General features: G+C 43.7%; 1 protein-coding gene across 1 annotated transcript; it reads left to right on the top strand.

The window, feature by feature from the left end:
- The first annotated feature begins 58,408 nt into the window (after positions 1-58,408).
- Positions 58,409-142,431, top strand: CARA (carbamoyl phosphate synthetase A). Its single transcript, XM_086490230.1, has 12 exons — positions 58,409-58,820; positions 59,465-59,526; positions 60,069-60,141; positions 101,768-101,894; positions 102,021-102,109; positions 102,192-102,252; positions 140,649-140,716; positions 140,788-140,916; positions 141,000-141,115; positions 141,308-141,655; positions 141,815-141,980; positions 142,059-142,431. The coding sequence occupies exons 1-12, from the start codon at positions 58,796-58,798 to the stop codon at positions 142,103-142,105; spliced, it is 1,311 nt and encodes a 436-aa protein (XP_086346356.1). The 5' UTR covers positions 58,409-58,795; the 3' UTR covers positions 142,106-142,431.
- The last annotated feature ends 1,748 nt before the right edge of the window (positions 142,432-144,179 follow it).

The following is a 144,179-nucleotide window of genomic DNA, read 5'->3' as shown; positions in this document are numbered from 1 at the left end:
TCAAATTGGACCTATCAACACGTTTTATTGTTATTTTGCATGTGCATTTCTTTTTACCACTCCACTCTAATCTCTTATATCCTCTTTGTTTCCTTTTGTTCGTGTCTGTCACACGTGTCAATACAAGGGACTTGCCGATACATTGTGTGCGAGCCACAAATGGCTGCAAGCACACAACCGGGCTAATTTAGCAAGCTCAAGAGAGCAAGGGTGTGTCACTCACTGCCCTACGCTCACCTTCGTGGAGGATTCCTCGCCACGAAGAAGAAGGAGCTACCGCCGTGCCGCATCAACTGCTTCGCCGCCGTCGTGCCGTTGTCGCAATGCTCGATCACACACACACACACACACACACTGTCTCTCTCTCACGCATACACACACACACACAAGGAGGTGAAGAAGAAGAAGATGGAGATGGAGCAAGAGCACTCTTCAATTGCACAAATGAAAGAATGAGCGAATTTTAGGTTTAGTTGACTTTTATATGAGCTCGCCCCATTCACACTTGGACGCCCATGCTTATCCAACTAACCCTTGAATGTTCCAGTTATAGTGCGCCTCTCATCGGTGATCACTCTTACCCTTTTCCTATTGAACCGACAATCCAGGTACCTGACTCTACCAAATAAATAATACGGCATCTGTCGTAGGTGATAGGAATGTGCGTGAGGGTTAACATGCCCCCCTTCTGATGTAGATTCCGTCATCGGAAGCTATTGAGTTGAAGCTCGTTCATCGAGGTGGAAGAGCATTGGAGATGAATGTCCTTAGCCTTCTTCAGTCACTGCAAAATCAAACAACATTGGCACAGTATTTGCATTCTCATATACAGTTAAAAAGCATATGCACTTGTAGACAGACAAATTGATTGGTAACAAAATTTTAAATCATTTGTTAGCAATAAACATTAAATTGCAATATAATCAAATGCATAAACAGTTGTGAAGGTAAAAAACTAAACAAGTCTGGGGTCGCTAATTTAACGGTCGAAAGACATTAGAGGTCAACTATTAATACCATGGGCAAGCTTCTCAATTTTCTCTGGTCAATTAGGTTGTTTAATCTCGAGAGCTAAGTATTTCATGTCTGAGGGCTGACTAGAGGCTATACCTAGAAGACCTTGTAGTTAAGCTACGATAAAAGGAATTTCTCATGAAATCATCGCCTAACTTATTTCCTTTTCGTTGACCCCCCAAAGTCTTTTCACAGTGATTCAATTTCGATGTGTGTGCTTATTTTGTATGCCTTGGGTTTTTTGCTTTTCAAGGAAAAGTGCCCACACTGGGAACCTCTAGGGCGCTAGTACCATAGGCGATACATGTGAGTGAAGTACCAGATCAAGCTTAGATTTCTCTTCCAGCTTAAGATTTTACATTGTGGCACTTTGATTTTTATTTTATTTTGTTCGGTTTTTAGCATTTTAATTTTGTAGCTTTGGGGGGTCATATAACGCTGTTACCCTCCCCAGGCTCATCACACTAGTAAACTCCCTTTATCATACTTAAGCTAAAGGTCAATAGGGATTAAGGCCACTAGAAAGCCCTAGTACATTGCACACAATGCTGCCTAAATCGGATTAAGAACGTAAGTAACCATTGATTATTAAGAAGGCATTCCCCATGGTATTAAGAGAAGATCTCTAACGCCTAGCTTGGTCAAACTAGCTTAGTTGGACTACTTGATGTTTATACCTAGACAAGTGATTATGAAAAAAAATTACATTGAAGTTAATGTTTGATACTAAGCAAATGCAGTGAATATTATGCTACCAATCACAATTAAAGCAGACAAACATGGATGCAAAAAAGATAAGGGGCAATGCTAATGGACAAGGAACACCTGTTTGTGTTGATGATCGCGCTTGATTTGAAGAATGAACGAGAGAAATATTCCATGAAGGTCCAAATCCTAACAATAGCAACACGTTCCTGTACACACTAGGAAACACAAAGAATACCTCTAGGAGGCACATCAGTGGGAATAGGCACCAACCCTTATTGAACACAATTAAACAACATAAGAAACCCTAACCTAATTATTTGCACTCCCCCTAGAGAGTCAAGGGAATAGGATATTGTAGAGATTGGGGGGAAACCCTAAAGCTAAACCCCTATCCTCGTCATCGAGAAAAACAAAGTCATCATCCGTGAGACCATATGTGCCATCCGTGTAATCATGTAAATCTTCTTCATCATCAGAGGCACCAATGTTTACTAAGAAGGTCACTAGATGCGTATAGTCATCTTGGTCAAAAGGGTAGGCTTGTGCAATGGGAGAGATACTCTCTACTAAGTATGGATCAGTCGTGGTCAAGAGACGTATCATGTAAGACCTAGGGGACTAAGACGTAGGATCCTCCTCCCTACCTCCCTTTATATAGGCCTAGCTCCTAGCTCTTGCCCTAAGCGGATCCCCAGTCCACATTGGTCCAGTCCAGGCCCTTGGCCTAGGTCCCTGACCCCCTAGGTTGGGCCTTGCCTCGTAGGACCCTTGTCCTGACGTTACTCCCCCCTTAAGAAGAGTTTTCGTCCTCGAAAACAAAAGTGGGAAGGTTCTTCGTAAGAACACTAATGTTTTCTCAAGTGGCATCCTTCATGGATGTAGCTATTTGGTTGACTGGAACACGGTTCCGTAGGAGTTTCGATGAAACCAAGAATAACATCTTGGTTTTCCACATTGTTGTCCATTTGCAACCATCTAGTGTGTAGACTCCATTTAGAACGCACATGAGCATGCTAAACGAGTTATCACGACAAAGATATACCGAAAAGAGTACCGGTTTTCACTTTCTGTGAAAGCAACTTGCTGACCTAAATCATCAGTCAAGTGTAAGTCCTTGACTTGTTCTCAAATTTCATCAGTAAACAACCCCACCCTAACGAGTGTCAAGGTTGAGAACCTGACTTATACATGAAGAGACTATCGAGTCGCAACATGCATTAACTGATAATACGTAAACTCCAAGAAGAGAAATAAATGCTTACTAATTGGATCGCTTGGTGCTAACGTACGCACTTTGCTTATCCTTCAGCACAAGATTACTCTTTGTAATCTGCCTATCCCCTTGGATAACTGATAGTATTGAGCTGTGTTTTCCTCACGGTTTACAGACAGTCGTCCCAGATGACTGGGAAATGGGGAATCATAGTAGTGTATAACATTGGTGAGGAATCAACAATGTCTGAAATAACCATCGTGGTTAACTGAAAAAATTCCACAAACACCCAAACCGAGCCATGACCTCTATTGGTGATTAGTAGACCCAAAAGTAATCTCCTAGAGATATTGCACTTAGAGTGCAAAATGCTTCATAAGCAACAACTTAAGGAATACGCATATCAGCCTTTGCTAAACACTAGGGCCCATAACACTTAGTGTGCATGCATTTAGCAAAAAACAAATCCGAACTTGTATATCCATGGTGATCCTTGCCAATACTTATGGCAAATGTGATGCACCTAGCACATATTAAAAAGGAATGTAAATAGTTTTGAAAAGAACCTAAATACTTTCAGTTGCAATCTTGTGCAAGCCTTGCTGAAATGTCTGAACCACAGTAGAAGGTGAAACAGTGATCACTTCTAGGTACAAACAATGAAACTTTTTCATTTGCTATATGTATAAACAACCATCTGTAATGTTGTTTAGCAGTACTTGTATCTTAACAAGTCATTCTAAGTATCCGACAATTGTTGGCCACGAAATTGCTCATGATATGTCGTGCTAAAAATGGTCTAGAAAACAGATGTGATCAGCACCTAGGGGCTTTGTCATGACACATAATTGAAATAATGGCTCCCGTGTCCACCCAGAGACTCATATTCTCCACATGTGGAATATGTCTCATGTAAGGATGTGTAAAAAATAACATCCTTCAAGCACAAGATGTACTTGTGTGTGGAGGTAACTCTAAACACTCGTGACAAGAGTGAGAGGGACCCTCATTCTTTGCTCCACACTAACTCCTTGAGTCCCTAGACCATGTTGTATCCCCTGTGACAACATGTGTCAAATCAAATCCTACAAGTGGATGCATAACAACATAAGGCAAAAAGATCGATTGGACACTTGGCCCAAAATATTTTGTGCCGACATGCCCTTGGCATGGCTATGTAACGTTTAAGCGTACTTATACGTCTTGAACAAACCAAGCAAAGCATACTAAAAATATAATAACACCAAATCAATAAATGCGTACCTGGAGATTTGAACGTAATGTTCACTTACCCGTATTCAAAAGGAGAGGAGCACGTACCCTACCTGAAAAAACAAACACCATAGCACTGGGAACCCTGGGTGTTACCTTTGCAATCCAAACCCATTGGGTAGAATCTACGTAGTCAACCCCTTGGTAAGACCCTATGTAGAAACTGCTCAACTAGGAGGTAACGATGACCAACATAGATAACCGTGTACAGAATGATGAGAATCAACTTGAAAAGTTGAATTTTTCCGCTGCCACCCGGTAGATTGCGGAATTCTTTCCTTGAAAGTGTAACGGGAATAGATCAAACTGTGATCCTCAATGTCTATGGGGTGATTTAGTAAGCACCCACGGGGTCTTACCCCAAAACAATGCGTCCATAGACACTCGTAGTGCTAAAGAGAGAGCAGGAGATCCACACAAGTGGAAAGTCTAGCACTTATGGACAACCATGCTGTCGGAACGGTATGTTGCATCTAAAATCCGTGGTAGAAATCAGCTGAGTTGAGTTTATGGTTATCAGAAACTTGACTCGAGTGTCGCATTGAAACTATATCGTGCAAAAATGACACCATAGCATCCGTAATGACAAGACTCTTGCTTGTCCATTAACGTTGTTGTGTAGTCCAGTGGGTAGATCTGTTTGATCTGAAGAACAATCCCCCAAGAAATGCCAACAATCCGGTCATACCCGAGATCTGACAATGACTCTTAGCCAGCGTGTGTGGCGCATAGCCCTTATGGCAATTAGTGTTCAATCGACAAAACGATGAAGCCGAATGTAGAGGGCGTCTTGCCCAATTTCTAACTGAGAGTTAGAGCACCTTGGCTCATGCTGAATGTTACCATATACATGTGGTAGTGATGTGTGTGAACACACTAGGACCACCGAGGCATTTTTTCCCTCTTTAGGAGGTTTTTTCCCTCGTGCATTGTATATATGCCCATCACTCTAGGGCTATCTATCTTTCCATTACACACTAAGTAACACACTCTCTAATGTGTGCCTTGAGCTTCCTTCGTCTTCTCCAAGCTGTGTGTGTTTCTCTGCAACCCTAATTCCAACAATTGGTATCAGAGCAGGTCACGTCCTCCCGGGCCTAGTCGCCAGCTGCTCCAGCACACACACGCCTGCTCACTTTCTCCGATTTCAGTGAGCTTTGGCAAGCGTTCGCGGTCGACAAATATTTTGAGAGCTCAAAGAGCTTTGTCTGCTCAGAATTTTGATTTGGGCTCATTTTGGCCTCCGTTTCCACTACAGGCAGTACTGCACATGCTATTTTGTCATTTTGCGCAGAATTTTTGTCAGTGTCGTTTTTTGCATAACAGGTGCCTTATAGTATTCTACAGTTTGTGCTATATAGCACACGTTGTTCCCGCTCCGTTTCTCCTATTTTCGGGCAGTTTTCACATCAGGTGCAGCATTTACCATGGCTGACAACAACAACACAGGTGTGTTCAAGATGTTTGCTGCTGAGGAAGGTTGGATGGCGACAACTACCCTATGTGGGCTTATATGATGCAACATGTTCTTGTGTCAAAGGGTGTCTGGAACATTGTGCAGGGCATTGATGTACGTCCTGGTTCTGAGGATGTAGGCGATGTTGAGGATGTTGCAGGTCTTGCTGCAAGGATTGCAGCTGTTAGAGTTGTTTTGCCTACGGCAGAACAAGCTCGTCGGGATGTTAAGGATGCGCAAGCTCATGCATTGATTGCGTTGTCTGTGAAGAGCACCATTGTTCCTCACATCCGTTCAGCGAAATCTGCAAAACAGGCTTGGGATATTCTAGCAGGTCTTTATGCAAGCCGCAATGAGGCTAAAATTGCTTTGCTACGTAAAGAGATGGAGTCGAAGATTGTGCATGAGGAAGATGATATGGACACTTTCCTTGCTAGTGTCAAGGATATCAATGAGCAACTTATTTCTGCAGACTGTTCTTGATGCCTTACCAGATTCCTACCAGACTTTTTCTAGTACTTGGAGACTGATGACCCAAGGAAATCCTGAAGTTGTCAAGTTTGATGCATTATGCACATTGCTGTTGCAAGAGTCACTTTCTAGAAAAAACAGGATTAGATAGCGTGCAGTTGAACAGGCTTTTCTTGCTTCTCAAAGAAAGGGTGGTAACAGTAATGCAGCCACTTCTTATGGTTCTGCTGCGAGTGGCAAAAATTATGTTCCTAATGCTTCTGCTGGCAGAAATTTGTCTGGAAATTCTGGTGATAAGGGCAAAAAGAAGATGCGTTGCCATTATTGTAAAGCCAATGATCACTTGATCAAGTCGTGTCCTAATTTGAAGGCCAAAGAGGCTAAGAAGAAAGAGGGTGGTTCCACTGCAAATGCTGGTTCCACTACAAATGCAGCCATTGTTGAGTCTTCTGTGAAAGGAGACTGTGTTGTTGATGTTGATGCAGAATCGGCTTTTAGCGCGGAGTGCACTTACAATCCTGTTGTCCATGATGCATGCTTGTCAGTTGCTGCAGATTCACATGTGTGGTATTTCGATAGTGGTGCTACAAAGCACATTACCTCACATCGTGAATTGTTTACCTCTCTCGAGTCTGTCCCTCATGGGAATTATGTCACTTGTGCCAACAACGCCTCTTATCCAGTTCAGGGAGTTGGAAAGACTGTGCTCACTGCTGCTAATGGCAGTTCCTTCACACTTGTTGATGCACTTTATGTACCTGGGATCAAGAAGAATCTCTTGTCTGTATCCGCACTTGCTAGACTTGGACTTGTAGTCAAATTTGTGGATGACAGATGTACAGTTCATGATCTCAGTTTTGGTGATGAAATTGTTGCATCTGGGCTTTTGTGCTGTGAGCTGTATAAGCTCACTTTGTATGACAAGTGTGAACAAAATTTTGCAAATGTTGTTGCAGATTCAAGGGCTATTTCAGATGCAAAACTTTGGCATGCACGTTTTGGTCATCTGAATTTTGCCAGTTTGCTGCATTTGCAGAAATCTGATATGGTTGCTTCTTTGCCGCCTCTTGAAGCACCTATCAAACATGTTTGTGAAGGCTGTATTTTGGGTAAGATACAGCGTTCTAAGTTGATGATTACTAGAGGCATGCATGGGTATTTCCGCTTAAAACGAAGTCCAAAGTTTTTATGTGCTTCAAACAATTTCTGGCTATGGCTGAAAATGTCTCGAAATGTACTATGGGCACCCTCCGTTCCGATCGAGGGGGGGAGTATATGTCTCATGAATTTAATGCATTTAGGGCCAGTCGTGGGATAAAACACCAATGTACAATGCCTTATACACCTCAGCAAAATGGTGTTGCTGAGAGGAAAAACAAGTCACTAACGGAAATGGCAGGATGTATGGTCAAAAGTCAAGCTTTGCCGCATTCTTTTTGGCTTGAGACCATCATGTGTGCCACTTATGTACTTAACAAGTGTCCTACAAAAGCTTTGCAGTCCATTACTCCATATGAAGCATGGCATGATAGAAAGCCTTCTATTGAGCACATTCGTGTTTTTGGCTGTTTGGCATATGCTTTGGTGCCACAAGTGCAGCGCAGAAAATTGGATGATAAGGCTGTCAAATGTATTTTTGTTGGTTATAGTGCTGAAAGCAAAGGTTACAGGTTGTATCATCCGCAAACAAAACGTATTCTGGTTTCACGGGATGTAGTGTTTGTGGAAGATTCTGTTCAGCCCTTGCTGTCATGTACTAGAGACAGTAATGTAAGCTCACACGACATTTATGACACTTTGTTGCCTCTTTTCAGTGGTGGAAATACGAATGTAAGTTCCAATGAGGCAAATGTACACCCTATGGGGGTTTCTGAAAATGTTTTAGATCAGCCTATTACTAATGCAGATGTACATGATGTACTTGATGAGGAAAGGGCTGAAAATGAGCAGGCTAGAGGTATGTCAAAATGGCCGGTGCACACTTTGCGTGACAGTAAATCGGATGCACCTTTGTCTAGTCGTACTCGTTCAGGCTCTCGCCATGCATCCTATGCATCAGATTGTTATGCTTTGGCTGTGTCTAGCTTACATGATGTTGAGGAGCCTCTGTCTTTTGATGAAGCACAGAATTCAAAAAATTGGATGGCTGCCATGCAATCAGAATATGATGCACTTATAGAAAATGACACGTGGACTTTATGTGATTTGCCTCCTGGCAAAAAGGCCATTGGTACGAAGTGGGTTTACAAGTTGAAACGCAAGCCGGATGGTGAGATCAATCGCCATAAGGCTCGACTTGTTTCAAAATGTTATGCACAGAATAAAGGCATAGACTATGAAGAGACTTTTGCTCCCACTTGTCGTATGACTACTATACGTTTTCTTTGTGCATTGGGAGCTCATTTTGGTTGGGATGTACATCAATCAGACATTGTTACTGCTTTCTTGAATGGTGACATATTTGAGGAAGTTTATGTAATGCAGCCTCGCGGTTTTGTCATAAAGGGACAACAGGACAAAGTGTGTAGATGTAAGAAGGCTTTGTATGGGTTGAAGCAATCTCCTCGTGCTTGGTATGAGAAAGCTGACACTCATTTGGTTAAACGAGGCTTTCGTAACAGTCCAACAAAAAGCACATTGTATGTAAAGCGTGAGGGTGATGTACTTCTCATTGTGGTTCTTTATATTGATGATTTGCTAATCACTCGACCAAATGAGACACATATTGCTGAATTTAAGGCTGATTTGAATGCTACTTTCAAGATGAAAGATTTGGGGCTGTTGCATCATTACTTGGGTATACAATTTAAGCAGTGTGATGGTGGTATTTCCTTGTGTCAAAAAAGTTACATAGAGACATTGCTATGTAAGTTTGGACTTGAGGATTGCAAACCTATTGCCACTCCCATGGAAACAGGTTTGAAGTTGAGTCTACATGATGCTGGCGATCCTGCTGATGTCACTCTTTACCAAACTGATGTTGGTTGCCTCATTTATGTATGCAACACGAGGCCGGATATTCAGTTTGCAGTCTCACAGGTCAGCAGATTTATGCATAGCCCAGGGTCTAAGCATCGGTAGGCTGTCAAGAGGATTTTCCGCTACCTTAGTGGCACTTTACATCTTGGCTTGTTTTATCCCAAGGGAGGATCATTGTTCCCAGACTTACATGCTTTTTCGGACTCAGATTGGGCTGGTTGTTTTGACACGCGAGTGTCCACAAGTGGTTTTTGTCTCATGCTTGGCAGTTCATGTATATCATGGTTGAGCAAGAAGCAATCTACTGTGGCCACTTTGAGTTGTGAGGCTGAGTACAGGGCAGTCTTCATAGCTACGGTTGAGTGTGTATGGCTCAGATGCCTTATGGCTGATTTGGGTGTTGCACAGGACACTGCCAACACTATCTACACTGACAGTCAGAGCGCATTGGCAGTTGCGAGGAACCCAGTTTTGCATGCTCGCACAAAGTACATTGAGGTGCATTACCACTATGTCAGGGAGAGGCTCTCAGCAGGAGAGATCAACTTGGCTTATGTGCCAACACAGGACAACCTTGCAGATCTTTTCACAAAGGCATTGTCTCGTGAGAAGCTTGAAGCTTTCCGCAAAGCTTTGGGCTTACTCCCCTTTGTGGACTGGTCCTGTCCTCAGGGCATGGCACTTCCCTTTACTCATGTGCCAGCTCTCGTTCACCGCATCACTTTAGGGGGGATTTGTTACCATATACATGTGGTAGTGATGTGTGTGAACACACTAGGACCGCCGGGGCATTTTTTCCCTCTTTAGGAGGTTTTTTCCCTCGTGCATTGTATATACACCCATCACTCTAGGGCTATCTATCTTTCCATTGCACACTAAGTAACACACCCTCTATTGTGTGCGTTGAGCTTCCTTCGTCTTCTCCAAGCTGTGTGTGTTTCTGTGCAACCCTAATTCCAACACTGACTCCCAAACAAAACATGTATCAAAAACTGCGTAGAAAGTTTTCATTATTCATGGAGAGAAATAAGAAAGAGAGAGAGAGAGAATGTTGGGCTGAGGAACTTTCCTTAAGTGACGAGTTTGTATATGTTGTGCCCAATTTGTGTGCTCTAACGCATCTTATGCCTGACTTGCAGCTTATCCTATAAGCATGCTCTGCTTGTATAACACTCTCATCGAGAGAGGGAACAGAAAACACAAGCCATAGCTTGACCCACTTACCGAGTATGGGGTCGTGACTTTACAAAAATGACTTAATATGGCACTTTGCCTGTGAAATAAGTCCTAGATTTAGGTTCCATTTAGTGGTATTATGTGTTCATAGCAACCAAAAATTTAAACATTCCAGATATTAGTTTGTCCATGACAGAGTGTCTAGTGTGATAGCAGAAGCGTAATCTCTGAAGCGGTGGAATTCATGGCCTCAAACGTGAGGGCCAAAACCATTAGTGCCTTGCACATTCTAAACTCGTAGGGATTCTATGAGTTGATATTCCCTATTTTGCCAGTTCCCTGAAGCCGTGCTTCCTAGAAAATTGCCAAAGCACTTTGCTTTGCACAATGACAGTAATTGCCAAGGAAAGTGTAAACAGGAAAAACCTAAACTTGGCTAACCTGGTCGTTGTTGCTGTAGCGAGTTGGCTTGATAGTCAGTGGAAGAAAACTCGCTTAAAAAATGGCGCATAGCCATACCTGCTGCACGAGTGGGGTCTGTCATATGTACGATACGTCCCTTGTATCATATACGCCCGTCTGTTTCTCATGAAATAACCTGTTGGCATATTGTCAAGGCCGTCCCAAGTTTGCATACTCATAGCATAGGCCAAACATGGAAGTCTTGTCTTTGCATGATACTTTTCAGTAGACCCACTTTGGATGCTACCATGCCTCAGAGCTACAGATACTCTTGCTCATAGACAAATGTCCTAGTAAAAGAAAGTCGACCTTGTCGAGCAGTCACAAATAATCGACCTTGTCGAATTGTACAATGTATTGAAAAGCAAAAAATAAAAATTCCTCGCAAACTATGTACCTCGTACCGGATTGGCTTGATGATGGAGACAAAGCCGTGCTCCAGTGATTTTCAGAAAAGAAGCCCTAACAATTTGCTGGACAGCCTCTGGAACTAGTTGTTAATGGTTGGTCCTATCGAGCACCTGCCGCCTCCTTCATCAAGATTAGCAACAGACCGTGCCGATCTCCATGAGATTCTCCAACACCACCATGCCCTAACCTTTGGTAGGCATGGACATAAGCCTTACTGTGACACGAGAGCATTTCTTACTCAAGCCTTGCTTGATTTTGGTCGTCAAACCAGTCATTGGTCTTCGGACAAACAAAGTGTGCTAAACACAACCCTCGACATGATCCAACCATGCGGGGTTTTTATACCTGCTAAATTCCTGTGATAATTTGTCATATCAGCCACAGTGCCTGCGTTTTTTAGCATCCTTGAACCTCGAACCATGTCCAATCTTGAGTCAAAGCCTTGCTCGAATACCGAATATCATATGATTGCCGTGCCAATACCTGAATATTGAACACCAATATGATGATACTGTCGATCTTCTGTGAATAGCAATTGAAACCTTGAAAGCTTCTCTTGCAGAGGACCATGTCCTCATCAAGATTTCTTTGAAGCGGTGATTGAAATGTCCCTTGTGCAGATGAAGCCATATTATCAATGTTTAGCCCTCTTTGGGACTCTGAAAGCAATCTCCTTGTGTAATCTTCTTAGTTTGCTTCAAGGTGCGCCCTCCATGAGAGCTTAAACATGTATAGTGGCGCTTTCTGGGTTCTCTCCTCAAATAAAGCCGAGACCAAAGCCGTGCCTTCAAAGGATTTCAAAATTTTGTACAACAAGTCGGAGCTTTGCCGTGATTGCCTTGGAAAGTTGTCCTTGAATTCTCAATGCGGAATCCCGGCTACATGCAAATCTGATAGTGATGAATTCATCTGAGTACCTGCTGCACTCGGTGCAATCCGCCATGCAACTATGGTCCCTTTGCGGAGGCCCTTGCATGTTTATGCATGCCATGACAACCGCCGAATAGAATCAAGTGGACTCAAAATTTCTGTAATTTTGGACATATCACAGAAATATGATGCCATAGCTGTTGATCGATGTTACCCTGTATGCCTGGCTTCGATGGCCCAAGGCAAGCAGAAGAAGAATATTGAAGGGATTATCTCCCATGGGCACGTGCCCTTAGTACTTTTATTTGCTCTAAGGCCCTTGGCCTTGGGCGTTCCCATGAGAAACGGAGTCGGTGACAACGCAGATGGCGATGGCGGCCGCTTGGAAGACTGCACAGGCCGCTACAGGCCGCAAGGGAGAGAGATATAGAAACGTGAAATATACCCCTGCCCAGAGCGAGCTCATCGAGCTCAAGAACTCCTGATTTTTTGCTGGTCGATCTGCACCCTCCCCGGCTAAGCGGGCCTGCACGCGGTTCGGTTCATCGGCTTGCAAGTAGCCCGTCCCACACCCGACACAGTCAACTTTTGTTTTTTCATGCAAGGTCGACTTTTTTCGGGTCTCGACTTTGTCCTCTTCAGCTCCATAGAACGCCTGCCCTTGCATGAGAGAGCGAGAGAGAGAGAGAGAGAGAGAGAGAGAGAGAGAGAGAGAGAGAGAGAGAGAGAGAGAGAGAGAGAGAGAGAGAGAGAGAGAGGGAGACCATGCAACACCACATGCAAGCACTAGGCTTCAGTCTTCTCCTTCCTCCATGGCTACTCCTCCATGCCCTTCGCCCCTAAGCTCTGATACCAATGTAAGACCTAGGGGACTAAGACGTAGGATCCTCCTCCCTACTGCTCTTTATATAGGCCTAGCTCCTAGCTCTTGCCCTAAGCGTATCCCCAGTCCACACTGGTCCAGTCCAGGCCCTTAGCCTAGGTCCCTGACCCCCTAGGTTGTGCCTTGCCCCGTAGGACCCTTGTCCTGACATATTAGCCATTCTAACTCCTCAAAATTCCTCTCACATGCTAGCGTACCTACCAAATCCCATTCACAGGCAAGCACCGGAAAGACCATGTGAAACACTTGTGAAAAGTAACGAGGGTACCTCTCACCCAAGGCAGGAGTGGATGATTCTATCGTACTAGCCATATCTGTACACATAGATAGATGATGGTTAGAGTACAAATATACAAGGGTTGTGTCAAAAGATCGTGTTCTTGTGCATAATTTTTTATTTTTATTTTTTTGTGTTATGTATAGAACTTGTAAGTTTCCAGATTATTGTTTGGTGGCTCTTGCTCTTTTACTTTTTTATCTTGTTTTTGTGAGTATAAAGCTTTATATATACTTTCCCTAGGATTGGAGATTGAGAGGTTAGAGAGGAAGGTTGAGAGGGAAGCAAGTGAATGATGAATGTTAGCAAACACTCCGCCCTTCCTTGGGTAGATCATACCTTTTAGAATGATTTCGTCACCTTTTGAAACCAATTGTTTCAAGTTGTTATGGGTGAAGGCTTTAACCAATAGTTTTCGATCGCCCTATGTGTTTCATCTGGTTGCAAGGGTGGTTAAGGTACTCTCCCATGATTTTATTTGCAACGTTGTTGTAGGTGGTGAACTTACAAAGGGAGGTGCAAACTCTTCCTTGTTTGTATGGTAGGTGGAGGTTGTGTCGAAGCTTCTGTTTTCTTATAGGAACTACATGAAGAGCAAGAAGCTTCATTTGACTTCCCTGTTCCTGAGCTAGGTGGAACAAATCGTTCTTTGATACCCAAACTAGCTCTGGATCAGGTGTGTAGCATTCCGTGATTTTTTCCTTACCGCAATCTTCAATTTGTTTTGGAGCCACATGATTGGGCTCACATGGGTCAGGTGACAAGTAAGAGCACAATTTACGTTTTGGCGCCCATATTTAATCATTTCCTTCATAGTAGCCTTGGGCTTCCAATAGGTTTTTAGGAATCCAACGCAACGTTTCTTTACATTTCTTGGGACGAGTGGGACGTCTCTTACTAGGCTTCTGTCTTTTAGCACTAGCTATGGTCGCTAAAGAAGCTTAAGGGGCCCACTTGTATGTTTTCTTTGTTATATTAGGATGGGTCTTGTGTGTCTCAAGCTTTTTTTCAACTACATCAGTTGAAGCTTTAGAGAGTTGGGCTATGGGGACATATGGTTCAACCTCTTGGACATGCAATGTTTTGGGTTTTATTTCCTTAAGAGGCAATATCAAGGACTATGGCTTGAGTGGTAGGGCTAAGAGTTGGTTTCTGCGTTGTGACACCCCCAGTCCCCCAATCAATGGTGCATTTGGTGGCTATCATCCACATGCGTCCTAGGTTTATATTACCCTCCATAGTTCCAGTAGGCATGACCAAAAAGTCTTGAGCTACAACCCCATTGTCATAACTGACAGAAGCCAGATTCCAAAAACCGTAGTTTTTTTCTTGTTGACACTCTTGACTTGGATAATTCTCAGATAGAGGTGGCTTTCCCAACTGACACCACACCCCATATGATAACAAATTATATTTAGCACCCGTGTCCATAAGGCATTATATAGCACTTTTCCATAGGCACTATTTAGCTCAATAGGGTATCGTAGAGGTGTGTCAGAGTCCAACCAATCATCCTCTGTTTCAACATGGAATGCATGTGTAACTCCAAGGTTGGCCTCTCGTTGGCATCTTATGCGTTGTTGTCGCTCTTTCGCCTCAGCTTGAGATTGTATCTTCTTCAATTCTGTTTGTGCCTTGGCTGCCTTTTTTTTATGGATGGCACATGGCTCCTCTTGGCTTAAAGGATCATAATATCTTTTAAATTTTCTCCCATTGAGGAATCCAATGGTTTCAACTCCATCAAGAGTCTCAACACGAATGGTTCCTTGTGGGGTGATTTCACATACTCTATATGGTCCTTTTCCCACATATTTCAACTTTTTCTTTTCGTTACGCACTCCATACATAAGAACTTTATCACCAACATTGATATCCTTGTTCTTTAGATGACGGTCAATCCATTTCTTCCTTCTATCTTTCTCCACAAGTGCATTTTGCACAGCTAATTGTCTCTCTTCATCTAGCCTTTCAAGGATATATAATCGCTCAACTAAGGGGTTACCATCCCAACCTTCTTTAGAAGCTACTCGAAGACTAGGAATGACAAACTCCCTTGGCATAATCGCTTCTTGGCCATACACCATCTTAAACGGTGTGCAATTAATGGAAACTTTGTACGTAGTACGATAAGCCCATAAAGCTGAAGTCAGCTTTAAATCCCAATCTGTGCGATGAGCTTCAACTATCTAAAATGGAGATGAGAGTTTTGTTGGTACTCTCAGCTTGGCCATTTGCTTGTGGATAGTAAGGTGTGGACTTATGGTGAGCTATCATGAAGTTGGTAGTGAGTTCTTTTATCACTCCATTTATAAAATGAGTGCCATTGTCACTCACATCTCAAAGGGACAACCAAATATTGTAATAATGTTCTCAAAGAGAAACTTGGCAGCTGACCTCGCATCACCCTTACGTGTCACCTTGACTTCCACCCACTTTGTTACATAGTTAGTGGCAACGATAATATATTGAGATTGAGTGCTACGAGCTGCCGGACTAATTGGGTCTACAAAGTCCAAAACCCATTTTTAAATGGTTGAGTCACTTTAACAAGATGTAAGGGCATCCTATCCTTTTGTTGTGTGATCTTGTAACGTTGGCATTCATCACATCCTTTTGCAAAAAATGATGCATCCTTGAATAAGGTAGGCCACCAATAGCCTGATTGCAACACCTTTCTAGCTGCTAGTTCCCCTGAGAAATGTCCTCCGGCTATACCCATGTGGGCTTCTTGCAGTATGTATAAATACTCATCCTCACGAGCACAACGTTTAAGAATATCATCCTTCCCTAGCCTGTAGAGAGTTCTTGCAATGAGAGAATAAGGTTCACATTCTTTTAACAGTTTTCGAGCTATGTCCTTAGGAAGCTCTTTGGGTGGAAAACCATTCACTAGAAAGTTCACAATCTTCTCACTCCATTCAGGTATGGTCTCCACTAGGAATAGAGAAGTATCGGGCAATTCATCATCAACTCCACTAGGGGCTTCACCATTGGGTATGCGAGATAAATGATCCGCCATGACATGTCTTTTACCAAGTCTCACCACAATGGTAAAATCAAACTCAAGGAGAATTAACAACCATCACGTAATTATTCTCGTGTAACAAGGTTTATTTACTAGATACAACAAGGCTTGATGATCAACATAGAAAAAAAAATTGTTGGCCAGAAGGTAGTAGCAAAATTTCTTCACTGCATAAATCATACCTAAACCTTCTCACTCTGTAGTGGTGTAGTTTCTCTTGGCATCATTCAATTGACGACTTGCAAAGCTAATGGGGTAGTCCAATTTATGTTCTCCTGGTTGAGCTAGAACACACCCAATAGCAAAGTTTGATGCATCAATATGCACATGGAAAATTACATTCCAATCGGGCACTCGTAGAATAGGAGCGCTAGTCAAGGTCTTTTTCAATGACTCATAAGCATATTCACACTCCGCGGTCCAGTGGAACTCACTAAGAAGCTTGTACAAAGGACGAGCTATCTCAGCAAAGTTTAAAATAAACCGTCGTTAATAACCAACATGGCCCATAAACCTTTGAACTCCTTTATAGTTTGTAGGTGGTGGAAATTCAGCAATGGCTTTAATTTTGCTCTCATCTATGGAAATCCCATTTTTGGACACTAAATGCCCTACAATGACTCCATGTTTAACCCAAAATTGGCATTTGAAAGGGTTTAAGGAGATGCGATACAATTTGTACTTCTCAAACACTTTTCGTAAGCATGCTAGATGTTCTTCCCAAGAGGAATAAACACAAAGGTCATCTAAGAAAGCTTCGCAAAACTCCCTCAAATATTCTCTAAAAGCAGTGTTTATTAATCTTTGAAAGGTAGCAGGGACACTGGTTAAGCCAAAAGCCATAACACAAAATGTGAACACTCCAAATTCGGTTCTAAAGGCTGTTTTAGCTTGGTCCTCTAGCGCAATTGTGATTTGATTGTAGCCAGAGTACCCATCTAAAAAGCTATAAGCTTCCTTCCCTGCAACTCTTTCTTCAAGCACATGTTCTAAATATAGCAAGGGGTAATGGTCCCTTCTAGTGGCAACATTGACCTTCTTGAGATCGACGCACACCCTGAGTTTCCCATTCTTTTTTGACACAATCACTATTGGAGACACTCATTCTGAGTGCTCAATAGGGTATATGAATCCGCATTTCACAAGCTTTTCAATCTCTTCTTAAAATACCTTTGTATATTTAGGATTCATTGAGTAGAGTCGTTGCTGAACTGGTTTAGCCATGCTATTCATGGGGATTGTGTGTGTGTGTGTGTTGCACCACGGAAGGTGGAAAACCTTTCATATCATGATATGTCCAAGCAAATATATCCCTGAATTCCTTGAGAAGTTCTTTAAGTACACACTCCTCAGTCTCTGTCAGATCTTGGGCAATGAAAATAGATTTGGACTCTTCTCTTGGGTCTGCTAACTCTATTTCCTTAACTATCGTTGGACCATCATAGACTCCATTGCTTCCATCGATAGGTTTTCTTTGAGCCTTTGTATACACAACCTTACGTTCCTCTGTGGTGTAGGATTTGAAATGTTCAGGTGTGCAGGGTATAAGTCTGTGGGGTCCTGTTGTTAAGTGGACTGTGATTTATTTTTTGATTCCTTTTGTTGTTGAGCTAACTCTCAATTTTGTCGTCTCCTTACAATACGGCTAAAATTTGGCTTCTCTATAACCTGCACTTGTGCGATGTCAATGGGTTGTGGACTACACCACATAACACTTTAAAGGTATTCACCCCAGTTATCTACCAACTTTCGATGAGCATCACATGCCCCTATATAATTAAGCCATTCTGTGGTAGATTTCTTTTCATTCATTCTCGCACGCACATTTTCTTGATATCGTCGCCTCTTATATCTCTTACTCTTCTTGTCTAATTTTCAATTACGGTCGATCTCTAATGAAGAGTCACTAGATGAATTGCCACTTGTGTCTTCTGCTCCGTTGGATAGATTGTCATCTAGGGTACCACTGGGCCCTGAATGGTTTGTCCCCACATTTGCACTAAGATTTAACTCAGATTCTTTGTCCTCATAGTCAATTTCAATTGATGATTCTAACCCCAAATCATGTGGGCTATAGTCTTGTGAGACGCTACCGGTCCCAATACCAGTCAAACCTTCATCTTGTAGGTCATCAGAAGCTATATGCATTTCTTCTAGCATATTTAAGGGTACGAGTGGTGGAATTTCATCCCCCTCAGGTGTTACCTAGGTCGTCCCCCTATTTCCCCAAGTTTCTATGGTTGCTGCTAGGTGGACCCAATACACATTGTCCGACTCAGTCATCCTAGGTAGTACATCCATATAAGGAGAATCTTTCCCAACATCAGTGTCCTCTTTACACGTGTAGAAATATTGCAATGGGGCCGAGTGAACTGTGGTGTCAGATCTATGATCAATTATAAACCTGTTTCCTAGAGGATGTGCTCGACCAGTTACAAGATCTACTCGAATAACAGAATCTTGGAACTGCAAGTAGACATGGTTTTTAGACCACTCATGCACCATTTTTGCTTCCCTCATGAAAGGACGTCCTAAGATCATCTCAGATGCCATAGTGTGCTTGGACAAATCCATAACAATGAAGGTAATTCGTATTTTATGTCCGAATACCTTGATCTTGAGATCTTCTAGCATCCCAATAGGTTTAACAATAGACCCATTGGCCATCTTTACTACTATGGTTGTGGTTGCAAGGTGAGGTCTTCCCATAGTTTCCCAACAATTTTTAGTCACAATGCTAACCCCAAAGCCACCATCAAGCATTCCCTTCACATTTAATCCCTTGGTAGTGATTGGTATGGTTGCATTGGATTCATCACCCTCAAAGTATTGTCCCAACTTGTTAACAGGTAATTCTACAACAAGGTTCTCATCTAGGTTGGATTGTGGATCTAAGTGTTCCTCCTCTATTGGCATCTCCCTAACTCCATCCATTTGTGCAAATTGTGGTAACCCATGACCTTCAAATCTCCATTGAGGAAAGCTCGAAGAGCTAAGAGTAGCTCAGGGTCTCCATATAGTTTGGACATGATGGTGGTTCTAACTTCAGAAGCCATGAAATCCATCAATTTGTCAATATGTAACGACATCTTTTGGGCTTCAGTCCCTTGACGTGGGGAAGATGGGATCTCCATTTCTTCGATAGGGTCAGGTAGTCCCTTTGTAAACATTCTTTCCACCAAGAAGTGAGTACGTCCACTTTCCCATGACTTTAAGTCACCTTCTTCTTGGATGACACTAGGTATGGCTAGGGTCTATGGACTTTCTGAGGTTGTTGTTGCATAGGGAACACTGTCTGTAATCTGGATCTACCTAGGTGCTGGCTCTAGATCCCTTTGGGTATCTTCTACCAAACTCCTTAATTGCTTGACTCGCTTGATCTCCTCTGTAGGGTTTGGATAAGTTCCTATCTTTTTCTTGAATCCTGGCCATTGTGGCTCATGACGATCTTGCTTGTTGGTTTCTTTCCTAGTGGTCATTTTGGTCTCCATTGTTTCACCAGAATCAGAATCCTCTTAAGTGTCGTTCATATATATGGGGTCGTCACCAGCTCCTATGTTGGTCTTTGAACTGGGGTCTGACTTTGCTGCTTTTTGCAATCTCTTCCTTCATGTTTTCTTCTTCTCCTGAGATTGGGAAATTGATGTTGTGTCTCTTTCTTCAAGAATATAATTTTGTTTTTGGAGCAACGATCGTGTGAGTACGTTTACTGGTACCAGTGGTGTACTTGGTGATGGCTCCTCGGTAACCTCAATCAAGTTTAATGGCGTGATCTTCAGTGCATTTGGATTATTCGGACATTGGGCAATCAAATGATCTATGCCACATTGATTACACATGAGTATCGACATTGTAGACGTGCTCGCTTGATTGATTTGCATAAGTGTGGCGTTCTTTTGTAGCCTAATAGGACACTTGGCCACACGATGTGGACCTCCACATTCGTAGCATTGAAGAGGTGGTCTCTTGGCAGTGTAATTGATATTTTGGTCTCTTGCAGCAAGAGCAACTACTTAATAGACAGGTTTGACTTGTCCCCAATAGTCCTCCATGTAGTATTCTGGACTTTCTTCAAGCGCATCAATCCCATAGGCAATATTAGGGTCTATATCTTCCTCACAGCTTTCCAAACAAGCAATAGATGACTCACAACCCACTTGATTCACAGAAGTTATTATCGAATGTGGTGGTTGCGGTCCTAGCACTAGAGGTGGTAAGGGTGTTGTTTGAACAACATTTTGGGCCCTAAGGACCATGTGTTGTGACGTTTGTTCAAGAGGTGGTCCGGCATCAATGCAGGCACTCGAGGTGTGTCTGTCCATGCTAAGGTTGCGCTTAAATACTATGCAATCCTTAGCTTGATGACCATACCTCCCACAGGCATTGCAATTCCCATTAAATTTTACTCTAAAAATAGGGCATTCACTGGTACTATGGGGACCATAGCATACTGAGCACCATTGTTGCTCCCTTCTTGGATACATATGATTGTTTTGCAAAGCACGATTGTCTGTAAGACTCTCTTGAATAGCCTTGGTGAGATCTGCTAAAGTCATCTCAGATATCTTTGGCTCCTGAGCAATAGGCTTTAGGGTCATTGGCTGATGCCCCGATGCTTGCGAGCTAATACATTTAGGCTCAACAGACACTCTTTCTCCTTGAATCATGAAATTATTCTCCAATTGGATCGCATTGGTGGTGACTGCTTCCCAAGTGGTGATACCTCTAATGACTAGGCCATTGTAGATATCCTCATGTTGTAATCCCCTAATGAATCTATCAAGCAATTGATTATTATTGAAGCGCTCATTTGGATTACAACGAGAATTCAAATGCTTTAAGCGACTAATAAAGTCTCTCACCTACTCTCCTTCCTCTCGTTGGGCTTTCTGGAGCTGAGAGGCTACATCCCAAAGCACTCCCTCTCGTATGTATTCCTTAAAGAACAGTCTCCTAAGAGTAGGGTAAATTGTTTTTTCTTCCACCCTTAGGGTTCTATACCAATCCCCTACCTTCCCACTTAAGGTTAGGCTTAAAGCATTACTCTTATGCAGGTCATTGTGTTCTCCTAGAGAATCACATAATTGTTCAAACACTTCGATATGCTTTCACACATCCCCGTCTCCACTAAATTTTTGTGTGAGCTTGGCTATTTGTATTGCCTTACTTCTAGGCTCTCTATCAAGCGTGTTATGCATATTCTCAGCAATAGATCGATCGATAGCTTGAGCAAACGTTGCCAAGTCACCTAAGTGAGAGGAACCGTGGGTGGAGGTGCTCCAGAGACTACATGTGGAGTAGGTATTGGAATTGGACTTGGTGCATAGGAAGCCCTTGGGCTCCACGTTTGGTACGGTGTTGTGCCATGTGGAGGTCCAAAGTTCATATGTGTTGCCCTAGGCATAGCAGACGTCGGATGTGACATGCTAATGCTAGCCGGTATGGTCCCATGGAAATAAGATCTTGGGTGTTGTGGTTGTGGAGCATAGGTTGTTGAAACAATGGGAGGGGTAGGGACTACATGAGTACGAGGACCCGTAGGTGTATACGATTGGTACACACTTGTAGGTACTGTTGCAGGCATTGAGATACCATGTAACGGTGCTTTACTAACAAATGAGGTCCATGGCGTATTTTTTGGCATGCCCATCATTGGGGTAGGCATGGTAGCCATGGTGTCATCAAGGGAAAGATGAGCTAAACTTGGAAAAGTAAAGCTATCACTTGTGGGCTCGGATTGCACTGAGACCCCTGGCGAAACAACATATGGGGGATCCATCGGACTTACCGAGGGAGTCTCCATTTGTGATAAGGTTGGTTGTTTAGCCTTCCCTGTATCCAAGAATCTCATGAGACCCGTTGAAGGCATGTGGATCCCCTTGTTTTGTCTCTCTAGCTCAATAACCCTATGGATGACCTCATAAACTCTTTGTTGTTGATCCTCCACACTAGTAGCACCTGTTGTGGATTGTATGACATTTAACCAACCCACGTGATAGGTGTGACTTGTGTATAGGTCGGTTAGAGTTTTTTTTTTGTAGTTTGTACTCCCAGTTCTCATTTAAGAATGCTCCATCTAGGATTGAGGTGCTATGGGTGTCCTTTGAACTAGATGCAATGTGGCTCTCTATGGGTTGATCCTTAGTGGTCACTAATTTAGGAGCACTCGATTGCTCTCCTAGCAAGGATATTGACATAGGAGCTTTCGCTTTTAACTCTCTTAGTTGCTCCGCCTTGCGTAAGCTCTCAATTTCCTTTTCCCTCGCTGCAAGGATATTACACTCAACTTCTTGTACTTCGGCAAGGCTTCTACCACCAGGTCGTATAACCTCGGAGGGAAATAGTCCTGAAGAGTCAGGGAGTGCAGTGAATGGAGTATTCACGTGCACAATCTCTAAGGGCATAGGGTCTATGTTGGTCATGAATGGAGAATTTACTTCCCCAACCCCCTCATTTACATCGTTAGCTCCATGTTTGGAGCGAGTAGCTCTACTAAAGGTTTCCTTCAAGCGGCTAAGCGTGCTCGATCCGGACCATGGGCCCATGGCATGCATGTCTTGGCTTGAGCTATCAGGATTAGGCATTGGGTAACCCTCCATGACGTCGTAGTTAGAGGAAGAGTCACTAGCCGCTATGTTTGGGTCTTGGTTTGTACTGCCTTGGGTCCCTATCGAGGGTCCGGAACCTAAGGTAGGTGGATATTGAGAACTCGCGTAAGTCAAAATGCTCTCTAGTTGCTCGGCCTCTAGTACACAACCAGAGCATAGATGCACGTGCCTTTGGCACCCTACAAGCGTCGACGAATAACCTCGAAGGTTAACCGCTTACTTTTTTAGGCGTTTTGCACCCGGTTTTCACTCGTTTTTTTATGTTTTTTTATGTTTTTTAATGATCAATTTTTAGATTAGAGCGTGTGATAGCTCGAAACAAGCATATCGCTCAAGGGGTCATGGTGTGCTTTACAGCACCGTGTTCGGTCACCCGAAGCTCCGTTGGTCCTCAAAAAGGTTGATTTTTACCTACGCGTGAGGCTAAATTAGGTAATTTTAAAGGGGGACTGAGGCCTGAGCCTGAGCGTGAGCTTGGGCTTGGGTATGGGGGATATTCCCAATCCCGGTCCTACCTTAAAATTTTATTTTATTTTTTTAATATTATTTTTTCTTTTTTTTGGGATAAGTCACCGCGGCCGCGCTGTGCGCGCGAGCACACACACACCTAACCTACCTACTTACAGCTAATATAGCTATTGTTACACACTAACACACTACTACAACAACTCATTAGCTAATAGAACTACTGACTGTACTTTACACAGAACTAATATTATGGATCTACAACCTTAATTCTAACACCTTATCACAAAGAAAACACCTTATGAGAACAGAAAAAACACAGTACCTTTCAATATCTTATTAACAAAACAATACATCGCAGCAAAACAAACTCCTTCTCAACACACACACCTTCCTTCTCTACCTTTCCTACATTTCAAAATGCACCACAAAGCAGCATAGAGTGCTACTCGAGCTTAATGCACGGCATTTCCCCGGCAGCGGCGCCAAAAATGTGTGCATCTATCGCACGTGTCAATGCAAGGGACTTTCTGATACACTGTGTGCAAGCCACAATTGGTTGCAAGCACACAACCAGACTAATCTAGCAAGCTCAAGAGAGCAAGGGTGTGTCACTCACCGCCCTACGCTCGCCTTCGTGGAGGATTCCTCACCGCGAAGAAGACGGAGCTACCACCGTGCCGCGCTCAACCGCTTCGCCCGTCGTCGTGCCATCGTCGCAATGCTCGATCACACACACACACTCTCTCTCACACACACATGCATACACACACACACACACACACACAAGGAGGTGAAGAAGAAGAAGATGGAGATGGAGATGGAGCAAGAGCACTCTTCAATTGCACAAATGAAAGAATGAGTGAATTTTAGGTTTAGTTGACTTTTATATGAGCTCGCCCCATTCACACTTGGGTGCCCATGCTTATCCAACTAACGCTTGAATGTTCCAATTAAAGTGTGCCTCTCATTGGTGATCACTCTTACCCTTTTTCTATTGGACCGACAAGCTCGGTACCTGACTCTACCAAATAAATAATACGGCATCTATCGTAGGTGATAGGAATGTGTGTGAGGGTTAACACCTTTAAAAATTGATAACGTATTCAGTATGGAGCTTGATTTACCCTTGTGATTTTCATTTTAGAAATGCACATATGTAAGGCCCCCATTATGAAGAGAATCCATTTTGCATGAGAAAAATCACTCATCTAAAAGCCAAAAAAATTCATACCGGGCCAAAATATTACTTTTCACCAAAATTTTGTGGCTAGACGGTAGTTGAAAGGGCATTGAAAAATGGCCAGTAGAGGTAGACACATGAATAGTGGTTGATATGTCTACAACCGGTGGTCGGTTATTAAAAAATGGCCAGTAGAGGTAGACACATGGATAGTGGTCGATGTGTCTACAATTGATGGTGGTCATTGATCAAAAAACGGCCAGTAGAGGTAGACACATGGCTGGTGGCCAATGGCAAATGGTCTACGATCGATGGCCACTAGTCAATGGCCGGTGGCTTGTGCCCAACGGTCAGTGGTTGAGTTTTAGATTGACTAGCCGACACATGGGCAAGTCTACACATGGATGGTTACCTCTCATGAGAGAGGGAAGCCCATAGAGGCTCCTTTGCATCTATAAAAAGAGGCCTCTTACACATGAAAAATAGAGTGAAGCAACAAAAAGTGAGAATAAGCAAGATGTGTAAGGTTGAGAGAGAATCATGCGGGAGGACCATTAAGGGTTTCTAAGCCCATTGTACATTACTTCAAGTTGAAGTATTAAGCCATCGAGTGGTTTCTTTCCCATGGACATTGTTAGGAACTGGTGCCTAAGCCCACACCATGGAGCTCTCCCCTTACTCTACCTTGTCTAGATTCAGTGTATTTGCCTACTAGACTTGCCTACTTGATTTAGTTGATGCTTGCATTAACATCACATGCTACACACACACCCATGGAGAGGTATGCACAACCAAGAGATTATTTGGGCTGAAATTGATGCCTACCATCATTTGTGATGTCATCCAAAGCTTTCCCCATAAGCCTATATAATGGCTCACTATGTACTAGCATTCTAGTTCAATAATCAATCTAGTTTGTGCCTATTCTCTTTGTGCATTGAGTCTCCTAATTGTGCTTGGTGTGGCTGCACATGATGCTCTCACTATCATCATGAATGCTAGCCTAATATATCCACCCTAATCTATGTACCTATCATGTGGTATTATAGCTTAAATGCTACAGTAAGCTTTCAATCTGGAACTAGATTGAAAGCTTGCATTTGCATTAATCTCCCTAAGCTAGACCATTGAAGTTCTCTCTCTTGCTTGCAATGGTTGCCATTCATATTTCCTTTGCATCGCATTTAGGTGTTGCATAGTCTAATCGGATTGATTTTTTGTGTATGTACATGAGCATTGTGCCCAACTTATGCTTTGTTATTTTGAGCTTTTCACAACCTCAAACCTCTGCTAAACATGTGTGTGAGCATAGAGTTTCTCCATACCTCTCATTTGAACCCATGCATGGCAAACTTGAAGCCTGCTTGAATTTATTTGCCTGAGGCTCACTGCTGCAGTATCTTTAAGACTTGCAGATCTTGGTTAATCTAACAAGGAGCCTACATAGGTGGGCTGGTGTAATCCGGTGACTCAAAATGTGGAGAGCAGGGTCAAAAGTTCAATGCGCGTGCATGCCTTATTTTTGGGTTGAGCGTGGTGGCAGACATGAGTAACCTCCTCAATTCTCTTTGATACTCGGTCACGTCTGAAAGCTTGAGATCACACATTGCTTGCCACGCCACATCAAAACCTATTCATTTCTATTGTCGGGTCCACAAGAGGTCACTCACCCCTTTGAGCCTCGCACGGGCCTCCCACTTCCTTTTTTCACAAGCTACCATAACAATACTTCCATAGCAGCCTTTCCCACCAATTGGAGTCTCATTCGGCTAATAGAGAGGGCATTCCTATGCATAGAAGCAAAAGCCTAAAGGGTTCTTAACAAGTAATCTGTCGAGAGTTCTGCAAAATTTTGGACTTTGGAAAAGGTATTTCTACAAGTGTTACTATTAACTAGCACAAGATACGGTGTTCACACGAGAAGCTCTATCACTCCTTTTCTCGAGCTCACACCTTTCATGAGCTTGTATATCCCCATCAATTTTCCTTTGTGTGTGCTTCCCAAATTTCAAAGTACCCTCCAAAGTTTGTAAGCCCTAAAATCAAGAAACCCATCCATCCTTGAACCTCAAAGTCTTTGTAATTTGTGAAGAGGTGCTCCATAAAGTGGAGAGTGACTTCACAAAAGCTTTTGTAAAATCACATCGGAATTAGACACTGGCCTACACGAAGGGTAAGACGTTTCCCTCACAACACTTGGGGTGCACTATGGGCAGGATAATCTCACGGTTTTTGACAGCCAAGGGTTCCATACTTGACAGATAAAGACCAAAGGCTACTCAATGAAAAAAATTCACAACACAGGATGAGCAAGCATTGGGGATCCTTCTCACTACTATAGGGGATAATTATATCCACTACCTAGACGAATGCACTACTTCATATGATGCATCGGTCATGCTTGAGACACTTTGGAGCTATCACCAAACACTCCAAAATCTCTCTCAAAATGCAGCTCTATGATTTTACCATGGTACCAGGAGAAGATCTTGCTTCTCTTGTCAACCAAATGACTAGCATATGCACCCAGCTAGCATACATATAAATTCCCAATGGAGAATGAAGACCAAGTAGCCATTCTACTCAAAGCAGTACTAGATGCAAACTATGGTCAGATTGTCACAGTGATCAAAGAAAAGGAGCCAGTACCAAACCTAGAAGATGTCATCAACTCGCTCCAAGAGCACGAGAAGAAGATCCGAGACACAAAGATTTCTGGAGGAGCTTTTGTCACTACATCATCAAGGAACCAAACAAAGCAAAGATGCAAACACTACAATCGCACCAACCACAAATCCGACAAATGTTACAAAATCAACCCTCACGTGCATTGTGGTAAAAAGAATCATGGGTGTAATATGTGTCTGTATAAAAACAAAGATAAAGGCAAAGTCAACGTCCTTGAAGAATCTAATGAAGAAGACAACATAGCAGTTTTGTAATGGAATTGGCCTACTTAACTTGAAAGTAGCATAAATTAATGAGAGTACTTTTAAGAAATGACTTTGTGAGCATAGCGGGTGAACATAATTGAAGATAGCAACATAATCATAGCAATTAGTTAGCTTTGCATGAACAATACTTTTGCAAGAGAAAGAATTTAGAGAACATGACAACAGTTGAGGACCGAATTTATGTAGAGCCAGTCAATAGGCATTTGTATTATGATTTCTCCCATTAACAGAGACTTGTTACAATACAATCTTTGTGTTCCTTGTAACCTAGGTGATGCAATGAAGATGGAAAGCTTCATGCATCACAAGCATAACATAAACTTGAAGAAAGCTTTAACTATCCCAAGCCTCAGTCCCAAGACCTCAATCACCTTCGAAGGTGGAGAGAGCTAGTAGGGAATGAGGGTAGGGAAGAGGAAGAAGAAACATTTCATAGGAGAAAGAATTTGTTCCTCACTTATTATAACTCTTCTTGCTAGCATACATGATAGCATAGTAATGAAGAAGAAGGATGTGGAAAGCTTAAGCATTGAAGCATGGCTCTTGGTTGGATTTGCACTCCATAGCCAAGAGTGTTGGTGTAGGCTCTCAACCTCTACTTGCTTGGAGAAGGAGAGGGAGCTCTTGCACTTTGCATAGCACACAATGAGAGTGTTTGTGAGTGTGTGTGGGTGAGTATACCTTCTAAGCAACCCCCTAGCTTGCTTGGGTCGACCCCCCCTTGTATCTCATGCTTGAGCTCATTGGACCCCTCCAGGCCTAGCCAATCACAAGAAGGAGGCATTACAAGCAGCAAGGGTAGCCTTGAGACAAGTGTCCCCCTTTCCCCTTTGAGAGAGAGGACTTGATAAATGAAAAATCAATTAATTAAATCTCCTAAATTATCATTGGACCCCTTGGGTGGCCAACCAATAGGCTTCAGGCACACCATGAGGGCAACATGAGGAGGAACTTGACAAGTATCTCTTTTGCTTTTTTTGTACCATGCATGCCTTGTGTGAGTGTGTGGGTGTTCTCTCTCATCCCCCCTCATGTAGGGCTCGCCCCCTCCTTGTAGGGATTGAATATTTGACTTTTTGACACCTCAAGCCCCTCATGCATAGGCCTAGTTCCCACCACAAGCTTGGCCCTTAAGCACTTTAAGCTTGGGCTGGGTTCTCACCTCAAGTGAAACCCTAGCATCTCAAGCATGTCAAGCACCTCAATCATCAAGCATGACAAGCAGGACTAGCACCTTGAGCTGGGTCAAGTTCCCGCCTCAAGCTCAGCCCTAGCTTACCTAAGGTCAAAGGACTTTTACACACATTATTGGAGGTCTTCAATGAAGCTAACCCTAAGGTCTTATGCTCCATTGGTTATCCTTGCTCTTTGATAGACCATCTCTCATTTGGGCCCCTTTACCATTGGCCCCCTGTTGAGATAGATCTATAAGCACATGTCTATATCCTAACCCTTGTTCCCGTTTATTCTCCCACATTAAGTGATCAGTTTAATATGAGAAAATCATTTGGGTTGGTTAGATATTAGATATTAGATTTTATGACATTACCTCTCTCTTGAAATCATAGTCGTCTTCGACTATGAGGTAGAAGAGATAAAGCCTTAGTCATTAGTCAATTTTACTTAGCAGGTAGAGGATCCCTTTTTACCCTACGACGTCTTTCTAAGATGGATGACTAATCCATTTGGTGCTTGGGAGACATAGCTGCCACAAGCATGTCTACTCTTTAGTCCATTTCATTCTTCCAAAGTAGAGTGACAAATTTTACTTGGTGTTTGAGAGACGTCGTCATCACAAACATGATTCTAAGCATGCATATTAGTTAAATTTGTGCACAATTAAAAAGAGGGCTAGTCTTATAAGACAAAAACATGAGTCATTTAAAAGAAATTTATACATTTGCTTACTATAATGTAGCATTGTAAGCATTGACAAGGTTCATACTATCCTTAAGCTGTATTCGTTGCATCCATCTAGCATCTTCAAAAGGATAATTTTTTAAATTAATAAGATACCGTCCGATAATCTTACCATGTCGTAGTACCTTGTCTTCATTCCAAAGGACAGCTTCGGGTTGTAGCACCTCTTCTTGGTCTTCAACTTCAGGAGGGTCTTCAATAATTGGTTCATTTGGTGGCTAGCCTTTGTAGGGCTTAAGTAGGCTTACATGAAAGGCATTGTGTATGAGCCAATGGTTGGGCAACTTGAGTTGATAAGCCATCTCATTGATGGGCTTCAAGATTTGGAAAAGACCATAGTATCTTTTTGCTAGTTTAGCATAATACTTTTGATGGCCTGTAGGATTTTTGCCCGTCGTTTGCCTTAATCGAGCCTTAGGGAACTTGAGTAAGACCCAATCATTTTCTTTGAACATTAAGGCCCTTTTGTGCTTATCAACAACAGCTTTTTGCCTTTGTTGAGAGATGGATATAGCCTCCTTAATCTTTTGAAAAGATTCTTGTAGATCACGGCTATACTCATCGGCGGCGAAGATCTTCCCATGTACTTTGAGTAGCAAGGGACTTTTAGGTCTTCCCTCAATGATCTCAAAAGGTGCTTTTCCCGTAGAAGTATGTACATTATTATTGTAGGCATACTCTATAAGAGGTAAGTACTTTTCCCATTGTGATCGTTGATCTACTTCGGTAACATAAGTCTTGAGTAGATCGAGTATCATAAGATTGACTATCTCACTTTGGCCATCCGCTTGTGGGTGATAGGCCTAAGAGAAATTCAATCTGATTCCTAGATTTTCAAAGAGACCTTTCCAAAAATTAATGGTCATTCTAGGATCTCTATCTGACACGATGGATGTGGGTAAACCCAAGCCATACTCTGTGCATAGATCTTCATGCAGATGCTTGAAAAACGCAGGAATACTCCCCATGGTGCTTGAAAATCTGAGATATGAACAGAGTTGCCATTTGATGTGCCTTAATAGTCTTTTTGACACGAATAAAACGTGCTTGTTTGCTAAACCTGTCTACTATTGTCCATATTCCCGTATTCCCGTGGATAGACTTGGGTAATCCAAAGATGAAATCCATGGATATACTTTCACATGGTGAATTTGGGATAGGCAATGACTCGAGTAATCCAGGTTGCTTCCCTCTATCATAATTGGTTTTTTGGCATACTACACATTTTGAAACATACTCTTGTATGTCCACTTTCATGGTAGGCCAATAGAAGTATGTCTCTACTCCTCAGAGAGTAGGTTGAATACCTCTATGCCCCGCATATGGAGGAGCATAGGATTCATACATAACTTTATCAAGAAGGGAATGTGTAACACATAGCCTATTTCCGTGGAGAAGATAACCATCTTGCAAGGTGAATGGTTCCTCTTTCTTCCCCAAAGCAAGGGCTGACATTATGTCTCTATAGTCAAGGTCAATAGCATACTCATCTATCATAGAAGATAGATGAGTATACTCATCTATCATCAAGGTCATCTATCATAGAAGATAGATCATTGTGAGTAGCTATAGATACCGTGTCGTGAAAGTGCGTTGACCACTTGATTGTGCTTACCAGCAATGTGAGCAATATGAAAATTAAATTACGAAAGAAAATTTGCCCACATCATTTGTTTGTTGGAAAGCTTGGCTTGCGTCATGAAATACTTGAGACTTTGGTGATTGGTTCATAGAATGAATGGAGTCCCCAATAAGTAGTGCTTCCATGTGTCTAGGGCATGTAGAACAACTAAAAGCTCTTTCTCATAAATGCCCAAGACTCGTTCATCAGTATTGAGCCTTCGGCTCTCATATGCTATGGCATGCCCTTCTTGAAGCAAAATTGCTCCAAGGCAATCACCACAAGCATCACATTGGACCTCAAATGGTTTTGAGAGATCCGGAAGTGAGGACTAGTTGGGAAGTAAGCTTCTCTTTGAGCTTATCAAAAGCATTTTGCTCCTTAGCAGTCTATACATACTTAACTTTTTTCTTAGTCAAGTCGTGTAGTGGTCCTGCTACTTGAGAGAATTTTGCTATGAAGCGTCTATAGTATGCACACATACCAATAAAGCTTCTTAGCTCATGTAGATTCCTTGGGTTAGGCCATGATTTTATTACCTTAACTACGATGGATCCATACGGATACCATCTTGAGAGATAATATGACCTAAGCATTGAATCTCTTGAAGGAAAAATTCACTTTTCTTTTGGTTGTGAGAAAAAGCTCATTCTCCCTCAATGCTTGAAACATCACTTGGAGATGTTGCTTATATTCCTCCAAAGACTTGGAGCAAATGATGATATCATCAAAGAACAGTCCAGTGAATTTGCGGTATGGTCTAAAAATTTTATCCATTAGATGATTAAATGTAGCTGGTGCATTAGTCAAACCAAAAGGCATGACTAGGTATTCATAAAGACCAAAAGGCATGACTAGGTATTCATAAAGACCAAACGTTGTGTGAAACGCGGTCTTTAAGATATCTTCATCCACTATCCTTATTTGATGATAGCCACTCTTAAGGTCAATCCTACTGAAGTAGGTAGAGCCTTGTAGCTTATCAAACAGATCTTCTACCCGAGGCACGGGAAATCTGTTTTTGATAGTGATATGGTTTAATGCTCGATAGTCCACACACATGTGTTATGTACCATCTTTCTTTTGCACTAAAAGGTCTGGAGAACAAAAGGGAGAGGAACTAGGCCTCACCGTGCCTTTGTCTACCAGCTCTTGTACTTGCCTCATGATCTCCTCTTGTTGAGCTTTTGAGACTCGATAAGGAGGTTTGTTAGGTGGTGAGCTTACAGGAAGGAGCTCAATGCAATGGTCATCATCCCCTTGTTTTGGAGGTAAGTCCATAGGCATATCATCGATGAACACATCTTGGAATCCTTTTAGAAAATTAGAGAAGTCTAACTCTTCTTGATTCCTACCAGTTACTTTTGATGAAACATTAGGATCTTTTGGAGACTCTTTGACAAAAATCATATACGCAGAAATTGAGCTCTTCATTGATTTATCAAAAGACGGAGAATTTACAAGTGGAATAGTGCGACCACGCTCACTAGCATCTATATACATATTCTTTCCTCTGTAAGTGAAGTAAATTCTCCTTTCAGGGAACTTCATATTGGCAACCATGCGATCAAACCATGGTGTCCCTAAGATAACATCCTCATGTTGGAGAGGAGAGATGAAAAAGTCTTCTTTGTCGACATAGCTTTGGACATGAAGCCTCAACTTCCCAATCAAGGGAGTGACAGAGGCTTGTTGTCCCTTGAAAGCTGCATCAGCGGTTACCATATCTCCCATCTCAAAAGCTTGAATGCCCAACTTGGTGGCCAACTCCATTGATATGAAGTTGTGAGTAGAGCCAGGGTCAAACAAGATGAATGCATCATGCTCTCTTACCTTTCCCCAAGCATAGGAGAGTGATGAGCCTTTGCAATGAGCATCCTATTTTGGAGCTTCGATGGTGGAAGCCCTAGGAGTTTCATTGCGAGTATTCTTCTTGGGGCAAGAACGATAGCCATGTCCTTGCTCCCCACACTTGAAACACTTATGGTCCTTCCGAAAAGCTTCAAGCTCTTCAGGAGAGAGTTTGTTTTTACCTTTGTAATCTCCCTTCTCCTTGGACCGATTGTTGTTGTTGTTGTTGGAAGTGCCTTGGGAAGAATTTTGAACATTGGTTTTCCCCTTTGCATCATTTTTGTCTTTGTTCTCCATGGGCTTGACATTACGTCTAGCCCCTTGATGGAAATTGATGCGTGAAGCAACCATGGTGTGATGGATTACTTTGCTAATAGTACCAGGCCATTGAGAGTTAATGTATTCGGCCATATCTTTAGGTAATCCCGCACAGAATTGCTGCCTTTGTTTGGTAAAGTCTATCTTTTGAAAGATAGTAGCCTTGAGATGTAAATCCCAAAACTTGTCTACATATTTGTGGATAGACTCATGGGAAAGAAGCTTCAAGCCGCACCATTCAGTAAGCACTTTGTCCTTTGCATCGCTTGCAAGGAATTGCTTCATGATGGAAACTCGTAGAGTTTTCCATGTCTTTGGGGCTTCACCATTGCCACGAAGGCTAGCCCACCATTAACGAGATGATTTTTGGAAGTGCATAGCTACATGGCGTAGCTTGGAGGACTCTATGAAGCCCTCGTCTCCAAAGGCCGCATCAAATTGCTGGATGAAGGCCAACACTTTGTCGGTAGCACCAAAGGTGCCATCATAGGTGAGAAAAGAGATACTCTTTCCTCCCTCCTTGAACTTCTTTAGCTTTTGTGACCTTCACCATGCAGGAAATGATTTGTGATGTCCTCCCCTCTTGTATTCTCTAGGAGAATAGCCATAACTTTCATCGGAAGAGGAGAAAGGTGAAGAAGAAGGAGAAGAGGGTGACCTCTTCCTAGCCCTTTTCTTCACCCACAGCTCGAAGTGGTTAATTATAAAGAGTAGAGCAGTAGGTCTAACATAGCAGAGTTGCCGAGGGCTAGCTCTTTTCGGACTTCTTATGGCTCAATAATGGTAAAGCCGTAGGCAAATCTAAAAAGGCTCCATTATTAAGTCCAAAGCTCCCGAGGTGTGCACCATCCCCCACATAGTGGGCTCAACAAAACCGATAATAGATCCCAATTCCACGTACCCTAATATAATTAACAACATCAACCATTTATAGGCTACTTAAGGACCTCTCTTCTTTAGCAAGAAAAGAGAAACCAAATGCTCTGATACCAATGGAATGGAATTGGCCTACTTAACTTGAGAGTAGCAGAAATTAATGAGATATTTTTGAGAAATGACTTTGTGAGCATAATTGAAGATAGCAACATAATCATAGCAATTAGTTAACTTGGCATGAACAATACTTTTGCAAGAGAGAGAATTTAGAGAACATGACAACAGTTGAGGACCGGATTTATGTGGAGCCGGTCCCCCCTCCAATAGGCATTTGTATTATGATTTCTCCCATTAACAGAGACTTGTTACAATACAATCTTTGTGTTCCTTGTAACCTAGGTGATGCAATGAAGATGGAAAGCTTCATGCATCACAAGCATAACATAAACTTGAAGAGAGCTTTAACTATCCCAAGCCTCAGTCCCAAGACCTCAATCACCTTCAAAGGTGGAGAGAGCTAGCAGGGAATGAGGGTAGGGAAGAGGAAGAAGAAACATTTCATAGGAGAAAGAATTAGTTCCTCACTTCTCATAACTCTTCTTCCTAGCATACATAATAGCATAGTAATGAAGAAGAAGGATGTGGAAAGCTTAAGCATTGAAGCATGGCCCTTGGTTGGATTTGCACTCCATAGCCAAGAGTGTTGGTGTAGGCTCTCAACCTCTACTTGCTTGGAGAAGGAGAGGGAGCTCTTGCACTTTGCATAGCACACAATGAGAGTGTTTGTGAGTGTGTGTGGGTGAGTATAACTTCTAAGCAACCCCCTAGCTTGCTTGGGTTGACCCCCCCCTTGTAGCTCATGCTTGAAGCTCATTGGACCCCTCCATGCCTAGCCAATTCACAAGAAGGAGGCATTACAAGCAGCAAGGGTAGCCTTGAGACAAGTGTCCCCCTTTCCCCTTTGAGAGAGAGGACTTGATAAATGAAAAATCAATTAATTAAATCTCCTAAATTATCATTGGACCCCTTGGGTGGCCAACCAATAGGCTTCAGGCACACCATGAGGGCAACATGAGAAGGAACTTGACAAGTGTCCCTTCTGCTTTTTTTGTACCATGCATGCCTTGTGTGAGTGTGTGGGTGTTCTCTCTCATCCCCCCTCATGTAGGGCTTGCCCCCTCCTTGTAGGGATTGAATATTTGACTTTTTGACACCTCAAGCCCCTCATGCATATGCCCAGTTCCCACCACAAGCTTGGCCCTTAAGCACTTTAAGCTTAGGCTAGATTCTCACCTCAAGTGAAACCCTAGCATCTCAAGCATGTAAAGCACATCAAGCATTCAATCATCAAGCACCTCAACTGAAACCCTAGAATCTCAAGCATGTCAAGCACATCAAGCATTCAATCATCAAGCACCTCAAGCATCTCAAGCACCTCAAGCACCTCAATCATCAAGCATGACAAGCAGGACTAGCACCTTGAGGTGGGTCGGGTTCCCGCCTCAAGCTCAGCCCTAGCTTACCTAAGGTCAAAGGACTTTTACACGCATTATTGGAGGTCTTCAATGAAGCTAGCCCTAAGGTCTTATGCTCCATTGGTTAGCCTTGCTCTTTGATAGGCCATCTCTCATTTGGGCCTCTTTACCATTGGCCCCATGTTGAGATAGATCTATAAGCACATGTCTATATCCTAACCCTTGTTCCCGTTTATTTTCCCACATTAAGTGATTAGTTTAATATGAGAAAATCATTTGGGTTGGTTAGATATTAGATATTAGATTTTATGACAAGTTTTCTACGTAGATATACTTTGAATGCACTCAATTTGTTCTTTTCCTACACCCTAGTTTCTTATAACTCTCTAGGGGAGGAACTTGTGCCCTACACCCTTGTTGAATACCATTCTCAAGGGGAGGGGATTTTGCCGATAGCCTACTGCCACTATTCTCTAGGGGAGGCACTCTTTTGTACACCTATCTAGATGGGAGACTTAGACCCCACTAGAAGGTACCTTTGACATTTCATGTGCTCAGACACATGAAAGTGAGGATTGTTAGGAATTTGTGCCTAAGCCCACACCATGGAGCTCTCCCCTTACTCTACCTTGTCTAGATTTAGTGTATTTTCCTACTAGACTTGCCTACTTGATTTAGTTGATGCTTGCATTGACTTCACATGCTACACACACACACACACACACACACACACACACACACCCATGGAGAGGTATGAATGACTAAGAGCTGATTTGGGTTGATCTTGATGCCTACCATCACTTGTGATGTGATCCAAAGCTTTCCCTAGAAGCCTATATAATGGCTCACTATGTACTAGCATTCTAGTTCAATAATGTCATAAAAACTAATATCTAATTCTCCCAAATTATTTTCTCATGTTAAATTGATCATTTAATATGGGGAGGTACCAGGGGAGTAAAAGCTAGAATATTGATAAGGCTGCCAGACCGGTCTCAGTAGGGATCCAAAGGAGGGAAAATAGGGATCCAAAATTTTAATTAAAAAGTCAAAATGGTCAAAGCTGGGAAAATTGGATGGTGGTGGGAAGACTCAAAAGTCTTCCCACATCCCTACCAAGGAGGGGGCAAGCCCTAAGAGTAGGGGAGGAGAGAGAAACACGCACACACACACTCCAAAGCTTCCCCCAAAGGGAATATTGGACACATGGCAGACTCCTAGCCCAGTTGCCCCCAATCTTCCCTCAAATCCTATTGGATGGCCATAGAGGTGGACCAATGAGAATTAGGCTAGAGTAAAATTAGTCTAATCAATTTCAAAATGCTTGATAGAAAACCAATAGAAATTAAGCTCCCCAGAAGACTATTGGACAGTCTACCAAGGGGTCCAATGAGCATCAAGCAGCCCAATGGCTTGTCTAATTCCTATTGCCCAGAAGACTAAAAGGTCTAATGAGAGTTTAATAAATTATTTTAATTACCTAAATCTCTCACAAAAGGGGAAAGGGGGACACATGTCACAAGGCTATCAGTTATGCTTCTATTTTGTTATTGGCTAAGCTTTGCAGGAGCCAATGGGAGGCCCTCAAGAGTAATTGGCAAGAGGGGTCGACCAAGAAGAGAGAGAGGGCTGCATTTTTGTCTAACACAATGCTACACACAACTCATGTGTGCAAGAAGAACTCCATATCCTCCTCCAAGCATTGAGACGTTGAGGCCTACACCAACAACTCTTGGCTATGGGATGCAAATCCAACCAAGATCCAAGCTTCAATGGCATGCTCATCTCCTCTACCATGCTAATTACTAACCTAAGCTATGCTCTAAGAGTGATTATGTGAGGAGAATACTTATTTCTCTTAAGATACATTTTCTTCCTCTCAATCTTCCTCATTCCTTGCTACCTCTTACCATTTTTTAAGGTGTGTGAGGTCTTGGGACTAAGGCTAGGGACACTAGGTGTGTTTTTTAAAGCATAATTTGGTGCATGAAGCTTCCATCTTCATTGAACCAACAAGTTTTGTCAAGGAACAAAAGAATTGTATTGTACAAAAGTCTCCTTTGATGGGAGAAGCTATAATACAAAGCCTTTATGGAGAGGGGACCGGCTCCATGTAAATCCGGTCCTCAAATGTTGTCAATTGTTCTATTTCTCTCTCTTTTCAAGTATTGTCTATGCTAAACTAGCAAGGTGTAAATTGCTATGTTGCTTTCTCAAATTAAGTACTCTCTCTATGCTCATTAGGAACTTGTTCTTCATGAAATGCTCACTATGTCATCAATTTCCACTACACACAAGTTACTAGTGCATTAAATGTTACATTGGTATCAGAGCTATTGGTTTCTCTTTTCTTGCTCAAGAAGAGAGGTCCTCAAGCTTGATACAAATGGTTGGTGTTATTAATTGTTTTTTTTTTTTTTGGGATATTAAACCCCAAGAGCCATGTCTCTATCAGTAGACACCAGTACCTATCATGAAATAAACATAACCAAACAAATATTAAAGCCTTCCCCACATCTTTAAGAAGTAGTTAAGGGTAAGTGTATAGTCACCGTCTCAACAAATGACAAAGGAGACAAGAGAATCTTGCCTCGGATAAAGGGGGATTCACTCATGGAGAAGTTTCTGTGAGTGCATGTTAGGAACTATCTTATCTTAAATAAATGTCACGCACATTTATGCACGATTAGGCACGTTTAGTGTAGACACGCAAAGAGAGCCCGATTTTTGTTTGATTTTGCATGATTACATTGAAATTGATTAAATTTGAGCCAAATTGCACGCATAGACCCTGTTCGTATACTTATTTTGATTTTGGTCTACATACGGTCAGTTCACAAGCTTTAGAGCCTGTTCAAGCGCATTATTCCGTTTTGGCTCAATTTGACTACGATTCCGTGCCTTACCACTTTTGGCCGCGATTTGCTATAGAGATTCGTTTTTGGCCTCGATATTGACCAGATTTGCTAGTTAAAGCCCATTCACATGCGAGATCTCGACTTGGCTTGATTTTAGCCAGTAGTCACATGCTTGCACACGATTAGAGCCCGATTTGATTCGTTGATTGACTTTTGATAGCGACTTGGGCCGAGAGACGATTTCTAGATGTGTGTTCACACATAGTGACCCCAGATTAGTGCTTGGCTAGCCTTCAATTCCCAGGCTACGACTCTAGCTCGTGCATGTGCTTATTGACACCAGATTTGACCTAGATTGCTAGATTTTGGCGATCATAAATCCAAAGGCCTTGTTTGATAGGTTATTATGGATTTATCATGAGATAGACGTATTGCCTATATATAAAGATGTATACACAGAGAGGAGGTATATCCAGCTTCAGTCCATGGACCGTCAGACACCTAGTTTCCAGGTGCTTAGAGCCCTAGCACACTCGACCTTGCCAAATTACATTCTTGATAGTTTTGGTACATCATATTGACCTACGACAAAGGATACTCCAATGAGTTTCATGCTAGCTCTTTGTGAGGATCGCCCAAACACCTTGGAGCTACCATAGACTTTATGTTTGTACTTGAGTGATGATGGACCTCTTTATGTTGATGAGCGTCAAAGGATGCACATGAGTACTAGGGTCAGATTTGGAGAGTACCCTACCTCCGACATAGTCAATGCTTTCCCACCAGATTCCTTACGAGGTACCTATAGGAGCGTTTATGATGGAGCTACATATATGTTGATATATGGACGACCCTATTTCTATACTCCATTTAGTGGAGTTGAGCCTATAGTAGACTTGATGACCATACCCTCTACACAGCCAACACGACTTAGATCACCTCCAGGATTCACATCATCGAGACCATCTAGCAGACAGACATCTATTAAGATCATGGCAGAGGCGAGGGTAGATATAGAGCATAGGATCCAGAGCCTTACCAGTGCACCGCCAGAGTTACCATGCACAGATACAACCATATCACAAGCTACTATGACTAGTACACATGCTAAAGAGGCTATTGAGGCCACACCATAGACTATGAGCACACATGACATGGAGCTTACTAGATCCATGCATCAGATGTGCCGACAAGACATAGATCACCACCCAGAGACACCACACATGTACCACTTGATGATAGAGTTTCCATGATGAGCATAGAGCACCATATTGAGCTTGTGCTACATTTCCTAGGATACAGAGGAGTCCTTCCTTGGTTTGTTGACCTTGATGGGCATTCTTACACCAAAGGCACCTTCTCGAATGACATTGACCCTTCGATATCATAGGTGGTTAGAATTCAAAGACGTCACCTTGGTTCTACTAAGTTCTTCACTGATCATCTCAAGGCCACATACATATCCATGCCGATTAGTCCCTACGATGTTGTAGATAGAGCACATCCCAATGATTGTTTGGATACCCAGGTACATCCTAGGATAGTGCAGTTATGTAGATTGGAGCACACATTGACTTATGTTGATGATTGTGGATGTAGATATCGACGAGAGCAAACACCTTAGTCATAGCTAAATAATTGATAGACTCATCCATAAGCCCAAAACTCTCGATTGATTAATTTTAGCAAAGTGCAATTTATTTGTCCTTAATGACAGTGTATCATTTCATAATTCTTTACATTTACTCATTTCCACATGTGCTTTACATTCCCCTCATGCTTTATTGCCATATAATTTAGGTTTCTACCTCATCAAAAAAATTCTTTTGCAGGAACATCCTTCCTCAACCGTCTACCTCGACGTCGCTTTGTCAAGAAAGAAAAAGCTTCGGAAGGGGGGAGTGTTGACGGGCGAGCATCAACGACATGCATTGTGCTTCCATTGATGTAAACACACATGTGTATATGTACCTTTCTTGTATCTACCGGCTCTATGAGAGTTCCAGCTTGTATTTGTGAGCCTAGGCCTTTTATGCACATTTGGGCGCCAGCTATTTGTCTCTCTACGCCCATCTCCCATGTCTCTATGTGTTGTGATGTTTAGATTTGTGATTATTAGTCTCTAATTTCATCTAATCATTCTCTCCTCTTGCTAATTTCCTCATGTGTTGTGCCCTTTCTTCATGTGTGTGTTGAGGCAACGGCATTGTATTTTTGTAATCTTGGCTTCCATATGCTTGTGTGTGCATGATTTTGTGTGTGAATGTTAAAATTAGCATCATGTCCTTGAGCTTATGAGAGTTGAGTGGATCGAGGTGTGTGTGCAAAGAGCTTCCCATTTCTTCTTGCATTCCCTCTTCTCTAATCATTAACACCTACTCTCTCATTAGAGTCCTCAATCCGTCGCATTTGGTTCATCCACACCTCCATGCACTAGCCGCGTTCTGATCCACGGATTCTAAACCGGATTGACATTGTGTCGATGGGTTGTGCACTATGCTATGACCGCCAACAGGCACAAGCAAGGCTTGTAGTAGCAAAGAACTATGACGATGGAAAATGATTATGTGAATCCATGCAAGGCATTGGATTGTCTTTCGATTAAGGAGCAAGGCTCCAACAAGGATAACCCGTACAAAGATTTCAAGGACGCTTCTCAACCTTCAATAAGGCAAGGTTGCCTGGTAGTAAAACCAAGTCAGGCATGGCTGATGACTTGTAAGGCAAAGGCAATCAGCAAAGCTGATCCTTAATTCAAATTTCCAGAAGTTGGCAGGCACAAACGATCATGATCAACCCATTGTCGACAAATGTGATCGGACGAGTTTTTAAAGGCACTTAATAATTTGTGCATGCAAGCAGTATTGGACAAGTACACTTTGTTCATGCAATTACTTGAAATATTTTTATGCTTCCAGTGTGGCATCATACTTGACAAGGTCAACAATCGTTGGGTTTTTTTAAAAAAAATTACTATGTTTAATATGGCAATGCCATAAGATGGACCACAATACATCAATGTCAACTAGGGAGCAATGCTCCATATAGTGATTCTTAAGAACCGGCTTGTGTATTACATCGGCCACTATCTCTTAGATATGTCCTCTTTGTGCTATCAAGAGGAGGGAAAAAGTAAGGCTTCTAGGAGCACATCTCCATGCATTGGGTGCATAATAAATCCAAATTCATTATAGCTTGCCAGAGTGCATGCAAAATAAGTACGTGAAGTACATTTGAAAGCACAATCATGCCACCAGATGCTACGACTTTCAATGCCAAGGGTGAAGGTTACAAAAAATTGATAAGTATCTTAAATTTAAGTTTCAATTTTGAACTTATTTTATCTTGCAAGATTCTACAATGCCAGTTTGACAAGCAAATGTTGCCTCGGTCTAGTAGAGTTTGGCAGTTCAAATGAAATTTGATAGCAAATTTTCTTGAGCTATCTATTTTGATATTGGGCAATCTCGTGCTTCTCAGTAAACTGCATGATTTGACAAGGCCGCTCCTCTATGAAAGATTGACAATGTTGATTTTCTTTGCTTTGATAGTTGTTTGTCAACCCAAGCACTTGTTATCTAAGAGCAATTACACTCAGTTTTGTCGCATCTGTTCAATCAGCTTATGCGAAGCAAGGCTTCACTTTGGAGAATTTTGCCTAGAAGCTTTCCAAGTTTGGAATATTCTAGTAGCATACAAACTTGGGAAATCTTGGCAACATGTCTACCTGCTTTTATTGGAGGTCGGTATGAACCAAGCCCCAAGGGCATACAAGGTACATCCGTCAACTCTAGCTATACAAGCCACATTCAAGCAAAGGCGACTACTCTCAGAGGGGCGACAAGGTTAGACAAATTCACGTTCTACTTGTATTTCTGTTTTACAATTTTTATTTGAGTAAGATCTCTGATGTGCAAAGCAAAGTGCTTTGACAGACTTACTGCAAAGCAAGGCTTCTATTTTGTGCCACAGTACTATCCATTGACTTAGGATCAAGGATAGTGGCACACTAGTTTGGTAATAAGAGGATATAAGCTCACAATTATGATTGGCAATAACCAACTTTGATATATCCATGCGAGTACACATCGTGCAAAGCATGTATGGCATCTGTTCACACTGTGATTGAAGCCAAGGGCTTATCACACTATTTTTCTGATATGCATGCATGGCATGCTAGTATTGTGGACTCATTCCACTAAAGCATGGTTTACGCTTCCGCTATACAATCAGCTACCATGTTTAGAAGGAGTTGAGGTTGGTAGATTTGCTTGCGATTATTGTATATAACTACAACTTTGCGTGTAATTTCTGTGCACAAGGTACTGGCAATACATATAATGCTTTCTGTGGATACCAAATAGGCATGTCCTTGCTATCAAGAAAATATTTCATGGGATGACATGAATATATTAGGAGAGCCTCCTAGTAGGTAATCTCTTGTTGCAAAACCAAGAAAATATAGTATGACTACTTTTTTTGGGGGTGTTAGGAATCATTGTCTTCTACACATGGAGAGATATGATCCTTTTGAGATTCACTTGTGAATAAAATTCCAACTTAAGAAGAGGTGTTGCTTAGTTCTAGCATTGATTTATATCTCTAAGAGTGGTATTTTCAGGGGTATGACCTAGCTAACATACAATCACTTCATCGTTGTTGAAGTCACAATTTCATCTTGTCACAGTTGTTCTTTCAAGGAAGGAAGTCTGCAATCTGACAAGGGGTAGTGGACAAGCTCAACTTCCAAAGTTGATTCATTCACTATTAGACACGATAGACTGTGTTGGTCACCGTTGGCTGCTAGGTTGCACAGATTTCATACAGAGTCTAACCAAGAAGTTTGACATTCTCAATTTTAACCAAGGGGTTTGGATTGCAAAGACAACACCTAGGGTTACTAGCGCAATACTTCTTGATTTTCACTAATCTTTCAATTAGTGTTGCTAGGCCTTCTCAAGTGGGAGATTTGGTCATGTGCATTTGACTATGGGTAAGTGAACACCATGTTCAACATCCAGATTCACATCTAACTTGGTTTTATTTTTTAATATGTTTTGATTGAAATTTTCAAGTAGAATGTATACGCTTCTATGCTTTCATCCATTTTTCTCTTTAGAGACATGGTGCGGTCATGTATGAGCAAAGTATTTTGGGTCGTAGTGTCCAAAATACATTTTTGCATTATGCAGTTATGGACCTACATGTAGGGTTTGGTTTGGATAAGGCTTCCATTGTGGCCATGTAGGTGCCCTTGAGTGGTCTCAATGCTCCTCTAGAGCATTTACATTAGCACCCTATGATCCTAGGGCCATAGGGTGCCTCTAATCTAATGAGAAATTTTATGACCTTAGGGCCAATAGGGTGGCCTAGGTTCCCTTGTAGAACCATTTTGTTGGCACCCTATGGACCTAGGGCCATAGGGTCCTCAATAACATAGTGGGTACTTTGTGGACCTAGGACATAGGGTGCCAAGATAAAGGTTATACTAGTGTATTAGGCCACCCTATGGCCTAGAGCCATAGGATCTCACATTGTATTATATTGCCCTCTATTCCAATGAGAGATCTTATGGCCCTAAGTCATAGGGATGGTATGGTGCCCATGTAGGTGCCCTTGAGTGGCCTAAATTCTCCTCTAGGGCCTCTACATTTGCACCCCATGGCCCTAGGTCCAAAGGGTGTCCTCTAATCTAATGAGAGTTCATATTGTGTTATGGCTGTAAAGCAGTCATGGTGCCCATATGGTCTTACATATTTAGATAATCTGCATCCCCCTCTTGCCCCAACACCACCTAGAACTTCTTTTATAGCTACTCAAATAATAAACAAGAGCAATTCCATGTCAAATGAACCTCCAAAGAGTATGTGGGCACAATTTTGAGACCATCCTTTTGAGGAGAATCTAGAGGAGATGCCATTTGGAAAACCAAAGGAAGGGAGGAAAGAAGAGGTATGTTTTGCTTTGATCAAAATTGCTCCAGATGCTTGGAAAGTGTCTCATTGGTGAAGGCCAAATATTTTCGTTGTATGGGGAAAGTTAGCTGCAACTAGCTCTCTCTCTGTGTGTGTGTGTGTGTGTGTGTGTGTGTGTGTGTGTGTGTGTGTGTGACACACTCTTTGTCGTGAGCTTTATATGATAAGCCCAACAACCAATGAGAGTTGGGGGGGGGGGGGGGGGGGGATTCCTCATTTTTTCAATCAAAAATCTCTCTCTCTCTCTCTCTCTCTCTCTCTCTCTCTCTCTCTCTCTCTCTCTCTCTCTCTCTCTCTCTCTCTCTCTCTCTCCGATGTCCTCCATAATACACACTACTATGGGATGCAATGTGGTTTGTCTCTCCTTGCAGACATATAGCAACAAGGATGCTCGTGTGTGTGCATGTGTGTGGTCGCGGGGGGGGGGGGGGGGGGGGGGGGGGTATGTTGTGGTGTAAGGTAGGGAGGGGCGGGAATGTTGTAGCATGAGGATCTCGAGGGGCAAGCGTGGAGCTCACGATGAGGTGCTATAGACATGTGGCGGCAACGTGGGAAGGGGCTAACCTATATGGAAAAGAGGGGGGGAGGCAAGGAATCCGGATAGATTGTAGCTAATAAAATGGCAAATGACCTAGTCAGTAGGTTAGCCAAGAGTGATTCTAAGATTGGCCAAAACATATTCGTGCATCTTGGAAAATTTTCTTTTGCCACTAGAGGTGGAAATTGAAGGTGCATTGAGGGTATCCACTTGTACATTTAATAGCTTTTTGCTTGGGCACCTTGAACATGATTGCCTTTAGTTAAGGTGAAGCTTTTTTTGTGGTCTTTAAAAACTCTTGATGCTCTTTAAAAAATTTGAATTTAGTCCAAAGGAGCTAGCTTGGTTGGTTGAGTACTCATCCTCCGTGACCTAGGTCATGGGTCCGAGTACAACCAAGTGACATTGGTAATTGCTCACGCACGCTCTCTTATCACATGACGGACAGAAATGCCCGTACTGCTTTTAAAAAAAATTGAGTTTATTTGCTACCTCAAAAGTGGAGGGCCTCATGATTTCATCACCTATTGGTTTTGCCTTTCACTAAATGCCACAGGGCCTTTAGCGAAGACCCTTGTTGTGGGATGAATGGTCGCCAATTGCATGCACCATTCTCGAGGTGAACGGACGTCAAGCAAAAATCACACATGTTCGTGGCCCCTTGGATTTGAAATTAGAGTTGGGCTATGATAGCGCAATGACCCAACTACAAGGACACATGCCAATGGTGTCCCCAATGCGCAAACAAAAATTCTATAAAGTGAACGTTTGCAGGCAAAAGTAAACTAGGACACAAAAAGTAAACCCGGACATGCCCCTTTAAAATTGAATCACCAAGTTTACCTCACATTTTATGCATGCAGTTGGCAGCCTTCAGCACTAAAGGCCATAGGGTCTTTAATAAAGACTCCTCATGGGATCAACGTTCAGTAGGTGCACATGCAAATCTTGAGGAGATTGAACATCAAGCAAAAAATGTGGGTATGGGTAGCCTCATGGATTTGAACCTGACACCTCAGCTATGGCAGCACAATGGATTAACCATGTGGGTGTGTGCATTTTGTTGTCCCCAATGCCCAAACAAGAACCTATAAAGCAAACATATGTAGGCGGAAGTAAACTAGGGCACAAAAAGTAAACTCAAACAAGCCCCTTTAAAATCAAATGGTTGAGCTTACCTTGCATTTCAGGCATGCATTCACCGGACGTAGATCCCATGATAGGGTCTTCATTAAAGACCTCATGGAATTTAGTGCTGACGGTTAGTGGCCATAGGTCCCATCATGGGGTCTTCATTAAAGACCCCATGGCCTTTAGTACCAAGGTTTTGTCAGCTTTGGAGATTTAAAAAATGATTTGTTTAAGTGGTGTTCCTTTAAACCATTGTGAAGCATGCATCATTGCAAGCTAGATAACCTTTTCATGAGTGGAATCATCTTATCTTTCTAGTAGAGCCCCACGACTTTATCTCTGTACATCATCTATTTAAAACCAGAGCAAAGAATGAGTATTTGAAATATAAATAAAATATACTCTCATATTGACATTTAATGCTCGAAATAAACTTTTTTTTTTTGCTTTACAAAACCTTTAAGCTGTAAAGTAATAGGATTCCTTTTAAATTCCCAATTGCAAAAAGTTCAATGTTCAAAAGTCGTAGGTAAAAGGATCTCATAACCTTGATAAAAAAATTTATTAGATTATGAGAGTAAAAAATAACATTAAAAACATAGAGGACCTGATCATTATTGATGTAGCCCGCAAGTTGTAACCACTGCAAGATAGCGTGTGGTGGCAATGGCATGTGTGTGTGTGTGTGTTGCATGAAACAATCATAGCGACTTGATGGGGGGTTGGGAGTCGGAGGAAAGAAGGGAGTTGGAACAACAGAGGTCGGCGGACTCTAGAATTTGGAGCCTTGAGAGGAAAAGGGAGGTTGCAACTTGCAAAGGGAGCTCTGATGATTCACTAAGCAAGCCACAAAGTTGCAACTTGAAAACAAGGGACAAAGAGAGGGGATTCCCAAAAGTGTTGACAAAGTTTACTGCATTTGATTATGAGTTGGTGAGCCATGACTCTTGTTATGTATATCAAAAGTTCACAACTTCACAGACTACAATGCACACAAACTTTCAAAGGTTAAACATTAATAGTATGTACTATATTATATACTGAATACTATATTATAATCTATATTACATACTATATACTATATTATATTCTACTAGTACAGTGGTGCCGCCTTTGGTAGTGGCATTGTTGGTGTGGATTTTTTTAGCTTTGACATGCCAACACTATCTACATGCAATGCCTTTGGCAGGCTCAAGAAGCGTCCATGAAAGACATGGTTGTCATAAAGCCCATGTATATGAGGCAAAAAAGGCAATCGATTCTGATTGTTGGAGAAGAGAGAAGAGCAACAACCACTGCCCATGGAGCCAAGGTGACGGTTTCGAATGCCTTTGGGTTGTGGGCAAGGGGCTACATGACATCAATCCATGCGGCACTGGTTGTGTGGCCTCGAGTCGCAAGGTTGTGCCCTCCGACTCGCTTCAACGAGGCTAGCATAGCCAGCCATTCAATATGAATGACCAAGAGAGTTGGTGCTCAGGCGGCCCGCCCCTCAAAAGTCTATGAAATAATCCAAGAATTAGAGGTGTCGCCTCTGGCAAGGACACCTCCCGTAATGCCACATCCCTTCAAGATGCAAGTGTACGTGATTCCCTCGCTTCACATCGACCAAAAACAGTCCAGAGATTCTTGCCCCTGCCCAAGTGGGGAAAATTAATTCATTTCAAGAGATGACGTCATGAACAAGAAGCTCTTCAAGCACTTTTTGTTCCTTTATGGAGTGCACCACATTTGGCATACATGTTGACCAAGGTAGTGCTAAGCACGACATTTCCTTTCAACAACCCTTGACTAACAACATCATGAATTCTTTGCCCATATGAGCATCTTGTGTAATGCCATATGCCTTCAAGGTGCAAGTGTACTTGATTGCATTTGGAGAGATGCCCTCTCTCTACATCTGCTTAAACATCCCAGAGCTTCTTGACCCTGACCCTTGCCATCAAGATGCAAGCTTCTGTGATTGCATCTAGAGAGACACCCTTGCTTCGCATTTGCCCAAAACAACCAAGAGTTTCTTGGCCCTAAGCAAGTTGGGCATATCTCGCAATTAGTGCACTGTAGAAGAGGACATCTCAAATAAGAATCTCCTCAAGAACTTTTTGTGCTTTATGGAGTGCACCACATTTGGCCTACATGTCAACCAAGGTACTGCCAACCAGGACGTTTTCTTTCAACAAACCTTGACTAACAATATCATCGTGAATTTTTTTACCCATAACAACATCTTGTATAATTCCATATGCCTTCAAGGTGCAAGTGTACATGATTGGATTTACAGAGATGCCCTCTCTTTGCATCAGTTAAAAACAACCTAGAGCTTCCTGACCTGACCCTATTGGACATATCGTGCAATGAATGCACTCCATGAGACAACATTGTAGATAGGAAGCTCGTTGAGGACTTGTTGCACTTTGAGAAGTGCCTCGCACTTGACATACATATTTCCCTCTAAAAAGTGTACCACACTTGACATATATATTGTCCATCTTGCAATCATTGCACTCCATGAGACAACATTGCAGATAGGAAGCTTGTCAAGCCCTGTTGCACTCTAAGAAGTGGTTCTCTTGGTGGCTCTCCTTTGTAGGGCTGAAGTAGGCTCACATGAAAAGCATTGTATATGAATCAATGGTTGGGAAACTTGAGTTGATAAGCCATGTCATTGATTGGCTTCAAGATTTGAAAAGGACCATAGTATCTTTTTGCTAATTTAGCATAATGCTTTTGATGGCCCGTAGGATTTTTGCCCGTCGTTTGCCTCAATCGAGCCTTGGGAAACTTAAGTAAGACCCAATCATTTTCTTTGAACGTTAAGGCCCTTTTGTGCTTATCAACAACAACTTTTTGCCTTTGTTTGAGAGATGGATATAGCCTCCTTAACCTTTTGAAAAGATTCTTGTAGGTCACGGCTATACTCATCAACAACAAAGATCTTCCCATGTACTTTAAGTAGCAAGGGGCTTTTAGGTCTTCCCTCTATGATCTCAAAAGGTGCTTTTCCTGTAGTAGTATCGACAGTATTATTGTACGCATACTCTACCAGGGGTAAGTACTTCTCCCATTGTGATCGTTGATTTACTTCTGTAACATAAGTCTTTAGTAGATCGAGTGTCGTAAGATTGGCTATCTCACTTTGGCCATCCGTTTGTGGGTGATAGGCTGAAGAGGAATTTAATCTTGTACCTAGATTTTCAAAGAGACGTTTCCAAAAATTAATGGTCATTCTAGGATCTCTATATGACACGATGGATGTTGGTAATCCATGGTGTTTGAAAATGTGAGATATGAAGATGGTTGCCATTTGGTGTGCCTTAATAGTCTTTTTGACAGGAATAAAGTGTGCTTGCTTGCTAAACCTGTCGACTATTGTCTATATTCCCATATTCCCATGGATGGACTTAGGTAATCCAAAGATAAAATCCATGGATATACTCTCCCATGGTGAATTAGGGATTGGCAATGGCTGGAGTAATCCATGTTTCTTCCCTCTATCATACTTAGTTTTTTGGCATACCACACATTTAGAAACACTCTTGTATGTCCACTTTCATGGTAGGTCAATAGAAGTATGTCTCTACTCCTCGAAGAGCACGTTGAATGCCTCTATGCCCCACATAGGGAGGAGCATGGGATTCATACATGACTTTCTCACGAAGGGAGTGGGTAACACATAGCCTATTGCCATGGAGAAGATAACCATCCTGCAAGGTGAATGGTTCCTCTTCCCCAAAGCAAGGACTGACATTACATCTTTAAAGTCAGGGTCTGTAGCATACTCATCTATCATAGAAGATAGATCATTGTGAGTTGCTATAGACACCGCATTAACTTTTGGTCGTCGTGAAAGTGCATCAGCTACTTTATTGTGCTTACCAACAATGTGAGCAATATGAAAATAAAATTACGAAAGAAAATTTTCCCACCTCATTTGTTTGTCGAAAAACTTGGTTTGTGTCATGAAGTACTTGAGACTTTGGTGGTCTGTTCGTAAAATGAATGGAATCCCGAATAAATAGTGCTTCCATGTGTCTAGGGCATGTAGAATAGCTAAAAGCTCTTTGTCATAAATGCCCAAGACCTGTTCATCCGTATTGAGCCTTCGGCTCTCATATGCTATGGCATGCCCTTCTTGAAGCAAGGTTGCTCCAAGGCAATCACCAGAAGCATCACATTGGACCTCAAATGGCTTTGAGAGATCCGAAGCATGAGGACTGGTTGAGAGGTAAGCTTCTCTTTGAGCTTGTCAAAAGCATTTTGTTCCTTAGCAGTCCATGAATACTTAATGTTCTTCTTTGTTAAGTCATATGGAATTGATTCAAACACATGTTAGAGCTCCTTCGCCTTTGATAGGTAGGTCTCTCCGTTATGCAAGTGATCTGGAAATTATTTTTGTTGTTTACATGTGTGTTAGAGTTCCTACACCTAGTGAGGTAGGACTCTCCGTGATATTTACATTTGGAACTGGCCCACCACATATTACTTTGCTACTGTTATGAACAACTGAGGTCAATTGCTTTTGTTACCCCGGGGTATGTTATGGAATGGATTCTGAGAAGTTGGATACTAACACGTATGGTCATGTGTGCGTGATGTAGCAGGTCAAGGTAGCTGAGTCATGGGCAGGTGGCTGACAGCAGATAGCAGGACATGGAATAAGTCAATAACAATTTAGTTATTTCAATATAGTCTTTATCCCCAAAGTGGAATGAAAATATCCTCATTCATGAGTTATCCCTTTTTGGAAATAATATAAATATGTGCCTAGAGGAAGCCAGCTCACTCTAGTCACTGGGGGATGATTGTACCCGATGCTCTCTCTCTCTCTCTCTATATATATATATATATATATATATATATATATATATGCATGGTATCCTTGATCTAGAGGAGCGTGCACGCTGGTAATAGGTGTGTTGTTGTCATTATGATGGTCCCGCCCACAAAACTCCTACAATATGACCTTACTATCAATCAATGCTTCAAACAAAAAAAAAATCACTATATACATAGTGCAAGGACACTTTAACACACTAAAGGGAATGTAAAGGAGAAGAAAAACACAAATGCACGAATGTGAAGTCTACCACCTCTTTATATGCACACAAAAAGTCTTTTGACTTTCCACCTTTATAGGTCTTTTCATTTCCTAACATCACCCTTCACTTACGCACTTAAGATGTTTTGAAAGACTTTTTATTTTTTCGAGATTAGGAAGGCCTAATCAATGCTTGGGTTAATGTAACTCCACCTACAAAATTTGAGTTTTTTTTTTTTAAAAGAGGAATGTTTTCTTTTCCATTTTACATATTATATTGTATAGGATGTAATATGGAATATAATATAGTATATAGTATACAATATCTACACTATTATAAAAGGGGGAGGAGGGATCCCACCCCCAACCCCTCCCCCCCCAACGTGTAGGCAACTGCAACGTCCAAGAGGTTCCAAACCAGTATCCATTGAGCGCTAGGTGACACAACGATAGAGAGAGAGAGAGAGAGAGAGAGAGAGAGAGAGAGAGAGAGAGGGAGATGCAACAACCCTTGGAGCGCTTTTGTGCAAGGAGGGGTCGTTCTTGATCCTAGACGCTTGGAGCATTTTGTGCGAGATGGGGTCACTTGAGATGGGTCTGCATTTCCAACGACCAAGCATAGTCAAGCGGGTGGTGGGAGTGCCCCAGTGATGTGTGATTGATGAATAGCAAGAAGGGATGATCAAATGAGCAGTAGATGGGAATGATCAATGGGGGATGGATGGTCGATGAACAAAAAGAAGCCCAGAGAATCCAAAGGTTGATGGTAGGCAGAGGTATGAGCAGTACTATTCAGAGTCGTGCCAAGTACAGTGCACTTCTCGGAGTCCAACACAAAGCAGTGCCAAGAAAGTAGCAATATCCACTACACAAGCAAACATGGCAAGGAAGAGAATAAACCTTTCTTTTGTGACCTCACTTAGAGACTGTGCTAAGAAGAAGGATTTGTACCAAGGCAATAGGATACAAGCTGATATTTGTGATAGTGGGCTACTTGAAATGAACACATACTTAGGCAGCATGTTAGTAAGTATGTATGTCAAGTGCGCTACACTTCTTAGAGCGCAACAGGTCCTCGACGAGCTTCCTGTATGCAATGTTGTCTCGTGGAGTGCATGATTGAAAAATATGTCTGATATGGTCAGGGTCAGGATGCTCTAGGCTGTTTTCAGTAGATATAAATCGAGGGTGGTGGGGTGCTACAACCCAAAGCTATCCTTCGGCATGAAGACAAGGTACTACGGCATGGTAAGATTATCCGACGGTATCTTATTAAAAAATTATCCTTTTGAAGATGCTAGATGGATGCAAGGAATACAATTTAAGGATAGTATGAACCTTGTCAATGCTCACAATGCTGCACTAGAGTAAACAAATGTAAATACTTTCTAAATGAACAATGTTTTTGTCTTATAAGACTAATCCTCTTTTGTGCACAGATTTAAATAGTATGCATGCTTAGAGTCATGTTTGTGATGACGAAACCACTCAAACACCAAGTAGAATTTGTCACTCTACTTTGGGAGTATGATATGGACTAAAGAGCAGACGTGCTTTTGGCAGCTACATCTCCCAAGCACCAAATGGACTAATCATCCATTCTAGAATGATGTCGTAGGGTGAAAAGGGATCCTCTACCCGCTAAGAAATGTAGACTAATGACTAAGACTTTATCTCTCCTACCTCATAGTCGAGGACGACGATGATTTCAAGAGAGAGGTAATGTCATAAAATCTAATATCTAACCAACCCAAATGATTTTCTCATATTAAACCGATCATTTAATGTGGGAGAATAAACAAGAACAAGGGTTAGAATAAAGACATGTGCTTATGGATCTGTCTCAACACGGGGCCAAGGTTAAAGAGGTCCAAGTGAGAGATGGTATGTTAAAGAGCAATGCTACCTAATGGATCTTAAAGAACTTACATTAAAGACCTCCAAAAGTCAGTGTTAAAAAGTCCTTTGACCTTAGGCAAGCTAGGACTGACCTTGAGGTGGGAATCCTACCCAAGCATGAGGTGCTTATCGGCTTGCTAATTAAAGTGCTTGAAGTGGTTGTGGGAACCTTGCCCAAGCTTGAGGTGCTTCTCATGCTTAAATGACTAAGGTTCTTGAAGTGTTCAATTCAAACATAAACTCTCAAGAGGCATAAACGGTTTCCATGCTTAATTGACTAGGTGCTTGAAGTGTTCAATTCAAACATGATATCTAAGAAGCATAAAAGACACATGTCAATATCCTCCACATGTGGCCCTGATGATGTGCTTGAATCCTATTGGATAGGCTTTAAAGGGGTCCAATGAGAATTTAGATACATAAAAATAAATGATTAAGTTCTTTTTCTCAAAGAGAAAAAAGAGGATACATGTCCAAATGATATAATTAAATAATATCAGAGAGAGAGAGAGAGAGAGAGAGAGAGAGAGAGAGAGAGAGAGAGAGAGAGAGAGAGGGGGGGTATAGTCTCCCACACACACACACACACACACATACTCTCATTGTGTGGAGTGCAAAGTGCAAGAGCTCCATCTCCTTCTCCTATCTTGTTGAAGAGTTGAGAGCCTACACCAACACTCTTGGCTATGGAATGCAAATCCAACCAAGAGCCATGCTTCATTGCTTAAAGCTTGCCATCTTCTTCATCTTCATTACTATGCTATTATGCTATGCTAAGCAAGAAGAGTGATGATAAGTGAGGAACTATTTCTTTCTCCTATGGATGATTCTTCTTCCTCTTTCTACCCTCATTCCCTGCTAGCCCTCTCCACCTTCGAAGGTGTTTGAGGCCTTGGGACCGAGGCTTGGGATAGTTTTTTTTTTTCAAAGTTTATGGTATGCTTGTGATGCATGAAGCTTTCCATCTTCATTGCATCACCTAGGTCACAAGGAACACAAAGATTGTATTGTATCAAGTCTCTCTTGATGGTAGAATCTATAATACAAATGTCTTTTGGAGGGGGAACCGGCTCCAAGTAAATCCAGTCCTCAACTATTGTCATGTTCTCTAATACTCTCTCTCTTGCAAAAGCATTGTTCATGCTAAGTTAATTAAGTACTATGTTTATGTTGCTACCATCAATTAAGTTCGCCCTCTATGTTCTCAAAGTAATCTCACAAAAATGCTCACTCTAATTCTCTTGATTCAGCTATTCTCAAAGTTCATAGGCCATTTCTATTACATGAACATTCATGTCAATGGAGGGGGGTCACATACGACCTCGCCACTACTCAGGTTAGAAGATTATATCGTGGAATGTCTCTGTAAGGAGCTCTCTTCCCATCACTTGAGAAGAGATGTCTATACTACAATATCTCAATCCCTTCTCAATTAGCCTCTCTGTATTGCTTTCTACACATGGAGTGCAGGGTTCTCTTCCATGAACCTATGGGAGCCTAGGATTTGAATCCAAGAGTCTAATTTTATGCGTATGACCATGGTCATGAGTGGTGTGTATTTTTTAAGAAGAAGGAAGAGGCCACATTAGCCCCTAGTTGTAATGGAGGGTGGAGGGTTTTGGAAACTGAGCGACTTGTGTGGCCATTTGTGCGGTTTGTAGAGTTGCGTTGACTCTGTATCTCTACTCTATGAGCTAACGGATAAGTATTTTGACCTGTGTATATGAGCCTCTCTTTATGCATGGTTTGAGTTGTGTCAAATTTGGTACGCACTAAAGTCCCATTGCAGCATGAAATGCTCCTAGTCAAGGCTAGGGTTTGTGCATAGAAATTGTATTCGGTGTGTGTTGTAGAGCTAAGATTCCTCCACCTTTTGAGGTTAAATATTATCAAATTTTTACATAATTGAAGTGGTACTTTTATCCCTCTCTAATCGGGTTCATGTTGCCCCATTTCAATGCATATATTGTGAGCATCTTGGAGCACCTTTTGGTATAGGTCACATTGAATGAATTCTAACGAGGAGATAATGGTTATGACCAAGAAGCCCTCTTTTGCAGACTGGTTGAAGAATGTGAGAAGGTTTGTTCATAAAAAAACAGAACTAGCTTTCGAGGAATTTGAGATAAGTACCCTAATCGAATTGGAATTGGATAATTTTAATGTGAGCTATTGCTAGCTTGTTGTCGGGACTCGTATAGTTGCCTTGGCTTTGGAAAGCCTCCCTTTGTCGCACTTCGAATAGACATGCAAGAGATAAATCATTACAACAACCCAGATGATTTTCTCGTATTAAACTGATCATTTAATGTGGGAAAATAAACGAAAACAAGGGTTAGAATATAGACATGTGCTTATGGATCTATCTCAACACGGGGCCAAGGTTAAAGGGGTCCAAATGAGAGAGGGTCTATCAAAGAGCAAGGCTACCTAATGGAGCTTAAAGACCTTAGGGTTAGCTTCATTAAAGACCCCCAAAGGTTAGTGTTAAAAGTCCTTTGACCTTAAGCAATCTAGGGCTGTACTTGAGGTGGGAGCCCAGCCCACGCTTGAGGTGCTTGTCGTGCTTGCTGACTAAGGTGCTTGAGGTGCTAGGGCTGAGCTTGAGGTGAGAACCTTCCCCAAGCTTGACGGGTTCAAGGTGTTTCCAAAATTCAACATGATCCCTACTCAGGGGGGAACGGGCCCTCATTGTAGGAGTTAGAGAGAGAACACACATACCCTTACACAAGTCAAGCATTGTCTAAAGAAGTAACAAGGACTCTTGTCAAATTCCTCTTCATGCTGCCCTCATGGTGTGCCTAAAGCCTATTGGTTGGCCTCTCAAGGGTCCAATGATAATTTAGCTAATTTAATTAATTGTGTATGCATTTATCAAGTCCTCTCTCTCAAAGGGGAAAGGGGGACACTTGTCCCAAGGCTAGCATGCTTGCTCGATATGCAATCTCCATGTGATTGGCTATGAATGAAGGGGTCCAATGAGCTTCCACCATGAGCTAGAAGAGGCGGTCAACCAAAGCAAGGAGGGGGATAGCTTGGGGGGTATACTCTCTCTCTCTCTCTCTCTCTCTCTCTCTCTCACACACACACACACACACTCTCTCTCTCTCTCTCTTATTGTGTGAAGTGCAAAGTGCAAGAGCTCCATCTCCTTCTCCAAGCTCATTGAGAAGCTGAGAGCCTACACCAACACTCTTGGCTATGGAATGCAAATCCAACCAAGAGCCATGCTTCAATGCTTAAGCTTGCCATCTTCTTCATCTTCATTACTATGCTAAGTAAGAAGAGTGATGATAAGTGAGGAACTATTTCTTTCTCCTACGAATGCTTCTTCTTCCTCTTCCCTACCCTCATTCCCCGCTAGCTCTCTCCACCTTTGAAGGTGTTTGAGGCCTTGGGACTGAGGCCGGGGATGGTTAATGATTTTACAAAGATTATGTTATGCTCGTAATGCATGAATCTTTCCATCTTCATTGCATCACCTAGGTCACAAGGAACACTAAGATTGTATTGTATTAAGTCTCTCTTGATGGGAGAATCTATAATACAAAAGCTTATTGGAGGAGGGACCGGCTCCACATAAATCCGGTCCTCAACTGTTGTCAAGTTCTCTAACTCTCTCGAAAAAGTATTGTTCATGCCAAGTTAATTAAGTATCATGGTTATGTTGCTACCGCTAATCAAGTTCACCCTCTATGTTCTCAAAGTAGTTTCATGAAAATGCTCACTCTAATTCTCTTAATTCCGCTATTCTCAAAGTTCATAGGCTATTTCCATTACACGTGACATGTCATGCCGTCTCTCAAAAGAAACGATAACATGGACTTGGAAAATAAAAAATAGTTGAGGATACATACAAAGTATCTATGCACGTACATTTGTAAGTTATCTCTTGCTGTTCTTTGACAATTGCGGTTGAGCTCAAAATCATCTAAGCTATGAATGCTAATGAAGCGTGTTGCAATGGCACACTACAACGAATGTGCGTCAACATCAAATGTCATATGAAGTGTAGAACCTCTTAGGATCACAAGCGTAAAGAATGTCTTGCCTAATCCAACCTTTGCTCACTATGGGGATGATGAGTACTGTGTCTATGATAAGCGAGGTTACTCTTACCTTCCAGAAGAGTTTGAGCTAGAGATTTTTTGAAGCATGACAATGAAAAAACTTATAGACTCACGTCTAAAATTAGAGAAGGTGAGGACATTTTTCATTTTGCTATTATTTGAGTCAGTACTATGGACGGTAGCTGCCTTCTTTCCTAACTTGTCTTCAACATGCTAAACAATGCAACTCACCAGGAAAGCCACATTTTGGCCTGAGGTGGAAGATCTCATCAAGGACCCGTCATTCTCATCAGAGGCCTCTACATCAAGCAATAAGAAATCTTTGAGCCTTTTAATCTCCATTCCCTATAGGAAGGTAAGGCAGAGGAGTTTCCAACATTGGTGGCAAAACTCCGGCATTTTTTTTTCTCTCATTCCTAAAGCTAAAACGGTGAACATTGTCTACGGATTATTGCCATAGTTGCCAATCTCCCGGAACTTCATACTCAAACCACTATGTGTGGGTGGAGTGGGTTTGTGTTGAGAAAAAGATATTTTCTGAGGCATTATATTGAGGCTTACCTTCCTCCCTTGCTTACGTGCCCAAAACTAAGGTACTGCTTACTATTGCGACGACAACTTCCAATGCTTACAAATGTACCCCTTGCACTACAGATCTCAAGCTGGCATTCTTCGTTGTTTGTTTGAAGCTTTTGAGGATTTCAATGCATAATTAGATGATCAACGAGCTATCTACAACAAATTACATACTTTGTGCAAGATTATGATTTGGCTCCACTCATTTTCTGCCAAGGCAAGATTAAAGTACACAGATTGGGAGAAGGTATGGGTAGATATATAAGGTACATAGATTACGGGGTATATTTCTTTCACTTTAGTATCGTAATGTTCGTGAAGAAACAGTTAGTTGCTTCACATACCTGCAACTTTTAAAGCAGACATGCCTTGCTAGCTTGCGCTCTCTCTCTCTCTCTCTCTCTCTCTCTCAATGAGCCAAGCAACAGGAAACCCATATAGCAAATAGAAAGTGCAGGCATCGAATTTGCCCTCTTTCTCAAAAGAATAAGTGCCATGCAAGTCAACAAAAATTGAGGCCACACTTTTGATCAAATTGTTGCTATAGTAACTGCCTTTGGGAGTGCCAACAAACTTGAAGCTCACAAAGTTCAGACTCTTGTCTTGAATGTTTCTCAAGAGCCTTAACACTTTTCAAAGAATGCCCTCCTCTTGGAGAGACTCAACTTCTTCAGCTCCACCAATGTCGGTGCCTAGAATGAACAATCAAGGAATTGAAAGAACTTCACCCATGACCTCTACACGTCCATAAACTATTTATACATCTCTCTCATTGACACGTATATTCAATCCCTAAAGTATCAATACAAGCATACAACAGTGCAAGCTGATGAAGGTAAAGTTAACCTTATTCTCACAGGCATGAGCACAAGTTGGACAAGGTAGTCTCTACCACTCTAGCTGAGGAGTGCTTTCGAGATAGTTTTTTGCCGCAGGCAGAGAGAGAGAGAGAGAGAGAGAGAGAGAGAGTCAGTTGCGTAGCTCACGCACAGGCACGTCGTCAACTCTAAAAAAATTACGCCCTTAATATAGACCAGCCGTTTGCAACAGGCAGCGTCCTCAGTGTGTGAAATCTCTGTTTTCTGTTGTTCGTCTGGTCCATATTGGAGCGGGAAGAAGAGTGGGAAGAAACTAAGCTCGTGCGCTGCAACCCAGGAGAAGAGAGCTGCACGTTTCTTTGATCTGCGGGCCTGGAACTTCTGCATACACACTTCGAGAAGCCATGCAAGCTCCAGTTCTTGCTCTCAGTAAGTCAAATACTTAAGCACGCACGCCCGAGCGCACACACAAACGCCCGTGTTTTTGTCCTTTGGGTTATGTAACACATGCTTGCATGTGAGTGGGGACGGGTCTGCTCACGTACACACATTTTGGGTATTGCCGCATGGTTCTCTGTCAAGGAAAACCGTGTAGTCACAGAGTATGCACGTCATCGCATTGGAAATGATTCACAGGTTAGATACATGGCAATCTGTGATGTAGTGCCACATTCTAATATTGTAGTGCCACATTCTAACATGCTTTTTACTAAAGTAGCCTCATTTCCCTCACTAGTATTTTCTTTGCCTACTTTGAGCACATGTCAGGCTCTTCCCTTGCCATATTAAAGTGGAAATTATCTATAATCCTTTTTTTGTATCATCATGGCCATTGTACAAGCTTAGTAGAATGACATTAGATGCCCAAAACTGAGCAGTGTACTTGTTCAGTATAAAGTTGCTGGTTTTAAGGTGTATTTGGGAATTCGAGCAGTGATCATATATCACGCAACCGTGGATCCTAATGAGTTCTCTTTTTCAGAACACGATTCAATATACGATTCAAGACGATACAATAGATTTTAAATGTGCATTTGCATGTCAATAGATCTTAACTGCTATTTGTCTTTCAGATGATGCTGTCAAAAGGGAGTTTGGAAAGAATGTGCATCATGCGAACATACAAGCCTCGAGGGTATGCCTTCATGTTCAAGGAATTCACAAAACATAGATGTTATGATCGTTGTACCAAATGAGGTCCCAGTTGACAGAGTTTTAGGAAGTGGATCCAGAATAGGTTATTTTTGCTTCAATTCTTTAACATCACACTTGCTTAGTCTTGCTTGCGGTGGAGCGTCAAACTTGTTCTGAGTCTAAGAGTGTTATGCTAAGAGCATTATGTTTTGTGCTCAATAGCTCACTCACATGAGCAAATTTGTGACCAGTGTGTTCCTTAAATGAAAGAAGGCAATTTTCATTTCCTTGACAGCATGATAAAACCAATGACAAGACACCTTGTTCTCATGACTGGCGGCTTCCACTTTATCTTGCATATTTTGTAGCTTATCATTTCAATCTGCTGCTGTAATTTTTAAGTCTTATTGAGCAGCATAACTTTTTTTTTTTTCCGAAATGATTTATTTTTGGAGTACTTTTTCCGTAGCTGTTTACTGAACCATTTATTTGAATATGAGGCATCCATAAAAGAAACATAGACTTATCTCTCTGAATTGGCAGGCTGTTGCTGATACCATTGGTACCACTCTTGGTCCACGTGCTTTGGTCAAAATGCTACTTGACACAGGAGGAGGTATGATTTCAGTTGGGTTTCATGCTTTACAATTCTACTAATAAACTGAAGGTTTCAAGAGATGGTGAAGTGTTTAGTTGAAACTGGTCATTGAGACCAATAATTGAGGGGTTTTTGCTAAAGCAAGGCAATTTTGAGCATTAGAAATCAGCAATCTTCTCTTTGATGAGAAAATGAAAGCTTTTTAAGTTGATGTTTCTATAGTTGAAGGTTTTATTGGGTGTTTAAGTTGTGAGCTTGAGAGTTTAGGGTGAGTTAGGGTTGTGAGCTCCATCCAAACAACCTAGAGCTTCTCAAGGATGATGGTGTTTTTGGGTTAGATTAGGTTAGATGATTGAGGGGCTTAACTTGAAGCGGGGAACCATGCAATTGGATGATCCAAATTAGCAAAGATTCTTATGGAATCTTAGAGTTACCCGAAAGCGGAACGGGAACGGCGACGGGCCTCCCTGCGGAACGGGGGAACGGGAAGGGGTCCAGAACGGGAACGGTGCGGAACGGGAGGCTAAAAAAACACCCAAATAATGTTATTTTTAGCGTTGTGTGTTTGAATACAAGCAGTACTAGAGTCCTTTGACTCTAATACCCACAAAAAACACGATTTGAAGACCATTCAACCTTATTATGACTTGATTGGGATGTGCGGCGCCTAGAGTACACAATACATACACAACATTGAACAAACACAATACTTATACACAATTGTCAATAACATATGTAATTATAGATTAGAGCTCTCAAATAATTGCAAGAGTAGAAGTCAGAGATAACACTTTTCGCTTAATTCTGGTTAGCTAGGCCCGCCAAGGCGCTACAAGAAAACAAAAGGTGACATATACCATAATGAGAGTCGAGACTACAAGGGGGCCAAACCAGTGACCACAATACCAAAAGACTGAAGGTGACAAATACCATAAAGATGCTAGTAGCTACAAATGTCAAAGAGGGCAAAGCTCAAGCAACCATACAAAAAGGTAAGGATAATGGAAGTCCTAAAGTCGCAACTCTTGAGCCTCAAGACTCAAGACTCAAGAGCCACTAGCTTGAGAGGCCTCCCAATTCGTAGTAGCCGGCTGTAAATCATGCACATTCTCCCATTCCTCATCATCGAGCTCTAGGCCCGGCTCGATCTCAAGACTCAAGACTCAAGAGCCACTAGCTTGAGAGGCCTCCCAATTTGTAGTAGTCGGCTATAAATCATACACATCCTCCCATTCCTCATCATCGAGCTCTAGGCCCGGCTCGATCTCAGCCACAAATGAAGTACCTGGTGTAGGTGGATGTGCATCTCCACCTGCCTGAGGAGCCTCTTGCTCCATCTCCCACTGTGTAAAAGGATCTGTCTGTTTGTCTGTACTCTTGCAAAGCATTTTCAAATTTGCGCTGACAAAGACAAGATCATTAGCTTTCTCCACTCCAAGCCGATTCCTCTTCATGGAAGCAATGTGGTTAAACGTACTCCACAATTGCTCCAAGCATGAGGTACTAACTGACTGGTTGAGAATACGGATCGCCAATCTCTGAAGCTCAAGGCCATCATAGCCATAGTCCTCCCACCATAGCACTGAACCTATCTTCGTGCGATCAATCTGAGCATATGGACTGCTAAATGACCCCCGCATCTCTCTGTATTGTCTCAACTGATCTCTGACAATGTGTCGCCCATCTCTGTCTAGAACCATCTTGTTTAAGATCTCTGTAAATTGGTTCATGGCTTCTCTATCTGTCTCTAACAGACTTGGACACTCAAAGTCGGGAATCTACCATGACACCACATGTTGCTAAATTGGCTTTATCTGACATGAAAATAATTTTAAATGAATTATTGGATTTATAAGAGAGGGTTTTCTTGCTTGGAACATCAAGAAAAATAATTCTAAATGAATTATTGGAATTTTAAGTGAGAGGGTTTTTCTCACTGGAGACATCCGAGTACAGAGTATTCCTAGCGCGTCGTTCAAAGTAATGACGGGAGCACTGAGAACTATCTGTAAGGCCACCATGAACGGGTACTTCTGATGCGTCACATCGGATGGGTGACAGGGAGCATCGGGAAGAAGTATCCGACCATCCGGGAACGGACATCTTTGATGCGTCATAGGATGGGTGACATAGAGCATCGCAAAGGAGATTGTACCGTAAGTTCGGTAGGAAAGGACTAGATGATGGGTATTCTTGATGCGTCACAAGGTGGGTGACGGGTGCATTGGAAAGGGAATATCCATAATCAGGAGGAAATTCCGAATTGTGTTGGAATTGTGCACAAGGAAAAGCAAGCACTTGAATGAAGATGGGTTTAGAGGAAACTTTGAGGAAAAACAAATGGTGTCTAAGGAAGCGGAATTGCTTTTCGGGAAAGCAGATACTTTCCCGCAAGGAAGTCTATCTCTGCATTGCAACTGTGCATGTGATTGCATCCTGGGACGCCTAGGAAGTGCTGTGAAAGCATTGTTTTTAACTTATAAGGTTTTATTGAGTTTTTGGATAGATTCAGACCATTTTTAAAGGTGACCGGCCACCCACTTATTAAGTGGGCAGCCTATGATTAAATAAAGCAGTATAAGCCAACCAACGATTTTTCTCTCTCTTTTTCAAGTAGAACAGCGCAAAAAAAAAAAAAGAAAAAAAAGAAAAGAAAAAAAAAAAACGGCCGTGATATCTACGCGAGCAACCAATGCTCTGCTATCTTTGTCGTGGCCAAGGAGCTATAAAAGCATCACACACCCTCTTCCAGAGGGAAGATCAGTTGTTTTGCAAGAAGAAGATGTTGCTGCAGATTTTGTCTCCAAAGAAGACGTTGCCGTTGATGCCCATGGCTGCCCCAAGTGTACCTGATGTCGCCATGACCCAGTGCGCAAGTTTCCTCACGAAGAAGTGCCTATGGAGTGTGTTTCCATCGCGACAAGCTGCTGTTTTTCTCTGTTCAGCCTATAAACGTCGTAGACGGGGCTGATTTACAAGAAGGAACCCGAGAACACACCTCTTTTGTGTGTAGGATTGGAAGAGAGGATTTTCTATGAAGAAATCTCTTTCGGGAAATTGCTTTTCGAGAACCGAGTTGCGTTTCGAGTGTCAACTTTAAAGGTAACGATTTTCATGTTATGATCTCTAAGTATTTGTTTGCAGGTGTACTTCCTCTTAGTGAAGGAGTAGGAGCAGAGAAAGCGCTCTGAGGAATTAGAGCCAGATCAGCCCAAGGGTTTCGTACCCGAGTTTGGGAAGTAGATCCACGGATCGGAGAGAGGTAGTCTCTCGAGTTGTGATCAGGAAGTTGAGATTCCCAAGTAAGGACTTCGCATCGGGGAAAGCAGAGTTGTTCTGCGAGAAGAGGACTCTGGAAATAGAGTCAGGAAAGAGTAGCAGGGATGCCATGTCTTGAGTCTGGAAGGTGAGATCTAGAGGCGAGAACCTTGGTTCTCGAGGATTTGGAATAAGGAACAGAAGTTCCTTGGAATAGGGTTTTGCCCTAGGAATAGGAAGTTGAGGCTTCTGGGAACCATTAAGTCTTATTGTAGAACGAATGTGGTAATATTTCGGTTCAAGTGCTTGTATAGACTTCTCCTCAGTAATAAAGGTACTATTACGGGGGGGGGGGGACCAGCCCATCTTTTGGTCCCCAGTACTGTGTCGATCTTCTCACTCTCTCTCTCTCTCTATTTATTTCTCTCTATGTCTTTTGGCTTCAGTATTAAGTGATTCTATTTATTCGAGTATATTTTATATTGTTATACGCTCTCGTTTGTGACGCCACAAATAATCACTTCAAACAGTTCACAATTGATTTGACATTGGCCTGAGAGCGTTCCGTGCCTAGAGATATTGGCCCCAAAGACTGGCGTCCCTTTCGGTATTTCTTTTTGTATTAATCTGTGTTCAAAGTATAAGAGTGCGGGCAGGCGCTCACACTCAGACTTTGCGTCCAGATGCTATGAGTTATGAGGCCCTGCCCACGTATTTAAAGAGTACAAGGGATGCCAAAAGCAAAGCCCCAAAAGTTGGTAAACTCAAAAGCTTTTAAAAATAAAGCAAAAAGAGTTTCTCTCTCTGAAGCTCTATTGAGCCCCTAAATAAAGCAAAAGCTGGCTCTCTCTCTCTTGCAATTGCGTAGAAAAGAAATGTCCAAAAACAACGCCAAATCTGCCGCAAAAAGCATCAGAATTCACGGAATTCTATACGGGTTGCCACGTGCCATATGTTCCACAATTTGCGGAGCTGCCGTACAACTAGTAGCGTCAGCATTTTAGAGTGTATTTCTAGGAGGGGCTCTGCCACTGCAAGAGAGATGTGTGTTAGGGTTATGCAACGTCACCATTTTTGTGACATACCCCCCTCTTGAAAGCATTGTAATCGCCCTCGATTACGCTTGCAAAACAGACAAAAGCCATAAACTGCCTTACCAGACACTGACTGTTAGTACCGATGCACTAGGAACACACATCTAACACATGTACCAATCAACAGTCACATCACACGACATCACAGGAGATCACATGACAAATGACATTCAAGATTCATTCGGATCTTAGACCGCGATTTATCGGCAATGCAGTTAGCAATCGCATCTAGATCCACTCAGGACCTCATAGATGCCCGATTGACTAACCCCTATTCAACCATGTCTATTCGAGATCATTCATACCAAAATGCTGCAGTCATTTCGTCTATCAGTTCCTGCACTTAAAAACAAGTCAAGAACAAATTATTTTCATATTCAAGAATTCCATTTCATAAAGTCATACAGCAAAATATTGTCGGCTCTCAGTATCCCTGAAGCTCAAAGAGACATCAACGACTCTAGTATTCTAAAAATCAAGGCATCTGTTGACAAAGAAGCGGAGTAACTCCCCTCTTGTGCAAACCCACTGCACCAGATCTTCGGCCAAGCTGAATTCGGGGTTCTATTTGGAATAGATTATGCTAAACCAAAAGCTTCAAGGTAAAAGTTCACTATCTGAGGAGTATCTGCTAGGTCCTCCTCCTCCATCCACTTCGCATCCAATGCAGGATAGTTCTTGAATTTAACCAAGAATTGCCTTTTTGACTTTACCCTTATTCTTTCTGTCCTTAGGTGCCAATATCTGTTCAGGAACAAGGATCTCCTCGTTTTCTTCCGCTTCCGGTTGCTCATCGGGCTCCCCATCTTTGGGCACATCACCTTTAAAAGGTTTCAAGAGACTCACATGAAATGCATTGTGAATCCTCCAAGTGTCGGGCAGTTTTAGTCGGAAGGAGACATCATTGATCTTTTCGGAGATCTGGAAAGGTCCGTAGTATCGCATACTAAGCTTTGGAAAAAACCTCTCCTTCCCTTCTTTCTCAGGCGAGCCTTCTCAAAACGTAAGAGCACCCAATCATCCTCCTTCAATTTCAAATCGCGATGACGGCGATCCGCTGCCTTTTTCTGTCTTTCCTGAGATTTCTGCAAAGCCTCGCGGACCTTGGCAAAAGCAGTGTCTAAGTCGCACGTGTACTCTCAGCTTCAAAAATCTTATCTTTCGTGCTTAGGAAGGGTGGAACCTTCACAACACCTTCAATGATCTCAAATGGCGCTGTAAGGTGCAGCGGAATGTGAATGTGGAACTCTGCTCAAGATGAGTGCTCCAAACTGTGCTCAAGGTTCCTTTTTACTTAGGGAAGGGAGAGCCTTCCGTTCCTTTAGTGAGAGAGTGCAATGGACACAAACAAAGTGATGAACACTGTGAATGAAGGTGCATGAGACTGAGAGATAGAGAGAGAAGAGAATACGACACCAGGGATGTTGTCAAACCCTCCTCCAAGGGCCCCACTCTCTATGGCGAGAGCGGTCTACTTATGATTGCACAAATCTCTACAATGCTTGGACTTGCCGACGATGAGGACGACGACGAGACTGGCTGAAATGTGAAAATGCTAAGGCTGAAATCTGCAAATCTTTATCTGCTGGATTCTGACTCTATGCTGATGACGATGTCAACGACGATGATGAGGACAATGACGCGCTGAAAACACAAATGCTGAAATCTGCGTTTTTCGGGCTGAATCTGCAAACTTCGTTGGATCTGACCGTGCGGCGAGGATCTGCTGCGGGAAGGTGAGATCTGCGAGGTTCGGGACTTGTTCTGCGGGTACTGACTGCTGAAAATTGAAAACTGAAAACGTTGGTGCTACTGTTGATTTTCACTTTACGTTCGGCAATTTTGCTAAGTTTGTATAAATAGAAACCTAGTGCTAGCACTTTTTGGCAGAAGAGGCAGCAGGAACACATGGCAAAAATTCCTGAAACCACTTCCAACACAAAAACATGAACATACCTATTCCATGTAAAGTGATTGGGAAAACTCTCGTCTTCTCAAAAGATTGTACATGCAATGTAGATGAACAAATAGATGGAGTGCCAAACCGTTCATCAAACACACGCAAACAATGGGGTCGAATCTTGACTTTTGATCTAAATCAATCAACTGTGGCAAATCACAATGGAAATGCCTATTCTTGATGCTCAATCCTTCTTGTGCTCTTTCTGAAACTGTGTCATGCCAAGGAAGAGACATGGAGTGTGAATTCCTTGAGTGCAAACATTTCATCTTTTCATGAGAGTGTTGGGTTAAAGGGCCAATTGGCCAGCCCAAATGACCCCTTTTGTGTATAGTTTTTAAAGGTTACTAACTTTTGGCCAAGTTCACATCGAACTTGGTCACTAACTTAAAAATGGTCCTATACTTTAATAAAGGGAATGAGAGCCTAATTCACTCTCAACTTATTCCCCTTACAAGAATCGTGCACTCTCTCTCTCTCTCTCTCTCTCTCTCTCTCCTACTTCGACCTTTCACGCCCCCATCTCTGCACACCAACGCCTCCTCTCCAAGGCTCAAGTCTTGCACATCTCCTCGTGCTCTATCACTTGCACACATTGTTGCGCACTCATCAACCGGTATCAGAGCAAATTTAGGGTTTGCTTCCAAACCTGCAAACGCTGATTTTCAGCCAAGTAGGTCAACTTTCATGCGAGGTTTTGCAATTTTATCGCCAAAGGACTCGTCCTCGGACACTAGAGGGCTCCCGGTTAGTCAAATTGACCTAAAACAGGCTGAAATTAGGTCAAAATCAGCAAATTACAGGTTATGACAGGAAAATATAGGTTTTGCAAATCATGTATTAAGGTGAGGGAACATCTTTACTAGGTCCCCGCTACCCGAAAATAAAGAAATTGCTGAAAAACAGGTATTTTCAGCAAATTTCAGATTTACGCAGGTTTTTGCAAGTGTATTTTTGATGCATCTACATTGAGGAAAGTGCAAATTGATGCAATTTATGCATTCGCTCGAATCTGAAGAGCTAGAAGAACTGTCAGAAGAAGAAGAAGAAGAAGAACTGGGTACTCCTTCAAATCGAACACGCTTCTTCTGTTTCTTTGCCTTGTCAAATGTCGACTGACGACCCAAATAACTTGGGAAGTCAATGCTTTTCTTTTGCTTTTTGCCGTGATTTTCAGCTTTCTTTTGCGCATCAAAAAGCTGAGCAATCCGTGCATCAACCACCTCTTCTAATTCCTTCTCTGAATATTTCTTGTGTTCAGAAGGTTTCTTGAGAGCGGGTTTCGGGGGTGGTCTAGTGATTTTCTGCCATTGCTCATGCACTTCTTGAAAAGAAGTCTCGCTCATATATTTTGCAAATTTTGGGTCCTTCGCAAAATTGAGTATCATCTTTGTTGCATCGCCGATCAATTGAGGACGCTCCATCTCTTGTCTCTCCGCTTGAGTAGGCCGAGGCGGGCCATACTCTCTACCTGGATCTTCGTTGTGATCCCAGCCCGCATCTTCGGATGCAGAGGGAGTCGATTGATCCTTGCGTGAAGCCATAGGTGCTGCGGAAAAAAAATTTGGGATCGGATTTCCCGTAGAAGAGAAATCGGCCGTGCTCTGATACCACTGTAACAGACTTGGACACTCCAAGTCAAGAATCGACCGCGACAGCACCAAATAACCACTTCAAAACAGTTCATAGTTCACAATAGATTTACACTGGCCCGACGGAGTTCCGTGCTTAGAGATATTGGCCCCAAAGACTGGCGCCCCTTTCGGGATTTCTTTTTGTATTAATGAGTTCAAAGTACAAGAGTGCTGGCAGGTGCTCACACTTAGACTCTGCGTCCATATGCTCTGAGTTGTGAGTGGTCTACCCACTTATTTAAAGAGTACAAGGGATGCCAAAAGCAGAGCCCCAAAAGCTGAAAATCAAAAGCCCATAAATAAAGCAAAGGCTCTTTCTCTCTCTTGCTTATAAAATAAAGCAAGTTCCCAAAAAGCTGTCCAATCAAAAACTTTTAAAATAAAGCAAAAGTTTTTTTTTTTCTCTCATTCTTCTATGCTTTTATAAAATAAAAGCAAAAGCTTCTCTCTCTCTCTCTCTCTCTCTCTCTCTCTCTCTCATCTCTTGCGTTGAGTAAAAGCAAAAGCCAAAAGCCAACCAAAAACTGCCAGCGCAATCTGCAGGTTAGGGTTAGGGCAGGATTAGTATTAGGGTTAGGGCAGAATTAGGGTTTTTGGCAGGTTTTAGGGTATGCAGGTTTTAGGGTTAGGGTTAGGGTTTTTGGCATATTTTACGGTTTGTAAGTTTTAGAGTTAGGGTTTCCAAAAATTAGGGTTTTGGCAGAAATTAGGGTTCTGTTGTCGGTAGCCACATCATCACTTTGTGACATCCGACAAAGTCAAAACTGGTCCCGTAGTCAATTTCAAAGTCTGAAAGGCAGTCACCTCTGTGGGTCCCCACGAGAAAGGGACTCCTTTCTGTGTCAAGATATGCAAAGGGGAAGCAACCTTTGTAAACTTTCGAATGAATCGCCTGTAGTACGAACACAATCCCAAGAAGCTTCTAACTTCATGGACATTCTTCAAATCGGGCCAATCACGGATAGTCTCTATCTTGGCGGGATCCATCTGCACTCTTGCTGTTGACACAATGTGTCCCAGAAAGTGTATCTCTGGTAGGAAAAATTCACTTTTCTTCGCATTAATCACTAACTTGTGATCTCGTAATGCTTGAAAGACTTGAAGCATACGTTCTCTATGTTCTGTCTCATCCTTGGAGAAAACAATGATATCGTCAAAGAAAGTGCCAAAGAATAGTCTACACTCTCTAAAAATCCTGTCCATCATCCGGTTAAATGTCGCAGGAGCATTGGTTAAGCCAAAAGGTATCACCAAAAACTCAAATAACCCAAAAGGCGTTCGAAAGCCTGTCTTGTAGACGTCTCTCGGCGCGATTCGGATCTGATGATATCCACTCTTTAAATCAATTCTGCTAAAACACGAGGATCCTTGTAATCTGTCGAGTATATCATCGATCCTAGGAATCGGAAATTTGTTCTTGATGGTGATTTTGTTGAGAGCTCTATAATCGATGCACATTCTCCAAGACCGGTCTTTCTTCAATACCAACAACACTGGAGAGCAGTATGGTGAAGTACTGGGCTGGACAAGACCCTTTTCCAAGAGGTCTTTCACTTGGTTCATAGTTTCTTCGGTTTGGGCTCGGCTCACATGGTAAGGTGGCCGGTTTGGTGGTGTGCTTCCAGGTATCAAATCAATGGTATGATCTTCAGGACGAGCAGGTGGTAACTCGCCTGGTAGGCCCTCTGAGAAGCAATCGGTATGGGCGTGGAGAAAATCTTGGCATTCTTTATCAAGTTTAGACATATTTGTCCTATCCTCATCACTCAACTCTTTCAAAAAGATGGAGTAAAGAAATAGACTGGATTTCATTAATTTAGAAATGGCCGAAGTCGATACAATAGGGACCGACTCGCCCTTAAGTTTTATATCGAGTACAATGGTTCTGCCCTTCTCTGTGGTCAATGTCGCTTTCCTCGCCCAATAGTCGACCACGGCGTGGTACTAGGAAATTCCTAAGAGAACATCACAACCTTCCAAAGGCATTATGTAAAAGTCCTCATGCCCCAAATACCCCTGACAATGCAACCAAAGTTTGCCAATGACAGGTGTAATGGCTACGTCCCTGCTAGATGTCCTCCGCAAGTGGTCCCATCCGATCGGGAGTGATCTCGAGCCACGCCGCCAATTCCGTTGAAATGAAGTTTGCCTTGGCTCCTCCATCAAAGAAGATCAGGGCTTCTTGGTCTTTCACTTTGTCCCAAGCTCGACAAAGTTCTGTACTCTCGTCCGTCGTGTTGGGATCGGTACCCACGCAATCTGGAACCAGTCTTGTTTTTGTCTTGCCTTTTCTTCCACGGTCCTCAGTTGCTCTCAAACTCTCAGGCCTTTCGTCGTCCTTGTCGTTTAATTCTTTCTGTGCCTTTTTAGGATACTTCGCGGAGATATGTCAAGTTTCCCCGCATCCAAAGCACTTTCCCTCCTTTATGTAGCGAGCCCGCTCTTGAGGAGTAAGCTTGGGTCGTGCATCCTTGTCTTTCTGTTCTGGGTTGCTCTTTCTCTTTCTACTTTCATTTTTCGAAGTCTGTTCAGCTCTGTGCGTCATGATCTCATCTGTGGGGTAGGTCAGACTGCCAGAGTGAATGGCAAAACCCCATTTTGCACGACTCATCAACTCCTGAATGGAAGCTGACTTTTGTTCCAAGTAGTGATCTCGGATCTCTGTAGGTAGACCCAAGGTAAATCGCTCAATCTGTTCCTTGAACGAGATCTTCTTAAATGAAGAGGCGGGTAGAAAAGAGCTCCAGAATCTCTCGCAATAAGCGTCCACTGTATCCTTCTTGGTCATCTGTAGATGGTTCCAAGCAGTTCGTATGTGTTCATACTCTCGAGTCAGCCAAGAAGAAATAAAAAGCCTTTTGAATTTTAGCCATTTAACTGGCGCTGTCTTGTTTAATAGAAGCGTGGACCAAGTTCGAGCATTCCTCTTAAAGTAAGAGGCAGCTCTCCGGAGTGCTTTGAGTAACGTCCTCCAGAGAAAGTGATGTCAAATTGTTGTATAAAAGACAAAGCCTTCGAAGCATCTTGTTATGTCCCGCTCACAGGAGAGGGGATCTAGCCCAGATGTCGTCGGAATGGGCGTCCAGTGTCCGGGCGGACGTAGTGTGAACACGGCCATTGTGGCCGGCCATTATTATAAAAGGGAGGCCAAGGTCTCATTTACAGTTATCGACCCCAACTGGCAGAGTGCCAGTGGTTAGCCCGCGAGGCTAGGAGTGCGCGAGGTCACCTCCAGGAGGTGAGGCCGGGTGGTATGGGACGCTCGGTCTTACAGGTGCACGCCTACGTCCTCGGACGCTGGTCCCAGCACGGGGGAGCTGCTAGATGGTGGCTATGGTAAGGTGGTTCGTCCAACGCGTATTTGTAGGTGGTCTGTGTAGCCGGGAGATCCATCACCTCGTTCGTTTCATGGTATCAATGTGTACCATCTGCTTGGTTTGATTCATTAGTGCTTGGTACTTCTGTCACTGAATTTCGTAAAATTGTTTCATCTTCTTCTGTTGAACTTGGGGATTCCGACGAATCCAACCGTATCCGAGAAATCATGACTGATTTCAAGGATGTTTTTCCTGATGATCTACCTCCTGGCTTGCCGCCTTCGAGAGGAGTAGATCATGGCATTGAGTTGGTGGTTGGTAGTCATCCCTTCTCAAAGCAACCCTATTGGTTTAGTAAAACCGAGGAGGACGAGATTCAACGACAGCTGAAGGATTATCTCGACAGGGGTTTTGTTCGGCCTAGCAAATCCTCGTGGGGAGCGCCAGTGTTACTTTCTCGAAAGAAGGATAACACTATGCGCTTTTGCGTGGATTACAAGGGGTTGAATAAGCTCACTGTCAAGAACAAGTATCCGCTCTTGCGCATGGACGATCTGATAGATCGGCTACATGGAGCGTTGTATTTTACGAAGATAGACCTACGATCAGGCTATCATCAGATACGGATCAAACTGGAAGATATTCCTAAGATAGGCTTCCATACTTCCATACGTGTTTTGGTCAATACGAAGTTTTGGTCTTGCCTTTTGGTTTGACCAATGCTCCAGCCACGTTCCAACAGATGATAAATGATCTGCTGAGACCATTTTTAGGCAACTTCGTTGTTGTATTTCTCGATGATATCTCGATCTACAATCGAAGTTTGTCTGAGCACCTAGTGCATATACGCATTGTTCTCGAAGTATTGAGAACTGAGAAGCTTTACGCTAAGGCTTCTAAGTGTGAATTCTTTAAGAAAGAGCTTCTGTACTTGGGTCACATCATTACTCGCGATGGGATTCGCGTCGATCCTGAAACGTTGGATAAAGTGCGAAATTGGCCCATTTTGAAGAATGTACGCCAAGTAAAGTCTTTTTTAGGCTTTATTGGATTCTTTCGCAAGTTTATCAAGGATTACTCTAAAGTTGCTGCTCGGCTTACACAACTTTTAAAAGAAGGGGTGAAAGGGCTGTAAAGGTAATCCCCCTGTTGTCTGGAATGAGCGTCTCGACGAGAGCTTTCGGACACTAAGTCACTTGGTGACTATTGTGCCAATATTACACATTGTGGATTCTAGCAAACCGTTTGTGGTTGAAACGGATGCTAGTGATTATGCTATTGGTGCGGCATTATATCAGGATGGATGTCCTGTTGCGTTTGAAAGTAAGAAGCTTTTTGACGCTGAGATGCGTTATCCAACGTATGAAAAGGAGCTTTACGCTGTAGTCCACGCCTTGAGGAAGTGGTGGCACTACTTGTATGGCTCTACGTTTGTTGCATGGACAGATCATCATTCCTTGCGCTATATTTGTGATCAGGGTGATCTCAGAGGCCGGAAGGCTAGATGGGTTGAGCTTATGCAAGAGTTTGACTTTGAGATTCGTTATAGAAAAGGATCCAGCAATCGAGTTGCCGATGTGCTCAGTAGGATTCTTGAGGTCAATGCCTTGTCTATGGTTGAAATCTCGACGGGTTTCTATCTCTCTCTCCGAGGGCTATGTCGTTTCGATGGCCATTTTGGCAAAATATGAAACGAGGTCGAAGCGGGGCACGACTCGCATACAGGCTTGGGTGGTCCGGAGACCCAAGTGAGTCGTGCTGGAGAGACGAGACAGCGGCAATATTCCATTAGAGGTGGACTATTGTTCAGAAATGGTAAAGTCTGCGTGCCGGTTCGACAAAGGATTTTGTGCGAATGCCACGATGTTCCTAGCGCTGGGCACCCAGGCATTCAGAGAACTTTGGCTTTGGTCAAGCGATATTTCTATTGGCCAAGAATGTGCTCTTACATAAAGAGCTATGTGAAGAGATGCGCTCAGTGTTAGGTCAATAAGGCAGAGCGCCTTAGGAAAGCTGGCCTGCTACACCCATTGGAAATCCTAGATGCCAAGTTGCAAAGTATTTCCATGGACTTCATCGTTGGTTTGCCAAATACTAGTCGGGGCAATGACGCTATTTGGGTTGTGGTCGATAGACTCACAAAAATGGCGAAGTTTATACCAACGAAGTCGACAGTAAAAAGCCATGAGTTGGCGGTTTTATTTGTCGATCAGCTTTATAAGTTGTATGGTCTCCCAAAAGATATCGTCAGTGATTGAGATACTAAGTTCACTGGCCGATTTTGGCGAGATGTGTTCGCTCATCTTCAGACGAAGTTGAGTATGTCATCTTCTGACCATCCTGAGTCCGACAGACAAACTGAGAGGATGAATCAGATGTTAGAGGACATGTTGAGAGCCTATGTCTCTCACAAGCAATCTGATTGGGAAAGGTATCTTCCACAGTTAGAGTTTGCCTATAATAGTAGCAAGCATTCTGCTACTTGATTTAGCCCGTTCATGCTGATGTATGTATTCGAGCCTAAATCCCCAATTGCTATTGGCTTAGAGAAAGTCAAGGAACGCCAAGCTCGTGATTTCCTTTATGACATGCAAGAAATGCTCGAATTGGCTAAGGATAGTATAAGGATGGCTCGTGATCGAGTCACTACTTATGCTAATCAAAAGAGGTCTCCAAGGACTCTAGATGTGGGACAATGGGTCTATCTGAAGATACCCAAGGATTCCAAGACTATGCGAATAGGAAAGCATTATAAGCTTTCATCTAGATATTGTGGTCCGTTCTTGATCACAAAGAAAATTGGCCAAGTTGCCTACAAACTGGCTCTTCCTTCGGATGTTAGTGTACATCCAGTGTTTCATGTTAGCCGCCTTAAAGTGAAATTGGGCGAAGCCGACGTTGTTGTGCCTATCGAGGAAAATGTATGGCAAGATATGCAAACTGAGTATATTCCTCGAGAACCAGAAGCAGTTTTAGATTATCGTACCCGTCATTCGTGCCAAAAGGCTTATGACGAGTACTTAATTAAATGGAAGGGTCAATCTGAAAGGTTTGCTACTTGGGAACCCGTTAGAGCTTTGAAGGCTCAATATCCCCACTTCATTGATGAGGACATCAATGGTTCTTAAGGGGGGAAGTATGTTATGTCCCGCTCACAGAGAGGGGATCTAGCTCAGATGCCGTCGGAATGGGCGTCCAGTGTTTGGGCAGACGTAGTGTGAACACGGCCAGTGTGGTCGGCCATTATTACAAAAGGGAGGCCAAGGCCTCATTTACAGTTATTGACCCCCACTGCAGAGTGCCGGTGGTTAGCTCGTGAGGCTAGGAGTGCGCGAGGTCACCTCGAGGAGGTGAGGCCGGGTTGTATGGGACGCTCGGTCTTACAGGTGCACGCCTATGTTCTCGGACGTTGGCCCCAGCACGAGGGAGCTGCCGGATGGTGGCTATGGTTGGGTGGTTCGTCCGACGGGTATTTGTAGGTGGTCTGTGTAGCCGGGAGATCCATCTCCTCGTTCGTTTCACATCTCTATAACCAGAAAAAGTGTCAAATTTTATTGACTGTCCACCTTCCTTAAACTCTCGGACATTCTTGCTTTTGTCTTCCAGAAAGTCATATTGGTTGGCTTTGTAAAAATTCTTCTTCTTTGCTCTGATACCACTGTAACAAACTTGGACACTCCAAGTCGAGAATCTACCACGACACCACAAATAATCACTTCAAATAGTTCACAATTCACAATTGATTCGACACTGGCCCAGCGGAGTTCCGTGCCTAGAGATATTGGCCCCAAAGACTGGCGCCCCTTTTGGTATTTCTTTTTGTATTAGTCAGTGTTCAAAGTACAAGAGTGCGGGGAGACGCTCACACTCAGACTCTGCGTCCAGATGCTCTGAGTTATGAGGCACTGTCCACGTATTTAAAGAGTACAAGGGAGGCCAAAAGCAAAGACCCCAAAAGCTGGTAAACTCAAAAGCTTTTAAAAATATAGCAAAAAGAGTTTCTCTCTCTGAAGCTCTATTGAGCCCCTAAATAAAGCAAAACCTTGCTCTCTCTCTCTCTCTCTCTCTCTCTCTCTCTCTCTCTCTCTCTCTCTCTCTCTCTCTCTCTCTCGCAATTGCGTAGAAAAGCAATGCCCAAAAACAACGCCAAATCTGTCGCAAAAGCGCCAAAATTCACGGAATTCCGTACGGGCTGCCACGTGTCATATGTTCCGCAATTTGCGGAGCTGCCATACAGCCACCAACGTCAGTATTTCAGCGTGTGCATTTTAGGGAGGGACTCTGCCATTGCAAGAGAGATGTGTGTTAGGGTTATGCCACGTCACCATTTTTGTGACATCTCTTGCCCTGTATCTTGGAACTGTGGATCCACCATGTACGCTACCCCGTGTAAAGGAGAGACATATGAATTCCACCTCGAGCGGCAAAGTGCATGGATCTCCTCGTATCCTCTACTTTCGGCTCAAGCTGTGCAAGCTGTTCGATCATGCGGTCCATTGGCTCATAAATCTTGCCAATGCAAGGATCCATGCTATCTAAAACTCGAAGCAAATGAACCACCGGTTTTACCTGTACGTCTAGACTCTTGAGCTCCTTCCAAAACTCAAGATCCTCTGCCTTATCCTTGCACAAAATCCCTGCAACTGTCTTTGCATAGGGGGAGGTGGTGAACTCATCATTGATGAAGATCTTTCGGACCGCAGTTTGACATTCAAACAGCCTGCGCTTAAGAAGAAAGTTGAATGCGAAGCGGGTGTCTGAATACTTTAGAAGCACTTTGCCGCCCGACCTCTTGAGGTACTCACTTCGAACCAAGTTGTGATTGTTGATGAAAGTAACAATTTTCACTGCATCAATAATGACTGGAGCGATCCAGTCTAGCTTGCCGATGTCTTTTAGAAGGTTGTTCAAGCAGTGTGCCATGCAAAAGTACATTGTCACGTGCGGATAGTGGCCCTCTATAATAGCTGTTGCTGCCCTGTTTGATGCCTCCCCATCTGTGACAAAGGCCACCACGTGTTGCTCACCGATTGTTTCTATGGTCGTTGTCCACTCTGCAGAGAGGACATCGGCGGACTTTCCATTCTCGGTGGCATCATGAGAGTGCACAAAGTACATCTCTCCACTCGAGTATGCGACGAGACCATGGATAGATCTCTTCCTTGTATCGCTCCACTCGTCAGCAATGAGGAAAACGCCATGTTTTGCCCAAAGACGATGAATATCGAGTGTTGCTTGCTCCACGATAGCCTTCTCTCGATCGAGCAAACTGGTTCGGAGACCCTCTGAAGATGGCGGCACATAGCCGGTGCCATACTCTCCTATCCGTTGCACCATAACTTTCCAATACTCCGACCTATTTTGATCAAACATAGAAGATGTTAGTATCAAAAAGGCGAAAACGCTCGATAACGGAAGAAATGAAAGAGAAGATTGATAAATCATAAAACGTACCTCGCGGCGACAAATGGGATATGGTCGTGATAGAAGAATCGGGCCACGGCCGCATCCACCTCTTCCTTCTGCTTTGGGTCCCACGAGATGGCAAGGGTCCTTTGGTGACGAATCGGACCCGATGAAGATCCACCGACACCTAAACCGGGTAGAGAGGAAGAAGGGAAAATGAGAGTCTTTGGGTTGATACCTTTGCGAGCGGGCTTGGCTTTATGGTTGAATTGCCGATCCTTTTTCTCGAGCGCCTTCCTCTTCTCGATGGCTACATTGGTGCAAAATTTCACCTCATGTCCCGGCACTCGAAGAAAGTGTGCAAAAAAGTTAAAGGACATGTTGCAAGACGCTATTTGGTGAAGTTCAAGAACTATCCGCCTATGGACGCAAAGTGGTTGGAAGAGCATGAATTGTCAGAGTCACCAAATGTATTGCAGCTGTACCTTGAAGCCTTTGGGTTACAACCTACTTATGCCCCAACCCAACGTGTGCAAAGGAGGGGTAATGATAGAGCTAGCACATCAAATGTACATATGAATTCAGTGTAATAGATGGAAATGACAAAAGTATGAAGGTCTCATTAAGTTATTTGTATCTATGTGTACGACCTTTCTTGCAGATACATGCGATGATAAAAGAGTGCTAACAACACAAGATCATCAGTGGCGTGTATTTATGGTATGTAATTGAGGACGTTTGTGATTTCAAGAGGGGCGTATGTCACGAGGACGTGGCAACTGTTAACTATGTCACGACAACGTGACAACTGCTAACCTTAGTTGTTGGTTTCTTTCCAATGATTTTTGTTTTATTTTTGAGACCCTCTTTTTGAAGTTGCGAACGGTCGGACATTGTATGGCCAATGTGAACGGTAGTTTCACCCGCAGACGGGAAGTTGGTCGACACTGGAATTTCTTTAGTAAGAGGCTCAGTGCAAGGTCATGTAGGTCCCCCCATCGCACTTAGCAAGTTGGTGGATACTAGGAAGTGAACTCAATAAAGGCATAAAGTCAAGGTGGGATCACCAACGGAAAGTATCCGACAATTGGGCCACATTGCACTTTTGGATGCGGTCCCCATGAGGATAGATGGTCAGATGACTAGTGGGAGCCAAACAGAAGCATCTCCTAAAAATTAGGGAACTGCTATTTTGGGCCGTGAAATGTGTTCGCGTCATTACCTTCGGTATGACAAGGGGAACATTTTAAAACTTTGTCGCGAAATCAACTGGGCAACTTGTCGGGAGATTTTTAGGTGGCAACCCCGAAACGGGCAAAAGCTTGTAATCCCGCCAAGTGGGAGAATTTTGTGCACTTTCCTCCTCCATCAAGAAGTGGTGCTGATTTTTAAGCTGGGGGAGGCCTCATTTTGCGTCTGTCACAGGTTAAGAGCTATGGAGTGCTTTCTTGCCATTCTATGTACAGTGTGGTGCTAGGAGTGATGCCCTGCACACTACACACTGCTCTCTCTCCCCCCTACGTGCAGTTATATGACATTGTGATGCCCCACAAGAGGGCTCTTCATTTGACTGATGTACAGTTGTGTGGTTTCATGCTTTTGTGCTGAGGCAAGAGCTTCCTTGAGTAGGAACAGGGGTAGCTAATTGCTACTCCAAAGCAGACACCGGTGAGGGTCATAATCTCACCGTACAGGTGCATTTTCAGCGTCGTGTATGCGCTGTAAATTGACTGTTTTTCAGCCATACGAACGCCAGAACCCCATTGGCAAAGGGCAGTTATGGGACTGTTTGGGGCTGAAAACAGGGCAAAAACCAGTAAATACAGCGTGCTGAATTTACTGTTTTTGGGCAGGAATCAGAGGGTTTATGCCAGTGGAAGTGAATTCTAGCAGGGGAATTGGTTTCGCACAAGTTTTGGGGTTGTTATGTTGCCGAAATTTGGCCAAAACAGGTGGTATCTAGTTGGATACAGGTAAAGGATCCCCAGGACTCTACTCTGTAATTTACCTTCTCAAAGTATAAAGAAATACCGAAAGGGGCGCCAATTTTGGGGCCTACAGGTTGTCGGCGTCTGCTCGGAGCATTCGAGCTTCCGAGCCTTGTGTGTGAATAAGTGTTAATTCCTGTCGCAGGTTCCTTTTGCAAAGTACTCTCTCTCTCTCTCTCTCTCTCTCTCTCTCTCTCTCTCTCTCTCTCTGTGTCTAAAGTAAAGTAAAGAATTTCGGGTGAAAGCCAAAGCCTACCGCCCCATGGGCCGGTTTCAAGGTTCCATTTTTGGGACGTGGCAGCTGTTAACTATGTCACGAGGACGTGGCATCTGCTAACCTTAGTTGTTAGTTTCTTTCCAATGATTTTTGTTTTATTTTTGAGACCCTCTTTTTGAAGTTGCAAACGGTCGGACATTGTATGGCCAATGTGAACGGTAGTTTCACCCGTAGACGGGAAGTTGGTCGGCATTGGAATTCGTATAGTAAGAGGATGACTAGGCTCAGTGCATGGTCATGTAGGTCCCGCCGTCGCACTTAACAAGTCGGTGGATACTAGGATGTGAACTCAATAAAGGCAAGGTGGGATCACCAACGGAAAGTATCCGACAGTTGGGTCACATTGCACTTTTGGATGCGGTCCCCATGAGGATAGATGGTCAGATGACCAGTGGGAGCCAAATGGAAGCATCTCCTAAAAATTAGGGAACTGCTATTTTGGGCCGTGAAATGTGTTCGCGTCATTATCTTCGGTATGACAAGGGGAACATTTTACAACTCTGCCGCGAAGTCAACTAGGCAACCAGTCGGGAGATTTTTAGGTGGCAACCCCGGAACGGGCAAAAGCTTGTAATCGAGCCAAGTGGGAGAATTCTATGCACTTTCCTCCTCCATCAAGAAGTGGCGCTGATTTTTAAGCTGGGAGAGGTCTCATTTTGCGTCTGTCGCATGTTAAGAGCTATGGAGTGCTTTTTTTCCACTCTATGTACAGTGTGGTGCTAGGAGTGATGCCTTGCACACTACACACTGCTCTCTCTCCCCACAAGAGGGCTCTTCATTTGACTGATGTACAATTGTGTGGTTTCATTCTTTTGTGCTGAGGCAAGAGCCTCCTTGTTAGGTGCAGCGGAATGATTGTTTGCGCTTTGCTCAAGATGAGCGCTCCGAACTGTGCTCAAGGTTCCTTTTAGTTCTTATGGAAGGTAGAGCCTTTTGTTCTTAATGGAAAGTGCTATGATCACAAACAAAGTGGATGGACACTGTGCGTGAAAGTGTATGAGACTGAGAGATAGAGAGAGAAGAGAGATACGACACCAGAGACGGCGTAAAACCCTCCTCCGAAGGCCCCACTCTCGTCGGCGAGAGTGGTCTACTATTGATTGCACAAAGTGGTACAATGCGTATGCAATGGACTGATGCAATTGGACTATGCCGATGATGACGACGACGACGACTCTAGGGCTGAAATCTGAGATCTTCTAATCGCTGAATTTCGGGACTGTTTTGGTGGCTGAAAATGACTGTTTTGGCTGCGTTTTTATGGCTGAATTTGGGGATCTCTGCAATGCTTCAAGGGGTTACTCTGCTACTGTGTCTAGTGCTGAAATCGATGTGGATCTACTGCAGTTTGGGGCTGAAAGTCAAAAACGCTGATGCATGGCTGATGCTAGCAAAAACGCTAATACTGATCTGGGCCGGAAATCCAAAACGTTGATGATGGCTGCAGTTGGAAAACGCTAGGGGTGCCTGATGATGGGGGCGATCATGCAATGGGTGAAATCGCTGGGGATCTGCTGTTGCCGATGCACTGTTGTGGAAAACGCCAAGGATCTGGGGGTGTTGAGGTTGTCCAAAAACGCTAGGTTGATGGGTTCTTGCTGAGAAGGTGCCTGTTGAGCATGTGCTCTTGCTGCCTCTTCTGCCAGAAAGTGCTAACTTGGGTTTGCTTATATACAAACTTAGCAAAATTGCCCTACCTACTTTTGTTGGAAAGTCACTTAAAAATAATAAGTGAAAAATACCAAAAATAGGGAAAATAGGCTTAATGCACTGGAAGAATCCCCTAACTGAATCTGATGGATTCTGAAGGGAGTACTGATGATCATGCTATGTGCAACCAGAGGATATGCATCTACACTAAGTGATTGGGCATGCACGGTCTACGAATAGACTCACAAAAGTACCAGATCACTTCTAATCTAGACTGACTGGACTGACTGAACCCTGACCATGCCTGTAGCTTGTCCACGGTGACATCCCCTCCTTTTCAAAGTGAGGTACTGGTACCGAACTGTATGGCGTCGAGGGAGATCGCCAATAGCATCCGGAATCCTGGAAGGGACTCTTTGCCGGCCCACTCTGATGTGTGGGTTGTGCGGTACTTGAACTTCATAAAGGTCTGCAACTCTTGCTTCTCTGGGCCGCGCCGAAAGCAACACAAAGTCTTCTGTGGCTCCTTTGATGCTTCAACTTCGTCTAGGGTCGTGCGTCTTTCTTCTTCAAGAATCTCCATGGCTGAAAATTCCTGAACCCATTTCCAACACAAAACGATGAACATACCCATTCCATGTAAAGTGAGTGGAAAAAATCTTGTCTTTGCTAAAGACTGTGTATGCAATGTAGATGAACACAGAGACGGAGTGACAACCCGTTCATCAAACACATGCAAACAATGAGATCGAATCTTTCTCTTATGATCTAAAGCTATCAACTGTGGCAAAACACAACGGAAATGCCCACGCTTGGTGCTCATACTTTCATGTGCTCGTTCGGAAACTGTGTCATGCCTAGGAAGAGACATGGAATGTGACTTCGTTACATACATACTTTTCAGCTTTTCATGAAAAATCCGCATACATTCGTGCTCATCCATGAGAGAAACGTGCTCAACATACAATATGTCATGCCTAGGAAAAGGGATCACATAACGATGTTGACTAAAATACAGGAAACTGTCACGAATGAAACACTCGAACAATGCGTGCGTATCAATCATGCGAACACATAATACTTCCTGTGAGGGTTCTTTGGACCTAGGCTCGAGAGCCAAGATCGGTTCTTCCTGAATGATCGAATCGTCCTGTGGGGGTTCTTTGGACCTCGACTCGAAAGCCAATCTCGGTTCTTCGTGATTGATCGAATCTACAACGAGGTTAGCTTCGCTAGAAAAAGCATCCACTAACACATCATCCTTGTGAACAATCACATCATCTTCATGCAACTCATCACGCTTGTGAGAAATCACATCTTGATCATGCAAATCATCATGCTTGTCATTGGCATTCAAATCATCATTATGCTTCATACAATCATGCAAATCTTGTGTGTCATGCTTTGGAGAAGAAGAGACTGAGAGAGTATCCTTTTCCCGAATCTCTTGCATCGGTGCCTGCACTTGAGAAAAGAGTCGCAAGAATTCTTCCCTTATTGCTTTGATCTCGCGATCAAATTCTGCTTGTCTTTCTTTGTTCGTTGCTTGTCTTTTTGCTTCGTCTTCTACGTGTCTGCGTTCCATTTTTGCTTTTCTTTCTTTGCATTCACTATCAAATTTGGCTTGTCGTTCTTTGGCTTCCAAGCGTGCTTGCTCGCTCTCACGCGCTATGGCTGCCATTCTTTCTTGGTATGTGCGCTCTATGGTTGCTATTCTTGCGGCATTTCTTGCTTCGCGTTGTAAATTCTGTTCCATAAACAAGAGCTCCAACTCCTCCATTGGAGTTAGTGCAATCGGTGTCGTAGATGGGGAAGGGGGAGGGTCGGAAAAACCTCCTGGTGGGGAAAATTCTTCTTCGTCTCTCTCATGCTCATCACCTCCAAGCGAAGTATCCATTCCGCTTCGACTGATGATCATTCTAAAGTCGTGGGTTCTTAAGTTCACGAGGAACTTGGGTTCTTGGGTATCTTGGGTTCTTGGTTCTTGAGGGTCTTGAGGTTTTCTTTCGCTTGCAAACCGCGTTTGAGAAGGATCTTCTCTTCACCTGAGTTCTACTCCTTTCCGCGGGCACACCCCTTGGCGGCCTTGCGCTCACACCAAGGTTGGTTTTTCCCACCTCACGTCGATTGGCCGGCCGCTAAGTGCACGGTCCGCTCTCAATGAGTGAAAAGAGATACAAGGGGAGGTTGGACAAGCCCTTCTTTCTTGGGATTCCTGTCGCTCTTCAACAAAACACGATTAGGAATCGACACGCCCAAGCGAACTTGGGTTCGTGCGACCTCAACAAGCAAAAAAATTCTTGTGGTTCTTTCCTTGAGTGATACAGAACACTGCCAAAGCTCTGATACCAATGTTAGGTGCAACGGAATGATTGTTTGCGCTTTGCTCAAGATGAGTGTTCCGAACTGTGCTCAAGGTTCCTTTTAGTTCTTATGGAAGGTAGAGCCTTCGGTTCTTAATGGAAAGTGCTATGATCACAAACAAAATGGATGGATAGTGTGCGACACCAGAGACGACGTAAAACCCTCCCCCGAAGGCCCCTCTCTCGTCGGCAAGAGTGGTCTACTATTGATTGCACAAAGTGGTACAATGCGTATGCAATGGACTGATGCAATTGGACTATGCCGATGACGACGACGGTGATGACGATGACGACTCTAGGGCTGAAATCTGAGATCTTCTAATCGTTGAATTTCCGGACTGTTTCGGTGGCTGAAAATGACTGTTTTGGTTGTGTTTTTATGGCTGAATTTGGGGGATCTCTGCAATGCTTCAAGGGGTTACTCTGCTATTGTGTCTAGTGTTGAAATCGATGTGGATTTGCTGTGCAGTTTGGGGCTAAAGGTCAAAAACGTTGATGCATGGCTGATGCTAGCAAAAATGCTAATGCTGATCTGGGCCGGAAATCCAAAATGCTGATGATGGCTGCAGTTGGAAAACGCTAGGGGTGCCTGATGATGGGGGCGATCATGCAATGGGTGAAATCGCTGGGGATCTGCTGTTGCCGATGCACTGTTGTGGAAAACGCCAAGGATCTGGGGGTGCTGAGGTTGTCCAAAAACGCTAGGTTGATGGGTTCTTGCTGAGAAGGTGCCTGTTGAGCATGTGCTCTTGCTACCTCTTCTGCCAGAAAGTGCTAACTTGGGTTTGCTTATATACAAACTTAGCAAAATTGCCCTATCTACTTTTGTTGGAAAGTCACTTAAAATAACAAGTGAAAAATACCAAAAATAGGAAAAATAGGCTAAATGCACTGGAAAAATCCCCTAACTGAATCTGATGGATTCTGAAGGGAATACTGATGATCATGTTGTGTGCAACTAGAGGATATGCATCTACACTAAGTGATTGGGCATGCACGGTCTACGAATAGACTCATAAAAGTGCCAGATCACTTCTAATCTAGACTGACTGGACTGACTGAACCCTGATCATGCTGTAGCTTGTCCACGGACACATAGGGTTGGATGTGTCACATGACACTCCTTGAGTAGGAACATGGGTAGCTAATTGTTACTCCAAAGCAAGCACCGGTGAGGGTCATAACCTCACCGTACAGGTGCGTTTTCAGCGCTGTGTATGCACTGTAAGTTGACTGTTTTTCAGCCATACGGACGCCAGAACCATTGGGAATAGTGCCCCAGTGGCAGAGGGTGGTTAGGGGATTGTTTGGGGCTGAAAACAGGGCAAAAACTAGTAAATACAGCGTGCTGAATTTACTGTTTTTGGGCAGGAATCAAAGGCTTTATGCCAGTGGAAGTGAGTACTAGCAGGCGAATTGGTTTCGCACAAGTATGGGGCTGTTATGTTGCCGAAATTTGGCCAAAACAGGTGGTATCTAGTTGGATACAGGTAATGTTGCTAATTGGACTATTTTCTTATTTTTAATGATTAATTTCTTTTTAGGATATTTTATTATGTGTACCAAGAACTGTTAAAAGATTGTAGCTACAAGAACTGCCATCAGGAACGGACAACTCTGATGTGTCATTTGATGGGTGACGGTGAACATCGCGAAGGAGTTTCCGTACGTTCGGTGGAAAGGGTCGGGTTACGAGTGCCCCTGATGCGTCACATGATGGGTGATGGGTGCATCAGTAAGGGGGCATCTCGTAGGCTAAGGAGGAAATCCGAACTGAGTAAGAAAATATGCGTAAGAACGCAAGCACAAGAATAAAGATGGCTTCAATGAAGCTTTTTACTAAAAGCAGGAATAATCGCGGGAAGGCAGACGCATTCCCGCGAGGAATCTATGTTTGCATTGCATTCGTGCATGTGGTTGCATCCAGGGACGCCTGGGAAGTGTTGTGAAATGCATTGGTTTTAACTTATAAGGTTTTATTGAGTTTTTGGGCAGGTTCATACCAATTTTAAAATATGCCGACCGCCCACTTAATAAGTGGGCAGCCACTTAGAAGATAAAGCAACAAAACCAGCCAGCGAATTCTCTCTCCCTATTTCGGGTAGAACAGTGCAAAAAAAAAAAAAAAAAAAAAAACCCCCGGCCGCGATCTCTACGCGAGCAGCTATTCGTGCCGTGGCCAGGGAGCTATAAAAGCACCACATGCCCTCACTCAAAGGGGGTACCAACGTCAGCAAGAGAAGACTCTGCCGCAAGAGATCGCGAGACTACAAAGCACGAAAGTCGCTTTTTCCCGCGCAAGAGCGACAGGTATCTATTGTGGATTCGCCATACGAATTGTTGTCGCGTGTTTGTGTGGTTTGTTTTGCAGGAATCTCCCGTCGTACGGGAAGGCCCTTCACGGGAAGTACGGCTTTACGCCTAAGTCACTTACGGGAAAGTACGGCTTCGCGCCTAAGTCCCTTACGGGAAGGAACGGCCTTGTGCCCAAGCCCTTTACGGGAAAGCACGACCTTCGGGTCTAAGATTACAGATCGGAGGGGTTTCCTCGGGTTCTCGTTCTTGTATACAAATTCTCCCTGAATAAAAGAATACTCTTAACGGGGGGGGGGGGACCAATCCATCTTCTGGTCCCCAATACTGTGTCGATCTTCTCCCTTCTCTCACATTTGCAAAGTATTTTAATTTTCAGATTTTCAAGTGCTCGTGTACGCTCCCGTTTTGTGACAGTGGTATCAGAGCTCGGACTCCTCTCTCTCTCTGCAAAGAAGGACGATTCCGGGAAGAACGGGAAGAACCATGTGGAGCCAAGGGAGAAGCGTTGAAGAGGAGCTTCAACAAGTGCAAGCTCAGGTTGCGGAGTTGCAACAAATTTTACTGTTGCCAGACGTCCAAAAGCTTTTGGGCGGAATGAAGAAAACAAATGGAACTGATGCAGCCAAGCATCCAGACAACACTGTTGGCATGAGACCGCAGGAGGCAAGAGAAGAAGAACGTGCCGAGGTGCACAAAGGATCTACGGATTGGAATGAACGGCCTACTTCAAGGAAAGGCCAGGAAAAAGCGCTCTCTTTGCTAGACGAGAGCAAGGACATCTCTATCTCATCTCCATCTTACTCTCCTGATTATACTTCTACTTCTCGATCATCTCGTCAGAAGAAGGAAGCCGCTACTACTGCCACTACCCTACATCAACCTAAAGATAAGCCTCGATTCAAGAAGCTTAGTCGCAAGTCTCAACATCGCATGAGAGTCTTCAAATCGGGCGACAAGGACATCAAGTTCGAAACCTACAATGGACGGAGAGACATCTCCAAAGCGTTGTCTTTTATCAGGCAGTTTGAAGTTGCCTTTACCAATGGGCACTTCATAGAAAAATCCAAATTACGCCATGTGGGGATGCACCTCAAGGAAACGGCAAGTAATTGGTGGTTAGCCAAGATTTTGGAAGGTTCTCAGGCCAGAACTTGGGAGAGCTTCAAATCTGAATTTTATGAACAATTTCTTCCGCCTGACTTCGAGTAGGACATATGGAAGGAATGGGACTGGCTTGCCCAGAAGGAACATGAAAGAGTAACGACCTATGTGGACAAGTATTGGTCGGTTCTTCTGAAGGTCACTCCCTTCATGAAGATTGCCGACGAGGAAAAGAAACGAAAATTCGAAGCGGGTCTCCAACCGTAGCTTCGAAAGAGTATGAAGGTGTATCCGCATGATACTCTTCAAAGGATGATGGAGTTAGCAATCATTGCTGAGGATTTGCACTCAACTGGGACGCCCAGAAAGATGGAGCATAGCACTTACCGTGCAAGACAAAGAGGGGTCTACGATGACCAAGGGGGCCAAGGAAGAAAACGTCCTCCATCTAGAGACGACGATCATTCTAAGAAGCCAGAGGGCACTGGCAAGCGAACTAAGTACCTTTCTCCTACTCAACTTCAAACTTTCAGAGAGGAAGGAAGATGCTTCTACTGTGGCAAGAAAGGACATATGAAACCGGACTGCCCGCTAAAGCAGTAACGGCAAGAGCAAGCCTCTACGAGGCAAGAGAAAGCAAGGAAGGAACCCGCACCACCAAGCTCGAACTCAATTCTAGATGTTCAAGGAAACACAGAAACGGAGAAAGGGAAGCGTCAGCTTCTGAAGGGCTGGGGGTCTTTGAACAACCAGCGAGTACTGATTCTTTATGATCCAGGATCCACGGATAACTTCATCTCCCTAGATATGCGGAACGTTTGTGCCTCACACCGTCTCAGCTTGGTACACCGGTTACATCCGGATCGGCATTCGAGGGGTTGACAACCACTGCAACTCCCGTGCAAGGACAGCTCAATCTTCGGATTGGCGAGTACAAGGACCGCGAATCATTTTTGGTGGCACCCATCGAGGGATGTGATATCATCTTGGGTATGCCATGGCACTTTCACATGACACCTATTCCCGATTATGTGGAAAAGACCCTCACTTTTGATCATGGGGGTAAGAAAATAAAGATTCAAGCTGATGCAAGAGATTGGCAGTTCCCAATTGTAAGCCATATCTCCATTAAGAACGAAATGAAGAAGTGTGTTTCTGCTTACTTGATTTTTGCAAAGGATAAAACTAGTAGGGACTCTCCCTATAGTCTGGAAATTAAGCGTCTTCAATTTATTGAAAAGTACAAGGATTGTTTCACGGAAACACTTCCTGATGAACTCCCTCCGGTACGCCCGGAAGATCACCGCATAGATCTCATACCGGGTAGCTCGCCTCCCAATCAACCCCCTTATCGGGTGAGTCTTGCTTAGCAAGTGGAAATTTTCAAGCAAGTCAACGAGCTTCTAGAGAAAGGGTTAGTACGGCCCAGTGCTTCACCCTACTGCTCTCCAGTTCTACTGGTGCAGAAGAAAGATGACACGTTTCGAATGTGCATAGACTATCGGTCTTTAAACAAGATCACAATCGAGAATCGCTTTCCGATCCCTCGGATTGATGATATACTTGATAAGTTGCAGAGTGCAAGTGTCTTTAGTCGCATAGACTTAAAGAGTGGGTATCATCAGATACGGATCGTCCCTGAGGATGTCCATAAGACTGCTTTCCGCACAACCTTTGGACTATATGAATTTTTGGTAATGCCTTTCGGCTTGACCAATGCCCCTGCGACATTCAATCGCATGATGGACCGCATTTTCAGCCCGTATCGAGCTTTTACGGGAGTATTCTTTGATGACATACTCATCTTCTCTAAGTCAGAAGAGGAACATCGGAAGCACTTGGACTTAGTGTTTCAAGAATTGCGAAAGCATGAGTTGCATGTGAATGCAAAGAAGAGCGAGTTCTTTCTCTCGGAGATACATTATCTTGGCCATATAGTCTCTCACAACCAAGTGAGTATGGATCGTGCCAAGATCCAAGTGGTAGAAGATTGGCCTATTCCCACTATGGTACATGATGTACGTAGTTTCCTGGGATTATGTTCATATTATCGAAGGTTTGTCCGAGGATTTGCTCATATAGCAGGACCACTTCATGACTTGACAAAGAAGAAGATTCCTTTCAGATGGGGATCGAGACAACAAGGAGCTTTTGATCGGCTCAAGTACTTGCTAAGCCATGGGCCTCTTTTGATAGTGCCTGACTTAAGAAAACCATTTGAGGTTCACTGCGATGCTTCAGGCGATTGCATCGGAGCAGTGTTAAACCAAGAAGGCCATGCAGTGGCCTACGAAAGCAGATGGCTTAAGGATGTAGAGTTGCATGCATCAATCTACGAAAAGGAACTCACGGCTTTGATTCACGCCTTATCCAATTGGAAGCACTATCTTCTAGGAGCGGATTTTGTGATCAAGACTGATCACCAGAGTTTGCGGTATTTTCTTACGCAAAGGAAACTATCTGAGAAGCAGATGAGATGGGCAAACTTTTTGTCTATGTTTCACTTCCAGATCCTTCACACGGTTGGGAGTAAGAATGTGGTCGCAGACGCACTATCTAGGCGGCCAAGGGTGAACGCTATCACCTCGGTGTATCACCAAGAACTAGAATCACTACCGGATTTGTATCCGAATGATCCAGACTTCTCCACCATTTGGGGAAAGCTACAGCCTGGAGAGAATGAGTTCCCTTATTCCATTCGGGATGGTTACCTCTATCACCATCAGGCCATATGTGTGGCAGAACCATTAAGAAAGAAGATCATGGATGAAGCACATGCTTCACCTTATGCGGGTCATCGGGGTATCCTCCCTACGACCTTAGCAATGGAAAGATATTTCTTTTGGCCTAGCCTTAAAGCAGACATTGATAAGTATGTTAGGGAATGCTTGGTTTGCCAAAAAGTGAAGTATGATCGGCATAAGACGCCTAGGTTGCTACAACCATTGCCTATGCCTAATGAACCCTGGGAAAGTATTGCCATGGACTTCATCATGGACCTCCCTAGAACTCAGACTGGAAATGACGCGATCTGGACCATTGTGGACCGGTTTAGCAAGCCAGCACACTTTATACCAATCAAGAAAACGATCAAAGCAGATCATATGGCTAGGGTCTTTCTAGCACAGATCTTTAAGCATCATGGAATGCCTAAGTCTATTGTGAGCGATCGAGATCCTCGCATGACAGGAAATTTTTGGCGTGCCTTGATGGATAATCTTGGTACAAAGCTGAATTTTTCATCTGCCTACCATCCTCAAACGGACGGGCAAAGTGAGATAGCCAATTCCACAGTATTGGATATGTTAAAAGCTTATGTGTCAGACCGGCAATCTGACTGGGAGAAATATTTGCCTCTTGTCGAGTATGCGTATAACAATACCATACACACATCGACTGGGAAAGCACCTTTTGAGATTCTCTACGGTAAGCCTTTGCTTCCACCCATCCTTTTAACTAAGGATAAGATCTTTGCAGCAGATGAGTTTGTCCGGGATTTGGACACCGCCTACGAGCAAGTTAGGAGAGCTATTCTACGCTCTCAGGAAAAGCATAAGAAAGCTGCAGACAAGCACAGAAGGAATCCAAAGTATGATGATGAGGGCAATGTCCTCACAGAGGCAGAGATGTCCTCATTATCATCTTCATCGTCCTTTGATGATGATGATGGCTTTTGAGTGCAGTGCTGAGTGTGCGGTTTTTCGTGCTTACTAGTTATTGGAGTCAAGATTTTAGACTTGGATTTATCATTTTCATGATTCACTATGTATTTATTTTGATGCTCTTAGTTTTATGTGACCATGGCAACAAACGTCTGATACTATTTGTTTGTAGACATTGATCAATGGTTAGCTAATCTCAGCTTTGCGTTTTCATTGTTCGGTTAGAGTCCTGAACTCCAGTTTTTGGCATTTGTAACGGTGTACTGTTGATTTGCTAGTCTTTATTTGAAGTCTTGGTGAATGCATAAGTAAATGTATGAAGTTCCCTTTGTTTTAGGCTTTGTGAAAAAAAGGATGAATTTTTACGTACCTAAAAACTCAATCCATTCTATACTATGTACCTTGCGTACCAATTTTTGTACCGAACACTACGCACCTGATTACCCCCCTCATTTTGGAGGTAAGTCCATAGGGATATCATCGATAAACACATCTTGGAATCCATTTAGAAAATTAGACAAGTCTAATTTTTCTTGATTCCTAACACTTTGCTTTGTTAAAACATTAGCATCATTTAGAGACCCTTTGACAAAAATCATGTACGTAGAAACTAAGCTCTTCATTGACTTATCAAAAGCAGGTGAATTTACAAGTGGTATAGTACGACCGGACTCACTAGCATCTATGTACATGCTCTTTTTCCTTTAGGTGAAGTAGATTCTCCTTTCAGGAAACTTCATGTCGATAGCCATGTGGTTGAACCATGGTGCCCGTAGGATAACATCCTCATGTTGGAGAGGAGAGATGAAAAAGTCTTCTTTGTCGACGTAGCATTGGACATGAAGCTTCGTAACTTCCCAATCAAGGGAGTAACGAAGGCTTGCTGTCTCTTGAAAGCTCCATCGGCAATTACAGTATCTCCCGTCTCGAAAGCTTGAATGCCCAAATTAGTGGCCAACTCCGTTGATATGAAGTTGTGAGTAGAGCCAGGGTCAAACAATATGAAGGCATCATGCTCCCTTACCTTTCCCAAAGCATAGGAGAAAGGAGATCCTTGCAACGAGCATCCTCTTTTGGAGCTTCAATCGTGGAAGCTCTAGGAGTCTCATTGCGGGCATTTCTCTTGGGGCAAGAACGATAGCCATGTCCTTGCTCCCCACACTTAAAACATTTGTGGTCCTTACGAAAAGCTTCTAGCTCTTTAGGAGAGTTTATTTTTACCTTTGTAAACTCCCTTCTCCTAGGACCGATTGTTGTTGTTGTTGGAATTGCCTTGGGAAGAATTTTGGGTATTGTTTTTTCCCTTTGCATCATTTTTGTCTTTGCTTTCCATGGGCTTGGCATTCCTTTTAACCCCTTGTTGGAAATTGATCCGCGAAGCAACCATAGTGTAGTGGATTACTTCGGTGTTAGAACCAGGCCGTTGTGAGTTGACGTACTCGGCCATCTCTTCAGGTAATCCCGCATAGAATTGTTGCTTTTACTCGGCGAAGTCTATCTTTTGAAAGACAATAGCCTTGAGATGTAAATCCCAAAACTTGTCCACATATTTGTGGATAGACTCGTTGGAGAGTAGCTTCAAACTCCACCATTTGGTAAGCACTTTGTCCTTGGCATCGCTTGCAAGGAATTGCTTCATGATGGAAACTCGTAGAGTTTTCCATGTCTTTGGGGATTCGCCGTTGCCACGAAGGCTAGTCCACCATTGACGAGCAGAGCTACTTGGAGGACTCTATGAAGCCCTTGTCTCCAAAGGCCGCATCAAATTGCTGGATAAAGGCCAATACTTTGTCAGTGGCACCAAAGGTGTCATCATAGGTGAGAAAATAGATACTCTTTCCTCCCTCTTTGAATTTCTTGAGCTTTTGGGACCTTCTCCACGTAGGGTAGGATTTGCGATGTCCTCTCCTCTTGTATTCTCTAGGAGAATATCCGTTGCTTTGGTCGGAAGAGGAGGAATATGAAGAAGAGGGTGACCTCTTTCTTGCCTTTTTCTTCCTTTGTTTCCTCTCTTCCCTTTCGGAGTGACGAGGAGGACTGTCACAAGACGGGCACCACGTGCCAATAGAAAAGAACAGACTGAACAGACTTTTAGCACTTCAATAACAATTGAACTGAAAGAGAGAGACGACACGCGACACGGAAGTGGCAGAATTCCACCCCAGAGAAAATTGGCCCCAAACCTTGGCGCCCCTTTCGGTATTTCTTTGTATTGCATCAACACAGTACAAGCCGGTACTTCAGACTCCGCACCTTCTCCAAGAAGCATGCCAGAGAATGAGCCCTTAGCACATATTTAAAGGCCCTTTGCCTATGAAAAGCAGTTTACATGAAATTCTTCAAATTCAAAAGCTCTGGTCCAAAAGCGATGCCAAAAAGCTGCCAGTGTAAATCACGAAATTTTGTACATCTGTCAAGTCATCACTATCAACACAAAATGCAAAAATATGCCACGTCAGCATTGTCAGCGCAAAATTCTAAAACTGCTTGTTCAACTATCACATCATCAGTTTTTGGCGCAAGTCTTTCTTTGTGGGTCCTGCTTTATTTTAAGCCTTTGTCACTTGGGCCCGATCGAATGGGGTTCCCATAAGTTGGTAGGACTTCTTCTTCTGTTACTTGTTCTTCTTAGGGTTTAGGCCCCTCGATCGGCATTTGTAAGTTGGCTCCATTCTTCAGCGCTTTGACGTGTCAACAGTTTGTGACATCTCCCCTTCTTGAAAGAGAGTAATCGATTACTCTCCGCGATTACAACATATCTACAAAACAACTCAAGTTAGCTCAAAAATTTCCGAGGGTCATTCCGAGGGACAATCAGTTTGCTCTTTTTGTTAAGGAGTTAGCTTCTCCTTTCGGCTCTTTTGATCAAGGAGTTGGCTTCTCCTTTCGTCCAGATCAGGACTCTTGGTATTCCGGCGTAGTAAAATCAGCTATCACACCTTGACCGCACAGATCTTCCACGGGTGTCTTGATGCTTTAAAATTACATACCCAGGCAATCTCATCCAATTAGGAATATTTAGTGGTAGGCATATCACAATGCAACACAAATGCTCACATATGCATGTTACAAGACATAGAAACATAAAGTCGTCGAGTCGATGAACACTCCTCCCACATAACCTATAACAAGGTCCGGGCCGGGAGATATTCAATGACTCCCTTATCACTCCTCCCGCATAACCTAAAAAGATCCGAGCCGGGAGATATAGAGGCCTTTTACAACCAAACGCCCCCCCAGACCGAACCCTGTGTCGTTTAGAGGTGCTGAGAGTAACCACTGCTCAGACTTCTTAATACTCCTCCCGCATAACCATCTAGGTCCGGGCCGGGAGTCACAACAACAATACTCCCCCCGTATACTCCCCTTGTAAATAACCACAAGAGTGCGGGCCATGAGTAAAAACAACACTTTTCAATCATTTAATACTCCCCCTGCAAATAACCACAAGGGCCCGGGCCATGAGTATGAACAAGCATTCTCAAACATCATTTCTCACTACTCCACCCAGGAGTAAAATCACCAATCATTGAAACCAGTTATAAAACCAGAGTCAAACAATTCAAATCGGCAAACAGGTTCAAAACAGATACCATCCATTTCAAACAAATTTCAAACAACAAGTTCTCAAACAAAACTCAAACTTAAATAAACAATCTTGACATTAGTCGAGTCGATTGGCTTTCCGTCCTGAAACTTGCACCAAAATTTAGGGTTAGATTCCTTCCATAAGGTCGTAGCCGACAACAGCATGGTCCATCAGCTCTTGGACAGACAATGTTCCTTTGGCGGAAATGGTAGTCCCAAGACAACAATTGCATCGGACCTCCAAGGTCATCCATTCATGAAGAGACATCTACTGAGAGATGTCGAGAAATTTCAAGTTATAATCTGCTAGGGTTTCCATGGCAAGCATTTGAGGATACCCCACTCTGCCATAAGTTGCACTCCAAACGAAGATGTCAGAAACTATAAGACTTCGGACGAAAATTTTCTTGAAAGCTTGCCAAGTCCTTGGAAGTGTGCGGCTTGGTAGCTATAGACATCAACATTTGCATGGCACTGCTTTTGAGAAAAACAGTGACTCGAAACAAATCTTGGATCCTTCTCTTACAAGTGATCTTTGTGGCTTATGCCGTGTAAAACATGAGCGGTGAAGACAGGAGCGCGACCGATGTGCGATGAAGTAAGGGTGGGAGTGGCTAATAAGTCCGGGGTCCAATAGCTCCAATAGCTCTATCTGCTCTTTTGTAGGACCGGTATGCTTTCAGAAAAGCACACGCTTGATGCTGTGATACCACTGTCACATGATGGGCATCACGTGCCAATAGAAAAGAAAAGACTGAACATATTTTTAGCAGTTCATTAACAATTGAATTGAAAGAGAGAGACGACACGCGACACGGAGTGGCGGAATTCCACCCCAGAGAGAATTGGCTCCAAACCTTGGCGCCCCTTTCGATATTTCTTTATATTTCATCAACACAGTACAAGCCAGTACTCCAGACTCTGCACCTTCTCCAGGAAGCATGCCAAAGAATGAGCCCTTAGCTCATATTTAAAGGCCCTTGGCTTATGAAAAGCAGTTTACATGAAAAGCCTTCAAACTCAAAAGCTTCTGGTCCAAAGGCAATGCCAAAAAGTTGCCAGCGTAAATCATGAAATTTCGTACAATTGTCATGTCAGCACTGTCAACGCAAAACGCGGAGATTTGCCACGTCAACATTGTTAGCGCAAAATCCGGAAACTGCCCATACAACTGCCACGTCATCATTTTTTGGCGCAAGTCTTTCTTGTGGTCCTGCTTTATTTTAATCCTATATGTCACCTGGGGCTCCATCGGACGGGGTCCCCATAAGTTGGTAGGACTTCTTCTTCTGTTACTTGTTCTTCTTAGGGTTTAGGCCCCTTGGTCGGCATCTGTAAGTTGGCTCCATTCTTCAGGGCTTTGACACGTCAGCGGTTTGTGAGGAGGACTATGCGTTGACCGTTTCCTCTTGGGAGGAGTTGGCGACTGTCTAGACCGTCGTCTTCGTGGAGCCACATCTTCAAAGGAACTTAGGGATTCGCTTCTTTCTCGTTCTTTAGATTCCTTCTCTCTTATGGGATAGAGTCTTCTTTTGGGAGTCTCACTAAGAGGCCTCCTAAGTTCTCTCCCCTCTTTGAGAGGAAGGGAAATTCTATAAGCATGAAGGTGTTGAGTAACTTCGGCTTGCAAAGCAGGGTTGCCCATAGCTTGTTGCAACCTAGTAACAAGATAATTAACAAACATGGGGGCATCATCATTAGCATCTTTATGGGCAAAATCAAAGTTATCAATGTTCATTCTACTCCCTTGGTTATTGTCAGCCATGCTAATTAAACTTATGTATAGACTACTTTGTGCTTTGATACCCTCAAAAACCTTAGTCGCTACTCTTCTTTACCGTTGAAAACTAGTTCTCAAGAAGCCACACCCGTGGTTTAGAGTCTGTTGATTGCAAAGACTTGTAGAGAGAGTCTAAAATGTTCATGCGGTTCGAAGCTTTTTCGGTTTGTGCTCTTACTATCGGCAGTTCATTTGAAAATTTGCAGAGACTGCTTCTCCTCTACATGCTTTGACACAAAAAGAGGTTCCTTTCATATGGGTACCAGTTGAGAATGCAGCCTTCAAGACTCTCAAGGAGAAGCTGATGACTAGCCCATTGTTGGTTTTGCTAGACTTGCAAAAGCCATTTGAGGTATATTGTGATGCTTGTGGTCGCAGTCTGGGAGCGGTCTTAATGCAAGAGGGCCATGTTGTAGCTTATGCAACGTCACCATGAAATGCGTTTCGACAGGTCAGGACAGGTGAAACGTTTCGGGCCTTGAAACGTTTCGCTCACCAAGTGAAACACAAGCCGTTTCACTAACAACAAGTTACCATAGTTTTAGTTTCAAAGTTGCTAAACGCACGTTTCAATCTCATGTTTCACTGTGCTCTCATTTTGGACTGAAACGTTTTGTGGTGAAACGCCGCGTTTCAGGGTGAAACGTTTCGGCCTTGAAACGTTCCGTGGTTACGTTGAGCTTATGAGAGCAGAATGTTTTCCAAACTAGAACGGGTTCCACAAATTTATGAGGAGGAGCTTTTGGCAATTATCCATGCTCTCACTCAGTGGCGGCACTTTCTACTCGGAACCGATTTAACAGTGTTCACCAATCACCAAAGTTTACGCTATTTCTTGTCTCAGAAACAACTTCCAGAAAACCAAATACGGTGGGCAAACATCTTGTCACAATTTCACTTTCAGATTGTGCATGTTCAGGGACAGAAGAATGTGGTGGTGGATGCACTCTCTCGTAAGCCTTTGGTTTTGGCTATTTCTGCGGTGCATCACCACAACTTCGAGGATATGGTAGATCAAGGAAGGCTATTTGATGCGGAAAAACCTGTTATGTGTTACATAAGTGTTAAGGTTTTGACAGAGTGCCACTGTTCATCTTTTTCTGGCCATCGCAACCACCTTGAAAGGTGTGGAACGGTTCTTCTATTCGAGGCTCAAAAAGGACGTGGATGAGTTTGTTCTCAGTTGTTTGATATGCCAGAAGGTCAAGTTCGACAAGCATAAGGCACCGAGTTTGTTACAACCTTTATCTATACCTAGCCGACCTTGGGAAAGCATAGCAATAAATTTCATTTTTGATCTCCCCAAGACTCAGAGTGGGCACAATGGCATGTGGACAGTCATTGTCAGATTTAGCAAGCAAGCTCATTTTGTTCCGATCACGAAGACGATTAAGCCAGATCTATATGGCTAAAGTGTTTCACTCAGAGATTTTGATTGCATGGCATGCCTCAGTCTATAGTTTCAAATAGAGATTCCCGTTTACTAGTTTGTTTTGGAGGCCAATCTAGGAGAATATTGATACATTCTTGTCCTCTTTCCACCCACAAATAGATGGGCAATCGGAGATCGCAAATTTAGTGGTTTTAGACTTGTTGAAGTCTTAAGCTCAGTGGGAGCACATCTCTCTCTCCCCTTTTGCACATATGGTAATGCCCCACTAGTTGGGCTTCTCAGATGACCATGTACAGTTCTGGGGGACTTTATGCGCATTTGCCAAGGCAAGAGCCTTCTGTACAGGAACCGGATTACCTAATTGCTAATCCCCTTTAGGTATGTACAGTTCCATCGCGAAAGGAATGTGAAAACGGAGAGTTTTCTCGTGTGAAAACTCGTCCGATTTACTGGGAAACTGTCCCATTGCGTGTGAGAGGGTCTGATTCATGCCTAGATGTGTTCGTTTCCCCTAAAACGATCCAAAACAGACAATTACAGCCTGCTGTGTTTTTCTGCAGGTTTAGGGTTTTGCACCTAAACTGCAGGACATTGCCAGGGGAGCCTCGGAAAAGCCGTGGGATGCTTAAACAGGGCTTTGGGCACCTGACAATAACAAAACAGGGAATTACAGCATGCTGAAATTGACCTGCAGCTCACCCGAAAGATTCCATACCGCAAGGGAAAGTGTCCTTGACGTGTACTTTTACGTGCAGGGATTTTTGCGCCGTTATGTTGGCGAAATTGGGTCAAAAACCTGCAATTACAGCCATGGACAGGTTTGGACAGCTTAGTGAGGGTTCGGTGGAAGCGTGCGGATCTTTTTTTGTTAGGGGAGCCTCGGGAAAGCATTGGGTGCTTGCACAAGATAATTTAGAGAGATTTCCTACTAGGAATCTTGTCTAATTCAAGGGGCAAGTGACCCTACAGGTCCGAGACCTCGAGGGCTATCCACAGAGGTGATCAGCATGCGAATCGGAGCGCAAAACAGAGAATTCAGCGTGCTGTAATTTCTCGTCAGGTTTTGTAAAGTGCTTGTATTGGCATGCAACAAGGGTTTCGGTGCAATCATGGCCAGTTGGGGTGCCACACAGCTTGCTGTGTTTTTCTACAGGTTTAGGGTTTCGCACCTAAACTGTAGGACATTGCGAGGGGAGCTTCGGAAAAGCCGTGGGATGCTTAAACAGGGCTTTGGGCACCTGACGGTAACAAAACAGAGACTTGCAACTCACTGGAAAGCTTCCATACCGCAAGGGAAAGTGTCCTTGACGTGCACTTTTGACCTACAAGGATTTTTGTGCCATTATGTTGGCGAAATTGGGTCAAAAACCTGCAATTACAGCCATGGACAGGTTTGGACAGCTTGGTGAGGGTGCGGCGGAAGCGTTCGGATCGTTTATTTGCCAGGGGAGCCTCGGGAAAGCATAGGGTGCTTGTACAGAGATTTCCTGCGAGGAATCTTGTTTAATTCAAGGGGCAAGTGACCCTACAGGTGCGAGAGCTCGAGGGCTATCCACAGAGGTGACCGGCACGCGAATCAGAGCGCAAAACAAAAAATTCAGCGTGCTGTAATTTCTCGCCAGGTTTTGTAAACTGCTCTAAAGCGCGTGGAAAGTTACCGTGTACTTGGGATTTTGTCGTTGAAGACTTCTATTGTGGTTATGTTGCCGAAATCGGGTTAGAGTAGCCCGATAAAAGTGGGACAGCCTGTACAAGTTTACATGTTTTTCTCAAGTTTAATAAGAATAAAGGAATACCGAAAGGGGTGCCAGTCTCTGGGGCCTACAGGGTGTCGCTGTCTGCTTGGTAGCGCTCTAGCTACCAAGTCGTGAAATGTCTTGAAGTGTTGAATTCCAGTCATAGGTTTATTTGTGAAGTTTCTCTTTGTCGTAAAGTTTTTGAAGTAAAGAATCGGGTGAAAGCCGAAGTCTACCGCCCTACGGGCCGGTTTCAGCAGCATTTCAATCTTGTTTACCTGAGGGGTGATGTGGATATGATAGTAACAAGATTTAGTCAATCTCGACATCCGTTAGAGAGATCGGTGAGATCTAGATGTGACTGCTAAATACCTTAGGATGATCATGATTCTCATCTAAGATCTCGAGGGGGAAAGTGATGTGAATGTCATGTGAATGTTCAATGACTGTCGTCTTCGTCCAAGTATTGGATGTGTGTTGTCTAGTGCGTCGGTACTAGAGTCTGTTTCTACTGAAGTGGTGTCTGGTTTATGTTGGTTTTGCATGTGTAATCGAGGGCGATTACATGTCTTTCAAGAGGGTGTATGTCACAAAGTGATGACGTAGCATGACCTAAAGGACAGACTTTGGACAAAGAGGGGTCAGAGCCCTACCGAAAGATACAGAAGAAGTGTTACCGACTTGCAGAGCCTAGCCGAGAGGCTTAAAATTAAAGAGCAAAGACTTTATAAGTTGTTCCAACCTTTGGGACCCTATCCGGCAGGGCCTAATGTGGGACCCCAAAGTGCGTGGAGATGATGACATGGCGTTGCTATACAATGCTGGTTGCTGACGTGGCACCTATACCGATTTTCGCGATTTGCGCTAGCTGTCCTAGCGATAGCTTTTGGTACTGAGATGTTTTTAGACTTGGAAGTTTTTCGCCTATAAATAAAGTGTCAGGGCCTCAATTTTAAAAAGATACGCTTGGGAGCACTGTTGAGACGAGGACCCCCAGACATTGTACTTTGTGAAGCATAAATAATAGATAAATAGTGAAAGGGGCACCAATCTTTGGGGCCAATCTCTTTGGCGGCGGAACTGCACCGTGCTGTGTGGTTGCTCTAGTTTAGTTTAGTTCATTTAGTTTGCTCTCATGTGGTCGTAGATTCTTGACTGGGAGTGTCAAAGTCTGATACAGCCAGCTCCGCCCTGATAATCTCATGTGGTACTGAGGCCTTGGCCCTAATCATCCGAGAGATCATAGAAACCAAGGACCTCTACACACATCTCCATCCATCAGTACTGCCAACTCTGCCGTGATGATCAGAGAGACATTGTAGAAATCATTGATCAGAGTCGTTTTTAAGCTTCTTTTTGGCTCTCATTAGCTACAAGTGTCCAAGGTGCCAGCTGTAACGGAGATTCTGTTTGTGGGCTCACGGAACGATTGGACACAGCTGTTCACAAATGTAGAAGAAATATTGCAAGGGGGCATGGTTTAGGGTCGAGTCCTTGTGAGAGGAGGGCTCTGCCCCTCTTATTTTGTTCAGTTTGAAGAAGTTGTAGTGTTTCTATGGCCTGTCCTAGCCTCTTGAACCCCTTTCTATGGCTAGCTCCCTTGTCCTTTGTTGTATAAGCAACTTGGATGCTTCGCAACTATACAAAGGTCACCACCAAAATCTCCTCCGAAGAGACAGATTCTTCCCAAAAGTACAATGGATCTTCTAAGATCCTTTTGGTAGAGATAGTCTTCAATCGTATCTTCCAATGTTGGTAGTTTTTGCCATTGAACTTCTCAATCTTAGTGGCTAGCCAGTTTCACTGCCCCTCTGGGTGTAGGTTATTGTCCTTTTGTGCTTCATGTTTTGTGGTTCAAGTCTGAGCAGTACTTCACTACATGGCAAGTTGTGCCTGGCAATTTTAGAGTTTAGTAGGAGAGTACACAAGATTGTTGATGGGTTTGCACTCGTCCTCACATGGTGGCGGGCTATATGTACTCGGTTATGCCATGCTTGCCTTTAGCCTGGTTATGTCACATGGGAGCAATTTGTTGGCTATTGGACTTTCCTGCCTCACCTTATTTATGACGTGAAAATGATGTTTCTTTGCTGTCAGAGCTGGTCTACAAATCATAGTCAGAGGGACACCCATTTTTGGGCTTCTGGTCCCCACTTGCCGTCCCGACTCCCGCCCTCTTTTTTACACTAAAAATCCATTTGAGCCCCGTCCCTTGACGGCGGATGCGTCCCTTGTGACTATGCTACAAATGTGGGGCATTGGATGTGCTGCTTGTTGGGATTATTGCTATGCCCTGCATCCAGGGGAGATTATCTTCTCCACTTTATGTGCTATTATTCTTTGATTGATATGGAAGGCTTGGATTAATATGGAAGGCTTGATGTGTCAGTCGTGTGCCTTGTGCTTTTGTTGTTTATTACATTTAAAGCCGCTCTCATAAAGATGAGCAACATATTACAAAATGGTACTCTGAGTACTATCCAGGTAACCTCCTTGATGTCCTTGAGTGACCAGAATTCTTCAATCGTTGCTTTACCTCAGTGATAGACAGCCCATTTGCCTTGTTTTCTAGCCTCATAAACTTTTGCTAGTTCTTGAGGTGTGTCGGGGTGAGCTCATCTGCCATCCAAATCTTGATCCCTTGGAGGAATCTCTTTTGCTTCATCACTTTAATCGTGTCGTGTAGCTTTTTGTAGTAAAGTAATTGCTTACCTTTGAGAGGGATCACTAGGTCTTTACTGTCCGCAAATGGTATGGCTCTCTGCACTTTTGTGAAGGTTGTCGCATATTCGAGTCTGTATTCATCTGTCTTTATTTCTTCTTGCTTGATTATCTCCACTTTTTGCCAGTTTTCAGGAAGACGACCTATTCAAATGTAACAGGATTTATCTTTTTGGAGCTGTTCCTCTTTGATCTTTCCTGTAGCTTTGTTTCCTAAATGTGCCACATATCCATCCAAGTAATGCATGATAAACTCAGTAGTGCCGGGGATTACAGAGTAGATACTATGAGGTGGCGATCTTCATCATGACCATATATTCTCTATTTGAGATTGTTTTTAAGAAAAATAATTCTTTTTTTATTTTTTGGTTTTTGAGTGTCTATTTGTTTGGTTAAGCAGCAAAGCGCCCATGGAGAACGTCAGATACGAGGCTTATTTTGGAAGACGGATCCATTTGGAAGGGAAAGTCCTTTGGAGCAGTCGGAACTCAAGTTGCAGAAGTGGTCTTCAACACATCCTTGACAGGGTATGCCGTGCATTTACTTACTGGATTTCTGAATTAGTTGCTGACAAGGCTTTTGTTATTGAGAAACACTTTGAATTTCCCTCATCGTTTAACTTCACACGACTTGGTTGGAATTTGGTGGCACAGGTATCAAGAAATCTTGACCGATCCTAGTTATGCAGGACAATTTGTACTAATGACGAACCCTCACATTGGAAATACTGGAGTAAATTTTGGTACTGTCTTGGTCTCTGTTTTCATTGATTACTCTTCACAAAGTCACCCATTCTAAATTTTTATTTTTATGTATTTATGCAGGAGATGAAGAGTCAAAGGAATGCCATCTTGGAGGATTGATAATTAGGAACCTCAGCATTTGGTAGGCTTGCGTGTTTTCAAGGCTCCAAAATTAATCAAACTTTGGTTCTTGCTTCTTTACTTGCAAGGGTGATGGAAAATGTATAATTGAGAGTTCATTTGGTTTTCATAGACCTGTAAGGTTTCTAGTTCGGGTATATCAACGGAAACTATTTTTGTTCCTATAAGCTCGATGTTTTTTCTCGCCTTTTCAACAAAGCCTGTGTTTCAATTGTTCATGCAAGTCAAAGTCTGTGGCAATTTTCATCCCAGCGAAAGTGTGCTCATGTGATTCTTTGTCTTTGTTACTAAGTATGTGGATCTGTGTCTCAATGTAACTTCAGATGACATCTGAACACTTTTTTAAGTGCTTGCTTCCTTATGGTTGGTATGTGTAACTTTGGATGCCCTCAAAGCACTTTGTGAAGTTCCTGCCTTTTTATGGTAAATATGTTCTGACATGGACATATAAATGGGGGCAGTGTGAAGGCATCAGGCAAGGACATTCTTCTTTAGTGCAAAGGATGTCATGTTTGCAGCCAGACTTCCGTTATCGTGGACCCTTGGAATACTTTAATAGCCTACTAAATCACTTTTTTTAAAAATTTGTTGCACAAAGACTCACCCAATCTTTACAAGAGGCACAATTGTATAGCTCTTGTTGGCATTAAAAAAAACAGCTGAGTCGACGGGTTCCTCAGCCTGTCGATTGCTCACGGCCTTTGCTCCTACCACATTTCCACAGTTCCAGCATCGCCCTCTCGGCATGTAGTCTTGGCAAAACTGTGCTTTGCTTCGAGAGCATGAATGCATTTGGCTTGTTCTTCATGTTGGAGATGCAGCGCAACAAGATCCACGTTGGCAAACTGCTCATAAACTGTCTGCATTGCTTGGAGCCCCTTTGAAAAATTGTCCATAATTCATTGCCACTGAAAGAGGCGGCTTTGGTAGACTTTACACCAGTGTGCCTATCGGCAGGTCTGACAGGTTTGTAGAGCTCGAGGCTCAAAAGTTGTGGTTTCTTTGTCTTTCTTGTTTTGTTCCTGGTTGAATGGTGCTGCCCGCTGGAAGATGTGGATTCTCAACTCATCAGATGAGCAGTACTCAGCAGTTGGGGGAGAGCTTTGAAGTAGGGAGCCTGCAGCTCCACTATCTTCAGCTTCTTGCTTGATGGGGGTGCAGTGGACGCTGACTTCAGTGGTGCAGCAAGTGGTGAAGTGGGCAACTTTGTGATAGCAGAGTGAATGCTATAAAACTTGCAGAGCTCGAGTTTGTTTGGTTACCTCTTTGATTTCTTGGAGCGAATATTTTGAGGCTGATCGAGAGAGTGAACGGCTTCGAGATCTTTTGCCTTTTCCTTTGTCTTTTGTAGATGGATGCTCCACCTTTGGCTTCCTGCGGGTGAGTCCACTTGAGTGGCATGGCAGCTGCAATACACGGAGAAAACTTTGCTGGCTTCTTCTTCTGGGAGTACTCCAATGCCTAGGATGTGCCAAGCATATTGCTTATCGGAGAGAAGAAATCCTTGGCATGCTTTGCCGACATTTTCTGCAACTCATTCTTCTGGTAGAAACCATCCAAAGGGAGCCGCAGTCGCAACTTTAGGGCTATAAGAGTGTCGTCTTCAGTTATCCTCAGGTGGTTCCAAGATGTAAGAATCATTGTTTCATACTTTGGTGTTAACCATGAAGAGTCAAACCACCTCTTTAACCCTAGCCATGTAAGGGGTGCCCGTTCATGCAAAAGTAAGGTTGACCTCGCATTTCCCTTTAGAAATGTAACTTCAGTAAAGTTCGCTCCAAAAAACGCCACATCAAACTGTTGTACAAAAGCCAATGCTTTGCTCACATCTCGAGGCCTTGAAAAAGTGTCAAACTTCAAGCTCTGACTTCCATCCTTCGGTGCCACATCAAATGGTCAACATCATCGGCCTAGTGATATAGTTTCCCTCTGATCCAAATGATGTGCCAAGATTGCGAGTCATCTCATCCTCATTCATGTTGATTATCCTTTTGATAGGGTATCCATAGTGATCTCTATTCATGCTTGGCATATGGCCTTGTGCAATCTTCACCGAGGCCATGATTCAAACATCTCATAATTGTCAAGTCTCTCAACGCCCGTATTGTCACAAACTGGTGACGTGGCAGAGCCACCCGGACACACACACACACACCCAGTTGCTGACATGGCAGACTTGCTGACTGTACGGAATCTTGCGTGCTGACTGCTGTTGACGTGGCAGAGGTGTTGACGTAGCAACACGACGAGACGATTGACATGGCAGACAATACAGTATTCCGCGATTTGCGCTGACAGAGCGTACGGATTTTCCTCAAATTACGTTGATGCTTTTTCTGCCAGTCTTTGGGGCCAATAACTCTTGGCACGGAACTACGCCGGGCCGTGTCGACTCTCTTGCGATCTGTGAATAAATTTGAAGTGAAACTCTGCTGTGTCGCGGTAGGATCTTGACTTGGGGCGTCCAAGTTTGTTACAGTGATATTAGAGCCTGGCCAATTTCTCTTCTACCGGGAAATCCGATCCCTTATTTCGCTACACTTACGGATTCCGAAAAGAATCAGTTGACTTCTTTTGCATCCGCTGAGGCGGGAGGAGACCACGCAGAAGATTTAAACGAATTAACAAAAGAAGAGTACGGGCCACCTCGGCCTACTCAGTATGAACTTCAAGAGATGCAGCGTCGACAACAGGTTGACGAGTGCACAAAGCAGATGATTCTGTTTGTGAAAGACCCTCAATTTACAAATTTTTTGTCTCATCAATCCATCGCTGTGAAGTGCACACTCAATGGCAAAAAGCCACCGAACCACCAATTTAACCGGCACTCGAGAAACCTCCTTCTCCGAGGATGTTTACAGAACAAGAACTTCAAGAGGTGGGCCAGGCTCAGATCAGTCAGCTTTTGGGACCTAAAGCTATTGGAGATTATTGCTTTTGATTTTGAAACCTTTTGGGGCTCTGCTTTTAGCATCCCTTGCAATGTTAATAAGTGGCCTTAGGGGCTCACTCTTCAGAGCATCTGGACGCAGAGTTTGAGAGCGAGCACCTGCGGGCTCAATTGTACTTTGCTCAAAGATAATTATAGAAGGGGCGCCAATCTTGGGGGCCAATAACTACGTCAAGCTGTGTGGACTCTTGTGATTTGTGAATAAATTTGAAGTGAATCTCTGCTGTGTCGCGATAGAATCTTGACTTGGGGTGTGCAAGTTTGTTACAGTGTTACTCTTGTCTTCGAGGAAGTCATATTGGTTGGCTTTGTAGAAGTGCTTCTTCTTTGCATAAAACATATGGTCATCGGAGTTTGAACTGTCAGAGGATGACTCCTCCGTAGATCTATCAGAAATTGGTCCGAATCTGAGTTTCTTTGCCTTTTTCTTGCTCTTTCCGAAGCTTTGGTTTTTGCTTCGCTTTTTGCCCTTTTTGTCCTCCTTGCTTGAGTCGGAAGAGCTAGACGAACTGTTAGAAGAAGAGGAACGGGGTAGTCCTTCAAAGCGTACACGCTTCTTATGCTTTCTTGCAGATGCAAAAGAAGATTGACCGCCCAAATAACCAGGGTAGTTAGTCCTCTTCTTGCGCTTTTTTCAATTGCTTTTTGGATTGATTCTTTGTGTCCAAAAGTTGACTAATCTGAGTCTGAACCACCTCTTGAAGTCCTTGTTCTGTAAACATCCTCAGAGAAGGAGGTTTCTTGAGTGCCCGTTTGATTGGTAATTGGGGCTTTTTGTCGTTGAGTGTGCACTTCAACGATGGATTCTTGAGACAAAAATTTTGCAAACTGAGGGTCTTTCGCAAACGCTGCATCTCTTGAAGTTCATACTGAGTAGGCAGAGGTGGCCCGTACTCTTCTTCTGTTAATTCGTTTAAATCTTTTGCGTGGTCTCCTCCCTCCTCAACGGATGCAGAAGAAGTCGATTGATTCTTTTCGGAATTAGGAATTAATAAGTGTCGCAAAGTAAGGGATCGGATTTCTCGGTAGAAGAGAAACCGGCCGTGCTTTGATACCACTATAACAAACTTGGACACCCAAGTCAAGATTCTGTTGCGACACAACAGAGATTCACTTCAAATTTGTTCACAGATCACAAGAGAGTCGGCACGGCCCGACGTGGTTCTGTTCCAAGAGTTATTGCCCAATTACACTGGCAGCTTTTGGGGTAGTTTTGCTTTTGATTTGACAACTTTTGGGGCTCTGCTTTTAGCATCCCTTGTAAACTCTTTATAAGTGACCCTAGGGGCTCACTCTGTAGAGCATATGGACGCAGAGTCTGAAAGCGAGCACCCGCGTGCTCAGTTGTACTTTGCTCAAAGATTAATATAAAAATAAATAGCGAAAGGGGCGCCAATCTTTTGGGCCAGTAATTCTTGGCATGGAACTATACCGGGCCGTGTCGACTCTCTTGTGATCTGTGAATAAATTTGAAGTGAATCTCTGTTGTGTCGTGGTAGAATCTTGACTTGGGGTGTTCAAGTTTGTTACTGTCTGTAACCAGTTTGGACACTCCAAGCGAGAAATCAATAGCAACACACGAACAGAAACTTCATAATCACTAAACTTCAATTGATTGAGAGAGAGAGAGCGAGAGAGAGAGAGAGAGAGAGAGAGAGAGAGAGAGAGAGAGAGAGAGAGAGAGAGAGAGAGAGAGAGAGAGAGAGAGAGAGAGAGAGAGAGAGAGAGAGAGAGAGAGAGAGAGAGAGAGAGAGAGAGAGAGAGAGAGAGAGAGAGAGAGAGAGAGAGAGAGAGAGAGAGAGAGAAATGAAATGAAATGTTATATTAACGTCTTCAAAAGGCCAAAATGACCTATGAGACCAAAAAGTTACAATTGGTGAATCTGATACCATGTCTGAGTACGGAAATTACCAGGTTACAAAGTTACCAAGTTACAAAGAACTAACACTAAAACACTAAGGCACTAAGGAGAAAGGGAATAGGGGGGGGGGGGGGGGGGGGGGGGGGGGGGGGAGGGGGGGGGAGGGTGCAGATGAAATCTCTCATCGGTCGCTGTCGGATCTCATCGACTTCCTCCATCGTCAGAACTCTGGTTGGGCGTCTTGCATGTCAAGCTAGAGTGGTCTGTATCTTTTGTTGCAACCTTCGTCGGTAGTGGGAGACCCCCCGAGGTCGTGGACGTCTGGATCTGCCAAGTTCAGTGGCTTTGTCAAGCAGTGTACCTCTAGTATGAGTAGGCTGTAATGAGTGCTCCGTTTGCTCTCCTCTGTCTGGTGTAAAGAACTCTATGATTCGTCTCTGAGACTATCTTTCCCCTCATGTCCTCAGCAAGCTCTCCCTAAGTCTGCGTAGCTCTAGCAGGAACAATCCGAGACACTTCTGATCCTTGTATCTCATGACTCTAGAAAAAGGTCCGAACCCTTCTCTAAACGAGCAGTGGAAGCGTCCGCGTATCTCATAGTATGCCGGGCAGTGGCACGTGTAGTGCAGTTCTGTCTCTGGCTCTAAGTTACATAGGTGACATATCCTGGCTCGTGTCGGCACCCCTCGGAATCGGCCAGTCTCGATCTGGAGTTGATGAGAGAGAGAGAGAGAGAGAGAGAGAGAGAGAGAGAGAGAGAGAGAGAGAGAGAGAGAGAGAGAGAGAGAGAGAGAGAGAGAGAGAGAGAGAGAGAGAGAGAGAGAGAGAGAGAGAGAGAGACTACCCGACGGAGTTCCGTGTCCAGAGGTGTTGGTCCCAAATACTGGCGCCTCTTTCGGTATTTCTTTTTATATTAAATCTTCAAGCAAAGTACAATTGCCTACGGGTGCTCACTCACAAACTCTGCGTCCAGATGCTTTGCAAAGTGAGCCCCTAGGGTCACTTATAAAGATTACAAGGGATGCTAAACACAGAGCCCCAAAAGATTTCAAAATCAAAAGCAACTTGTTCTAAAATCTGCCAGCAAAACTCAGCCAACGCAATTTACGGATTTTCGTACGGTTTTGCCACGTCAGCATGTCAGCGTAAAAAGTGAAATTCCGTACTGCTCCCACGTCAGCCTGTCATCAGCGCAAAAAGCGAGCGTCCGTACAGTGCCACAACAACAGTCTGTACGTGTTGCCACGTCAGCAGGCCGTACGCCACCACGCCAGTTGTCAGCGGGAATCACGGGCTTCCGTATATGCTAGTCAGCATGTGTGAGTGTGTCTTGACACTGCCACGTCATCAGTTTGTGAAATACCCCCCTCTTGAAAGAATTGTAATGGCCCTCGATTACGCATGCAGAACAGACATAGGCCTTAAACTGTCTTAGTAGACCTTGACTGTTAGTACCGACGCACTAGACACGACACATCTAGCACTTGTACAAAAAGACGGTCACATCACATGACATCACTCCACATCACAGGACATCACATAACAAATCACATAAAAATTCATTCCAAATCTCAGACCATGACCATTAGCAATGTATTTAGTAATCGCATCTAGATCCATTCCATACCTCACTGATCCGCGATTAACTAATCCTTATTGCGATCATGTCTATAGAGATTTATGAGACCGAAATGCTGCAGTCATTTCGTCTTTCAATTCTTGCACTCAAACAAGTCAAGTACCAATCAATCATATTCTTTTTCAAGAATTCCGTGTCATAAATCATACAACAGAATACAGGTCAGCCCATTAGTATCCCTAAAACCTAAAGGGGACATCAGTGACTTTATTCAAAATCGGAGTAATCTGTTGGCAAAGGAGCGGAGTGACTCCCCTCTTGTGCAAAGCCGCTGCAATAGATACACCCTTTGTCACCAACGTGTGACTACTATCTATCCTTTTTGTTGATTTCTTTCTTATTATTTATTTACTTTCACTTTTTTGAAACACCCCTCGGGAAATCTAACTGCTTTGCATTGCATAGCTAGTGTGGAACTGTCCAGAGGGAGTCCAAGCCTGAGGGCAAGAGAGCACTAAGGTTGGACAAGGACTATGGTTAGCCAAAGTGGGGTCATTGACTAGCCAAAGTGGAATCCTTTGCTACAGGAGCTACATTTCAGTTCTTGGTGTGGCTGCAGTGTACAAAGGGGGTCAAATGACCTAGAAAGATACAATGGCAGTATCTCCTAAAATTTAGGGAACTGCTATTTTGGGACCTGAAAATGTGTTTGCGTCATTACGTGCAGTTTGACATGGGGATCATTTTGTTACTCTGTGGCCAAGTCAACAGAGGCTGCAGGTGAGATATTTTTAGACCTGTGGGTCTAAAGCGGGAAAATGCACAAATGCGGTACGGGAAAATCCTGTGTACAGTGCGGTGCCAGGAGTGATGCCCTGCACGCTACGCACTGCTCTCTCTCTCCCCTATGGCAGTATGTTATGCCCCACTAGTGGGCTTTTCATTGACCAATGTACAGTTATGTGGGTTCATGCGCGATAGCCGAGGCAAGAGCCTCTTGCACAGGTACTGGATTAGCTAGCGGCTAATCCCCCGCAGGTACAGGTGAATTCGGAGAGGTTTCACATTAGAAATCTCGTCCGATTCAAAGGGCAAGTAGCCCTACAGGTGCGGGAGCTCGAGGACTTGCTACGGATGCGGCCGGCATGCAAAACGGAGCCCGAAACAGTGAATTACAGCCTGCTGTGTATTTTTGCAGGTTTAGGGTTTTGACCCTAAACGGACCCTAATACCCCCACGAGGTTCGGGGACGCAAGGGGACCGCTGTACCTTGCCTGGCGCATTTTCGGGGCAGAAAATAGAGAATTCAGCGTGCTGTAGATTCTCGCCAGGTTTTGCAAAGTGTCCGTATGCGTCGGGAAAGTCATCCAATGCGTGGGAATATTGATTGTGAAGGGTCCTAGTACAGTTATGCTGCCGAAATCAGGCCAGAACAGTGGAAATTCAGCCAAGATCGTGCGGGGCAGCTTGTAGGGAACCACGGCGTTTATTCCCTCTTTTAAACAATAAAGAAATACCGAAAGGGGCGCCTAAGTTAGGGGTCAATCTGGTATTGGTCTTCTCATATAGGTGCATTCTAGCAGCCTATATCCCTTTCCCCTTTGTTGTGTCTTGAAAGTACAGGTAAAGTGGGCGACAAATTAAATGGGTGAAAGCAAATAAGGTTTAAGTCTAAGGTCTACCGCCCTTTTTGGATTAAACAGGCCGGTTTCATGGTTCCATCGCCGGGATTAAATCACTTTTTCCCATAGAAGTGAGCCTTGGTCAGGTTGGGTTGAAGACACAGGGGATCATAGACGAGACACAGGGAATTGCAATTATGGCTGATAGACTAGATGATGTGACTGAAGAGGTTTCCTCTTCACAGGGTCAACATGAAGTGGGTGAGTCTTCAAGACCACCACAGATAGATGATGATATATTCAGGACCCAGTTGGCTACTGCTGTGGCTACTGCCGTGGTTTTTTAGCCTTTCTGCAACCTTCTCTTTCGTCTCAGCAAGTTGGGTCACTGGATCATATTCAAAAGCTTGTTAAGGCTCGAGCTCAGGTGATTCGTACTGCAGAGTCAATGGAAACACCTGTACAACGGAGAACATGCAGTCTCCACAACCTGTGCCTAAGGTGCAAGAACAGGTGGCTGAGATGCCCTTCTTTCAAGCTGTACCAGTTCAGCCAGCCTCTTTTCAGCAACCTATAGCTGGTTCTAATGGGCAGGGAAGCAACCTACAGGCTATGCAACAAGTCTTCCCACCACCCTCAGTACACCCTGGCTATTTTGGAGGTGGATCGGTATTCGAGAGCATGGCTGGTCATGCACCTGGAAATCAGTTTTACATGCCAGGAACAGTGTTCGGGGGTGCTCAAACAATGATTCCTAATCCCATGTATGGTGTCACGGGCATGCTACCAGGGTTTCAAAGCATTCAGGGCCAATTTGGGATGCCACAGGCAAATTTTGGTATGGCTGGAATTACAAATCAACAGCCAGATATGGCATTTCCAGGTCAACTTAATAGCGGTCAAGGAACACAGATGAACCCTAATAGTGTTCCGATGTTTCAGTCACTTCCATATGACAACTTAACGCCGCTGGAGAGGCCACCTCCGTACAAAGACGGTGGCAAAGGTCTGGCATTCATGACCTTTACAGGGTTTCATGACATGAAGAAGGCTCTCTCATTCCTCCAGCAGTTTGAGAAGGCCTATGCAGGGGGAAATTTTACAGAGGCTTCAAAGGTCCGCAAGGCAGCCACTTTCTTGATAGGGAATGCGGGACAATGGTGGACAACTTTATTGCTTCAAGGGTAAGCTCCATCCACATGGATTTACTTCAAGCAGATTTTTGCAGCACCATGGTTATCTGATGACTTTGAAGCAGATGTCATGACAGAATGGCACCAGCGTAATGCTGTTACTTGCAAGAATCTGGATGACTACAAACGGAAGTTTTGGAAAGCTCTACTTCCAGTAACTTCCTATAGGTTTGTGCCGTTGGCAGAACAGATTGAAAAATATTGTTGTGGCCTACCCAAAGGATTGAGAAAGTACTGCACGAAGACACCAGTCACTACTTTGACGCAGGTCATCGAGGTAGCAAACACTGGCAATGGTTTGCTCAAGGGAGAAGATTCTGAATTTAATACCGGCGTCAAGGAAGGATCGGCCAATACAAATTCAGCGAAGAAGAACGTTCTCAATGAGGTTCCTAGAGCGACTCAGGAGCCAGGCAACGCAGGGAAAGGCAAAGCTACGGCTGAATCAAAAAAGGGACCAGCAAAGAAATGGAAAAGACGTTTTCCTCGCAAGTCGGAAGAGCAAAAGAAGGTCCTGAGGTCAGAGAACAAATGCTTTATCTGTGAGCAGCCTGGCCACATTGCTTACAATTGTCCTCAAAAGAAAAGGCCAGCTGATTCTGAAGACAAGGAAGACAAGAAAGGAAAGAAGCCCATGGTTGGTCTAGTGCCAGATATGGTGGGCAACAAGCGAAATTCAGATGCAAGTGAGCTTTGCAGAGCATGGAGAAAGGTCAGGGATCAAACAGTGCTTATCTTCTTTGATCCAGGTGCCAAAGCCAACTTCATTTCCCCAGAATTGGCTTCAAAGTTGGGAATTAGACCTAAAGAGATGGGGTATACAGCAGAGGCAGGTTTGGCATGTCCTGGCCATACAGAGGCTGTGACACCCATCATCGGAAAGTTGCGCCTACATATCCAGTCTATGTAGATAATGAAGAATTTTACATCATGCCATTGGACGGATGTGATGTGTTGCTAGGTATTCCTTGGTTATTTCGTGTACAGGGAATCATGGATGCCTACAACAAAAAGATCACTGTACAGAGCCGGGGAAAGACTCACACTTTGGATGTAAAGCTTAAAGGGGAGTCTATTCCCACTGTATCAGCTTCTGCTATTACTTCTGTAATGAAAAAGAATCTTTGTGCGTACTTGGTTTTTGCACGTGAAGTGTCAGATTGTGATGAATCAAATTTATCTGTGCTAGATAAAGAAACGTCAATGTTTTTACAACAGTATAGTGACTGTTTTTCCGATTCATTACCGTCTCAATTACCGCCAGAGAGACCCATGGACCATGCAATAGATTTGGTGCCAGACAGTAGCTCACCAAATAAGCCTCTGTACAGGGTTAGTGCGGCTCAACAGAAAGAGATAATGGGCCAAGTACAGGAGTTGTTAGAAAAGGGGCTGATTCAGCCCAGTTCATCCCCATTCTGTTCTCCAGTGTTGTTGGTGCAGAAAAAGGATGGCTCATGGCATATGTGCATCGACTACCGTGCACTGAACAAGAATACCACAAGAATAGGTTCCCTATACCTAGAATTGATGATATTCTGGACAAATTAGAAGGAGCAGCTATGTTTAGCAGGATAGATCTAAAGAGTGGGTACCATCAGATCCGTATTAGATCAGAGGATGTGCACAAGACTGCTTTTAGAACAACGTTTGGCCTTTATGAGTTTCTAGTGATGCCCTTTGGTCTCACAAATGCTCCTGCTATGTTCAATAGGATGATGGACAGAATTTTCCGTCCACACCAGCAGTTTGTCGGTACATTCTTTGACGACATGATAGTCTATTCAAAGAATGAAGAGAAGCGTAGGCATCACTTGGCCATTGTATTCAAAGAGCTACGCAGCCATAGGTTGCTCATCAATGCAAGGAAAAGTGATTTTTTCCAGGAAGAGATTCACTTTCTGAGACACATTATCTCAAAGGATGGTGTCAGAATGGATCCTGCAAAAGTTGAAGCGATCAAGTCATGGCCGCATTTGAAGACGGTGCACGATGTCCGAAGCTTCTTGGGACTATGCTCCTATTACAGAAGGTTTATCTGAAATTTCGTTGAGATTGCTTCACCTTTACATGCTTTTCAAAAGAAGGCAGTCACCTTTAGATGGACACAGAAAGAGATTTCAGCTTTTAATCTCTTAAAGGAAAAGATGACTTCAGATCCAGTCATTGTGTTGCCAGATCTTAGGAAGTCATTTGTGGTCTAGTGCGACGTCTGCGGTAGTAGCATTGGTGCAGTGCTAATGCAAGATGGCAGGGTAGTAGCGTATGAGAGTAGAATCTTGCAAGGGCGAGAAAAGACTATGCAAGTCTATGAAAAAGAAGTGCAAGCCGTGATTCATGCGCTCTTAAGTTGAAAACACTACCTGCTAGGTGCAGACTTGGTTGTCCAAACGGACCATCAGACCTTGTGATACTTCTTGACACAGGCAAAGTTATCTGAGAAGCATAGCGATGGGCAAAAATCTTGTCCATGTTTCATTTTCAGATTGTGCATGTGGAAGGCAAGAAGAACGTTGTGGCTGATGCCTTGTCAAGGAAGCCACAAATTTCAGTTGTGTCAATTCCTTATCATCATGAACTTGATGATATGAGGGAACATTATGCAAATGATGAAGATTTTGCAAGGGTCTTCGAGCAGCTAATGGATGGACAACGTCGTGAACACTATCGTGTCAAAGATGGGTTCATGATGATGCATGGCAGATTGTGTGTCACAAAGCCATTGCGACGCAAAGTTATGGAAGAGAGTCACGTCCCAACGTATGCAGGGCATCGTGGTATCTATGCTACAGTTAAAGCGGTTGAGACATTCTTCTACTGGCCTACATTGAGAAGAGATGTGGATGCCTTTGTGCGAGAATGCCTAATATGCCAAAAGGTCAAGTTTGACAGGCAAAAGGCACCAGGGTTACTGCAACCACTACCTATTCCAGATAAACCATGGGAAAGTATTGCTATGGATTTTATCTTTGATCTTCCGAGAACGCAGACAGGAAACCATGGTATTTGGACCATCATTTGCAGATTCAGCAAGCAGACTCATTTTATTCCTGTAAGGAAGAAGATAAAGCCAGATCAAATGGCACGCTTGTTTATGAGCAATATTTTCAAGTATCATGGCATGCCACAATCGATTGTTAGCGAACCTGATCCACGCATGACAAGTTTGTTCTGGAGAGGCTTGTTTGAGAATATGGACACAACGCTCAAATTCTCTTCGTCATTTCATCCTCAAACAGATGGGCAGTCAGAAGAGGCAAATTCTACTGTCCTAGATCTGCTGAAGTGCTATGTGTCTGAGCATAAAGGAAAGTGGGAGCAGTATTTGCCATTGGTGGAGTATGCATACAATAATACAGTGCATTCATCAACTGGCAAGGCACCTTTTGAGATAGTTGAAGGTGGCAAGAAAGTTCCTCCCATACTGCATACAAAGGACAAGATATTTGAAGCAGATAAGTATGTTCAGGACATGGATGAAATGTACAAGAAGGTCAAAGTGGCCTTAGAAAAGACTTAGGCAAAGCAAAAGAAAGCAGCTGATCGTCACCGTCCTGAAGTGGTATTTTCACTTGAAGTGGGTGCTTCTACGCTTTGAAAAGGCAAGGTTAAAGAAGATGAAGGGCAAGGAAAGACTGTTTCCAAAGCTCAGCATGTGTTACTATGGGCCTTTTCAAGTATGCGACATAATCAATGATGTTGCATTAAGGCTGAAATTACCTGAGAGTTGGAGGATTCACAATGCGTTTCATGTGAGTCTTCTCAGACCCTATGTGGGTGATGTGCCAGAAGATATGCCAGCTGAAGATCAGTCGGAAGTCGAGGAACTTGACGAGATCTTGGTCCCGGAACAGATTTTGGCACATAAAGAAAGAAAAGTGAAATGTAAGGTTGCTAGGCGTTACTTGGTGAAGTTCAGAAACTATCCACCGATGGATGCTAAGTGGATGGAAGAAGGTGAACTTGCAGAGTCACCAATTGTCTTATCACTTTACCTTGAAGCCTTCGATTTGCAACCTACCTTGTCCCCTTGAGTTTCAAAGCTACATGGATTGTCAGTGTGACAATGGCTTCTGAAAGAAATAATGTACATGGTATTTAAAGTGAGCTCAAATCAAGTACATGTTACATGAATGTTAGAGCTGTACAAATTGTCAGTTTGGCAATTGCTCTTACGGAATGTCCAAAAGTGTGGTTAGTGCTATAGAAGTGAGTATTTCTTGTCAGTTTGTCAAGGATACAGTAATTGCTTCTATTAAAGGGTACATGTGTAACTGCATTCTTAAACTGTCGGTTTGGGTATGCTTGAAAGTGTTACTGGACCAACGTGTACTAAAAGACAGTGGCAAAATGCGTAGCTACCATTTTGTCATTGGAAAGTTAATGACTCAAAGCAATGGCAGAGTGCGAAGCTACCACTATGTCATTGGGACAGGGTTCATACGCAGGCAATACATGTGTCAACGAGGTGTTGAATACACCAGTGTTGACTGTGAGCATGTATTTGTAGTACATGTGTCGACAGGTGTTGAATACACCAGCGTTGACTGTGAGCATGTACGACATAGATGCAAACGAGGACGTTTGAGATTTCAAGAGGGGGGTATGTCACCAGCGTGTGACTACTATCTATCCTTTTTGTTGATTTCTTTCTTATTATTTATTTACTTTCACTTTTTGGAAACACCCCTCGGGAAATCTAACTGCCCTGCATTGCATAGCTAGTGTGGAACTGTTCAGAGGGAGTCCAGGCCTGAGGGCAAGAGAGCACTAAGGTTGGACAAGGACTATGGTTAGCCAAAGTGGGGTCATTGACTAGCCAAAGTGGAATCCTTTGCGACAGGAGCTACATTTCAGTTCTTAGTGTGGCTGCAGTGTAGAAAGAGGGTCGGATGACCTAGAAAGATACAATGGCAGCATCTCCTAAAATTTAGGGAACTGCTATTTTGGGACTTGAAAATGTGTTCGCGTCATTACCTCCGGTATAACTAGGGGAACATTTTACAACTCTGCCACGAAGTCAACTGGGCAACCGGTCAGGAGATTTTTAGGCGGCAACCTCGAAATGGGAAATGACTTGTAAATGTGCCAAGTGGCACATTTCTGTGCAGTTTCCTCTTGCAAGAGAAGGGGGCGCTGATTTTAGAGAGGAGAAGGCTCATTTTCATACTCTCACAGGTTGAGAGCTTCAATGGAGTGCTTCCTTTCCCTCTTATGTACAGTGCGGTGCCAGGAGTGATGCCCTGCACGCTACGCATTGCTCTCTCTCTCTCTCTCTCTCTCCCCTATGGCAATATGTTATGCCCCACCAGTGGGCTTTTCATTGACCAATGTACAGTTATGTGGGTTCATGCGCGATTGCCGAGGCAAGAGCCTCTTGCACAGGTATTGGATTAGCTAGCGGCTAATCCCCCGCAGGTACAGGTGAATTCGGAGAGGTTTCACGTTAGAAATCTCGTCCGATTCAAAGGGCAAGTAGCCCTACAGGTGCGGGAGCTCGAGGACTTGCTACGGATGCGACCGGCAAGCAAAACGGAGCCCGAAACAGTGAATTACAGCCTGCTGTGTATTTTTGCAGGTTTAGGGTTTTGGCCCTAAACGGACCCTAATACCCCCAGGAGGTTCGGGGACGCAAGGGGACCGTTGTACAAGTGATCTGGCGCATTTTCGGGGCAGAAAACAGAGAATTCAGCGTGCTGCAGATTCTCGCCAGGTTTTGCAAAGTGTCCGTATGCGTCGGGAAAGTCATCCAATGCGTGGGGATACTGATTGTGAAGGGTCCTAGTACAGTTATGCTGTCGAAATCAAGCTAGAACAGTGGAAATTCAGCCAAGATCGTGCGGGGCAGCTTGTAGGGAACCACAACGTTTATTCCCTCTTTTAAACAATAAAGAAATACCGAAAGGGGCGCCTAAGTTAGGGGCCAATCTGGTGTTGGTCTTCTCATACAGGTGCATTCTAGCAACCTGTATCCCTTTCCCCTTTGTTGTGTCTTGAAAGTACAGGTAAAGTGGGCGACAAATTAAATGGGTGAAAGCAAATAAGGTTTAAGTCTAAGGTCTACCGCCCTTTTTGGATTAAACAGGCCGGTTTCACCCTTTCTGAATTCGGGGTTCTATCGGAGTAGACTATGGTAAACCGAATGCTTCAAGGTAAAGTTTCAAAATCTGAGGAGTATTTGCTAGGTACTCCTCCATCTACTTCGCATCCAATGCAGGATAGTTCTTGAATTCAACCAAGAACCGCCGAGTCACTTTACCTTTCATCTTTCTTTCCTTGTGTGCCAAAATCTGGTCTGGAACGAGTATCTCCTCGCTTTCCTCCATCAACTGGCTCCCCATCAACTGGCACATCACCTTTAAAAGGTTTCAAGAGACTCACATGGAATACATTGTGAATCTTCCAAGTATCGGGCAGCTTGAGTCTAAAGGAGACATCATTTATCTTTCTTTAATCTGGAAAGGGACATAATACCTCATGCTAAGCTTTGGCAAAAGCCGCTCCTTAGTCCCTCGTGTAGTGGTTGGCTTGAAAAATCTTATCTTGGATATGGGGAATGTTTTGATTTACCAGCTGATTGCCTTTTTCCTTTCTTTCCTTGTGCCTTGGGACCTGCGGGTAGCGTCTTTCGCTTCCCATGTCCATTGGCACTTTAGAGTCAATCATCGGAACCCTAAGGCACACTATCATCTGATTCCTCTTTCTCTGGAATCCTTTGATGAACTTGCATCTGGTTTCCTTAACTCGTTGAAACCCTCTGATTTTCTAGAATCTTGTGATGAGCTATCATCTGGTTCCCTTGATTCATTCTCTTCACTGGCAGACTCTTGCTTTTTTGAGGTGGATACTATCTTGCCTGTCCCATAAGTCAATGAGCCGGTATGCATTCCAAATCGTTGCGTAGTCATGTCCCATAAGTCTCTAAATGGAGTCAGACTTCTAGTGTAAAGCATAGTCTTGAATCTTTGTAGCAAACCAAAGCAAAACCGCTCAATCTGGTCTTTCAAAGTCATCTTTGAAACGAAGACAGTGGCAAACAATTATCCGAAAATCTCTGGCAGTAGTCATCCAATGTATCTTTTTGAGTCATTTTCAAGTGATGCCAAGTAGTAATGACATATTCATCTGCACCGTTCCTTTCAAGTAAGATGTCGACTGTCGCTCCTTGGAATGTTCTAAGAACTTCTCTCCAGAGAAGGCGATGTCAAACTTTTGTACAAACTCAAGGGCTCGATGGGTGTCCTGGTAGCCTGAAAAAAATGTCTGAAATCTGACGGCTTGACTCGCTTCCTTGAACTCCTTAGTTTTCGTGTTGATCTGTTCATTGTCAAAAGAGAAAGAGCTCTTCTCCTTTGAACTGCTAGGTGACCTTCCATGCCTTCTAGACTTTTTCAAAAATCTGCTTCAAACAAAATCTTGTCTTAGGTGCTTGGAAATTGAAATCGCCTCTTCGCACCCTCGAACACTTCAAATGGCGTCTTCCTCGTGTGTCGTTGTAGGCAAACTCCACCAAGGGCAAATACTTTTCCCATTTAGTCTTCTGATCCGGAGAAGAAGACTTCAACAAATTCAAAACCATTGAATTGGCTATTTCATATTGCCCATCTGTCTGCGGGTGGAACGAGGACGAGAACTGCAACCACGTGCCAATGTTCTCCCAAATTGCCGTCCAAAACAACTAGGAGACCAGTGATCTTTGTCCGAAACAATGGACTCAGACATGCCACATATTCTAACAGTTTTGCCAAAGGATGGGGCTTAACTGTCTTCTTTACTGCAGAGGCTCAACTGAATCTGTTGATGACTGTCCAAAGGCCATCATGCCCACTTTGTGTCTTCAGGAGATCAAAGATGAAATCCATTGCAATACTTTCCCAAGGGGCGGGTGGGAATGGGTAAACGCTGTAGTAATCCCCGTGCCTTATGCCCGTCAAACTTGATCTTCTTGCATACTAAACAACTGCGAACAAAGTCGTCCACATCCTTCTTGAGTATGGGCCAAAAGAAATAAGACTCCACACCTTTCATAGTACGGTGACCCATAAAAGGTGGACAATGGCACTCAGTCAAAACCTTTTCCCTCAACGGCTGTGTGATGCACATCATCGTTTTCTTCATCAAGTAGCCATCCCATATGAAATATCTTGCTACTACCTCCCTATTTTGTATTCGAGTGAATACATCGGGAAAATCCGGATCGATGGCGTACAGATCAACCATATCCTCAAAGCTTCTATGATGAATCGCGGAAAATAGCCAAGGCTAGGGGCTTCCGAGACAATGCATCTGCCATCGAGTTTTTCTGTCCCAGCACATGGACAATTTGGAAGTAAAGCTGTAACAAACTGTTGACGTGTCAAAACCTAAAGAATGGAGCCAACTTACGGATGTGGCCGAGGGGCCTAAATTGTCACAAAGTGATGACGTGGTTGCTCGAGAGTAGAAACCCTAACCCTAATTTCAACTACTGAAACCCTAATTTTGGAAACCCTAACCCTAAAACCTGCAAACCCTAATTCTAGAAACCCTAACCCTAAAACTGCAAAAACCCTAACCCTAATCCTAAGGGCAGTAAGGAGATTTCCAAAAATTGCGTTGGTTGATGACGTGGCAGGTTGTACGGATTTTCGTGATTTACGCGGGCAGTTTTTTGGCTTTGCTTTTGGACCAGATGCTTTTAAGTTTGAAGGCTTTTCATTGTAATTGCTTTTTAGGCCAAAGGTTAGGGCTCATTCTTTGGCATGCTTCCTGGAGAAGGTGCAGAGTCTGGAGTACCGGCTTGTACTGTGCTGATGCAATATAAAGAAACACCGAAAGGGGCGCCAAGGTTTGGGGCCAATACTCTCTGGGTGGAATTCTGGCACTCCGTGTCGCGTGTTGTCTCTCTCTCTCTCTCTCAATTCAGTTGTTATTTGAAGTGCTAAAAGTTGTTCAGTCTGCTCTTTTCTATTGGCACGTGGTGCCTGTCTTGTGACAGTGGTATCAGAGCATCAGGCGTGCGCTTTTTTGAAAGCATACCGGTCCTACAAAAGAGCAGACAAAGCTTTTTGGAAATTTATTTGAGGTATCTTCGCCCTCCAACCCGGACTTATTAGCCACTTCCACCCTTACTTCATCGCGCATTGGGCGCGCTCCCATCTTCACCGCTCATGTCTTACAGGGCATAAGCTAATTAAGATCACTTGCAAGAGATGGATCCGGATTTGTTTAAGTCATTGTTTTTCTCAGAAGCAGTGCCATGCAGATGTTGATGTCTACAGCTACCAAGTAGCATACTCCAAGGACTGGGCCAGCTTTCAAGAAAATTTTTGCCCGAAGATGTATGGTTTCTGACATCTTCCTTCGGAGTGCAACTTCTGCCAGAGTGGGGTATCCTAAAATGCTTGCCATATAAACCCTAGCAGATTATAACTTGAAATTTCTCGACATCTCTCAGAAGATGTCTCTTCACGAGCAGATGACCGTGGAGGTTCGGTGTGATTGCTATCTCTTGGGACTACCATCGTTGCCAAAGAAACATTGTCTGTCCAAGAGCTGATGGACCATGCTATGCTCGGCTACGACCTTATGGAATGAACCTAACCCTAATTTTTGGTGCAGGTTAAGGATGGAAAGACACTTGATTTTTCGAGCTTGATTGATGTCGAGATTGCTTTTTAAGTTTGAATTCTGCTTCATCTTGTTTGGTGATTCTGTTTGGAATTTGTTTGAAATGGATGGTATCTGTTTTGAACCTGTCTTGGTGCCCATTTGAATTGTTTGACTCTGGTTTGATACTCGTTTCAATGATTGGTGATTTTACTCTCGGGTGGAGAAGTGAGAAATACTGTTTTGGTATTGTTTGAACCTCGGAACGATGCAAGCCGATGCCTGGGGAGCGTTTCGTTGTATGCTAGAAAACCTCCGAACGATGCAGGCCGATGCCTGGGGAGCGTTTGGTTGTATGCTTGAACCTCCAAGCAACACAGACTGTGGTGTGGAGAGCGTTTGGTTGTATAGTCCTCTGAGCTCATGGCCCGGATCTTTTTAGGTTATTTGCGGGGGGAGTGACGAGGTAGTCGTTGAGTAGCTTCATACCGCAGATCGTTTGTCTCGGGGGAGTGGTCAGCGGCGCTGTTTGTTGTGTCTTGTAACATGCATATGTGAGCATTTGTGTTGCATTGTGATGTGTCAATTACTGAATATTCCTAATTGGATGAGATTGCCTGGGTATGTAATTTTAGTGCATCAAGACACCCGTGGAAGATCAGTACGGTCTGGGTGTGATGGCTAATTTTACTACGCCGGAATATCAAGAGTTCCGCTTGGGACGAAAGGAGAAGCTAACTCCTTGATCAAAAGAGGAGAAAGGAGAAGCTAACTCCTTGATCGAAACAGCCGAAAGGAGAAGCTAACTCCTTGATCAAAAGAGCAGAAAGGAGAAGCTAACTCCTTGATCAAAAGAGCAGAAAGGAGAAGCTAACTCCTTAATAAAAAGAGCAAACTGATTGTCCCTCGGAATGTCCCTTGGAAATTTTTGAGCTAAATTGAGTTGTTTTGCAGATATGTTGTAATCACGGACGATTACTCTCTTTCAAGAAGGGGAGATGTAACAAACTGCTGACGTATCAAAGCCTAAAGAATGGAGCCAACTTACAGATGTGGCGGAGGGGCCTAAACTGTCACAAAGTGATGATGTGGTTGCCTCGAGAGCAAAAACCCTAACCCTAAGTTTTGCCAAAAACCCTAACTATTGAAACCCTAATTCTGGAAACCCTAATCCTAAAACTTGCAAACCATAATTCTGGAAACCCTAATCCTAATTTTGGAAATCCTAACCCTAACCCTAAGGGTAGCAAGGAGATTTCCGAAAATTGCGCTGGTTGATGACGTGGTAGGATGTATGGATTTCCGTGATTTACGTTGACAGCTTTTGGCTTTGCTTTTGGACCAGATGCTTTAAAGTTTGAAGGCTTTTTATTGTAATTGCTCATTCTCTGGCATGCTTCTTGAAGAAGGTGCAGAGTCTGGAGTATCGGCTTGTACTGTGTTGATGCAATATAAAAAAATACCAAAAGGGGCGCCAAGGTTTGGAGCCAATACTCTCTGGGGTGGAATTCCGCCACTCGGGTCGCGTGTTGTCTCTCTATCTCTCTCTCTCTCTCTCAATTCAGTTGTTATTTGAAGTGCTAAAAGTTGTTCAGTCTGCTCTTTTCTATTGGCACGTGGTGCCTGTCTTGTGACAACAACTCTGACAAGATGTTAGCTTACCGCATCTGCTTTTCCGAAAGTTGCTTCTGTGACGAGAAGTAGCGTAAACTCTGATGATCAGTAAAGACCGTGAAATCAGCTCCGAGTAGGTAATGTCGCCACTGAGTAAGAGCATGGATCATTGCCAATACCTCTTTCTTATAAATTTGTGCTGTCAATTTTGGCCTTGAAAACAATCGGCTTTCATAGGCAATCACATGGCCATCTCGCATTAAGCTCACTCCCAGACTACGACCACAAGCATCACAATATACTTCAAATGATTGTTGCAAGTTTGGCAAAGTCAACACTGGTCCAGTAGTCAGTTTTTCGTTAAGTGTCTGAAAGGCAGTCACCTCTGTCGATCCCCAAGTCTAGAATCTGTCGCGACACCAGAGAACAACTTTAAAATCACAGTTCAATTCGAGACGACACGGCCCGACGTAGTTCCGTGCCTAGAGGTATTGGCCCCAAAGACTGGTGCCCCTGCAAGGTCGAGCGCTTAGATTTTTCCAAGTGCTCTACAGGTCCATCTCTGTTAAAGGCCGACACATGGAACAACTGTCGGATTCGATTCTGGTGCAGCAGCACCAGGGATGCCCGTGATCGCCCTGTCTATGTAACATAGATATTAATGATATTTTAGACGCAGTGGGGAAACATGGGACCTGCAAATACCCAACCTCCTCAAGAGAAGTACTCGACTCCTTTTTGCCGACGACCTGGTCCTGCTTGCTGACTCTCCTGAAAGCCTACAGACGAGCCTTGACGAATGGGCAAAGCTTGAGGCATGACCTTTGGAATTGAAAAATGCATGGTCACGGTGTTCCATGGGGACCTGCATGATCTCTCTATGAGGATCTTTCTTCTGGGTGGTGAGATGGTTGCAGTAGGTGAAACGTACAAGTACCTTGGCATCGATGTAGACTTGACCTTTTCCATTGAACGCATCGTTCGAGAAACGAGCGGACAAGGTGTTCCATGGGGACCTGCATGATCTCTCTATGAGGATCTTTCTTCTGGGTGGTGAGATGGTTGCAGTAGGTGAAACGTACAAGTACCTTGGCATCGATGTAGACTTGACCTTTTCCATTGAACGCATCGTTCGAGAAACGAGTGGACAAGGGTAGGAAAAGTTGATTCGCATGTCAACACTCGTTGGCAAACCGAGCCATCCCAATCTGGTCTCGACTGACTGTTTTTAAGGCTTGCGTGTATCCAGTGATTTGTTATGGTGCGGAAATTATGGGGGCCCACGATCAACGTGTCCTTCATTCTCTGCAGCGCGTCGCTGCCACCAGGATGCGAATGTTACTTGGGAAGGGAGCAAGGTCGACCTCTGTAGGGACAACAACTCTCCACCACTAGTTTAACATCCCACCCGTACCTGCCTTTTACGGGGGACAACGAGCAAGGGCTGTTGACAAGTACCGCTCGGTTTCATCCACTTGGATAGGCTCTTTGGTAAACAAGAAGCCTAAGAACGAGCCGTTCAAGAAGTGGACTTGGACTACAAGAACCCAGAATTGGATGAATAAATATATCCCAGTGGATGACTTTAGCTCAGTTCGCTACCAGACATGGGACAAGTGGGACGAGAGGCATTCGTGCTTGGCGTTGGAGCTCGATAAGACGATCAGCTTTGAACAAACACGTAAATACTTGCTGCAGCTCAATAGGAGCACTATCGTGAATAGGAAAGAAGAGAGAGTGCTGGCTCTCGCGAGAGTAGGCAGATTCAAACTGATTGATAGTTGGAGGCGCGGACACAGTATTTGCTCGCTGTGCTCCAAGTTAGAGGGTCGTTCGCTTTCGCATCTGCTGGTGTCTTGTTCGGCGATTGATGATTCTAGGGGGCGTTGGCTAAACCGATTCAACTCCACCTTCAAGGCTATCGACCCGCCGTTGGACCTTGAAGAAAGGACCGTTATCCTCCTTGGTGGGGAGGCTCGCGGGAAGCGGTTGCCCTTCTGGGTACGTCATGATCGGCACTCGAGGGATGGAACCGCAGGGCACGTGTCTATGGCGAAGTTCCTCGGTGAGGTTGTACCTCGGTACTTGGGTGCTCTGCATAGGCGGATGGGGGGATAATGCCCCCCTTCCTATGCTTTATTTATGAATCCGATCCCTTTCGAGGGAAATGACGTCATTCTCCCCAAGCGAAGCCAAATGAGCTAACCTCACCTAAAAGGGGTTGGGAGGTGCAATGGGAGACACCACCAACCTCAGCGGACGCCACCTGTGAGTCGACGCCCTTCCAAGCGGGTATGGCATTTCCTAGGGGTAAACCGTCGGGTTACAAGGGCAGTTTAGTGAGGTGAGTGATAAGTTACCTAGAGGAGGCAACTCCAAAGGGAAGACCAAAGCAAGTCGCGCAGTACTTGGGCCTCTGAACAGAGGTACTTGGTCGCTGTCACGCGCATAACTAGTCAGCGAAATGGGTCTCTCAAGGGCACGGCTCTAAGAGTGTAGATAATTTTGGCCTCTCGTAGTCTAGAGGAAACTAGTGACAAAAGCGTCTGCCCTAGGAGCTTGGGTTCATAGTCCTGGTCGTTCTTCTTGTGCACGTTTTGGGTGTATGAGGGGAGCGGCCGGGAGTGCCCAACCCGACTCCTAAAACAAAACAAAAATGGTGCCCCTTTCAATTTTTCTTTTATATTAATGCTTCATCAAAGTTATCACTCCCGCATGGTCCTCCGCTCTCAGACTCTACGTTCAGATACTTTGAAGAGTGAGGCCCTTAGGGCTCTTTTATTCTTACAAGGGATGACCAAAAGCAGTGCCCCAAAAGCAAATAAACTCAACAACAAACTGTTTTAAAAGCAACTGGTCAAAAACTACCATAAAAAACGCAAAAAGCGGAATTTCGTACAATTGCCACGTCATCAACCAGTCAACGCAAATTGCAGAAGGCCGTACAGGCTGCCACGTCAGCATGTCAGCGCACTTTTGGAGATTCTGCCACGTCAACATGCCCCTCATAAAGTATTGCAATGGATTTCATTTTTTATCTCCCGAAGACACAGAGTGGGCATGATGACATTTGGACTGTCATCGACAGATATAGCAAGCAAGATCATTTCATTCGAGTGAAGAAAACAGTCAAGCCGGATCATTTAGCGAGACTGTTCATTGCACAGATTTTTCGACTACATGGCATGCCTGAGACAATAGTTTCCGATAGAGATCCTCGATTCACAAGTTTGTTTTGGAGGGCTATTTGGGAGAACATTGGCACACGGTTGCAGTTCTCATCATCAATCCACCCGTAGACATATGGGCAATCTGAAATTGCAAATTCAATTGTTCTAGATTTATTGAAGTCTTACATCTCTGATCAGAAGACTCAATGGGAATTTTTTTTGCCCTTGGTGGAATTTGCCTACAATAACACGATTCACTCTTCGACTGGGAAGGCACCATTTGAGATCATTGAAGGTGCTCCGAAGGTTCCACCCTTAGCACTAAAGATAAGATTTTTGAAGCCGACCAGTACAAGGGACTTGCTTTTGCCAAAGTCCGAAAGGCTTTAGCGAAATCTCAAGAACGACATAAGAAGGCAGCAGATCGACATCGACGAGATTTGAAATTAAAGGAAGACGATTGGGTGCTCTTACGTTTTTGAGAAAGCATGCCCAAGAAAACGAAAAGAAGAGGAGCGGCTTTTTTGACAGCTCAGCATGAGGTATTATGGCCCTTTCCAGATAAAAGAAAAGATAAATGATGTCTCCTTTAGATTCAAGCTGCCCGATACTTGGAATATTCACAATGCATCCCATGTGAGTTTGTTGAAGCCTTTTAAAGGCGATGTGCCAGTTGATGGGGAACGTAATGAGCAACCCGAAGTGGAGGAAAGCGAGGAGATACTCGTTCCAGTTAAGATTTTGGCACACAAGGGCAGAAAGATAAAAGGTAAAGTGATTAGGCGGTTCTTGGTTAAATTCAAGAACTATCTTGCATTGGATGTGAAGTTGATGGAGGAGGTTGGTACTAATAGTCAGTGTCTACTAGGACAGTTTTTGGCCTTTGTCTGTTTCGCAGGTGTAATCGAGGACGATTACAATTCTTTCAAAAGGGGGGTATGTCACAAACTGGTGATGTGGCAAAGCCACCTGGACAGACACACACCCAGTTGTTGACGTGGCAGACTCGTTGACTGCATGAAATCTTGTCATTCGCGCTGACGTGGTAGATGTGATGACATGATAGTACGGCGGCTGGTGTGGCAGATAATACGGCATTCCATGATTTGCGCTGATAGAGCGTATTGATTTTCCGCAAATTATGTTGATGCTTTTTTTGCCAGTCTTTGGGGCCAATAACTCTTGGCAGAGAACTACGTCGGGCCGTGTCGACTCTCTTGTGATTTGTGAATAAATTGGAAGTGAATCTCTGTTGTGTCGCGGTAGAATCTTGACTTGGGGTGTCCAAGTTTGTTACACGTATCCACCATAGGCACCCCTATCGGCACCATAAGGTCCATATGCGTCGGCACATGCACCAAGAGCTCCTTTGGCTGCCATGTCTGTCACAAATTGTTGACGTGTAAAGCCCTGAAGAATGGAGCCAACTTGCAGATCACGGCCGAAGGGCCTAAACCCTAAGAAGAACAAGCAACAACAGAAGAAGAAGTCCTACCAACTTATGGGACCATAAAAGCATTTAGAATAAAGCTTGACCCTCACACACACACACACACACACACACACACACACACACACACACACACACACACAACGTGGAACTGATGGCATGGCAGCTGTATGGAGGCTCCAAAAATTACGTTGAAAGTGTTGACGTGGCAGGTTGTACGGATTTTCACGTTTTGCGCTGACTGCTGACGTGGCAGTTGTGCGGAATTCCGTGATTTACGTTGGCAGCTTTTTGGCATTGCTTTTGGACCAGAAGATTTTGATTTTGAAGGCTTTTCATGTAAACTCCTTTTGGGGCATAGGGCCTTTCAATATGAGGCCATGTGCTCATTCTCTGGCATGCTTCCTGGAGAAGGTGCAGAGGCTGGAGTAGCGGCTTGTACTGTGTTGATGCAATATAAAGATATACCGAAAGGGGCGCCAAGGTTTGACTCTGGGGTGGAATTCCGCCACTCCGTGTCGTGTGTCGTCTCTCCCTCTCTCTCTCTCTCTCTCTCTCTCAGTTTAGTTGTTATTGAAGTGCTAAAAGTCTGTTCAGTCTATTCTTTTCTATTGGCATGTGGTGCCCGTCTTGTGACAGTGGTATCAGAGCATCAAGAGTGTGCTTTTCGGAAAGCATACCGGTCCCACAAAAGAGCAGACAATGCAAACTAGAGACTACTAGAATTTTATTTGAGGTATCTTCGGGCTCCGACCCCGGACTTATAAGCCACTCCCACCCTTACTTCATCGTGCACCGGGCGAGCTCCCGTCTTCACCGTTCATGTCTTACAGGGCATAAGCCAAAAATATCAGTTCCAAGAGAAGCATCCAAGATTTGTTTCGAGCTGCTGTTTTTCTCAGAGGCAGTGCCACGTAGTGGTGAAAGTCTATAGCTACCAAGCAAAACACTCCCAAGGACTTGGCAAGCTTTCAAGAAAATTTTTGTCCGAAGTTAGATGGTTTCTGACATCTTTCTTTGGAGTGCTACTTCTGGCAGAGTGGGGTATCCTCAAATGCTTGCCATTGAAACCCTAGCAGATTATAACTTGAAATTTCTCGATATCTCTCAGTAGATGTCTCTCCACGAGTAGATGACCTTGGAGGTCAAGTGCGATTGCTATTTTGGGATTACCATCGTTGCCAAAGAAACATTGTCTGTCCAAGAGCTGATGGACCATGTTGTGCTTGGCTACGACCTTATGAAATGAACCTAACCCTAATTTTTGGTGTAGGTTTCAGGATAGTAAGTGAGTCGATTGATGTCGAGATTGCTTTTTAAGTTTGAACTTTGTTTGAGAACTTGTTTGGTGATCTTGTTTAAAATGGATTTGTATCTGTTTTGAACCTGTCTTGGTGCCGATTTGAATCGTTTGACTGTGGTTTTAATACTGGTTTCAATGATTGGTCATTTTACTCTCTGGTTGAGAAGTGAGAAATACTGTTTTGGTATTGTTTGAACATCGGAACGACGCAGACCGATGCCTGGGAAGTGTTTTGTTGTATGTTTGAAAACCTCGGAACGATGCAAGCCGATGTTTGGGAGCGTTCCGTTGTATGCTAGAAAACCTCCGAACGACGCAGACCGATGCTTGGGGAGCGTTTGGTTGTTGCTTGAATCTCCAAGCGACGCAAACTGCGGTCTAGGGAGCGTTTCATTGTACAATCCTTTGAGCTCATGGCCCGGACCTTTTTAGGTTATTTGCGGGGGGAGTGACGAGGTAGTCGTTGAGCGGTGCTGTTTGTTGCGTCTTGTAACATGCATATGTAAGCATTTGTGTTGCATTGTGATGTGTCAACTACTCAATATTCCTAACTGGATGAGATTGCCTGGGTATATAATTTTAGTGCATCAACACACCCGTGGAAGATAAGTGCGGTCTGGGTGTGATGGCTAATTTTACTACGCCAGCATATCAAGAGTTCCAAACTGGACGAAAGGGGAAGCCGATCAAGGAGAAGCCAATTCCTTAATAAAAAAAAATAGCAAACTGATTGTCCCTCCGAATGTCCCTCGGAAATTTTTGAGCTAACTTGAGTTGTTTTGCAGATATGCTGTAATCGCGGACGACTACTTTCTTTCAAGAAGGGGGGATGTGTCACCAGCGTGTGACTACTATCTATCCTTTTTGTTGATTTCTTTCTTATTATTTATTTACTTTCACTTTTTGGAAACACCCCTCGGGAAATCTAACTGCCTTGCATTGCATAGCTAGTGTGGAACTGTCCGGAGGGAGTCTAGGCTTGAGGGCAAGAGAGCATTAAGGTTGGACAAGGACTATGGTTAGCCAAAGTGGGATCATTGACTAGCCAAACTGGAATCCTTTGTTACAGAGGCTACATTTCAGTTCTGGGTGTGGCTGTAGTGTACAAAGAGGGTCGGATGACCTAGAAAGATACAATTGCAACATCTCCTAAAATTTAGGGAACTGCTATTTTGGGACCTGAAAATGTCTTCGCGTCATTACGTGCAGTTTGACATGGGGATCATTTTGTTACTCTGTGGCCAAGTCAACAGAGGCTGCAGGTGAGATATTTTTAGACCTGTGGGTCTAAAGCGGGAAAATGCACAAATGAGTGACACTTGGCACTCTGAGGCCAGTTTACTACTTATAGAGAAGGCAAAAACGTGATTTTCAGCTGTGAGTTCATTTTCAAGTTTCTTGTCACACATGTTATAAGAGCTATGGAGTGCTTCCTTTCCCTCCTATGTACAGTGCGGTGCCAGGAGTGATGCCCTGCACACTACGCACTGCCCTCTCTCTCCCCTATGGCAGTATGTTATGCCCCTCTAGTGGGCTTTTCATTTGACCAATGTACAGTTGTGTGGGTTCATGCGCGATTGCCGAGGCAAGAGCCTCTTGCACAGGTACTGGATTAGCTAGCGGCTAATCCCCCGCTAGTACAGGTGAATTCGGAGAGGTTTCACGCCAGAAATCTCGTCCGATTCAAGGGGCAAGTAGCCCTACAGGTGTGGGAGCTCGAGGACTTGCTACGGATGCGACCGGCACGCGAAACGGAGCCCGAAACAGTAAATTACAGCCTGCTGTGTATTTTTGCAGGTTTAGGGTTTTGGCCCTAAACAGTCCCTAAGACCCCCAGGAAGTTCGGGGACGCGAGGAGACCGTTGTACAGGTGATCTGGCGCATTTTCGGGGCTGAAAACAGAGAATTCAGTGTGCTGCAGATTCTCGCCAGGTTTTGCAAAGTGTCCGTATGCGTCGGGAAAGTCATTCAATGCATGGGAATAGTGACTGTGAAGGGTCCTAGTACAGTTATGTTGTCGAAATCGGGCCGGAACAGTTGAAATTCAGCCAAGCTTGTGTGGGGCAGCTTGTAGGGAACCATAGCGTTTATTCCCTCTTTAAAACAATAAAGAAATACCGAAAGGGGCGCCTAAGTTAGGGGCCAATCTGGTGTCGGTCTACTCATACAGGTGCAATCTAGCAGCCTGTATCCCTCTCCCCTTTGTTGTGTCTTGAAAGTACAGGTAAAGTGGGCGACAAATTAAATGGGTGAAAGCAAATAAGGTTTAAGTCTAAGGTCTACCGCCCTTTATGAAAGTACAGGCCGGTTACATTCCGGGATTAAATCACTTTTTCCCATAGAAGTGAGCCTTGGTCAGGTTGGGCTTGAAGACACAGGGGATCATAGACCAGACACAGGGAATTGCAATTATGGCTGACAGACCAGATGATGTGACTGAAGAGGTTTCCTCTTCACAGGGTCAACAGACACATGAAGTGGGTGAGTCTTCAAGACCACCACAGACGGATGATGATATATTCAGGACCCAGTTGGCTACTTGTGTGGCTATGTTCACACAAGTAATGCAGAACCCGAGGTTTTTAGCCTTTCTGCAACCTCCTCTTCCGTCTCAGCAAGTTGGGTCACTGGATCACATTCAAAAGCCTGTTAAGGCTCGAGCACGGGTGATTCATATTGCAGAGTCAATGGAAACACGTGTACGCTTGACGGAGAACATGCAGTCTCCACAACCTGTGCCTAAGGTGCAAGAACAGGTGGCTGAGATGCCAGTCTTTCAAGATGTACCAGTTCAACCGGCCACTTTTTAGCAACATCCAACCCTATGTGTCCGTGGACAAGCTACATCATAACAAGGGTTCCGTCAGTCCAATCTGTCTAGATTAGAGGTGATATGGCACTTTTGTGTGTCTATTCGTAGACCGTGCATGCCCAGTCACTTAGTGTAGATGCATATCCTCTGGTTGCACACAACATGATCATAAGCATTCCCATAAGAATCCATCAGAATCAGTTAGGGGAAATTTCCAGTGATTTTAGCCTATTTTCTATATTTTTGACAATTTTTACTTGTTATTTTAAGTGACTTTTTTTGGGAACTGAGTAGGGCAAATTGGGTAAGTTAATATTATAGGAAACCAAAGCCAACACTAAATGGTAGAAGAGACAGCAGGAGCTTCACCGCTCAATACGCAACTTCTCAAGCAAGACCCCCTTGGTGGTTCCATCAACCTAGCGTTTTCTCCAACAAGTAAGCCTAGCGTTTTTGGACATCATCGCCCATCAGAATCCAGACATTGGCGTTTTTGCATCAGGTAGCCATCACCATCAGATCCCAGGTCTACCGTTTTTGATCCCAGGCGACACCGCAAGAATACACCCAGCCCTAGCGTTTTTCAGCCATAGGTTGGCGTTTTTCAGCGACAAAGATCATCAGAAATCAGCCTCAAAACCAACGTTTTTGGATTTGCAGCAGATTTCAGCCTTAAGCGTTTTTGGACAGCTGACAAAGACCTTCAAATTTCAGCCCTTAGATCGGTCTCGCCATCCCCGTCGTCGTCATCGATCTAGCCTACACTTGCATCAGTCACATGCATTCAATTTGTACCAGTTTGTGCAATCAATAGTAGACCACTCTCGCCGACGAGAGTGGGGCCTTCGGAGGAGGGTTTTACAACATCTCTGGTGTCGTATTTCTCTTCTCTCTCTAGCTCTCAGTCTCATACACTTGCACGCACAGTGTCCATTCACTTTGTTGTGATCATAGCACTCTCTCATTTAAGAACGGAAGGCTCTCCCTTCCATAAGAAAAAGGAACCTCGAGCACAGTTTGGAACACTCATCTTGAGCAAAGCGGAAACATTCATTCCATTGCACCTAACATTGGTATCGGAGCTTTGGCAGTGCTCTATATCACTCAAGGAAAGAACCACATAATTTTTTTTTTGCTTGTTGTGGTCGCACGTCCCCCAAGTCCTCTTGGGCGTGTCGATTCCTAATCGTGTTTTTGAAGAGTGACAGGAAACCCAAGAAAGAATCGCTTGTCCAGCCTCCCCTTGTGCCTCTTTTCATTCATTGAGAGCGGACCGTGCACTTAGCGGCTGGCCAATCGACGTGAGGTGGGAAAAAGCAACCTTGGTGTGAGCGCAAGGTCGCCAAGGGTTGCGCCCGCAGAAAAGAGTAGAACTCGGGTGAAGAGAAGATCCTTCTCAAACACAGATTGCAAGTGAAAGAAAACCCTCAAGAACCTCTGGTTGCATATCCTCTGGTTGCACACAACATGATCATAAGCATTCCCATCAGAATCCATCAGAATCAGTTAGGGGAAATTTCCAGTGATTTTAGCCTATTTTCTATATTTTTGACAATTTTTACTCGTCATTTTAAGTGACTTTTTTTGGGAACTGAGTAGGGCAAATTGGGTAAGTTAATATTATAGGAAACCAAAGCCAGCACTAAATGGTAGAAGAGACAGCAGGAGCTTCACCGCTCAATACGCAACTTCTCAAGCAAGACCCCCTTGGTGGTTCCATCAACCTAGCGTTTTCTCCAACAAGTAAGCCTAGCGTTTTTGGACATCATCGCCCATCAGAATCCAGACATTGGCGTTTTTGCATCAGGTAGCCATCACCATCAGATCCCAGGTCTACCGTTTTTGATCCCAGGCGACACCGCAAGAATACACCCAGCCCTAGCGTTTTTCAGCCATAGGTTGGCGTTTTTCAGCGACAAAGATCATCAGAAATCAGCCTCAAAACCAACGTTTTTGGATTTGCAGCAGATTTCAGCCTTAAGCGTTTTTGGACAGCTGACAAAGACCTTCAAATTTCAGCCCTTAGATCGGTCTCGCCATCCCCGTCGTCGTCATCGATCTAGCCTACACTTGCATCAGTCACATGCATTCAATTTGTACCAGTTTGTGCAATCAATAGTAGACCACTCTCGCCGACGAGAGTGGGGCCTTCGGAGGAGGGTTTTACAACATCTCTGGTGTCGTATTTCTCTTCTCTCTCTAGCTCTCAGTCTCATACACTTGCACGCACAGTGTCCATTCACTTTGTTGTGATCATAGCACTCTCTCATTTAAGAACGGAAGGCTCTCCCTTCCATAAGAAAAAGGAACCTCGAGCACAGTTTGGAACACTCATCTTGAGCAAAGCGGAAACATTCATTCCATTGCACCTAACATTGGTATCGAAGCTTTGGCAGTGCTCTATATCACTCAAAGAAAGAACCACATAATCTTTTTTTGCTTGTTGTGGTCGCACGTCCCCCAAGTCCTCTTGGGCGTGTCGATTCCTAATCGTGTTTTTGAAGAGTGACAGGAAACCCAAGAAAGAATCGCTTGTCCAGCCTCCCCTTGTGCCTCTTTTCATTCATTGAGAGCGGACCGTGCACTTAGCGGCTGGCCAATCGACGTGAGGTGGGAAAAAGCAACCTTGGTGTGAGCGCAAGGTCGCCAAGGGTTGCGCCCGCGGAAAAGAGTAGAACTCGGGTGAAGAGAAGATCCTTCTCAAACACAGATTGCAAGTGAAAGAAAACCCTCAAGAACCTCAAGACCCTCAAGAACCCAAGTACCCAAGACCCTCAAGAACCCAAGAAGCCTAGACCCTCAAGAACCTAAGTTCCTCGTGAACTTAAGAACCAAAGATCATAGTGCATGGTCATCACCCGAAGCGGAATGGATACTTCGCATACAGGTGATGAGCATGAGAGAGGCGACGAAGAGTTTTCTCCACCAAGAGATTTTTCCGACCCTCCCCTTCTCCATCTACGCCACGAGTTGTACCAATTCCCATGGAGGTGATGGTCAAGTCAATGTTGGACATGATGACCCAACAACAAGAAGCGAATCGCGAAGTGACTCACCTTGCGTTGACACAAAAAGAAGCGACTCGCATTGCTTTAGAATGCGAGCACGATGAACGAAACGAAAGGAAAGCACAAAGAAAAGAGGAACGAGCGGCCTTGAAGGCCGAGCGGGAGGCTCAAAGAGACCTCCGCACTCAAGAATTGGTTCGACAAGTACTAGCCTCAAAGTCCGAATCAGCCAAAGATCGCGGGAGTTCCTCAAGTGGCGCAAGCCACGTTGCGGATTCCAACAACCCAGGCAGAAAGAAGATCCAGTTTAGTAAGTATGATGGTAAGATTGATGCTACGATTATTCATTCTTGGTTGCATCAATTTAATGCTTATTTTGCGTCAACTAAGAAGACTGGAAATGGCAAAGTTTTGACGGCAAGAATGAACTCTCAGAACGATAAGAATGGTAACTCTTCTAACCAATCTTCCAATAGTCTCTCAGAAAAGAATTCTTCTAATGAATCTAAGGGTAAGGCTAACACAATTGCTAAACCTAAGCTTACTCCATATGAAAAGGTAGCACAAGGAGTTTTAGGAGGATACATCACGTCGGAAAATCAAAGCACTTATTCTAAGAAAGGTCGTTGTTTTCATTGTCACATTAAGGGTCACATAAAAAGAACATGTCCTAAAAGCTTGAATCGAATGAATCTAAAGAATCCACAGAACCACTTCCTCTGTCAATGCAATTAATGATAACACGAGTGCTGCCCAAGTTTCTCCTGACCCTCCCATTGATGATTCTCTCATTAAATGTTATGGTCATATGACTGGGCAACATTTTGTCATATTGTTTGACCGAGGTAGTATGCATGATGTGATCAGTCCCTCTCTTGTTGAGAGAGCCCGCCTAGAGGTTAGTAAGAAATCTCCTCTCGAGGTCTCTTGCTTTGTTCCCGGTATGGACTCTCTCATCACGTAAGAGTGTCTCGGTGTATTGTTTACAATTCAACAAACTGCTTTCCATAGAAGATTTTTTGTCTCTCCTCTCTCAGGATGTGATATGGTTTTGGGCATTCGATGGTTTCGTGAGCTTAATCCTCTCATTGATTGGGAGGCTAACACTTTCACTCTCAATGCCAAAAGTGACTATCCCATTGCCATTCGTGGACAGAAAGTTGTTCATTCTTCCTCTCTCATTGCTAATGTGCATGGAAGATTGAATGGATTCAGGAGAAGGAGACTCTCTCAGTCTCTTCTTCTCCAAAGCATGACACACATGATTTGCATGATGATGATTTGAATGACAATGATAAGCATGATGATTTGGATGATAATGATGAGCATGATGATTTGCATGATCAAGATGTGATTTCTCACAAGCATGATGAGTTGCATGAAGAACACGTGATTGTTCACAAGGATGTTGAGTTAGTGGATGCTTTTTCTAGCGAAGCTAACCTCGTTGCAGATTCGATTAATCACGAAGGATCGATCTTGGCTCTCGAGCCGAGGTCCGAAGCACCCCTTCAAGAAGAACCGATCTTGGCTCTCGAGCCTAGGTCCAAAGAACCCTCACAGGAAGTATTATGTGTTTGCATGATTAGTACGCACGCATTCTTCGAGTGTTTCATTTGTGATCGTTTCCTGTATTTTAGTCAGTGTCTTTATGTGATCCCTTTTCCTAGGCATCACATATTGTACGTTGAGCACGTTTCCATCATGAATGAGCTCGAATGTATGTGGATTGTTCATGAAAAGCTGAAAAGTATGCATTCAAGGAAGTCACATTACATGTCTCTTCCTTGGCATGACACAGTTGTAGAAAGAGCACATTAAAGTATGAGCACTAAGCATGGGCATTTCCGTTGTGAATTGCCACAGTTGATTGCTTTAGATCAAAAGAGAAAGACTCGATCTCATTGTTTGCGTGTGTGTGGTGAACGGGCTAGCACTCCGTCTCTTGGTTCATCTACATTACATGCACAGTCTTTTAGGAAGACAAGATTTTTTCCACTCACTTTACATGGAATGGGTATGTTCATGGTTTTGTGTTGGAAGTGGTTTTAGGAATTTTCAGCCATAGAGATTCTTGACGAAAAAAGAAGCAGGACTCTAGACGAAGTTGTTGAAGCATCGAAGGAGCCACAACAGACTTTGTGTCGCTTTCGTCGCGGCCCACAGAAGCAAGCTTTGCAGACATTTATGAAGTTCAAGTACCGCACGACCCACACATCAAGTGGGCCGGCGAAGAGTCCCTTCCAGGATTCCGGTTGTTATTGGCGATCTCCCTCAACGCCAAACAGTTCGGTACCAGTACCTCACTTTGAAAAGGAGGGGATGTCACGTGACACATCCAACCCTATGTGTCCGTGGACAAGCTACAACATAACAAGGGTTCCGTCAGTCCAGTCAATCTAGATTAGAAGCGATCTGGCACATTTGTGAGTCTATTCGTAGACCGTGCATGCCCAGTTACTTAGTGTAGATGCATATCCTCTGGTTGCACACAGCATGATCATAAGCATTCCCATCAGAATCCACCAGAATCAGTTAGGGGAATTTTCCAGTGATTTTAGCCTATTTTCCCTATTTTTGACAATTTTCACTTATTATTTTACGTGACTTTTGTTGGGAACTGAGTAGGACAAATTGGGTAAGATAATATAAAAAGAAACCAAAGCTAGCACTAAATGGCAGAAGAGGCAGCAAGAGCTCCACCGCTTAACAGGCAACTTCTCAAGCAGGACCCCCTTGGTGGTTCCATCAACCTAGCGTTTTCTCCACAAGCAAGCCTAGCGTTTTTGGACATCATCGCCCAACAGAATCTAGACATTGGCGTTTTTGCATCGGGTAGCCATCGCCATCAGATCCCAGGTCTAGCTTTTTTGATCCCAGGCGGCACCGCAAGAATACACCCAGCCCTAGCGTTTTTCAGCCATATCGCCCTCCCTTCTGGCTCGCGTTTTTCAGTGACAAAGATCAGCAGAAATCAGCCTCAAAACCATCGTTTTTGGATTTGCAGCAGATTTCAGCCTTAAGCGTTTTTGGACAGCAGATAAAGACCTTCAGATTTCAGCCCTTAGATCGGTCTCGCCATCCCCGTCGTCGTCATCGATCTAGCCTAGACTTGCATCTGTCACATGCATTCAGTTTGTACCAGTTTGTGCAATCAATAGTAGACCACTCTCACCGACGAGAGTGGGGCCTTCGGAGGAGGTTTTTACAACGTCTCTGGTGTCATACTTCTCTTCTCTCTCTAGCTCTCAGTCTCATACACTTGCACGCACAGTGTCCATTCACTTTGTTGTGATCATAGCACTCTCATTTAAGAACGGAAGGGTCTTCCTTCCATAAGAAAAAGGAACCTTGAGCACAGTTCGGAACACTCATCTTGAGCAAAGCGTAAACATTCATTCCGCTGCACCTAACAGGAGGGTGAGCCGGAAGGGGAGCCCAAATCATCTATTGATGCTGTCGACGCTCAGGATCAGAAGCGGCAAGAGGAGGTTCAATTTCTTATGCATCATTTACTCGAGTATTATCAAGGTTCCTCACTATGCTAAGCACATGAACGTATCACCTATGGATACAATTTATCAATAGTGGAAGGGATTAATTAATTTGAAGTCCATGACCCTGATTAAAGCAAAGGCAAAGACATCCAACACGAAGAAGGGATCCACTTCTCCATTGAGTTAGCGCTTAATTCAGAGGGAGATACAGAAGCAAGTTCAGTAGCAGTAGCATAACATGGGGCATTGGCCGAGCAAGCGCAATGAGGCATCACCTTTTTGACATGCACGATTATATTCATGACCCTAGACAAGACACAACGGGGCCTATATGTCAAGAAATTTCAAGTTATAATCTGCTAGGGTTTCCATGGCAAGCATTTGAGGATACCCCACTCTGCCAGAAGTTGCACTCCAAAGGAAGATGTCAGAAACCATATGACTTCAGGCAAAAATTTTCTTGAAAGCTTGCCAAGTCCTTGGAAGTGTGCGGCTTGGTAGCTATAGACATCAACATCTGCATGGCACTGCTTTTGAGGAAAAAAAAATGAGTCGAAACAAATCTTGGATCCTTCTCTTGCAAGTGATCTTTATGGCTTATGCCTTGTAAGACATGAGCGGTGAAGACAGGAGCGCGCCCGATGCGCGATGAAGTAAGGGTGGGAGTGGCTAATAAGTTCGGGGTCTAGTAGCTCTGTCTGCTCTTTTGTGGGACCGGTATGCTTTCAGAAAAGCACACACTTGATGCTCTGATACCACTGTCACAAGACGGGCACCATGTGCCAATAGAAAAGAACAGACTGAACAGACTTTTAGCACTTCAATAAGAGCTACATTGAGAGAGAGAGAGAGAGAGAGAGAGAGAGAGAGAGAGAGAGAGAGAGAGAGAGAGAGGACACGTGACACGGAGTGGCGGAATTCCACCCTATAGAGTAGTTGCCCCAAATCTTGGCACCCCTATAGGTATTTCTTTATATCGCATCAACACAATACAAACCGGTACTCCAGACTCTACACCTGCTCCAAGAAGCATGCTTTAGAAAATAGGATCGGACTTCCCGTAGGAGAAAAGTCGATCGGTGCTCTGCGACCACTGTGATCGGCAAGTCATTGACAAGGTAGTGAATCACATGAATGCACCACGAACTGAACTGAAACAGCAAGGATTGGAAGTGGGAAGAGAGATGAAAATTGGAGATTGACACAACGGGGCCTAGTTAGCCACTCACATGCAGTAGCCCCTGCGATAGGTGCCCGTCGCAATACTTCTTCATTATTGATCTTTCGACAAATACAACCGCCAGGGAGTTGCTTTGCAATTTGTGACCATGCAAAAATCTACGGAGTGCTCCTAAGGCCTCACATTTAAAGACACTATTCATTTGGAGAGGCAACTGCTCTCAAAAACCGACACCCCAAAAGCTCAGTTGTGCCAAAAAGTTGACGCTGTCATAACTGGCCAAAAAATTAGCTCGCGTCCCTGCCGCCATGTTCACCTCGCATTCGTATTGCCACGTCAGCATGCTGTATGGCTGCCAGCAATTAGCACCGAGGATCCCTGCATGACTATGCTATGATGTGGCTCGACATGCTGAGTTGGCAGTGTGGGAGCATGCACAGATTGGTAACATGCCTGCCTGCGACGTTGCAGCTGGACAGCAGAGGGGGGAGCAGAAGGCATCAAAAGCTAGCAGCAGCCAGGAAATTATAAGAGTGACAAAAAAGCATGTTAGAAAAGCAGGCAGAGCTCAAAAGAGAGATCTTGATATAAAAGCATCCCAGTGCCAATCTGCTTTTGAAGAGGGTACACACACTCACTCTCACAATTGATTTGCAGGGCCAGCTTTTAGAGGACAGCGTTCCAAGCTGATGTTTTTAGGGAAGGCTATAAAACGTAAGGGGGCTCTTGTAACACAGATTAGTTGGGTGTTTGAGTCGGCAATCTCAGGTATAGCCTGAGTACTAAAAGAGAAATTAAAGCCTTGTGGAACTTGAGAGGTTGAGAGTTGGACGGATGTGCCTTGCCAGAACTTAAAAGGGGTGCCGAGTTTGGGACTAGTGTTTTGCTGCCAAGTGGTGGTCTTGCCAGTTCGTATTTTGTTTGTCTTCCAACTTGGTGGGTTGTAGGGTTACCACCTGTCTCATGTAAGACCGGCCAGTTAACAATGATGGAATTATTTTCTCCACAAGTACAGAAACTCTGCTGAGAACTTGTTTTGATGATTTAATTATCTTCTGTAGGGATGAGGAAGAACATTGATGATGTTTGGCTTTTAGGGTAGTGTGATAGGGACAGGTTGGTTGTAGGGGGCCTCTCTCTCCTCCCCTAGAGGCTAGAACTTGTCTTCTATGTTGTTATTTTTTCTGTTGCAGGGTTTGGCACCCACAGCCTCATGGCCATTTTAGGTGATCTTTTGTTTTTTCTGGGTCAAAGGAAGATTCAATTGGAACTTCATGCACTTTTCTAAGGTTCCTTCATGCGAAATATGGATGAGAGGGTTTAGGAGATGGTTCAATTTCCTTCAATCAGATGCTTTCACTCTATGCATCTCAATACTGATCAATGTACTTTGTAATAGACTCCTCATTTACTGACTTTCTTCCACTGCATGCTTTTTCTAAAAGTAAACAGGGATTGATAGTCTAAGCCCTCTACTTCCTGCATCCGTGCCAAAACATTAAGCGGAATGTCATATTATTATTGTTTTTTTACATCCAGATAAGGATCTTGACAACTGCATACTGTGCAGTGTTTCCAACTGGCGTGCAACAGAGTCACTCCCGGAGTATCTGGGGAAAAGGAATGTCATGGGCCTATGTATGTTATCTGTATTTTTCTGCCTTCATCTTTTCTAACTAAGCAGAGACTAAATGGCTTCATGTCCATAGATGATGTTGATACACGTGCAATCACGAGAAGGTTACGGGAGGATGGAAGTTTGATTGGAGCTTTAAGTACAGATTCCACAAAGACAGACGAGGAGCTTTTGCATACAGCCAGAACATGGGATATTGTTGGTATGAGTTTCTTCTTTCAGGTTAAGATTTTGGGATGAGCACTAGTTTTGCCAACATACTTCTCTTATCAACTTGTCTGATAGGCAAGGATCTTATCACGGGAGTCTCTTGTAATGAGCCTTATGAATGGAAGAGCAAAACTGAGGATGATTGGGAGTTCAGCACTGAAACTCGCAATGGTGTTGCTGAAACATTTCATGTATGTCTGCTTCTCAGTTATGAGCCTTGTCAGATGGCAGTTTAAGTTGTTGCTGAATTTCCATCATTATGCTAGTAGTGCAACCTTCGCTAGGAGCACTACTTTGGTTCTGAGCAGAAGCTTTGTTTTTGTCACAAATTCTGTGTAGTATATCGAATATTTTGATCATTTGTCTTGCAAAATAATCTCTAGGTTGTTGCATATGACTTTGGGATCAAGCACAACATTTTGAGGAGGCTGAGCTCTCATGGCTGTAGAATCACAGTTGTGCCGTCTCAATGGCCAGCTTCAGAGGTGATTAAACTGAACCCAGATGGTGTCCTGTTTAGCAATGGTCCAGGTGATCCTTCGGCTGTTCCTTATGCTGTGGAGAATGTCAAAGAGATTACGGGAAAATTCCCAGTGTTTGGAATTTGCATGGGGCACCAACTGCTTGGGCAAGCTCTGGGTGGGAGCACTTTTAAGATGAAATTCGGACACCATGGTGGAAATCACCCTGTTCGACAGCTCCAGACTGGTCGTGTTGAGATAAGCTCTCAGGTTAGTGCTCGTGCTTGGTAGTAAGGAACAAAGAGACTATTGGTTAGGGATAACATATGATTTCCTTAAAGCAACGTGTTTTGTAAAAATAATTCACTGGTGAGTGCAACTAAAACATTCTAGCAACTGCTGACAAGCTGATTCTCTGTTGTGTGACAGAATCATAATTATGCTGTGGATCCTGCTACATTGCCAGAAGGTGTGGAGGTTACGCACATAAATTTGAATGATGGTAGCTGCGCAGGACTCTGCTTTCCAGCTATGAAGGCCATGAGTCTTCAGTACCATCCAGAATCATCCCCGGGTCCTCATGATGCTGATCCTGGTAAGGATTCGAGATTCATGTATGGTTCACTAGTTTCTAATGCCATATTCCACTACTCATTGAGGGGCTTTGTCACAGCTTTCAATCGTTTCATCGAAATGATGAGGCTGAACAAAGGGCAATAACTGAGATAGGCCTTAAAAGTTATCAGTCAATTCATCAGTCAGATCGAGGGACAGCTAGGCGTGGTGTTGAATGCAAGCTTACGTCCCAAAAGAGTAAATCAGCCTCAGACTAGAAGTACCCTCTTACCACACCTATTATCATCAGATGATTGAGAACTGCATTCAGCATCTTTTTTGTGAGAAGGTCCATCTTTCTGAGAAGGGAAGAGTAGTACCCCCTTGGTGGGATCATACTTTTTAGATTTCTCATTGTGTATAACAGAAAACGCTTAGCTTGCTTCATGAAATTGCTACTCTCAACAATATGATTAATCTGTTTACCTGGTGGTCTTGGATTTGTTAAATTTCTATCCTTTCATGCAAGGACTACACCTGTTGTGTTTACTCCTTGTTTGGTGAAAGAGTATTTGGGTTGCATGCTTTCCCAAATTCATCGAAAGTCAAGATAACCTCATACTCTTAGGGTTCTTGCCTGTCTAACCTCCTACATGCCAGAACAGCCCCATCTTAATAATTTGGCCATTCAAAACCAAGGACAGCTGCCCATTTAGCACACATTCTGAAAAAATAGCAACGATCTTGGCATGTCAACTTTTTGGAGTACCCTCACTACAAATTGTTTTTCAGAGGTGAATCTTGGAAGAATCACAATTTCGAAGGACACCAGGCATGCAACTTACATTGCCTCAAAATCTTCAAGGGAATGCAATTTCCTTGTGCTGTGGCAATTTCTTCATGAAGGGGCTACAATCACAATTACAAATAGAATGCATGTGGCACCCTAAGCGTTTGGACAGTTGAGGAATGCCACTCGTTCCTTTTGCACAGTATGCGTTCCAACCACCCTTGATTCTTTAGGAGCTCACATATGCCATCCTCAAATTCTCTATAGACATCAGTATTGTACAAGTTTCTGTTAACACAAGGTGGTGGTGATCAAATCTCGAAGTTACTCTTCCTAGTAGTTAGAAACCCAGGTCAATTGCTATGGTCAGTTGATAACTAGATCATTAGGAACCTTGCAAATGGTCATCCTAGCTTAGAGCAAATGTGTCATTGTAAATCTTTGCAGTGGTGATGATCTTTTCTGTCTTGATTTCCATTCTCCATCAAGGTTGCTGTTAGGGGGGCTGCTGATTTGCACCATCAATCTACTGTCATCTCTACTGCAGAATCCAGCTTTGCAACCCCTGGGTGCATGCCACATCAACAGCCGGAATGTATTCTTGCCTTTTTAAATGATTGCATGACATGTCAGCCCTAAGAATATCAACAAGCGTGCGATAGGTCAGCATATGGAATGAAGCATGCTATCAATGTATGACGAGTCAGCAGATGGAAGACAGTGCCTGGTCCTTGTACATTCATATCCATGGCGAACGGTGTAGGCTAGGAGACATGCTGGAGTGTGCATTAAAAGAGAATGGTCACCAACTGGTTCTGGTCACTAAAACAGTAAGAGCCTCTCTATATATAGACCATGTGCGTTGAGCAACTGTGTCTATGCATACCATCATCTATCTACACTCACATGCCTCTCCTAGTTGCCAAGTTACCTCAAGAGCTCTGTATTAAAGTCTTACCTTACAATAGTTCCCTCGATCTTTGGATGAAAGAGACTATTTGAAAGAGCTTCCACTGACATGGGTGATGTGCCCGACTCCTCTTTGATAATGTCACGTGGGACAGTTTGTTGCGATTGATATCTGAGATCACTATGACTTATGGTCTGCTCAATTCGCTATACATCTAGGTGCCCAAACTTCTGCTGGATACATCCTCAGACTTACCATTTATGCACCTCACATATTGAGAAAATAAGGTCCTCGAATAGAATCTCTGGTAGCTATATATTTGAGAGACATAGACTACAACCCATCCTCTTCTATTGAAGATGCTATATTATAGTCGGCACTTCATGGCTATTCTAGAGGATGGCTTCATCCAACCGCCATAATACATGGACACATATATGCCACATAATACTACTATGGCTTCATCCAACCGCCATAGTACATGGACACATATATGCCACATAATACTACTATGGCGATTGGATACCTCAAGGTCTCAT

Source organism: Adiantum capillus-veneris, chromosome 19 (genome assembly GCF_014529385.1).
Source record: "Adiantum capillus-veneris isolate H3 chromosome 19, ASM1452938v2, whole genome shotgun sequence".
NCBI lineage: Eukaryota > Viridiplantae > Streptophyta > Polypodiopsida > Polypodiales > Pteridaceae > Adiantum > Adiantum capillus-veneris.
The sequence above is the reverse complement of the archived record's forward strand: the minus strand, read 5'-3'. Positions and strand labels throughout refer to the sequence as shown.

Bases quoted from the DNA above. Each gene is read 5' to 3' on its own strand.
- CARA (XM_086490230.1), top strand. From the start codon at position 58,796: ATGCAAGCTCCAGTTCTTGCTCTCA. The intron at 59,527-60,068 runs GTATGCCTTCAT...CTGAATTGGCAG, and splicing joins CGAACATACAAGCCTCGAGG to GCTGTTGCTGATACCATTGG. The intron at 140,917-140,999 runs GTATGAGTTTCT...CTTGTCTGATAG, and splicing joins CAGAACATGGGATATTGTTG to GCAAGGATCTTATCACGGGA.